Source organism: Trachurus trachurus (assembly GCF_905171665.1).
Source record: "Trachurus trachurus genome assembly, chromosome: 16".
Lineage (NCBI taxonomy): Eukaryota > Metazoa > Chordata > Actinopteri > Carangiformes > Carangidae > Trachurus > Trachurus trachurus.
The window spans coordinates 4,406,882-4,551,060 of NC_139902.1; the positions used below are offsets into that span (position 1 = coordinate 4,406,882).

Genomic DNA, 144,179 nt, shown 5'->3' on the forward strand with positions numbered 1-144,179 from the left:
ACACTTGCTCGTCTCCCTAAAAAAAGTTCCCCAAAGTCGCTTAAAAGTAATCATGGTGGGACAGCTGCTGCGTAAAAAAATGCCACAGTAGTATATGCACTAATACCAAAAACGAGATAGTTCACGATGTCTGGATAAGTCAGTGGAGGGAGTAAATCTGGGTCTTGAATCCAGTCCCCACTCTCTGTTTACGTTTGCGTTCCTCCAAAGATGGCGCCGACGTCCCATACCGCAAAGCGGCGTGACGTCAGCTTCACATTCTCTATAACCACAACACTGTGTGATATACTGTAGTGGTGTATTGATATTTTATGTGTGTAGTGCTTGATGTGTTGCATGTGTCCCGGTGTTGGGTTTGCTGTCTCTTGTTTCTGGTCTCTCCAGGAGCCCCCTGAGGAAGAGGGATCTCTGCTCGTGCCAGTCCGACCTTTCTTGACCGACGAGTTCCAACCAGTTATCAACCAGCAAACATTCTATTCATAGCATCCTAGACTTATTGCTTTTACACTGAATATTTTGTATTTTTACTAATTGTAATAAATTTGTTATTGTTTATACATATTTGCCTCATTGTCAACTGTCCCTTTTGCGGGAAAGATATAAGATAGCCACACTACATGTGAAGGAAAACTGAGGGATCCCCTCTGCCCACCATCAGGGGGCGGCGTTGTCAGACAGTTACGTGGTTATGCTGCTTGTCAGGCACCACAGTAATTTCAACATTCTCTTTCTACGGGACACTGCCCTTGACAGTGTTTTGAATTGAAATGCACGGTTAATTGCCAGGCAAACTCCTGGATGAAGGAGAGTCGGGCAGAGACGACTGAACTTTGTGTGAGGGCAAGTCTTGGGTTTGACTGATTTGTGAAGCAAAGGCTGAATGCAAAGTGTGTGTTATAGGTGGAATAAGCAGATGAACTATCTCTCAACCAATGAACCAGTTTGATCCTTGAGGTGACTGGCAGAGTGACTGATGCTTTACTTTGTACAACGTTGCAGAGCAGCAGAAAGTCAATTTATCATTGTGGCTACCTTTTGAAGGCATATTCTACATTTCTAGAGTTTGAAGAAGTAAATCCTCTTTCCTCTGTTATGGACATTGTTACAGCTATGGAGAGGATCTCACATCTAACTCTGCTTCTATCAGGTCAGTATTACCGTACTCTTTATAGTTAATGTAAATGTAACTCACAGCTAAATCAAGTCTTTGAATGTCTCTTCTTTTCTTTCCTCTCATTGGCTGTTGATCATTTTTACCACTGAAACAAAGCCTAAAGTTTTCTGGTATTTCTTCCCCAGGACTCTGCTCTCTGGCTTCATGTGTCCCTCAGCATCAATATGTTGTAGTGACAACTCCAAAAACCTGGTCTGAGGCTCAGAGCTACTGCAGAGAGAACTGTTTGGACCTGGCCACCATTGATGACATGGAAGAGATGGAAAGGCTTCTTAGAGATGTTGAGGACAAATATGATGACAGCCTGTGGATAGGACTTAGGACAGGAACAATTAAGACATGGCACTGGTCTCTGGCAGACAAAGATTTCTACAAAGAGGGAGAAAGAAATTATTTGGTTGGGGGTCAGAATCAAAAAGGGGACTGTGGTTATTTCCAACATGGGAAACTGTGTAAAACTCACTGTTTAAATAAGTTTTACTCGGTTTGCTATGATGGTGAGTGTCATTCATGCTCATTCTGGAATCACACATTCAAATGCATGCAAGCAAGTTTGTAGATACACACAGACTATTATAGTATTTATATATTTTGTTTCGTTTGTCAGTGCAGTATGAAACTCTTATTTACTTTTGTTTGCTGGGCCTGTTCAGGGTCACTGGTGCAAGCAAAACAGAAAAAGGGTGTTTCAGAATTTAATCTTACTGCATGAGGCCCAATGTGTCCTGCATGATAACTAGCAGTCAGACAAGAGACCACAGAGACTCGCAATCCAGGACACATTCAGCATGGTGCAACACAATAAGTGGCATTTATCTCTCCTTTTTCATTCAGGGAAAAATCTTGGTGAAGAACAGTATGTTCTCTCTAACAACATGGTAACTTGGTTTGATGCTCGGGACTACTGCAGGACACATCACACAGACCTGGCCAGTGTGAGGAATGAGGCTGAGAGCCAGATCATTCAGAAAGTAGCTAAAGACTTGAGGGTGTGGGTCGGCCTCTTCAGAGGCCCATGGACATGGTCAGACGGGACCTACTCCTCATTTAGATACTGGAAACCGGGAAAAGTAAGCAAAGACAGCTGTGCTGCTATGGTGAAGAGTGAATCTGGTAAATGGGGAGCGTTCCTATGTGATTGAGTGCTTCCATTCATCTGTAACTGAGTAAACCACTTCATTTCCTCTTTGTTGGTGATGGTTGATATTCTAATTTGAATCTAAAATTTGAACTTGTAGTTTAACGGTGCTGATGTTTATTTTCTCTATGATAGAAATAATGTAAAACAGCAGGTAACAGAACGGAACACTTTACATCCTACTGTGTCTTGGCCTGTCATGAAGGTCATGATGGAACGTGTTTGTGTCATTATCAGGTCCCATTGTGAGGATCATTAAAGTTAGGATCAGCTCACAAGGGTCAGTGCTGGAACATAACAACCCTGAAGTGGAAGAGGACATCTTAAAGCAAGTGAGTCAAAGCGCACTTTTACATTTGTCATTTAATCTGTCTTGTATCCAAACAAAATCCAGAGGAGATTTACTTTTGCTTAGCCACATTTGCATGTTGGTTTTCCAGGCTAAATGCAAATCAACAAATCTACATGGGGATATAATGAATGTCAAGCTGTTTGGTATATTTTCTTCTAATTCAAGTCGTCTCCTCCTCAGATCAAACAGCAGCTGAGGAACATGAATGTGACTGATGTGACATTAAGATGGAACAGGTACCCTGATGGAAGAGTAGTGACTGAAGATGTTAACAAAGAAGGTGTGTAATGTAAAAGTGGCGTGTCACTTTTCAAAGTTGAGCACATAGCATATGAATTATCACACCCTTCATGTACACTACACACGTCATCAACACACACATGCACATTATTCTCCCTGTGCAAAGGACAGTAGCTAAGTAAACCACACATCATGTATCATGTTGCAGTTATATTGACAATTTTGCTTCAGACTAGTTGTGGCCCTGGGTTTAGTGTTGTTTTTCATTATTGTTTTCTGTCATAGTTAGTTGGAGAGCAATGTCACATTTCACTTGTACCAGGCAGTTATCTACTTTTGCATGTGAACCTACTCTCATAAATGCTAGTTTCAAAGCAAGTTCTATACATAGTCTATAAACACAAAACTCTTTTGTCACACTACATTCACAAAACCTCAGCTTCTTTTTGCAAAACCAAACCATCGCCTCTTAATAGTTTTACCTGTGCTCAAAACCAAACAATGTCGTCAGATTTTGCTCTAATCGGTCAAAATACAGACACAGAGAATCTATTGATGTTTGGTTGGACCCTTTGGCCTCCCTCATTGTCATGCCATACACAAGAACACGGTCTATGACAGTTAGTCCGAATGTCATTAGAAATGATGACTGTCTACTTGCATTCTAAAGGGGTTTATATTGGTTTTCACATCATGAGAAACAAGTGTGATAGGAGTCATTGTGTTTGATGAATGACATGTGTGTTTTATTTGTGTTCATGTTTTACTAATGATAATAAAGTTGTGTGCTTTTCTTTCTTTCTTTCCCCCTCTTTTTTTTGTTGCCTGAATGACAATAAAGTTAAATTAAGTCACAGTGAATGCGGTGGTGGGGAGCTTCTTTCTTCTGCTGCTCCTCTTGTACAAACTTGTCCAGTTTACCTCTCAAAAACCCTTTGTCAGTGTGTCTCCCTCTGAACCTTCCTCAGTTTGAAAATCTCTGGATGCAGCCAAATGTTTTGGATTTAAAAACTGCCCCAATTAGTCGAAATCATGGCAGCATCTCCCAGATTCATTTTTACCTTCCAAATGCAAGAATAATTTGCAGAATTTGATTTGTGAAAGAAGCTCATCCTTAGGGGTGTGTCTTGGCTGGGTTAGAGTTCATAGCTTGTTGAAGAATATGGTGCTTTTGGATCAAATGTAATGGATTGTATGTCCAATGTTAAGCCCATTTTAAAATGTTGATGATTCATTTCTTGAGAAAATTCAAAACCATGATTTAAACTTGCCGGTCTTATTGGGATCAAAGTTGTGTGTGTGTGTGTGTGTGTGTGTGTGTGTGTGTGTGTGTGTGTGTGTGTGTGTGTGTGTGTGTGTGTGTGTGTGTGTGTGTGTGTGTGTGTGTGTGTGTGTGTGTGTGTGAGATTGTTTTTTATTCTGGCTATGTAAAAAAAAAAAGAAGTCAACTTCACTGTAGGTTTTTACCACAGCACACAAATGTTGGTGTGTGTGTATCCATTACAACAAATAAAGACGACAACCAATAGCCTATATTGGTAGGCTATGGGCAGTTGAACAGTGTCACAAACAGTCTAACCATGAACACCACTCCACAGAAACTGAACATTATAACTGTCACAAGGGTAGTATTTATTGCATGATTGCTGCATAACTCTTATCTAAAGGCCAACAAAGTGTAGGCCACTTCCATAATCCATCTTTGATTAACACATTGACAGAGACAAACACCCGACTACAAGCAACACATGCAAAAACAGAACCCAACAACATACATTGAGAACAGGATGAACTACAGTAAAATGTAAGATTAATTAGGTAATGAAAGGAAGTATAAGCACTGAAACAGCATAAAGCACAGAATTGAGATAATGAAATCAAAATAATGAAAACATGTAAAAGGCAAGTAAAAGATTAAAAAATGATATAACAAAATAAGATGAAAATAAAAAGGGTTAAAATAAATAGCGATAAAGCAGATTAAAAAAACATAAATAAAATGTAGATATAACAGCGCTGGTTGCACAGGAAGTTGTCGTGCATTCATTACTTTTTAGTCCACGATTCATTCACATGTACAGTCAAAGAATATCTAGCACATTCTCTTTTGTGGATCTGATTATTTCAGTTAAAGAAAGGGGTGTAAGTAACCGTCATAGCTGCGCCGATGTTAAAGTTGTGGCTTTAAAGCATTCATTTTATTATTGTATGTCTCAGAGCCAGTTGTGGATATATCTGCTGAAGACATAATCCAAGCTTCCTGTCTAAATGTTGCAGTGTTTCCTTTGCTGTGACCCAGTTCTCCCCCTACTTCCAGGACAAGATGGTACGTCCTGAATGACAGCTCAACCTGTGCTAGCCTTTATACCCGAGCGCAAGCAGCTCTGGAAAGTCGTGCACACACACATGCGTTTTAATAGTTATTTCTTGACTTGACTCGTGTCTTCATACTCTAGATTTAAACTATTAAACACCATCATGTCTGCTCCTAAGAAGGGAGACCTGTCTTCAAGCGAAAAGGAGTTGTTTGAGGTTATTACTGCAGGTAAGTCCCCCTCTCCGGCTAACGCTAATCCCTGAGGAAACCATGCATGCAGTAGTTAGTAGTAGTTAGCGCGTGTTAGCTTCTTCGTGATAAGTTAGTGATGGAAATAAAACAGAATGATGTCAGTTTATCACACATGCTGACCTGGGACTGCTTTGTGAAAGCGCACCAGTGCGTTTAATGTTAAATGTAACGACGAAGCTTGCTAGCTGGGCTAACGTTATCTAAGAGCTAATGAGTAGCTTCCATCTGATAGCTTGCTGTGTCCATGTCCCCATCTCAGCTCCCAGGATGAAACCAATCTTTGATGCAGTTTATATAGAAATGTTCGCACTGTATACGTTTAAGAGCACGTGTGCTATGTAACTGATGCATAACGTGACTGAAGACATATCATTAGGGCTGCATAAACTGCTGATGAAGCTATAACTTAGCTGCTCTGTCTCTGTTGGATTAATGTTGAGTTTTGTGCTTTTAGGAAATGTTCAAGAGGCCTCGAGGCTGCTGGGCTGTAAGGATGTTCGAGTCAACTGTTTGGATGAGGTAAATTGAACATGTCTGACAAGAATAAAGTCTCAAAAACAGGCTCACACATTTTGCCTTAGCCCATATGTCTCCCAACTCACATGCCAGGACACTGATGTGCTGTACTGGTGTATTGGTCATTCACTGGTAACATAACACTATAAAAAAAATAGTTAGTTAAATTAGTTATTCAAAAAAAAGTGACAGAGCCGATAGCGTATTTATTCTTGAATTTGCATCTTGAATGTAACCAGAGTGGCTTCTTTCCCAAGCTGTGGCTGGTGCATTTCAGTATTTCAGTATCAGCTTTTACTGAAGAGAACACATGATGGGATCTTTTAGCAAAGCTCTTCCTTTGTTCATTGACATGTGTGGGGGACAAGTGGACTCGTGAGCCTCCACACTCAAGGGTTTTGAAGGACGTCCGTCACGTCCTTCTTTCTTTCTGTCAGTCTGTTGTGTCGACCTGCCAGCATCAGCTGTCTGACACAAGTAGGCTGCTAAGTAACACAACCTGTGCGAGTCTTTTCAGCACTTCAGTAGATACCGGACATATTACTCCATTTTCAGTCCTTTTGTCATGTGAAAAGAGAAAATGGAAAATATCAAACTATGTTGCAAAATTAGCCTTTGTCATATAGCAGATAACTTAACATCTACTGTAACAATGAGAGGTATCTTATGTTCACAGATGTGTTATACAAATAGTACAGATTAATATACATATAAAAAATGTGATGGATAGGTGCCATAAATCCTCAGAGGGGGTTAAAAAAAAGATTACAGCACAGGAATTCATTATAAAAATTAAAAGAAAGGCAAAACCTAACTGAGTAAAACTGAAAAAGAATAGTAAGGATTCATTGGTTGGTTAGAAAGATGATCAATACGTATACAACTATCTAACAAACAAATGATTATGAAATTGATGACAGTAAGATTACAGTTAATGACAGTTGAGGAAGAACCTGGCTGAAAAGCTGTAAAGAAATGAAGCCATCTGTAGCTGGTTGACTTGATAGACTGAAGGAAATGCCTGATCTCATAAACAAAGGCTGAGTTTTATGTACAGTGGGTGATTCTCAATGCAGGAAGAAAAATAGACAGCAGTGTTGGTGGGATGAGTATTTCCCCTGGTTGGTGCAGTAATAAGGAAATATGAACTGCAACAGGTGGAGGTAGCTTCTCTTTGCAGAATGGGATTCAGTTTATGTTGCCCACAAAGCTTCATAACAATTAATAACTTGAAAATATTTGTTTGGCGCAAAAGTCACAAATGGAAAAACAATTAAACTTATACATACAAAATTCAAGCGCCTTTTGATTGTTATATAATTGAGATGTTTTACTAAGATAATTACATGTGACAGAAGTGTTTTTGTTTGTGGTTTTGATAAAAACTGTATATGTTTATGCTGTTAATAGAAACCATGTTTGTTTTGTGGTTTTTCCACATTGTCCATGTGAAGTGCGGCGGATGTGTCAGTGTTGTTGTGTCATCCACAGTATGGGATGACCCCCCTCATGCACGCTGCTTACAAAGGGAAGGCGGACATGTGCAAGCTGCTCCTGCAACACGGAGCTGACGTCAACTGCAACCAACATGAGCACGGATACACGGCGCTGATGTTCGCCGGTCTGTCGGGTACGTCGTGGTGTAACAGGTGGAACGTTGAAGGGGTGTCTGTCGATTGTACGGCCATTATGTTTTGTAAAAGGACAGTTCTTTAACTGTAAACATCTTAATAATGATATTGGAATTCTTAAAGGGATAGTTCAATATTTTGGCAAATTGGCCCATTGCCATAATCGCTATATATAATATAATAGTCATACTCATAGCAGAAGGTTCGTTAACTTTAATTGTCAGTGTAAGCTATTTTTAGAACGGCGGAGCGGCAGGCTGCTCAGGGCTACGCTATGGAGGCTAAAGGATTTTCTTGGTTTCCCTCATCAAACTCATCAAATACACAATCCAACAACTCCAAAACGCTGTCGTGGACAAGTTGTGAGCTGCACATTCACCACGCTATGAGATAATGAAATGAAATAATGAAATAAGAATGATATTGTTGTTTCTGAGGTAAATTCATGCAAAACCGCTGATGCACGTTGCGTTCAGGGACAGTTTTTCAGCCAGCAGACTCTGTATTTACCCTGTATTTACCTGGAAAACGGCTCCGTTTCATAACGTTCCTTTATTATCTCATAGCGTGGTGAATGTGCAGGTCACAACTTGTCCACGAAAGCGTTTTGGGATTTTGTATTTGATGAGTTTGATGAGGGAAACCAAGAAATTCCTTTAGCCTCCATAGCGTAGCACCGACAAATAAAGTTAACAAACCTACTTCTATGACTATAGCGATTATGGCAATGGGCCAATTTGCCAAAATGTTGAACTATCCCTTTAAGATCATGTTGTGCTGTATGTGGCCCCTGAACTAAAATGTTCCAGGCAGCCCACCGTCTCTGTTGTGTGTTGCTCTGACTTTTCTCCCTCTGTGCCCCCCCCCCCCCCCCCCCCCCCCCCCCCACAGGGAAGACTGATATCACGTGGATGATGTTGGACGCGGGGGCGGAGACAGACGTGGTGAACTCGGTGGGAAGGACGGCTGCACAAATGGCCGCATTTGTCGGTACGTCTGGATGCGACGCGTCCTCAGTCGTTGTTCTGCTCATGGGCTTTTTAAATAAAACCTCCATCATCTGGAGGTTTTATTTAATAACTAGAGCTGCACCACATCAGAAAAAAACTAATATTGCAATTTTTTTCCCCGCTATATGTGATGCGATATTAAAAAAAAATACAAGAATTTTCACTAGATGACTTGAATAACTCCATTTAGAAACAATTAGGTTGACCCACCATGATACCATCATATTCTTATAATACCCTTCTATTAATCTTAGGCTTAATAGCCTAATTTTGATAATATTTATATAATATATTTAATAATATCAACATTTTAATAATATTAAAATTAGGCTGAGGCAACGATGTGGTTGTGTGGATGAAGAAGATCCTGAATGAAGAGTGTGTGGCTGACAGCATGTGCATGGGGGGGGGGGGGGGGGGGGGGGGGGGGGGGGTGGTGACTGTCAGCTGACTGCTGAGAGAGAGAGGGAGAGAGATCTCAACCAACCCGACCTGCTCCGGGCCAAAAAGACATACAAATAACTCGGGTTGAGACGGGTCTTGTGCTTCTTTTTTTCTTTTCTTCCATTATTTTTTTGGCAAGGTTCAGTTAATGCTCTTGAGTCGGGCAGCGTGGGGTCAACACCCACGGTTGAGGTTTTAATTATCAGGCCCGTTGAGAACTGTACAGCTGAGCAAGTGACACTGACACAGACTGTTTGACTGCTGTCAGACTAGAATAGCTCTGACTAAACACAAACATGTAACTTACAGTGTGATTATTCATGAATCTGTTTCCCCCTCCTCAGGGCAACACGACTGCGTCACGGTGATCAACAATTTCTTTTCACGTGCCAGACTGGATTACTACACCAAGGCTCAGGGTTTGGAGAAGGAGCCCAAGCTGCCGCCCAAACTGGCCGGACCTCTGCACAAGATCATCATGAGCACCAACCTCAACCCTGTGAAGGTAGAAGCCCATTGTTCACACACAGACTCAATTCATCTCTCTAGTTGCACCATCCTCTAATAGCCTGCCTCTTTATACATTTCTTATTTCCTCCTCCCCTCCTTAAAGGGATAGTTCAACATTTTGGCAAATTCGGCAAATACCTATAGTCTTAGGAGTAGGTTCATTACCTTTAATTGTCAGTGCAAGCTATTTTTAGATCGGTGGGGCAGAGACGCAAGCTGCTCACAAAAAGGTACTTTAGCCTTTCCCTCAAAACTCATCAAATACACAATCCAACAACGCCAAAACGCTCTTGTGAAGAAGTTGCACATTCACCACACTATGAAATAATAACGGATAATTTTGTAACATTACAACACATGAAGCAAATACTCGGTACTACTTTTTTTTTTCTTTTTTGAAATCACTCCGCCTGGCAGCCATTTCCGGAATGTAGTTTCCGGCTACGCATTTGCCTCGAAAACAACTCCATCTTGTAATGTCCACCAGAGCGTTTTGGAGTTGTTGGATTGTGTATTTGATGAGTTTAATGATGGAAAGGCGAAAGTACTGTGCATTAGCTGAGCAGTTCACATCTCTGCCCCGCTGATCTAAAAACAGCTTGCACCATCAATTAAATGTAATGAACCTACCCCTAAGACTATAGGGATGATGGCAATAGGCGAATTTTGCTCTTTTAATCTGTAGTAATAGTAAAGATATTTGAAAAATGACAAATCACAATTTAAAAAAAAATTAGGTTTGATTATTTCTGGATAAATGGCCCTTTTTTTTTAATCACAGATGGAACCTGAAGGGAGTGTGTTGTGTTTTCTTTTTTGTTCCAGATGGTGATGCTGGTGAAGGAGAACCCCCTGCTGGCAGAGGTGGAGGCTCTGGACAAGTGTCGGCGGGTGATGGAGCTCATCTGCGAGAAGTGCATCAAGCAGCAGGACATGAACGAGGTGCTGGCCATGAAGATGCACTACATCAGCTGCTTGCTGGGGAAGTGTGCGTCCTTCCTCAAGGACCGCGAGGACAAGCTGGAGGGACTCATGAAGAGGTGAAGAAAACTGCATCGCGATGAGAAGCTGAGAGGGAGGGAGAGTTGTAACGTGATGTGCAGTTTCAGCGTAGTAGTTGTGCTAAAATCTCCCCCATTTCATCTACTCCATGAATTGGAAAGGAAATAAATTATCATAAAGGGATAGTTCAACATTTTGACAAATTGGCCCATTGCCATAATCCCTATGGTCATAGCAGTAGGTTCGTTACCTTTAATTGTCGGTGCAAGCTATTTTTGGAACGGCGGAGCAGAGTCGCGAGCTGCTCAGAGCTACGCTACGGAGGCTAATGGGATTTCTTGGTTTCCCTCACAAAATCATCAAATACACAATCCAACAACTCCAAAACGCTCTGGTGGACAAGTTGTGACCTGCACATTCACCACGCTATGAGATAATAACAGAACGTTACGAGACAGAGTTGTTTTCAAGGTAAATTCATGCAAAACCGCTGATGCGTGTACCCATTGGGGTCAGTTTTTCAGCAAGCAGTCTCTGCATTTGCCTCGAAAACAACTCAGTCTCATAACGTTCCGTTATTACCTCATAGCGCGGAGAATGTGCAGGTCACAACTTGTCCACCAGAGCATTTTGGAGTTGTTGGATTATGAATTTGATGAGTTTGATGAGGGAAACCAAGAAATCCCATGAGCCTCCGTAGTGTAGCTCTGAGCAGCTCGCAGCTCTGCTCCGCCATTCTAAAAATAGCTTGCACCAACAATTAAAGGTAATGAACCTACTGATATGACTAAAGGGGATTATGGCAATGGGCCACTTTGCCAAAATGTCGAACTATCCCTTTAATATGCCAGCTTACTCTTCAAGTTGAGACACTTTCTTCCTCTTGAAAGTTTTCTCTCCTTACACCAGTCTCTATTTTACATATCCTAGCGATCTCAAAAAATTACAGATCTTACAAAAGAAAGTTATTTGAGTTTTAAACGCTCCCTCTGATCCTCTTTTTTATTTTTACAAACTTATAATGTATGTAATGTAGCATTTAGACCCAACGACAGACTCTGTCATCTCATCCCAGTTTATTCTCCCACTCATGAACACAACACAACTCTTAAAGGGCAAGAAACAGAAACTGAAATGAACAAGTTTTGGTGTAACCTGTAAATGTCCACACTCCACAGATTCGGAATGAGGTTGACAGCATGATAAACGAGTCAGTGTCTCTGTCTGTTAAAAAGATTTAAACAACAGATGTTATTAAAATATATTTAATTCTAAACCCAGTACAGCTGAGGGTTCAGATTATGAGAACTTTTCACTTGCATCTCTGTTTAAAATCCTTTCATGTAGTAATATGTGATGTGTTGTATTGTTTTGATGTTGTTGTGCTCTAGTATCTATGCAATAATCTTAATGTGCTTTAGGTTAGATTTAGCTAGAAATAGGAAATTGTCTTTGTAATTTATGCACATCATGTGATGTCTGGGCCACTGTTTAGAAGCTACAGAGAGATTCTGGGGAGTCTTATTTTACAAAAATGTATGTTGCTGAAACTGAAACTCTGTCCTGCAGTTTGCTGAAGGGGCGGGACAGCGACGGTTTCCCCGTCTACCAGGAGAAGTTCATCAGAGAGTGCATTCGCAAGTTCCCGTACTGTGACGCCACTCTGCTGCAGCAGCTGGTGCGGAGCATCGCTCCTGTGGAGATTGTGAGTTTGTTAAAGAGGCCGTCTAAATGTAAAGGTTTCTGTGTTAATGTTATACAGTCATCATTTGTTTCCCCTCCGTATCACAGGGTAATGACCCCACAGCTCTGTCGGTGCTGACTCAGGCCATCACTGGTCAGGTCGGCTTCATGGACGCTGAGTTTTGCACTTCCTGTGGAGAGAAAGGAGCTGAGAAGAGATGCTCCATCTGTAAAATGGTGAGAGTCGAGACAACCGCAGTGTTTCACTATTCACACTACTCTTCTTCTTACTTAAGAAAATCCCAGTTTTTTCTGTATCTTTTAATACAAATTGCACATGTTCAAATGAAGTGAATTGGGGTGTTTTTTTCCACCAGGTGATCTACTGTGGTCAGGCCTGTCAGAAGATGCACTGGTTCACCCACAAGAAAGTCTGTAAGAAGCTCCAAGAGCAGAGAGAGACGCAAGAAGCAGAAACAGCCAAACTGAGGATGCAGCAGAGCCAAGGTACTTCACCTGTTCAGCACTTAGTGAGGAGCAGATAAATCACTGCAGCACAGTCACAGCAGACTAGTAACATATGAGGTGATGACATCATAATTGTGAAACTTAGACAGAAGTTTATTGTTTAAACACCTTTTTTTTGGACTCCAAGAGTAACCGGTGTCTGTGCAAAACATGGAGTCAAGTTCGGGGAACATAAAAAAAACAAGCTTTTTGGAGCTTTGTTGTACATTTCACAAAAATCTGTGCATGTGTTTTTGTTTTGGGAAAACATTTCCAGAGCTCCATGGAAAAAAAATCAGGGAATCATCATTATTATTATTATATTATTATTCCCATTATTGATAAAAGTTAATGAAAATCTAATAGTGTAATAGTGTGAAATCTAATAACAGTGATTATCAGCTTGTTTGTGTTTTCTCTTGATTTTCTAATGCACTTTTCATAAGAGGATCTATTTAATGTTGCAGTGATCAGCGTCCGCAAAAAAAGACTTGTCATGTAAAATCAAGATTTAAATCTGTCTGGTTAAGAAAAGAAAAAAAAACCTTTGAAAATCTCTCAGACTGATTTAACTCTGAGTCTTGTGTCAAAAGTTTTACCATTTTTATGGGCCAATATAATGATAAAAGTCTGGAGCAGTAAAAAGCAGATGGATAATTAATCAGCTGAAATCCCACTGGGGAAAAAAAAAGACATTATTGTAAATCTTAAAAATCTTGTTGAATTTCCGTGCAATCATATTGGCTTGTGCACAGAGTTTGCCGTCATCATCACATAGGTCATCTCTGATTATGTGGCCCACATATTTTTTATTATTCTCAGCTTCTTTTTTATTATTTTATTTTATTCAAATTTTACTTCTCTTGGTGGTTTTATTACGTTGTCAGGCAATTCTATCTGATATGTTTTTATTTCTGCTGTACAGCACCTTGTAACTCGTTTTTGAAAGGTGCTATATAAATAAAGTTATTACATCTAACTGTGTTCACAACACCAAGCACTGGATCAGCAAGAAAAAAGGAAGGAAAGTCTGACTTCTTATCCTCCTTGGTTTCTACAATCATAACAACACTCTTTTTGGAGTTAAACGTTACGTCATACTGTAGCAGGATCAGATTCTGAGCAATTGCTGTAAACCAACACTAGAGGGAGACATAATGACCAGCTTGGGGTCTTCAACACCTTCACTGACGGTGTCTGTGTGGTTGTGTTTGTGTTTCAGAGGAGAGTTCAGAGGTGCAGGAGGCCACAGACTCCCTACAGGAACTGTCAGTGGAGAGCAACAGCGAGGCCGCCCCCTCAGAACCTTCAAACCCCCCCGCCGCCGCTGCCGCCACAGCCACTGGCAACTGAGGAGCATCTGACGAGTCGCGGTCAGCAGAACACATCCATACTCCACAGACAAGAGACAGCACAGTGGCATGAGACTAAAGCCAGACAGACGAGGACTGGTCCGGCAGCAGAGAGGAGCTGGTATTTATTGTCGGCCCGAGGCGTCTCGAGCGCCGGGCGCCACTAATGAGGAAGGTTCGTGCCACGGCGGCCATCTGTGTGTCATTTTTATATCTGTTTTTTGTTTATTTTTTCTTTTCTTTTTCCAGGACATCGTCATATGTGAATGTGAGACTTTTCGTTAGGCTGGTGTGTTTGTGGTAGAGGTCACTGAGAGCAATTATGGGTAATATTTAAAGAGCTAATGGTTCACATCCACGATGGAACATAAATCTGCCTTAAGAACCTGTAGCAACCGGTGCAGGAAAGACGTGACTGTGTAGCCAATCAGAGCTGTGGTTTTGTGTTTTGTACCAATAACATGGTGGTAGATTGTGAGTGGATAGCAGGGCTGCACAATACTGACCAAAAATGTATATTTTTTAAATAAGGACATAAACATGATTTATTTTTAATGTTAAAAGATGATGTTAACACTCAGGATTTTCAAAATTGTAACTGAAAGTTTGTCTGTTTTTTTTGTTTTTTTTTCTCCATGAAATGCTACATCATTTGTTGACCAAGCGTTGTTGAACGCAGCACAAGAAACATCATGTCCAGGAAAAAAAAAAAAAAAAAAAAACCCAAACAAGTCAGTGATGCTCTTTGATTTATGATGCAGCCTGAATGGACAGAGACGCTGGAGGCAAACAACACGTCAGCTGAGGCGTCGTTTCCCCCGAGTCGTCCAAAAACTTGATCTTTATCATGGTAAATAAAAAACATCTTCACCATTCTTCTGCAGCAGATTTTGATATTTCACCTGTTACCTGTATTTTTTCCCACCACACATTTACTTCTCTGTATCTACAGTTGGAAGTCAGAACCCCAGGCAGATATTCTTAAACAAACATTCAAATGTTGTATTTATATATAGACAGTATATGTGTACAGTTGTGCTGTTTACATACCCTGGAAGGTTTTGTAACTGTCTACCATTGGAAAACATGAGTGATCAGACAAAACCGATTTCTCTTATTTTTAATGGGATTCAAATTAAACTGTTGAGACATCCAAAAATAACACAATCATTAAAAAAAAAAAAAGATCATCAGAGAGTCTGACCAACAAATTTTTGATGGTACCAGACCGTGGTTTGTTATCAGAACCCCTCAATTTCCACTTTTTTGAGAGCTTGAACACTGCTGATTGGCTTTCTCAAATCTTTGGATATCTTTTTATATCTTTTTTCTGTTTTATAAAGTTGAACAACCTCCTCCCTCAGGACTTTTGACAGTTCTTTTGCTTTTCCCACGGCTCAGAATCCAGCAAGGTCAGTGCAGCAATGGATGAAATGTGCAGGTGTTTGTCAAGAGCCCAGAATCTCATTGACTTTTTATACACAGACACTAATTACAAGCAATCAAGTTACAGGCATGGACAGTTCCCCTGAGTAGTGATTTAAACCAGTCTGTGTCAGTCTGTGTGTATATTATCAGGGTCAAACTTTGAGGGTAAGTAAACTTTTGATCAGGGCCATTTTGGTGTTTGCACTTCATCATTGGGATTCAAAAAGATCAAACACAGTTGTGTGATAATAAATGGCTTCGCTCAGCCACTAACTCTGAATAAAAAAAAAGTTTTGCTCTATGGCCTCATTAGCTGTCACAAATCATATTGTAATTGTGCACTAAAAAAACTATCATGGGAAAAATTAAGTGCTATCTCTACAGAATACATTATTTTACACACTAGCTATAATACATACTTTGAATTATTAATAATCTAAATAAATAACTTAGCAAAATAGACTATCTTAATAAAGAATTATTCTAACTCAAGTCAGTAAATAAAGTTGAAGTATATAGTACTTTCACAGATAAAAATCACAAAGTACTTCTCAATAAATGGTAATAGACCAAACACACTGGGGAGTGTTAATGGGTGTTTCACAGACACTTACTAATTAATTCAAGTCATTTCTACTTTTTTGTTCAGTACTTTATAAAACATTTAGTAAAACACTCACCAACCATCACAACATGTCTGAATCATTGTAGCAGTGCAGCGTAAATGTTCATCTGAATAGTTTCTTAATCATTTACTGACACTTAACATAACACAATTATGTTATGAGCCACTGAGTTCTCCTAAAAAACTGATATGTTATTGATATAATACTACCGTTGTATATATGAGACAACAGATTTTAACTGTGTTTTTGAATATCAGTATAGAAGAATGCATTATGAATGATAAATTAAGTACTTCATGGTGCCTAATTAATGCTCAAGCTCAACAGTGTGTAGACACAGCTCACTTCTCCCAAATGCTGTAATTATTAGAATTTTTTCTCTGCTCATCCAGATTTTTAATGAGCTGAGGTGAACGAGCTTAAAGCTGTTAAATGAAACAGCATTTTACATCTTTTCTGATCACTGGTGGTTTAACATCCTGTTGTTTCCCTGTTCCTGCTCCCATCAGTGGTGAGAGCCTTATTTTGAAAGGAGCATCCTGTTTTACTTGTTTTTTTTTAATGAACTGGATAACCACAGACCTCAGATCAGTTTGAGCAGACCTGAAGACACAATGTTACAGTGGAGAAACCGGCCGTCATCGTCCTGGTCTTCATCTCTAGTGTTTAACTCGCCTGCCGAAGGCCACGGTCTGGAGGACACGGTGACTGTCCTGTCTGAACATCTGGAAGGACTTCCTCCTCTCCTCTGGCTTCACCTCTGCACACACAGCAGGTAGAGACCAGACTAACTGACAGATGTTTGGAACAATCAGGTGTGAAATGTGACGTGTGTTTTCACCTTTCCTGTCTAAGACCTGGACCGAAGGCAAACAGTGGATCGCCTGGTGTCGATACCCGGGTTCATGGGAGATGGGGTTGAGGAAAAAAGCTGCAAAAACACGAAAAAGAACAGTACAGTCACATTTCAGGACCTCTGGGTGGATGTGAACATCAGTGGAGCTGCTGCTGCTGCAGGAAAAAGTCCTCACTGGCGCTGTGGAGCTGCTGCATCCTCCTCAGCTCGTGCATGGTGTCCTCCAGACCTCTGATCCGGTTGTTGTGGAGGAAGAGGAGACGCAGGCAGGTCAGATGACTCAGGGCTCCTGAGTGAGAGAGGAGGGAGGGACAGTCAGATAAAGCTCTACCGTCTCTTCTAAAGTCTGTTTGTTTAGGATTATCTGATCTGCACAGATTTATTCCTGAAATAGGTGTTTTACGGAGCTATTGAATAGAAAACGTAATGAGGGACCACTTTTACAGAGAAAGGATATAAAAGGTAAAAATCAATTACATCATTTATCATTTATCACTGTTAAAAATAGCAAAAGTGCTGGCAAGGTGCAAGGATTAAAATATTTGAAATTATTAATTTGAGTAAAAAATTTAAAGTAAAGCAACAGCATTTTTAGCTCTGACTTAAAGGGATAGTTCACCCAAAATTCAAATTTCACTCATTATCTACTCACCCTCATGTCGACTAAGGGCTGGGAGAAGTTTCAGAGTTATCCGTGCCTTAATTTTTTTCGGAACAATTTCTCATGTTGGGGCTTCATTACAAGAGGGACATTACAGACGAGCACTATGGAGGTATTTGGATGTTTTTTTGGTGTGTCTTTTTGGACAAAGAAAAGTTAGCTCCGTTCGCAACCGTCATATGGACATGCAGTGCTGCACGGAGCCCGCTGTAACTCGGAGAAGCCATGGAGGACTCTGAAACTTCTCCCAGCCCTTAGTCGACATGAGGGTGAGTAGATAATGAGTGAAATTTGAATTTTGGGTGAACTATCCCTTTAAAATGTTTCCTATCTTAGTAATTAGTTTGTTATATATAAGCACACAGTTATGAATAACTCTGAACTAATAAGCTCATCGGTAAGACTTTATAATAAGTACACACTATTAAGCATTAGTTACGCATAAATAAATACTGAAGTCTTATAACGCATGAATACTCATTAGTATGTAGTATTTAAATACTGTTAGAGCTTATCAATGATGAGTAAAACATTTAAAGCAGAAGTAAGCGGAATGTTTGTGTTAATATAAGTCTTAAATAGTTATATCTTCCGACAGCAATCACTTATATAGAGTGTTTGGTCTGAAACACGGGTCTGTCAGTCACTCTGCTCTGCTGTAAGCCGAGGAGAAAACTTTCCTTGTATCCTACAACCTTTATCCAATGAGGAGAGAGAACGGCATAAAGGGGCGGTCCTCTCTGTGTGTGCAGCCAAGGGATGCGTGTGAATGTGGTGACGTAGGGACGAGGGCGGGGACTGCTAACTCCATCTGCTGACAGGAAGTTAGACAAAACCACCGGATCACTTACTTCTGCTTTAACTGTGTTTATAAACGACAAACTAATGAGTTTTCATGTGTTATAAATGATGAATTCAGTATTTAATGCTTGACTAATGCTAAATAATGTGTACTTATTATAAAGTGTTATCAGCTCATCTATAGTAGGCTAATGATTGTATTTTTCATACTTGGTTTATAATTGATATCATATTTAATGTATAAATGCTGAATCCATCATTTTGAAACGAGAGAGAGTTGGTAATAAATGACATCCTAATTAGTATCTATAAGGTTTTATAAATGAATAAACAATGACATTTTACTGGCTTCATGGCGACAGAGAGAAGACAAGGTCACATTCACCTGTGATGGACTTGATGTTGTTGTTGTGAAGGTGAAGTTCAGTCAAGCAGCAGTTCAGGGAGCGACAACTGAGCTCTCTGATCTGAGGCACAACAGAAGTAAAGGTCAGTTTAAGGTTTAAAAACATAAAACCTGTTGTTGCATTGCAAAAACTCAAAATCTTTCCAAGAATATTTGTCTTATTTCTTGTCAAAATGTCTCAACTAATGTCTCAACTTGTCAAAACTAAAATAAGATTCATCACCTAAAAATCAACTTTAGATAATTTTTACTTGTTTCAAACAAATTTTCACTTGAAATAAGTAGAAAAATCTGCCAGTGAAAACAAGTTTTTTTTGTGCTTGTAATAAGAAAGAAAAATTTGCTCCCCTATCAGATTATTTCAAGTGAAAATATGCTTGAAAGAAGTAAAAAAGTGTCTAAAAACAAGCTACTTTATTAGATTCGTTTATTTTATTACTTTTATTAGAGTCTTATTTTAAGTATAATGAGATTTGTTTTGACTAGAAATGAGACATTTTGACTAGAAATAAGACAAATATTCTTGGTAAGATTTTGAGTTTTTGCAGTGTGTTGTTGTATACCTTGTTGTTATTCAGCCACAGCTTCCTCAGAAAGTGAAATCTTGATAAGTCGGGGACACTGGTGAGTTTTCTGTTCAGTTAAAGTCGCATGTGAAGTGAAACTGCATCACTGAATCGGTTTCAAACGCCACAAAGAAAAGTCAGTCTTACTTTGAAGTGAGGCTGAGGTGGCAAACGTCAGCGTCCCTCCTTATTCCACACTTGTGCAGAAAGTCATTTATCTCCTGTGTTCAGAGGAAGAAAAGAAAAGAAACTCACATAATGTCAAAAAGTAAAACTCATATGTCTTTGCACTAAGGTTTAGATAAAGCTGCTCACCTCGCCCACCTCCATTGTCTGTCACTTTTGCATTTCCAGTTGCTCCTGTTGCCAGGAAACGACAACAACAAAATGAAATGTGATTCTCCTGTTTTTCAAAAGATTATACTTTTTTTTGTTGGTTTGCCCTCCATGCACAGTGTCAGTGTTATCTGAAGTTATTTTATTAAGCAGAGATTAGAAATAAAACGTTTCCTTCCTCACCTGCAGGGGAGGTAGTGATCCAGCAGAGGGGGGTGTTTCACCAGAATTCACATATGAATAAGGTCAACTCAGTTTTCAGGTTTACTCACGCTGTGCATCAGCTCAGTTTCCACTTGTTAGCCTGTCGCAGTCAAACAGATGACTTACTAATGGGACATGTATTCAAAAAGCTGCTGAAGACTTTGTTTTCTTCTTGCCTCATTACATATTACTTACTGGTTCTTACTTTATTATAACTATTATTAAAGAAATGGTTTGGGAAACTCACTTATTTGCTTTCTTTCCTAGAGTCAAGAGATCTATTGTAAGGAGCTACAGTGTCCCTAGCCAACACCTTTAATTTATATGCATCTCTTGTAAGTATCTTCTTTGTACAGAAAGTGTTTGAACTAAAGCACCTGACAGAACCACTCAAGACTGGATTATCAACCTATAGCACTGCAAAAACTCAAATATCTTACCAAGAATATTTGTCATATTTCTAGTCAAAACTAAGACTCATCACATTAAAAGTGGCTTGTTTTTAGACACTTTTTACTTCTTTCAAGCATTTTTCACTTGAAATAAGTAGAAATATCTGATAGTGGAGCAAGTTTTTCTTTCTTATTACGAGCACAAAAAACTTGCTTTCACTGGCAGATTTTTCTTATTTCAAGTGAAAATTAGTTTGAAACAAGTGAAAATGATCTAAAAACAAGTTCATTTTTAGGTGACGAGTCTTATTTTAAGTGGAAAAAGATTAGTTTTGACTAGAAATTAGACATTTTTACAAGAAATAAGACAAATATTAAGTAAGTAAATGCCCAGGGGACTGCAGAGGGACCCCTGGTTGCCTCCATACTCTTAGTGATTTGCAAATTTGAATACAGTAGTACCAGTATCAACTATGACACCATCCTCCATCCTGAAGAGGCCCTGTGTCAAACTCTAGTTTTGTGTGTGTATGAATGAAATGTAGCATATTTTTGTTATAAAACACACAAAGCTGTTGAATTTGCTGACACAGAAGACTGGGAAAACAGCAAATAATCAGTTAAGAGAGTGGCACCATTGGATTTTTAGCATTTTGATGGGAAAGGAATTGAGTTATTGATAACATCAAAATAACTGCAAAAAAAATAAAAAAAATCATATCAATTGTTTTATCAGTTGAACAGCCACAGTAAAGATTAGTAGGGGTCATAAGACCTACATTTTGCAACAGGACCCTCAGGGAGATTAGCCTGACTGTGGTTTTATGAATAAGAAAAGTATCTTTGATTGTGATCTGAGGGAATAACTCAGGCGATTGAGACACAGCCCTCATCTATTGTTTGTTTCCTGTCTGGATCAGTTCCAAACCTTCCTTCTTGACTCTTTCCCAGGTGCTGTGTGCACCCCCACCCCCCCTGACATGCTGCTTGCCAGTGAGCTATTAACCCAGCTACCTTTCATTTCCCATGAGGGTTCGGGGCAACTGTTGGTGTTGGAGTTTGAGTGCACAGAGAGGGAGTCAGCTCCCATGCTTTGTGTTTCCTCACACAGTGAGGGCACAAAAGCTGAGGGGTGGGGGGGCACTATCATATTCACTGTTCAGCATCCGTTTAACCCGCTCTCATAAGAAGCTAAGAGGGGTGTCGGGGTGTAAATGGCTTCCTGAGAGGAGCGGGCCATGTTGTCCTTTTATTTTCTCTCGGAAGTGGTGTGAATGAGCCTCTGGTGTCGCTGTTTGAGGAAAAACAAAAGGGAGGAAACAATAACAGAAGCTGAGTGTGTAGCTTAGTGATAGGCTGGGGTCACCTGCCCAGGAGGTTTTAAACAGCAGCATCAGGAGGGAACAAAGACAGTTACAGCTCTGCTACCTGGTCTTTCTGCTACTGTACATTTGTATTTGAAAAGTTTGTTTTCTTCTGTCTAAAACCAAATATGTGAACAGCATTTTTTAGTATTTGCAGTGGTCAGAAGCAGCCAAATTTCTGACTAAATAGCAGCTGAGGCCAGTTTTCTTCAATTGATTGTTGCAGTTTGTTTAGTTACAGGCCATGTTAAATCAGAAGGCCAATATTCTATCAGATCTATCAGATTTATCCTTGTTTTAACATGATACAATACAAATTAGAGCATCAGCATAAAATAAAAAATAAAAAAAAAGTTCACCGTAACTGTAGGACCACCTATCTAGAACAACATCAACAGAATGACATCGTCACGAACAAAAAGGCAACAATGTTCATTTAAAACCTTCATTGCCTGACCAGTTATGCTATGTGGTGTTTCCTCACCACTCTGTTAGAGTTCATGTTATCAGAACAAAATTCAGGCTGTACTAGGGTCACATAACTTGTTGTCTTCTGGCCCGGTTCCTGACCCATGAACAGATGCTACTTCCACATCTGGATGACTCCTGGTGCACAAACTGAACATCATACATATATCAATGAATGCCTAGGGGTAACAGCCAGACTGTTGACCCAGAGGTGGGAGTATACATGGGCCAGACTCCGGGAGGCGGACCAAGGCATATGTTGGACCAGAAGCTTCAATTTGCTCCTGTTATTTAAAAGGCAAACATGCAATATTAAGTAGCCTACATACAACATAAGACCTACATTCATGTGATCTGGAATTGTATCCGTTAGACTGTTTGTGGACTAAACTCTTGCCTCTCTCTAACCTAGTTTTAACCCTGTGTTTGGCTGAATGTGATCATTTCCTCCACTGCTGATTCAAACGATAACCTGTGACTCTTAAAAGGAAAGATGACACAGCCTGAGGCCTTTATTATTCCTCTCTGCATGCTCTCTCTGAAAAGGGGCCACAGCCCTGAAAAAAAGTGCTGGTGTGATAATAAACCAGACAAGTGATCTGCGTATCAGCTTTCCCTCACATGAGCAACAATTAGTGTCTCTGCACGACGCCTCTTTTCAAATCAGTAAGACAAGCCTGGGGTCGAGCGTTCCCCACAAAAGTAATTATATCTCCCCTTGTTTTGTGCAGCGGACACACAAAGACTCCAGTTAGTCTGGGCACTCGGATCATTAGATGTGTAACTGACAGGGATTGAGAGGTAGGCAGACGGACGACGACAAAGACAGACAGCAAATTACACACAGACACTATCAGCTTTCATCCTTGAATTAAATGTGCGCCTGTGAGAGACATGTCGCAACGTGGAGAGCCTCCAACACGAGGAGCCAAACGGGAGGTAAAATATGAGTTGGTGTCTTAAATCTTCAGCTGTGCACACACACACATGTGATTAATGCTGCTGAGGACGGGGGTGAAAGACGTGCAGCTGTGGACAAAATCAGGGTCTAACACACTGAAGAAACTAGATGTCACAGAGTTCAGACACACTATTAGTGAAACTCTTCAGTTTACGCATGTGAGTCTGTTACCTGGTAACACCAGGTAGGTAGCTCGCCAGTTATGTAGATAGATAAGTAGGTAGCTGGGTAAAAGAATTTGGTGCACTTTGTGTCCCTCAGGTTTACCTCAAAGATTTTGGAATAAAGTAAAATTTATTTTGCATTTTAAAGCCTTAAATTGATAGATCCATGTGTGTTTGGATTATACAACACAAAAAACAATAGAAATCTTAAAAAAAAAAAAAAAAAAAGTAGGCCTATGGGTTGCTAAGGAGTAGATGGCAGCCAAATTTGTATGTTCTTGTTGACCAGAATCACTTTTTCATTGAATTTAAATATATAAAATATAATAAATAAAACAAATAAAAAATGCAATTAACCTTTTGGTTGTGTTAATATAATAATATTCTTGACTACTTTACCCAAAACAATACAAACATCTCTAAAAAATGTATAAATTATTTATGAAATAGCAATATTTTATCATGTCCCCCAGTTTTGTTCAACTCCGTAACAACATACCAATTACCCCTGTTTTAGAAATAATGGTTCAGTTTCGTCTTCAGCATTGAGGAAGTGACATCACTGAAGTCTTTTAAAGAAAATACTGTAAAGAGAAGAAAATGTTAGCATATTATATTTCATTGTTTTTTATTGTGAGATTGACATCGTCAAGCTCAATTACAGTAGGCTATATGGATAAATGATAGTTAATATTTAGGAAAAAACAAACAATTATGTTGAAAAATATCATAATTTCATGATTTCCTTAAAGCAGAAGTCTCTCTCCTTATTGGATAAAGGTTGTAGGATACAAGGAAAGTTTTCTCCTCGGCTTACAGCAGAGCAGAGTGACTGACAGACCCGTGTTTCAGACCAAACACTCTATATAAGTGATTGCTGTCGGAAGATAGAACTATTTAAGACTTACAGTATATTAACACAAACATTCCGCTTACTTCTGCTTTAAGTGTCCTGCGTTGGCTAATTAAGGATTTTTGGCTACTTTCAGCCAAAATCTTCAACCCTTTAATAAAAAACACTGGTAGGGGATTGAGTCATTGTTACAGGGTTGAAAGTATTTTTTCAAAAATGAGGTAGTAGAAGCCTACTACCCACCTTTTTAGCCACAAACCTACATCCACCTACTACTAGTTGGTGCAGGTGGGTAGGTAAATAAGTAGGTAGCTATGAGGGTAAATGGCGGGTAGCCTACCACCTCTGCCTACTACAAACAGGCGGAGGTAGCTGCTGCTCTATCCTGTCTGGTCTGAGGGTGAGGGTGGCTGATATTGACAAAGATGGCTGCTTCTTACAGAGTCAGTCAGTAGAGCCATAAGTGGTGCACTGTCTGCAGCAGCCCATACAACATGTACTGTGATCATTTTGTTGATCCCCTCAGTTTCCATCTACTGCCACCATCAGGTCAAAATGTGAAGTTGTTGATAACTAAAACATTTCCATCAGCCTCTCCTCCTCATCCCTTGAATCAGCTGTACAAATCAGTCGTTTAGGCTACAGACCAAACTCTAAAAACAGACCAGACTCCGCTTGTTACCGCATCACAGCATCCAGGATGGAAGATTACTGCAAATAATCCAAAGTGGAGGTTTCAAAGCTTTTTTTTTCATTTACTGGATTTAGTCTCAACAGCTGTAGAAAAAAGTAGCCTATGATCCAGGACGGTTTTGGGCGCTTGTATTCAGCTGCCAAGTCCCACTAAATTTAGATCCCAATTTCTGTTGTTATTCTTAAACAAAGACATTTTCTCATGCTGAAAGAATCTGAACTTTCATGTCTTTTTTTTCCTGGAAGAAACAATATGTGATTTCATGATTGCAAACCGTTTCTGTCTCATTTAGAACGAAACTGCTGTGTTTAGATAATCTGAATATAGAACAAAAACTGAAGCTGACCTCGGATCTAATCAGGACATCTTGATTTTGAGAAATAGCCTTAATCTTTTTGTGTTGTGGACCTCCTCTGTCCAGCCTTCAATGCATTGCATCCCCCAAAGCAGCCACTGAAATCACTGAATAAGACAGGTGGATGCCAAGTGGAGGCTGAAAACTCCAAGGCCAAATATGTATTCAGAAAATCAACTTGTTCCTGACAACAGAGGCATTGGAACAGGGCAGGCAACCCAAGCAATTGTCTACAGGGCCCAGGGCTGAAGTGGGCCCCCTGGGACAGCTGACATTGAGGCTGTGACGAAATAAAGTATATTCTATTCTATTCTATTGGTCCAATGACAACATAATGTTTCCAATGGCTGTCTACACATAATAGGCTACTATGCATATAAATTCTGACAATGCCAAAGTTAATTTCTCCCATTTATGCATTTGTTGTCAAATGCTGATACATCAATTCTGCTGTCAGTAGATCAACTTGTTCTGTCCTGTTACTCATTTGTATTTGGAAGAGGAAGGTACCCTATTATATATCTCCTTGAATATTCTGGCATAAATGTTCCATTAAACTAAATGTTAACATGAAGTATTGATGGAGTTAGGCAAGGCAAGGCATCTTTATTTATATAGCGCATTTCATACCAAGGCAACTCAATGTGCTTTACATAAAGACAAAACATTAAAAGAAGAAGCATAAAACAGAATAAAAACAAACAAAACACTAAAAACAGAGTTAAAAGCAAGAGCAAATAAAAGTAAAATAAAAGAAATAGATAAAGTTTTAAGTTCTTAAAAGAGCTCAGCTATAAGCATGTGAAAAGAGAAATGTTTTTAACCTGGATTTAAAAGTGCTTACAGTTGGGGCTGATTTCAGTTCTGCTGGTATTTTACTGCAAAATTCAGTGGTTTGGGGCCTACAGGGTGCCTCTTGCCTGGGGACCCAGAGAATGTCTAGAAACGCCCCTGAGCCTGATAATATGTTGGTTTACTACCAGAAGTCAATTACATGATTGACATCATCATCATCATGCATGAGCATCCCTCCCAGCATCCACGATCAAATTTGACACTCCAAAATAAAAGCACTGGGCGGGATGGTATTGTGAGCATGCACCAATCAGAGCCTCCCATCAGAGACGCACCTGAGCAGCTGCTCAGAGTGGGAGGCGGACCGGCTGCAGCGCTACATAAAACCAGCGGGACAGAGGAGACCTCTGTGCAGTTCACCCAGCATCACCCTCCCCACAAGCTGGGCCAACATCTCATCTCATCTCATCTCATCTCATCTCCATCCGCCACGCCGCGCCGCACTCCACCTCACCTCTTCCCCCCCGCAAGCAACCATGCACCTGAGCGCGCACGAGTCGTGCCATTCCCTGGTCTTACTTTGCATCCTGCTGAGGAGCTGCCAGGCCCTGAAGAACGACGCCACGGAGCTGCTGTTCTCCCACGCGAGCCCGCCGGCACCGGAGCTTCAGAGCAACGTGTCCCTGAACCGAGCGCGTACAGGCGGGAGAGGAGCGGGCGGCGCGGGGCATCACAGAGACGGTGAGTGGGGTGGGGGGGGATGCTCCGCTGCTGTTAGGGATGAAGTGCTGCTCCTCTGGTTTTGCTGCAGGCTCTAATGTGTGTGTGTGTGTGGTCCTGTGGAGTGACTTTATGTTCACTTTGTTTGAGAAAACTTCGAAAACAGAATTTTCACTTTGTTTCCTTTCCTGATGATATCCATATATTTTTATTTTGTTGATGTTTGCATGGCTTTAAACAGTCATAACATTTGAAACATCATCTTTGTTTGATTTGGTAATGGATTCATGCTGTCCAGCGTCCTACTTTTCTGCTGCTCATGTAGCCAGAGGAGCATGAACAACAGATGAGAGCGAAGAACCAGGAGAAACTGCTCTTTCTCAAGTTCTCCCATGTGCATGTTGCAACATCTTTTCCTTGTTATTTTTCTTGATCTCTTCATTCCTGCTCATTACAGGCTGCATGCAACACAACGCTCTGTGATAAAGTTCAGGTTGAAGCATCACGTTTTCCTCTTTCTGAGAGTCAGGTGATCGGGAACTTCCTCTCATCGTTTCAGTCAGTTTACACATGATTCTTGCATCAGTGGAGGGAATTATAAACTAAGAAAAAAAACTATAAAAAGTAGCCTAAGCCATTCAAATCCTGCCATTGTAGAGGAGTATAGAATCCCACAAGGTGCACTAAGGTCACTGTGAACTTGCCACAGTCTTGTATAGACATTATGGGGTTGGAATATGATAAAACACAGGAGTATAATCCCGTCAGTGTGATCACACAAGTGTCTCTGCTGCTGTAATCACGACTCCCAGCAGAGAGAGCCGTTTCCCCCCTCCCGACTGGCCGGTGTCCAGCTCAGGATGAGAGGCTCCGACAAGCTCTGGCTCTGGCAAACTGACCCAGGGTCAGTGCAGCTGAATGGAGGTGTTCTCCTATGTGATTGTGACTCAGAGCTCCCCCAGCAGCCGGGGAGGGGAGAGAAAGATGGAGCCTCAGTCTTGTTCATTCATCAAACACTGTCATGGAAGGGGGGGTATTGTCACTGAGGTGTATGCAGTTGTATGAATGGACCTGAGCTTGGGTTACAGAGGTGGAGGGGAGGTAGAGAGGGAGGGGGGGGCAGTGTTTGCACCCTGCAGCAGAACATTACCGACTAGTTCAAGATGTTGCACAGAAATAATCCTCCTGTTTAATCCCTGATATGAAGACAGTTTTTCTTTTCCGCAACAACATAATTCCTCAACTTTTTTGAAGTAGAAAGGTCAACATGCCTTTGTGCTGCTTGCCACAGGCTGCGAAGAGGCTCACGTATAAAGGGCCTGACAGTAATCCACTGTTTTATGGATTATCTTTCAATATATGTTATAATAATAATAATAACACTGAGTCACTGGTAGATGCTGTAGGTCGTTGTCTCGATTTGTGCTGGAGAGGAAAGTCATGGTTACATCTCACAGGAAATATTAGAGCTGCAATAATCAGGCAGCAGAAATTTAATAGCAACTATTTCAGTTGTTTTGGCTTCTCACATGTCGTTAGCCTCATAGCATAATTGCCTAAGTCATTTTTTGGCCAAATTGAGATTTCTGCCTAACTTTCCTCTCCTACCACTGCTGCATCACCTTGCCTTATTGGCTATGTCCTCAACCAATCAGAACACTTTTTAGAGTCCAAAATCACTATCTGCCTAAGTTATCTTTTTGACTTTGCTTGCTAGAAATTGTGTTTTTTCTTTTTTTTCCCGAAAATGTTCAAATATGACTTAGGCAATTATGCTATTAGGCTCATGAATGATAGTAAACTGAATATTCAGGGGTTTAGGACTTGGTCAGACGAAATAAGCGATATGTGGACGTCACCTCGGGACTTTAAAGACTGTATACAGAACGATAAATTGAGAAATCAGAGGATTATTGCTGCTATTTCTAAACTGCAGCCAAGTGTAATTGATTCTAATTGTGTTTCTCCACAGAACAAAGCCAAATCGGATGCAGAGAACTAAGATCTACTAAGTACATCTCTGACGGCCACTGCACCAGCATCAACCCCATCAAGGAGCTGGTGTGCGCCGGCGAGTGTCTCCCGGCCCAGATGCTTCAGAACTGGATCGGCGGCGCCTACGGCAGGAAGCTGTGGGGTCGCCGGGGCGGCAACCAGGACTGGAGGTGCGTCAACGACAAGACCCGCACCCAGCGCATCCAGCTGCAGTGCCAGGACGGCAGCACGAGAACGTACAAGATCACCGTGGTGACCTCCTGCAAGTGCAAGAGGTACTCGAGGCAGCACAACGAGTCGGGGAACAAGTTCGAGGAGACGGCCGTTTCGCCGCCGCAGCTGCTGCACAAACACAAGGCCAAGAGCAAGAGGAGGCTGGGGAAGAACCGGCTCAGCCAGAACTGGCACGAGACTGAACCCTGAGGCCCCCCACGAGACCTGCAGACTCTCTCTCTCTCTCTGAATCCGCATCATCATCCTTACAGGAGTTTGGTCTCAGTGATGTTGAGACACGACATCCAGAGCTTGCAGTTGTTGGATTATCTCTCAACGTGACTGGGACTCGATTTTATGTGAAGCTGGTTCCTCACTACGATGGAGAACTCCAAAAGGCATGCTGAGGACTTTTTTTTATGACATTTTAATCCACGAGGTTAAAGATAATGTGAACAGATCCGGGGATGCTCAGCCTGCAGAGCTCCCTGGAGCCCCCAAGACAACACACATTGTCCCAGATGTAGCCATGTGCATGTGTTCATAACTATAATCATTTTATACACAGATGGTAGATCTGCCTGTTTAGGCACCAACACCAGTAAACCACAACAAACATCTAAAAAACAAAAAATCTTGTGTAAATACTTGTACATATATCAAATTCTTACTTGCCTTTTGAAGTATGGCCATGTGTATAAAATTTTACCATGTAAGATTTATGATGTATGATGTAATATATTTTATGTGGCAACATATTACAGTCCTGCTTACGTGGTGGCGTCAGTTTGCGGGTGAGGTCTGGAAAAGCTTCTCCATCATTCATTCTTGTAATAACTCTATATGAAATAATAAATATCACTTTTTATCACATGTTGTTGTCAGTGGAGACTTTACCAAGTGTGACAGTGTTTGTTCCACCGAAGGATTCACATTTACTGACCTCAGGCTAACATTATTTCACAAATGCACCAACAATGTATAGAAAGTGAAGTAAATGTGAACTCTAGTGGAATTAGTTGGAGAAAATAAAAAAAATGTCTGTATCATAAACTGCACACTAACACAAAATAGGATTTCAGAATATTTTTGGCATGGCTTTCCCTGCAGTATAGTTCTATCGCTGAAACACAATATCGCGAGAGTTGTTACCAATAGCCTTCCACAGCGTGCAAGACTCTGAAATCACGCGAGAATCTTGACGTGTGGCGGCTGAGAGAGCAGCTGTCAATCTTTTTCAAGGGATGCGTCAAGTGGGGGGGATTTACTTGAATTTGACCAGAAATAAAATAGTTTGTTCTTTAAAAATAAGAGTATTCATCAGCCAACTGGGTGTAGACATAGCCTACATTTTAAATGTAAGAGCAATTAAGTAGGCTTCTTCCATTTGTAGAGACTTAGGCTAGGCTACTCCTTTTTTCTCACTCCATTTAAAGGGAATAATCTGTATAATAATAATAATACTTTTCTTTTTTAAATTATAGGCTATTTCTGTCATTTGTCTTAAATAAATTAGGCCTATGTTGTGTCCGAATGGGTTGAGAGTTTGGTCTTATTCCAGTGCATCACTTACAGTAGGCTACTCAACATTACAATATTATTGCATTTTATTAGGCAGCCTACTTTAATGCAAAAATTGCATTCATTCAGCCTTTCCTCAGTTGAACTTAGTTTTTTTTTTTTTTTTTTTTTTTTTTTTTACAGCTATCTTAACTGTAGTTAACAGTAGCCTATAATATATAATAACTAATCATTTGATACAAAGATTTTACTGGCAAAGAAAAACATAGAATACACTGTGTCATCAAACATTAGGCTAATGTAGCACTATCATAGGCTATTTATTTTTATTCTTAGGGAAGTAGGCTACAATTTTAAATGGACCACTTGTTACTGACAAGGACTTATTTACAGCGTTGGCATTAGGCTACTGCCTTTGTAAGTAAAGACCTGAATATTTTTCTCCTACTCGCTTTTTATGTGGTTTCCATTTCATGAACTTTCCAACGCAGAGTTTAGGAGCTTTATTTTGAAACACGTCACCGGAAGTGTGGCGTTAAACACATCCAACCTGACGGCGGTGTTTCCCAAATCTCCCTCCACGTTACCGGTGTTTCCACCCCTCCACCCCCACTCGCCCATCAGCTGGGGGTGGACAGTTTGGGAATGCTCTTCCTCGACCCCCCACAACCCTCACCCATGAACTAATATCGATACATCTCGTCAATATGGAGGGCGATAATAACTGTGGTCCAGGCAGGCCCGCTCATCCCGGGCTTTTCCCAGCCGCAGACGGCGGCCGGAGCCCCCAGCAGCCGGCGGAGCACAGCGTGGACTTCCCGGTGTCTGTGGTCCTACCTGCCGGCGGCACCGGGGAGAGAACCGGGCTGCAAACCCCGAAGCAGTTCTGCTCGTTTCTGGGTAGACCGCTGATAAGCTACACTATCCAGGCCTTCGAGAGGTAGGAAAACATGGAGACGTGTTTATTACAAAGAGATTGTTGCTGTTGCTGAGTGTGTCCAGGTGCAGGGGGAGTGACTGCTGAGACTTCTCCTCTAACGGCCAGTGAGTGTCTGTGCAGGCTGCGAACCGCTGTTTACAGTTACACCACCATCCACTTTTCATGTCTTGATTATTTGACAGCAGGAGTAGGCTAAGTGGTCACTTTGGCCCCAAAACAACATTTTATGGAGGAAGATCAGCTTAATATTTAGTTTAAAGTTAATTTTTATAGATGAAAATGAATATCCACACTGGCTACAAAAGAGCTGCTACACCTTAATGCACAGCCTAAGTGTTTAATTCACTTTTTAATTAATGATTTTTCATAAAAGAGGGGCAGATAGTATTTATTCTTCTTCTTTCTGTTCCTTTTCATTCAAGATTAAAGTTTTACTGTTGCATTTTTAATACATTTATAAAAAAAACAATCTAATGTCACACAGATTTATGTTCCTTTACTTCTTAATACACTTTGATATTGTAGTTGTACTGAACTGTTCTCTTACAATAAAATAAAATAAAAATATATAAAACATAAAAATAAAAATATAATATAAAATTAAATATATAGCCTAAAACATAATTTAAAATCATCATCATCCATCATCTACAGCCCCCTCTTGTCATGGAGATTGCACTGTCGTTGTAGTCATAATCTCTATGACAACTGAGCACAGACTGAGTGGATCTCAGAGATGCAGTCGAGGGGCAAACGTTTTGGGGAATTTCTGCTTTTTTTAATTGTCAAAATGTGCTGATATGTTTACATGTGCTGATTAATCCTGTAACACTATCTGACGGCCTGAGGGTGGGTCTCTTTTTATTCACAGCACATGGAGTAAACATAGAAAATAGTTTCAGTAAAGTCTGTCCGCCCCCTTTCTGTGGAGCATCACATAATGAACTGATGCACGTCAAAAAGACCAAACAAAGCTGTTACATCATCATAATGTTTGAATATTTATGTTAAGGTGAACAGAGCAGTGTGGGGATAAGGATGTAATACTCTACTATCATATTGATATTTGTTGATAAGTGAGAAACTAATGATAAAATAATAATTATTCATTAAATGTTAAAAAAAAGGGAAAAAACATAAGGAACTGTTTATTGTCTTTGAATATTTTAAACAGAATTTCAATTTGGTATTCTCCTTGTTACAGCAGCAAGATTAAAATAATAATAATGAAACAGTGAATTAATGAATAAATAAAGAGCAGTCATAAATAAAAGGCAGCAGAATCAGTGTGCATTTAACAACATCAGACATCTGATATTGAACAGAAGAGCAGGTAGCCTATAATGTATTTTTTTTTTATCATAGAAATCTTGTGGTGTGGCAAACCACAGGTTGACAAGTTCATAACATTTAGTGGTAAATATCATATTTGATGATATGAGAAGTAATGTTGTTATCTGGATGAATTGATCATTTAATAGGCTACTCCCCAATATTTAATAGAATAAAGATTGCTCACATACCTTCTGTAGTTCTCCCATTCATCACTTGTTGCTCTGACTGAGTGACCTGGCTGTTCCTCCTCCCACCACTGACGGACAGAGCCTGATTTTTTTTTTTTTGTTCTGATTTCAAGCTCCATCTCCTGTGATGAGAAGGTGGATGTTTACAGTTTGCCGTGATCACTGCCTGACCTTCATTATAACGATACAATAACAACCGGTGTTTATAATCAGAAGTGTCTCCTCCCAGCTCATGGTCAGTGTTTACGTGCTGTCAGGAAGCGAACGCTGCAACATCCTGGGACCAGGGAGCGGCGTCGGGTTCTGCCTGTGTGGCCCTGTGATTACAGAGGAAGACGACCTGAGCGGAGGGTCAGAGGCCGTTAGAAATGAGCTGGACCCAAAACCCCCAGATCTGCTCTCTCATTGGAGGGATGTGGGATGTGCTGTGTTGACATTTGTGCACATGTATTTTCGTGTAGGTGGAACATATCAACCCTGATATATGGAGCTAAATAGGGTTACATGTTTTCAAAGCAGTTATTTCAGCAAGGAATGATATAAAAAAATAAAAATCTTGTAATCTTGAAAATGTAACATACAGTCGCAAGAAAAAGTATGTGAACCCTTTGGAATAGCTTAAATTCTGCATTAATTGGCCATTTAATGTGAACCAATCTGCATCTAAGTTACAAGTATAAACAAACACAATGTGCTTAACCTGATACCACGCTATAATTATAATACTTCATGTCTTTATTGAACCTATCCATTAAACATTCACAGTGCAGGTGGAAAAAGTGAACCCAACTGGTTGAAGCTCCTTTGGCAGCAAAAACCTCAGCCAAATGTTTCCTGTAGCTGCAGATCACAACTGCACAACACGCAGGATGAATTTTGGACCATTGGTCCTGACAGAACTGCTTCAGCTCAGCCATGTTCTTAGGATGTCTGGTGTGAACGGCTCTCTGGAGGTCATTCCACTGCATCTCTATTGGATTCAGGTCTGGGCTCTGACCGGGCCACTCCCAAAGCTGGATTTTCTTTTGTTGAAGCTACTCTAGAGTCTAGATTAGTCGATTTACTTCCATATTTAGGGTCATTGTCCTGCTGCATCACCCAACTCCTACTGAGCTTCAGCTGGTGGAGCCACCCTGACATTATCCTGTAGGAAGCTGGATAAACTTTGAAAGTCATTTTGCCCTCGATGATGGCAAACTGTCCAGGCTCTGAGGCAGCAGAGCCCCAAACCACGATGCTCCTCCACCGTACTTCACCTTTGACATGATGTTTACATGCTGATGCAGTGCCATTTTTACACCATACAAAAATGACTAAAAATAAAAATAATTAAAACAATACAAAAATTTTTATCATCATCTGTCCCCAAAACATTTTCCCATTACTGTCGTGGAGTGGCAAACTTTAGGCCCACAATCGAAAGCAAAGCAATTAATGCAGACCCTATGATGGTTAAGCCAGAGGCCATTAGCTTAGCTTGCAGCTCAAGACTGGAAACAAGCTAGGTAGCTAAGCTAACTACAACTTGTCATGTCTATAGCCTATATGGCTTCAAAGAAAAGGTTGCATTTGTAAATTCGAGCTCATTACATCTGCTAGTAGTGAGATTTTATTGTGCTTGCGGCTTCCACCTGTTTTCAGGGTTTATGCTGAGGTAAACTAAGCTAACCATTCACAGGCTCTAGCTCTACCTTCATATTTTAGAGAGTGGTGTTGATTTTTTCGATTATTTCTTGTTGAAAAAAAAGAACATTTCCAAAATGTTATTCGTGCAACAATTCTAAACAGTGATTATTTTTAGCTTTTTAATTTTTATAGCAGCTTTTAGTTTTTTGTCTTTCTGTGTTACTGTAAATATAATATCTTTCTTGGTTGTTAGTCTGCCAGAATTTGTGATGTGTATGTTTTAAATCCATAATAAATAAATATATTGATAGGTTATTGACAGGACAGATTCATGTAATGTAATAATGGATGAGTGTTGGATCCACCTTTCCTGCTCTGTCCACATCCTCCCCTTATAAAACCAGACCACGCTGAGCAGCCACTGTTCTCTCTCAGGGTGTCATGGATCCAGAGCATCGTGGTTGTTGTTGCCAAAGAAAGCACGGACCTGATGACAGACATCGTCCAGCGCTTCCAGCACAGGAAGGTCCGCGTGGTGCCAGGCGGCTCCACCAGACACAGGTCCATCTGCAACGGCGTCCTGGCCCTGGGCGGGCCGGGGGAGGAGGAGGAGGAGGAGGAGGAGGAGGAGCGGCGGCCAGCAGACAGGCCCAAGGTGGTCATCATCCACGACGCCGTGCGGCCTTTTGTGGAGGAGGAGCTTCTGTACCAGATCACCATGGCTGCTAAGGAACAAGGGGTCAGTATAAGCTGAGTCGTTTTACACAATTATTTTCAATATGGATTGGTCTGCTGACTTGTCCTTCTGGGTCAAATTGACCCAATCTGTTCCTTTCCTCCATCCTTCCTTCTTTCCTTTCTTCCTTCCCTTCCTTCTTACTTCTTCTTCCTCCCTCTTTTGATCCAATTGACCTGATCTGTTTCCTCCCTCCATCTTTCTTTCCTTCCTTTTTCCCTTCCTTCTTTCATCCCTTCTTTCCCTTGTTCCTTCCTTCTTCTTCCTTCCTTCCTTGAACGAATCCGTTCCCTCCCTCCATCTTTCTTTCCTTCCTTTTCCCTTCCTTCTTTCCACAATCCTTTTTCCCTCCCTTCCTTCATTCCTTCCTTCCCTTCCTCCTTCCTTCCTTGAACGAATCTGTTCCCTCCCTCCATCTTTCTTTCCTTCCTTTTTCCCTTCCTTCTTTCCACAATCATTTTCCCCTCCCTTCTTTCCTTCCTTCCTTCCTTCAACGAAACTGTTCCCTCCTTCCAGCTTTCTTTCCTTCCTTTTTCCCTCCCTCCCTTCCTTCCTCTTTCGATCCAATTGACCTGATCTGTTCTCTCTCTATTTCTATCTCTATCTCTCTATATTTCCTTCCTTTTTCCCTTCCTTCTTTCCTCCCATCTTTCCCTTTGTCCTTCCTTCCTTCCTTCCTTCCTTCCTTCCTTCCTTCCTTCCTTCCTTCCTTCCTTCCTTCCTTCCTTCCTTCCTTCCTTCCTCTTTTCCCTTCGTCCTTCCTTCCCTGACCCAGGAGGACAACAGGAGGAGGGGGGTTAAATATCTAAATTTGTCCAAAATAAAGTTACAAACCCCCAAATATTCAATTCAGTGTGATTAGACAACTGCAAGTAGAACATTAACAACATCACATTCAAAAAAAAAAGTTACAACCTTGATTTATTTGAAACTAAGGTTTTACTTATATACAGACATGGACAAAATTGTCGGTACCCTTTTGTTAAAGAAAGAAAAATCCTCAATTGTTACCAGTGGCGGCTGGTGGTCAAATTTGTTGGGTGGGCTAATAAATAAATTATGGTTAACACAGCTAAAAGTTAGGGTTATCCCATCTCACAAAAGTATAGCAACTAACTAGGCCTACACACTGCATTAAGTAGAAGGGTCTAGTCCAAAAAAAAAACTTCACTCTCTCTCTCTCTCGCACGCACGCACGCACACACACACGTACGCACGCACGCACGCGCACACACACACACACACACACACACACACACACACACACACACACACACACATACACAAACACCTACACACACAAACACCTACACACACACACACACGTACGCACGCACACACACCCGACGATATTGCTCAATTTAAAAAAAAAGACGATATATGCAGCTCATATCGACGGCCTTTCTGGTCTGTTATCGCCATGTCATTAAGTCTGGTGCTCCCGGTGAGTTTAGAAACTAGATTCTCCACTTCGTTCATGTTAGCAAAGACAGTTTAGAGCAGTAAAGTAATGCTACCTGTGATGCTAGCGCCTAGCGCCGCTGTTTTCTGTCTTCTCCCTCCCACAACAACACAACTTTTCCTCCGGTTCCTGTCATTGGTCTGAAAACAGCGGTGTTGGGCTAAATGAAATTAGCCCCAATGACAAGTGAATCAAGGGGGCGGGTCATGATGCCTGTCAATCACTGACCCTGTGTCAGCCCGCTGCTGATTGGTCAGAACCGATCGGCCTGTGGGCTGAATGAAATTAGCCCCAACAGTCGGTGAATGGCGAGGGCGGGACATGGCACCTGTCAATCATCCACAGTCGGAAAATGAATGAGAGCAGACTGGGTGAGCTGGGGCTGATTAAAATTAGCCCATTTAGAGATATCCTGTGTTTTTCTTGAAACTATTTAATATTGTTGCCAGTTCCGATTTTACTAAGACTTAGAACAATCTTTTGTATGTTATTTAGAGAATATAATATAGGCTATATATAATATTTTTTCCTCATCTTTTGTTGTGTAATGCAGGGAGGGCTTAGCCCCACTAGCCCATTGATACCAGCCGTCACTGATTGTTACTGAAATAACTTGAAACTGACAAGTAAAAGACCAAAGGATGTTCTCCCAGAAGCTTTGTGAACAGATGAGACAAAACTGGAGCTTTTTGATCAAGTCACATTAGCTCATTGTACACAGATGCAAAAGTGAAGCATACAAAGACAAGAACACTGTACCTACTGTGAAACATGGATCAGGCTCAGTTCTGTTCTGGGGCTGCGTTGCTGCACTTGGCACAGGGTGTCTTGAATCTGTGCAGGTACAATGAAACCTCAAGACTATCAAGGCATCTGGAGACAAATGTGCTGCCCAGTGTCAGAAAGCAGGTCAGGGGTCCTCCAACAAGGTAATGACCCAAAAACTCACAGCTAAACACACCCAAGAATGGCTCAGAACAAAACGTAGAGTATTCTGAAGTGGCCTTCTATGAGCCCTGATCTAAATCCTATTGAACTTGTGTGGAAGGAGCTGGAACATGCAGTCTGGAGAAGGAGCCTTCAGACCTGAGACATGGAGCAGTTTGCTCACCAGGAGTCCACAGGTGCAGAAGTCTCATTGAGAGTCACAGAAATCACCTGACTGCAGTGATTGGCTCAAAAGGTTGTGCAACAAAATATTAAATTAAGGGATCCATCCTTTTTGTCCGGGCCAGTTTCAGTAGTTTGTTTTTTAAAATAATTCTGTTGAACCACAATTTCAAAACAATGTCTGATTTTCATTATCGCTAAATTTCTATTTATTCTAACTTGTCAGTTTCAACTTATTTCTGTAACAATTGTGGGTTTTACTTTTTTTAACAGAAGGGTACCAACAATTTTGTCCACATCTGTATACGTATTATTTTTTATTATTCTTCTGTTGGTGGACTAATTAATTCATTGGCTGATGGATGCAGTGCTTGTTTTATATAGCCTATGAGTTATAAGGTCAATATATTTGAGCTTTGGTTTAAGATAGAACAAGACATTTGAACAACACACTATGGACTCTGGGAAACATTTTCTCATGTTTAATACTAATACTAATACAAAGAATAGAATTGATTGAGAAAATAATGTTCAGATTAATAGAGAATAATCATTAATTGAAGCCGTGGCCTGTATGAGACAAAGTTGCAATAAATCCATAATATTTAATATTTGACAGATGGGTGGGGCCGGTATCAGATGGATGGATGGTGTTTGTGTGAACTGATATAAATAACATGTAAAAAACCATTACCTAGAAGTAAAAGAAAACATACATTCAAATGACATTCAGTTTCAGTGGGAACAGTGTTGTTGGTCTTGCCAGTGAATTTGTGGTCTGGATTAAAAAGCCCTGCTCTATAATGAAAGGAATCAATAGTTGCAGCCATTTAACACAAAGCAATTCTGAGTTCCTACTAGTTTAACTTTGGCCAACGTTAAAACACGGCAGATATTAAGGTTTCAAACACAGAAATACATATTTCTTCTGTCAGCAATGAATGGAAATGAGTCTTTGCTCGCTTCAAACACTCAGTTACTCGTCCTCTGCCGTGACGAAGCCTTCAAAGCTCTGCGAAAAATTTGCAAATTAAAATAATCATCATTACCTCCATTTGTGAATATGAATTGAGGATGTATTGTCAATGTTTCCAGTAGTTTATGAAGGGCAGGATGTGTCTATTTCCAGGAGCAGTTCAGAGAGAGATTGTAATCCCTCTACAAATAGAGGAAACAAGCTGAAAACGCCAGTATTTCCTCATGCTTGGAAAGAGCTCCACATCTAATTTAATCTTAGCCGGAGCTCAATACCTCACTGCTTCTTGTGCCTTTGAGAAGCAGAGAAGGTCATTCACAGCTACAAGTATAAACAGATCCATCACACTGAGCAGCAGCTGAGTCGAGGCCTTCACCTGGTGGGAAAAACATGCCACTGTTGTACGTGTAGATTTTTCAACCAAGTAGTGTGAATGTAAACAAAACAAACAGTTAAAAAAAACTGACAAAGTCAAGATTCCCAGAGCCGTGCTCACACCTAAGACGACAAATAGTCCCTCTGATCGCCTCCTCCATCTTTTCCCAAAGTGTTTATCAGATTGACGGTGTTTATTTCATCAGTGACGGATGGAAAACACCGGGTCGAAGAAAACTCACACGTTCATCTGCACCCTGATTCATGCGTGAGGTTTAGTTGAATGCACACACTGAAAACAGTTGGGTTAAAAAATAACCCAATTTTAACCCAACTGCTGGTTCAAATAAGGACAAACCCCTTTTTTGGGTTGATTTTAACCCAACGGCTTGGGTTATTCTTTTTTTTTTCTTTTTCTCTTAACCCATTGGGTTAAAATAAAAAAGGGGTTTGTCCTTCTTCAAACCAGCAGTTGGGTTAAAATTTTTAACCCAACAGTTTGGTTGTTAAAATCTACAGAGAGTGCTCCAAACTTTTCTACCAAGTGACACCACTGTCACAGAAATGAATGGCAGTGGTGTCACTGGTTAACAAGTTTGGAGCGCTCCCTGCAGACCTAGATTGAAAAGTGGTTAAGTGGTCCTCCAAGTACAATTACTTATCATTAGTACCTCTTCAAAATAGAAAGAAAACTTTCTCGATTGATTATCTTATGTTTTAATATAAACCTATTAAAAGTAAACTCTTGTAAAAAAAAAAAAAAATATATATATATATCCAATTACTTGAACAACCCAGGAATTGGGTTAAATTCATAGCCTATAACCCTGAAAATGGGTTACACTCTGGAAAAATAACCAAAAAATTTAACCTAACACCAATAACTCAGAAATTGGGTTACAGAGATAACCCAACATTTTTTAGTGTGCAGGTCACACAGGTTGTGAAAAAAAAAAGACAAGAGCTCTCTTTTTTTCTTTGTGTGTGTGTGTGAGGTTTTGTGATGAACTTTCGCAGCAGGCGGTCTGGTGTTCATTATTCCTCCTGCTCATGACAGAAAGCCTGTCTGCACTGTGAAGCAGGAGATTAATTTTGATTTTAACAGCATGTGTAACACGCAGAACACATGTTTGCTTTCCTTTCACTCGCAGCAAAGTTTTTATCCCGCACACGCTCGCTGGCCTCCGCGCGGCTGGAAGCTGGCTTTAATCACGCTATAGAGAGGAGGTGAAAATATTATCGCGCAGACGATGATTATTTTCAATATCCGAGGGAGGAAGTGTGAGCGGTGCGAGCTCCAGCTGGCTGCTGACGAAAAGTAAATGTTCTCTCTCGAATGTGCAGAGACGGCTGGACAACTCATGGTCAACTTACTCGACTTTTCTTGGGTGTCTACATCACTTCCTGGTTTTCATTCATAAATATAAGGTTTAATTCATGATTACTAGTGCTGCTTATACGGACATTACAAAACACTGACTTTCCATCGTCCCTATATAGGAAGAGGAGTCGTCGTTAGAGGCGTAACACTGTGTTTACAGTAGTTGTGTGGTCAGGCAGTGGAGTTGCCTAGCAACAGATGTGACAGCTCAGCAGTATTTTCTGTCTTCATCTTTGAGCTGTTTATTAACATGACTGTACAGCTCAAGATCAACAAACTCACTCACTTAAACTGTCAGTTTCCCAAACATTTGAAGAAACTTCAACTTCATTTCATGCTGCAAAGTCTTCTGTTCAATGGCATTGAATGTCGTCTGACTATTCACAAAACTACAACAGATAATCGCAGCAGTCAGCACATTTCAGAGTGAATATTGTGATTTTACCCTCAACTAAGGTGTCACTCCAATATTCTTTTGTCTGTCTTGACATCTTTGTTCTTTACTGTAATTTATAGGAGAATTCCGGTCATTTTCAATTATCAATGAAGACTGCTCCTCATCTGTATGTTCTGGTTCTAATAAACACGCACGACCATGTTCCTCCATCTCTTCATCATCGGATCTGGACATATTCTCCTTTTTCCACTTTCTGCACCGATGCAGACTGTGCATGCGCTCGACAGTCTATTAGTAAAGTCTACCAAGGAGGACAGCATGAACAGAGCTACGTGACAATAACACACATGTAGCACTGCTCTCTCATATTAACAGAGGTTATGCACAGTGTTGTGTGGTAAGGCACTGGTGGATGTTGCAAAGCATGCGTAGTGATATTTTGAGCATAATAGAGGCCAAAGTCACGGTTTTAATGTTCTGCCCCCATTACTTCACTGTTCTGTTTTTTCCATTTCAGTGACCAAAAACTCTTAGAAATGGGTGAAAGACTTGAAAGCATTTTGAACACAATATGCCTTTGGAAAAAAAGGAAAAAAGACTGTTTAAAATATACTGTGTGTATAGTTAATCAGGTTAGTATCAGTAGGCTACACCACCACATGTAAATATGGCAAACTTTGTGAGAACTTTGTAAGAAATTTCAATATCATTCGTTTGAACTCACAAAAATGACTGGTTATGTGTGACCATTTGACAGATGACGGATCCAATATCAGTGGCTGATGAATCGTGAGCAACGTGATGCATAATTCTTGCGCCTGCATTATCCAATGCGGAAAAAAAACTACCACACTTTCACCCCAGATTTACTGGAAAATAGAATTTTGCACAATGTTTGGGCTCCATTGTCTGATAGATGAGTTATTACACTAATGTTAAGACCCACAGTGGGCTCAAATTCAGTTTTTTTTTTCTGAACACCTTTTAAACCAAATACTAAAAACTGAAACCTCTTTTTCTTCATTCAGGCGGCCGGAGCCATCCGACCTCTTGTCTCCACGGTGATCGCCACCACATCCGAGGGATACCTGGACCACTCCCTGGAGCGAGCGCGGTACAGAGCCAGCGAGATGCCTCAGGGTTTCACGTACGACGTCATCTCTCAAGCCTATCAGAAGGTAGGAGCTACGTTCTCTTTTACCTCTAACACACCTTGAGGGCGTCAGTGTGTCAGTCAGAGTCTAGAATGAACTGATGAACGACCCTGGAGGTTTTATTGGAAGTATTGATGCATTCAAGTGTGAGCAATGTGTCTGCTGGTTACGAAAAAAACCAATGCCATAGCAACCAGTCTGTCACTGTAACTGAAACACAGATGTTCTTCATTCACATAAAAAGTTGAACTAATTCATAGACTTTATTACATTTTAAAAATGTATTTGATTAATTTATTATCATTTATAACTTTTTGAATTTTACACAAAACGTTACATAAGAGCCCACATAGAGAGGTGCGCTACAAAACTGTCAGTAGTTATTATCAGACCGTGCTGCGCAGCGGAGGAGGTCAGAGCTCAGGGCCTTTTAATGACATTTGCACATGCAATCAAAAGTGCGATTTCCACAACAGCAACAGCAACACTTGATCTCACAAGACGGAAAAAAAAAAAAAATCCCGCAGGCATGAGTCGCTCGCTCGCTACCCAGTGTGAAATAATTACAAAACAAGTCCCTGGAAGCTTCAGAAACGTCAGTCAGCCCCAGATTTATGCCGCAAAAATTACACCACTTTAAGACGACAAAGGAACTCTATGGCTCTCTCATACATCACATCGGGGCCTTCACAGTCCCTCATTGTTTGGGCTGATGCGCCAGAACCTGCAGGGTCTTTTCACTGGGAGCAGCTCGCGGCCGTTCGGTGCTATCGTTTTCACTGCATCTGGGAAAGAAATGACATGTTAATACATTCTGTCACACTGCAGCAAGATTAGTCTGTGGAACAAAAAGTGAGCGAAGGAAGGCCGAGCTGGAAAAAAAAAAAAAAAAAAAAAAAAAAAACTGAAGTGACATGGCACATTTAGGTGGATTCGGATTAATAGTCTGAGCAGTAGAGCACGTTTTTTAATGTGTACCTGGAAAAAAATGGAAAGAATTCCTCTGCTGACGTAAACCGTAAATGTGTTGATTCTCCTTATTGTAAAGACCTGGCAGCACGGCTTAATGCGGCAGAAGTTGAACCTATTTATTTTTCAGACACTTTGAGTTTGCTATTTCAACCTTGACTCCATTTGATGGGTTCTTCCGATAGCCGCTTTAAAAAAAAAGAAAGAAAAGAACCGCTGCAAACTTTGAGCTAAGAGCTAAAGCATGCCTCCAATTGGAGCCCCATTAGACTGCAGGTTATTTTTATTCCTGGCACATGTGGAACGTGGAGATTGCTTTCAGAGCCTTATTGGCTTTGGCCTTTTTCAGAAAATGAGCTCACGTTTGCGCTGCAGTGTCAAGGCCGGTCAAGTTGCGAAAATGGAGACAAACTATGGAGGTCGCTGGGGACGGAGGAGGAGGAGGAGGAGGAGGAGGAGGAGGAGGAGGAGGAGGAAGAAGAGGTCGGGGGGTCGACTGAGTCTCTCCTCTTGTTTTTTGTCCCGTTCAAAAGAAGGGAAGTGTCAGGTTAGGACTGTAGGACATGTGCATGAAAAATCTCCAGAGCTACAACACATTTGTAGCCGGGCATCCATTGAGCACAGAGGAACTCAGGGCTGAAAAGACAAAGAGGGGGGGGGGGGGGACACTTTATCTACTCCCCACTGACGGCTTTTGTGCTGGGAGAAAACGCTAAAGGTTAAATTACCTCAGGACCGAGAGCGCATTTCTCCTGTAATTTCTCTCTCTTCACTCCCAGGGTCTCTGGAATAAAAGACCCCTCACTCTTTTATAGCTTGATAAAATATTACCCGGGTATAATCTCAGGTAGCACGAGTTTAGTCTTTGTAGTCCGGACTGTATTTTAAAGCAAAAATGAGCTCATCGATTCGCCTGGATCCAAACTTCCATGTGACCTGCACAAGCTGAGCTTTCCCAGCGAATGAAACGTCACTATGGCACAATGAGCTGTAAAGATATTCATCTTAAATCAGGTTGGTTGAGGGAGAATAAATCACAGCAGCAGTGATGACATTAAATACAGACATAACAAGGGCTGGATGTCATGTGATATGACACTGGTGCCGACATAATACCTAGATGATAAAATGATGGCGTTTAAAGCTGCTTTAATGAATATTTTATAATAGCACTGGATCAAATGACTCTGTAATGCAAAAGTCATCATTTGTTGCCCAACTGTCTAAATTCTCAGCAGAGAGTTTTTTTTTTATCATCTTCAGGGCTTCATTCTGATGACAGGAGAGCCAAGCAGAGAGAGGGTGAAATGCCCAACAGCGCTGTGACATATTTTAACCTTGATTGGGAAAGAATTGCAGCACCAGATTGCATTGGTATTAAAGGGATAGTTCAACATTTTGGCAAATTGGCCCATTGCCATAATCCCTATAGTCATAGCAGTAGGTTTGTTACCTTTAATTGTCGGTGCAAGCTGTTTCTAGAGCGGCGGAGAAGAGCCGCGAGCTGCTCAGAGCTACGCTAAGTCATCAAATACACAACAGAGTTGTTTATGAGGTAAATACAGAGACTGCTTGCCCCTGACGAGAACGCACATCAGCGGTTTCGCATGAATTTACCAATTGCATCTGTTCGCGTCACACACTTGGCCGATTTTGAGTTCTGTATCAGGTTTCTGCGCCAACTTGCCATGACGACCTTACCAAACTAATGCCGACTGGTGCAGACGAGGCCCAAATGTGAATCATAGGTAAAGTTGGGCAACTGGGAGCAGCAAAGTCTGGTAGCTTTGAGTTTTTACTCAACCTATGCTTCATTTTTGTTGTGTTTTTGTCGTATTTTGTCAACTACTGATGGATACTAATGTGTGGAGAGGAGATTCTTCGGGAGAGGAGCTTCTTTCACTGAAAATGGAGCAAGTCTGGAGGACACCACCCTGTTCTAGCTGAGATGAAAAGGTGCTTTTGTGGTTTCCATGCTGGTGGTGCAAAGGTTAAAGGCCTGGAAGTGGAGATGAACTGGGTCCTTTCTGCTGTCAGTCATCATGGGAAATATCAACTCCATCAAGAGTGACGAGCCGGAGATATTGGTGAAGACTCAGAAAGTAGACATTTTTTCCATTCATAACAACACTTGTGTACATCCCACCAACGGCTGAAGTTCCATTTAAAGTTCTCCATGAAGTCTTTGCTAGGATACAGGCCAAACATCCTGATTCTGAGGCCATTCAATCATGTTTCCCTGATGGACTCACTGGGGGATGTGGTGGAGAGATGAGCACTGAAGATGGTGGAGGCAATCCTGAACAACCGGGATCATCCACTTCCTGGCACCTTGATGGAGCAGGAAAGCAGCAGCGGTGGTGGACGGCTCCTCCTCTTCGCTGCAGGACCTCCAGCCATCAGGCTTTTTTATTCTTCTGCAAATGGTTGGTGAGCTGACAGACAAATGAATTTCCCTTTGGGGATTAATAAAATAATTTGTATTCGTATCGTATTTAGTTGTGCAGTTCAATGTCCAATGTATTCAGGAAACGACTTTGCACCTCTGCAGCGTGAGGGACGACAGGACAGAATCCTGCATCAGAAGTTTGGTTTCTCTCTGCTAGACCCTGATCCTCTGCTGCTGCTGCATTAACACACATGTTTTACTGATACAAACTTCAAGGCAGAACATGAGTCACCTCACGTGGATCCTGCTCAGACAACACCAAACACCAAAACTAGGGCTGCGGGATCTTATCCGTACTCAGAGCTTTCATCACCTTGTGAAACCACCAGCGCTTTCAGGCTAACTGGATCAGAACAAACTGAATCTGTGGCAGAGAAATGAGCTACTCCATTTGTAAAACATACAGCGCTGCGCCTTTCAGGTCCTGTTTCTTTAGATTTTGCACCTTTTGTATTTATTTCCCTTCTTTGAGATGCGATCTGATTGTGACACTGCCCACTTCTGTCATAGCGTGTGTAGCTCCTGTCAGAGATGTTTATGTTATGTAAGTCATTATAGAAAAAAAGCATCACATTTGCATGTGTAGCATTTTCCTTCAGTAAAATCCACCAGAGCCACATGTTTTTAACCTACTAATGAGCCTTGGAAACAAAAATCCATGGAAACAAACTGATGGAATAAACAATGCAAGATCTCCGCTGTTGCGACGGGCCCATAAAATATAATCTGCTTAAACACTTACTATAAAAGTTGTTAAAGCATCTTTAGTTTTTGAAAATAACAGGTGTTTTTGTTGCAAACTGTGACCCAATTTGGTAGAAACCCCCTCGCAGAGTCATCCAAAGGAGATAAATTCCTGTGGGTCTCAGTAGTTGTGAAGTCTTTTTCAATTGAGAATGGGAAACAAGATTTAAGATTTAAGATTTAAGAAGAAGAAGAGAAAGGGAAACACTACAGGATCCTGAAATAGATGATGCTGCTCCACCCAGATGAACGAGTAAACACGGAACAACTGTGCGCACCACCGCTGGCACCAGACGACCAGACGGTTTTGCAACTTCATGCACAAGCAGGATGAAGCGTTCACGTATCGTGCACGGTGGAAAACGTGGGAAAATGTCTCATGATCTGAAGGAACCTGAGCTCGCACGTTTTAAATCTTAATTCAGGAAGATAAGATCGTTGCAGCACCAGCGCTCCCTTGGCCAAAGAAAACAGAATCCACTCAAGTATCTTTTGAAAAATGTGGTGATGGCAGCTCTGCATTACGAGACAAGTTGCTCCGCAGCGAAGACGCAGTGAAACGGCTCCGGATTGTGAGATATTTGATGAAATATGTGCATAAAGTTCAAGCGAAGGGGCCAGATTATCTGAGGAATGCCTGGACAGCAGAACAAGTGGTGGATCAGAGAGGGCACAGCAGGTCAGGTTGTGATTTGACGGAACCTGAACCTCCTGACAGTAACAACGTGAGGCTGAACACAGCTGATGGACTTCTCAACGGGCCCTGAAATTAAAACGCGACCCGGCCCGACCCCGTTGAAGCCCGATCTAACAGACCAGCTACTTCTGCTCAAACTGCTGAAGAAGTTCATGCTGGTTCTGATAGAAAGCTGTCAGAATACACAGTGCAGCACAGTTTGTTGTGCCCTTGTCACTGGGATTTCTCTTGAAGGACCTAAGCAAAAGAAACTTAAAGGGATAGTTCACCCTAGAATGATATTTCGCTCATTATCTACTCACCCTCATTTTGACTAAGGGCTGGAAGAATTTTCAGAGTCCACCGTCCCTTCTCTGAGTTACAGGGGGTCTTGGCGTAGCAGTGCATTTCAATGCAACGGTTGCAAAGGGACACCAGAGCTCTTCGTAAAAAAACACACACAAAAAAACATCCAAATACCTCCATGATGCTCGTATGTAAAAAAAAATTAAATAAGTCTATATTTTAAGCTTGTTTGTAGCGGAAGCTTCTCGAAGCTCCTCTTCCTGGTCCGTCCAAATCTTGCGTGATTTGCGCCGGCGTCAGTGCGGTTACTGCGAATCACGCGAGATTTGGACGGACCAGGAAGAGGAGCTTCGAGAAGCTTCCGCTACAAACAAGCTTAAAATATAGACTTATTTAATTTTTTCGGGACAATTACGCAATTTGGGGCTTCAGCACAAGACGGACATTACATACGAGCATCATGGAGGTATTTGGATGTTTTTTTGTGTGTGTTTTTTTACGAAGAGCTCTGGTGTCCCTTTGCAACCGTTGCATTGAAATGCACTGCTACGCCAAGACCCCCTGTAACTCAGAGAAGGGACGGTGGACTCTGAAAATTCTTCCAGCCCTTAGTCAAAATGAGGGTGAGTAGATAATGAGCGAAATATCATTCTAGGGTGAACTATCCCTTTAACTTTGCACATAAGTTCTGTCACAGTCTAATCAGCAGAGTTGACGTTTAAGAAGAGTAAACTGTAAAATCACTAGTGGCTCTGAGTGAAGGTTAGTTAGTCCAAAACTCCAAAAAAGTTTTGTTTGTTGGAATGATCATTGTAGCCACAGGGGCCATACAAGGTAAGGCAAGGCAAGGCAAGGCATCTTTATTTATATAGCGCATTTCATACCAAGGCAACTCAATGTGCTTTACATAAAGACAAAACATAAAAAAAGAAGCATAAGACAGAATAAAAACAAACAAAACACTAAAAACAGAGTTAAAAGCAAGAGCAAATAAAAGAAAATAAAAGAAAATAGATAAAGTTTTAAGTTCTCAGCTATAAGCACGTGAAAAGAGAAATGTTTTTAACCTGGATTTAAAAGTGCTCACAGTTGGGGCTGATTTCAGTTCTGTTGGTATTTTGTTCCACTTGTGTGCAGCATAACAGCATCACCAGACGAGAAGTTGAGCCAGGTTTAACTTTAGGGTAATTAGCTATGATGCGGTTCGGCGGCAACCTGTCAGAATAGAGATGTCCGTCGGCTGCCTTTTTTTTCTTTTTTTTTGTCCTTCGGCTCCCCAGTGACCATCGTGATCGAACTTTGACGTCAGTCACGTGACGAGCGACCAAAGCGGCTGAAAATATTTGCTGTTTTGGAAGTTGTCTTGTCTGAAGCCCACCCTTGAGCGTTTTTGACGCTTTGGAAGCTTTTGGTGTGAACGCACAGTTACTTTTCTACTGCATTCGGTAATCTGTAATCCCCATTAGTAGGAAGCGGCTGGAGGAGAGTGGTTGAGTTCGTCAGACCATGGGTTAAACTTATTGCGGAATATGACTTTAAAAACAAAGTGCTTCAGCACGAGCAAGAAGCACTTGCTGTAAGAAGTAGTGTTACAACATAAAGCTGTCAGGCCAAACTAAAGCAGGAGAGAACTAAGGTAAAGTTAAAGAAGGAAGTAGATGCAGAATAAAGTTATTAAAAGGACAAGATAAAGTAACAATCATTTATTTAGTAGAACACTGAACTTATGCTGATGTTTAATAATGTGCATTTTAAACACTCCATCAACTATTATTACTGTTACAATTATCCCTCTCTTCCTACCTCTATATACACTGTTGCCCAGGGAGTTGAAATAATTGTGTTTTCAGACACATTCCTCTTTTTATTCCTATTTAAACACATCAGTAATCACCTTTGTATCTTTGAGTCCAAGTTACCCTGGTGAAACAAATTCATGCTTGTGGACAGTATGCCACGACGTGTCAGGGGCCATACTCAATATTAGCGAATGAGTGACATTTTATAGCGTAATATTGGACATTCTTATGCATGAATATGTGTCTCTGTTAAACAGAGCCTGAATACACAGTTTGCAAAGGTTGATTGTGGTTTAATTTTCACAGTGGTATGTTTGTAGGAGATTGATCAATACAATCTTTACACAACATTAAAGACATTTTTTTTTATTCCATTAATGGTATACAGTACATACTACACATAGTTGCACATATGTACATAATGTACACATTGTCCCCATGAATGAAAAGGAGCAGGATGAAGAAAAACTTATCGTACCTGCCCCTCTCTGTTGTTATAATTACATTGGCTTACTCCAACACCAATATTATACTCTATTTCATAATATTAAAGATGATGAAACATAGTAGTGACAAGAAAACAAACAAAATAGCAGCGGACACCACTCGTCTATCTATCTTTTCTTTTTTCCCTTCTTTTTCTCTTTCTCCTTCTTTTTTGTAGACGCTTATCTTTTCTTTTTTAAATATTTTCTTAAACTGAGACATACTTGTACAACTTTTCAATTCCTTGCTTTGTGAATGCCATAATTTTACACATACACGTACACATATACAAACATACACTTTATCTATAAGGAATACATCACACTGTCACAATCGTTTGATGAGAAGAGGTTAAAAAAATATTATTCCAACATGCAACAGTGCATAATATCAGCCTCATCCAGCTGGTTGCAGCCACTTGCTCTTCCAGCCCTGCAGCAGTGGAACAACACAATGTCCCACGGTTTCTTCTGTCCAACCAGCTGTCCTCCTCAGCCCTGTCCTCTCTGTCCCGTCCCCTCTGCAGTGCACCGAGTCCGACTTTGACTTTGGCACCGAGTGTCTCCATCTGGCTTTGCAGTACTGTGGCACCAACGCCAAACTCATCGAGGGTCCGCCAACACTGTGGAAGGTGAGCTCGCCAGGATCCTGGTTTGGGTTTGGGGATTGTGGATCTGGTTATAGTTTGGGCAGCACAGCTGTGTGTGCCCACTCTTTATTTATCATATGGGCACAAAGAGAGTTCATGAATTAAAAGTGAGAGGTGCTGGCAGAGCAGGAAACCCCTTTATATATTGAATGTGACATCTAGGATTAGCGTGTGGAGATTAGGTGCAATCTAAATGTTTTGTTCTCAAACCTCCATAAGATCATGTAACTTGACATTTTAAAGATTAAGTCCAAATTAAAAAAGACATGTTTTTCTAGTTCCACTCAGCGTTATCTAACCGTGGAGATAGTTTTGGTTTAATGCGCTGAGGTTTTGAGATTTTGGTCTCCACCCTGGTACAATGGACCAGGTCTAGAATTTTGTTTGTGGTGCTAAAAGCTTTAAGGGACGACATTTAAATGACATTAAGAGAACAAGTTGTTTTTGTAGGAACAGTGCCCTGGTGACTCCATGATCCAAGATCATCCTGAGTGGTGGTTCCCCAACGTCTGCATAGAGATGAATAGAAAGCTGAGTGACCTCATGCTGCAGGTCTATGAACTCAGAGCAGCTTCAGCACAGCAACATTTTCTCTTTCTTAACCACTGCAAATTCAGCTGAACAGATTCTGGGCTGCTGTGCTCCCTGCTGTTTCTGCTTGTTTTTGCAATGATTAGTGTTCCTAGACAAGAACAGATGTAACCAAACTACAAATTCTAATTCTGTCAATGCAGAGCTCTTCAAAGCCCCAAACTGATATACTATTGCAATATAAATAAACATGTGATGTATTTTCTACCTTCTCATACTGTACCTATACTTTTTATTTATTCAAAGTCAAAGTAATTTTATTTGTCGATTACCACAAGAGCAACGAGACAAATTGAGACAGCCTCGGACATTAAGAGAGCTGGAAGCCACTGCGTACGTCGGGCCGCCATGACTCATGATTATTCTTTCTTTCATTATTATTTTTCAAAACTACAGGCTATGACGTCTAAGCTTAATTCTAATGTATACATTGCAGGGATTTTTAAAAAAACCTCCTGCCAGACACCAGCCTTTCATTGCTTTGAATTAAATAGAATTAATTATTGCTTCCTTCACCAATGTGAGACAATGACAGATGAGCCACATCGCTGGACAGGCCTGGACAATGCCAAGATACCAAGCAAACTCTAAACAAACAGCTGTCCCAATGCTGCTAAGTAGACACATGGTCACAGTATCAGAGGTTATTTTCAATAATGTGGAGCTGTGTCTCTGAAACACTGGAGCCTCATCTCTTTGGACGGAGACTCTGCATTGAACAACAATGTATTTTCTAGATAATAAAAAAATATTCAGATTCATCTTATCATCCATGCCTTCTAGAATACATGTCCAAGTCATACATTTTCGTTTTGTTTAGTTTTTTTTAATGATTTTTCTGACTCTTTACATATTATTTTGTCTCCAGGTGACCTACAAAAGAGATTTAGCTGCTGCAGAGTCCATTATCAAAGGTGAGCTGAAGTCTTTATATATTACATCACATCACATTTCTTTCCATCCTTCAGTGCTTCATGGACTTCCATCTTTATACATTACGTATATGCCCACAATATTTGTGCAGGTGTACACACACACACACACACATAGATAGATAGATAGATAGATAGATAGATAGATAGATAGATAGATAGATAGATAGATAGATAGATAGATAGATAGATAGATAGATAGATAGATAGATAGATAGTCATCATACTCTGCCAAAATCTTTATCTTTTGTCACATTATTACACCCAAAAAATTTTAATGAATTCGATCTAACTTTTTTGAGCTGTATGTACACAGTATAACCCTCCTCCTCACAGTGAAAGTAACATTTTAGAACATTATGGACAATTATTAAGAAATAATAAGTGAAAAAGTCATCAGGCCCTTAGAATATACCATTATAAACTGGCTCAGGTGCAGGCAATCAACTTTTACATCAAACAACAGGCTGACTGACCCCCATTTGACATAAAACATCCTGATTTTGACGACTTAGTAAAACCAGCCATGTCTTGAGTAGGGATGGGAACGACACAGGATTTTGAGAGTCGATTGTCGAGGCCCACATGTCGTATTTTTGTCAAATTGTCAGCCTAATTTCTTTCTTTTTTTAACAGCAGCAGCAGCAATGCGGAGGGTGGAAAATATTCTACACTGTACTAGTTTATTTTAGGATAAAAAACATGGCTGTAATGTCCAATATTCAGCACCTTTTAAACTTCTAATAAATACTGGAAGCAAAATGTAATTCACAAATACACATGAAAATCCCACAAGCCCCACCCCCCGACATTTCGACTCTATTTTTTTTTGTTGTCAAAGTGAGCACGTGTCGATTGTCGGTCGTTTTGTCGAAAAAAAAAAAGTCCCATCCCTAGTCTTGAGGGAGTGACCTCCAGATTAAAGTTGTGGAAAGGCACAAATTGAAGGCTACAAAAAGATTTCCATGGCTTTACTGTAGCTATCCCTTTGAGGACCGCTCATAGCATCCTTAAGAAGTAGAAAACGTACGGCACCACTAACACCTGGCTTAGATCAGGATGACCGAGCCATTGACTGAACTCAAACAATTCTACAAAGAAGAATAGACAAATACTCCTTAATCCAGCTGTGCAACGCTATAGAGACTGATGGCTGTAATCACAGCAAAAGGTGACTCCAAGTATTCAATCAGGAGAAAGATGACTTTTCCAACCCTGTTATTCTAGTTTTTAAATTTTTTATTAGTTTTCAGAACTGTCATAATCTGTTTTCATTAGTTTGATGTTGTAATGGTATATTTGTGAATAAAGCTGGAAAAAATATCGGTAACACTTTACAATAAGGGTCGCTTAAATAATGTTAGTTAGTACATTATTAAGCATTAATATACTAAAGTATTACTTAATGCTGAGTAATGCATACATAATGATTATTCAACTTTTATTATTACTTAATAATTTATTAACTAACTTTGAGTAGTAAACATTAATTAACTGCTTACTAATGGGCTACATTAATTAATGTGTTTACTAATCCTAAGTAATACATAATAATGATTGTTAATATATCTGTAAACAGTTAATTAATGCTTAATAATGTACTAACTAACGTTAATTAAGGGACCCTTATTGTAAAGTGTTACCAAAATACCTATATAAAAAAGATTTTAGGCTGTATAACAAATAATCTTGCTATTTCAAGGGGGTATGATCATTTTCTATAGGCACTGTAGATGCATAGTAAGTACACACACATGAAAGAGCGACGGCGGCAGGTTAAATGGCCTGACGGGAGCAGTGTAAAGTGTTTTGTCTGTTTTTGAGTCGCAGCTGAATAGGTGACATTGGCCCCTCAAATGGCTCCTCACTGTACTCAGAGGGGATCATTGTTGAGCTGGGTTGAAAAAGGGCGTGGGCGGCAGCGTCTGTGAACACTACAGAGAGCAAGTCAGGACAAGGGAGACAATCACAATCAGAGAAATGGAAATAAACACAAGCCCTGTATTTCACCCCAGCAGCACCTGGACCAACAATCACCTGTTTGATGGTGACATAAGGTGCACGCTGATGATTCCCAGGGCCTCTGAAGTCAATGAATTCATTGTGTGTGTTTTTGAGAGAAGATGTGGAAAAAGTTCTCACATCTGTCAGTGTGAGAAACTGTCAAGTGTCTCAGTATTGTGTGTGTGTTTGTGTTTCTGCGTGTATGTGTGTGTACATCCTGTTGAGAAGTGTGCGATTGTCAACTTGGATTTTGAGCTGTTTTCTCAGTAGAAGTGCAGCAGCCACGAGGGAGGTCCTCAGTGTTGTGCAGCAGTGGCTGTGATGAGCTCAGGGTTTGAACCAGAGAACGCCGCTGCAGCAGCAGCGACCCCTTTAAAACAGCTGGTCCCCAGAAAAACACTACAATAACTTATTTTTACTACATCTTTGGGGTTTGGGGGGAAAAAAATGATACAAGATAGTATTGTAATATTTTGTGAGGCAGTATATGAATTTAAGTCTTAAGTACTATCAGTAGTTTTAAGACTGTGCTGGTCAGTCTGTCTGCTTGACGGTCCCATTTTGTAAAAATATTAAGATCCTAACAGACTGAGAACTTTATTCAATTATATAAAACAGAAGTTGACAAAGTTTTGCTTACAATTTGCAGTTGCAAACAAGGTAATAAATCACAATGTATCAAATTATGTTATTGCAATAATGTTGCAAAATGTTTTAAATTGCCATAATCTCATGGTGACTTAAGTATCATGATAATATCGTATGGTGGGGCCTCTGGGGATAACATCTCTATTAATATTCACAACTCTAGTGAGGATTCTCTGTTTTTGATTTTCACAAACACCAAAGTGACAAGTCTGTCAGTCAGTGTAAGATTTAGCCTTGGTGACAGATTTTAACCAGATACTGTAACTGTTGAGCCCTAATGCAACAGCTAGGCTATATGGTGTTAGTTCTGTGATAGTTCTCCCAAAATTCAAATTTCAGAGTCCTCCGTGCCTTCTCTGAGTTACGGGGGGGTCCGCGCAGCAGTATTTGTCCCTAATGGTTGTGAATGGATACAGCTTTTCTTTGTCCAAAAAGACACACCAAAAAACATCCAAATACCTCCATACTGCTCGTCTGTAATGTCCCTCTTGTATTGAAGCCCCGACATGAGAAATTGTTCCTAAAACAATTAAATAAGTCTATATTTTAAGCTTGTTTGTAGCGGAAGCTCCCAGTGTCTCAGTTCACTGCTCTTCTTGTGTCAGTGCAATGACCGGCGGAACAATTTCTCATGTCGGGGCTTCAATACAAGAGGGACATTACAGACGAGCAGTATGGAGGTATTTGGATGTTTTTTAGTGTGTCTTTTTGGATGAAGAAAAGTGAGCCCCATTCACAACCATTATATGGACAAATACTGTACTGCTGCGCGGTCCCCCCCGTAACTCAGAGAAGGAACGGAGGACTCTGAAAATTCTCACAGCTCTTAGTTGACATGAGGGTGAGTAGATAATGAGTGAAATTTGAATTTTGGGTGAACTATCCCTTTAAGTAGCAACCACTGAACTTTGACTAAATGTCACTAAATATGATGCCACCCTTGGATGTAAAGTTATATAGGAAAAGTTTTTTTTGTTTTGATGGGTTAAACTGAAGTAGCGTTTTCTAACTGTGGCTGCAGGATAAAACACACAGGGGAAACTTGTTAAAGCATAAAACATCAATAACATAGAGCAGAGTTTACCCTGCCTCATGTCCTGCATTTGCAAAATATCTATCTCAGACTCCACTCCCTTTTATTTATGACAGAAATGATTGATATCAACCTTTTGAACTATCTGCTTCTCCTGGCTGGTTGTTATGAATTCACTTGTTAATACAGAGCTCCTCCTCTTCGCCAGGAGATTTAACCCAGAACCAAATGTCGATTTATTCCCTCTCCAGAGACGCTGTCTCGGTCGGCCTGCCTCATCACAGGTGGATCAGCGGGAGCTGTGACGCTGGCTGACGCCCTGCAGAAGGCGACTGGATCTCTGGACATGGTGAGACACAGCGCCTGGAACAGCTGATTAAAACGTTGATTGTGTTGATGACAGCATCACTGAAGACTCCCCCCAGTTTTTTACGTTTTTATTTTCCTCCATCCTCCCGTCCAGCACCTCCAATCCCCCTCTCAGACTCAGTGTGAGCTCCACTTGGGTGGCCCGGCAGTGAGACTTGCCATCTGCGGTCAGGCCTCTAATGGAGCCTGTCTGGGACATCCACACTCTGCAACTTTTCCTCCTCCTCATTCTCTCCCCCCTTCCATCCCCGACCTCCACCTCTCACTCCCCTGCGTGCAAGAGAGCAGATGGCAGTTATATTTCCTGTATCGTGGGAGTTTGCTTGATTAATGGAGTGCTTAGTGATGAGCTCTTGCCTTCTCCTCATCATCTTCCTACCAGCTCCTCTCAGTCAGACCTGACAAGCTCCCAGTTTCCACCTCCGTTCACATCCCTCCCCTTTCACTCTTAATCTTTTCTCGGGCACGTCAAATTCCCGCGTTGTCCTGGGCCCATGTTACAAACATCCTCCGTTTTAATCTGTGAAATTGTTCCTAATAGACAATGGAAAACAGCATCCATATGCAAAGCAGTAAAGAGTGACGGCCTGAGATATTGAATCTGACGGGTCAGACCACGCAGAGGATCCACATGTGAAAGCCTCTCGTTTACCTCAACAGCTGTTGGTTTCCTTCGAGCAAACCACGTAACCAGCAACTCATACAAACTTTCATCTGTCTTGTAGGCACATGAAGGGTGGATTGGAGTAAAATAAGCTTTGGTGAAATGCAATGCACGGCACTGTACAGGCTTTCCTGTTTCCATTGAGGATGAGCTGTAAGCATCTCATGTCTTCCATAAATACCCTACACATATGTCAGAATCTGGGTCAAAAATCTATTTTACAGGGCCTGATGGATGTGGGATTTTTGGAGGCAGCATTAGGGAATACAAAATTCCAATAAATGATTGATCTTTTCAATGATCCCTCAGTTATGTTGTTGGCATAACATTTTAGTGTTTAAGAATAAATAACTTTTGTTATTTAAAATGGCCCCAGTGAACCACTGCAGTCAACTGTTGGGAAATGTAGATCAAATTGAACACAGAAAAGGACAAAAGCCTCCGATGAATAATGAGGACACTTTTCTTTTCACAAGCCTGTTGTGTGGAGCAAACATAGAAATTAGATAATCAAAAAAAGGATGAACAGAACACAGCTTTTTTTCTCAAGTGAATCAACAAATGTAAGGACATCGTGTCTAAATGAAACCCAGACAGTTGTTTAGTTCCTCTGCAGAGAGAGGGGGGGGGGGGGGGGTAATATAATAATATGACACAATCATTCAACGTCAGTTCTTGTTTAATTCTGAAACCTTATACCCTTCAACCAGAACTGTTTATGCTGTTTCATCCACTCTCACAATATCAAGTTAAAGCGACAAAACAACATTAAAATGACAATCAAAATTTCTCCAACACAGTTTAAACAACAATATCAATAGCAGACTCCAGAGGTTCATCCCCTCTGTCTGCTTGTTTTTCATTTCCCATCACCTTTACTCAGACCCTCAGCCTGATAAACTGCCCACACATGGCTTCATGTACAGAAACGTGTTTCCTGGTTCATCCTGATACATATATTCCATGGGTGTAGCTGCTGATAGTGGGAAGGAGGGACAGAGCACGCCCCCGTCGTGTGTTTTCTATGTTCCACCGTGATCCAAACAGCCTGTCCTCCTTTGAACTGGCTCCAGGTTCTTCATCAGCCGGTGTCAGAAGAGGCCGATCTCCCTTTCCAGTGCTGGACGAGGACCGGGGCAGGAGGGGGCATTAGTGTCAGGCCTTCTTTGGCTGGCTTATTGGAGCCATTCCCGTCCGTGCTCAGGTGGCTATAGTGGTGGGGGGGGGGGGTCAGGTCTTTTCCGGTGCGTGTGTTCAGAACCAGATACATCCTTCTCTTTGAGTCAGGGAGGGAGGAGATGAAAGGCTGGAGCAACAAGCGGAAGGTGAAGAATTACCTTTGTCCCTGTGCCATGACGTGAGCCTTAGAACAGTGATAAGAAGACCGGGCCGCCTAAGCTCAGCTGAAAACCGACTGTATAATGTAACGTGTGTGTGTGTGTGTGTGTGTGTGTTTGCAGGTGGAGGATTTGGCAGCGTGTGTGTGTGAGAGAGAGGAAGATATTCAGAGCAAGAATACGATGAAGATTTGTCTCAGCAGGATGTTACATGAGAGACCCAGTTCAAGTCCAGGCTCACGCAGAAACAGGAAAAGTTGCCACTGGGTGAAATTTATACACAAATAAGAGATTTGATTAATGAGTAACAATTACAACTTGTTGTTGTGATCAGTTCAGTTTTTGTAAGTAGTCTGATAGATGGTACAGTTTTTTAACCCTCCTCTTGCCCTTCTGGGTCAAATTGACCCAATCTGTTTCCTTCCTTCTTTCCACAGTCCCTTTTCCCTTCCTTCTTTCCTTCCTTCCTCCCCTTTGTCCTTACTTCTTCTTCCTTCCTCTTTTGATCCAATTGACCTGATCTGTTCCCTATACCGCCATCTTTCTTTCCTTCCCTTTTCCCTTCCTTCTTTCCCTTCTTCCTTCCTTTTTCTTCATTCCTTGAATGAATCAGTACCCTCCCTCCATCTTTCTTTATTTCCTTTTCCCTTCCTTCTTTCCACAATCCTTTTTCCCTTCCTTCCTTCCTTCCTTCCTTCCTTCCTTCCTTCCTTCCTTCCTTCCTTCCTTCCTTCCTTCCTTCTTCTTCCTTCCTTGAACGAATCTGTTCCCTCCCTCCATCTTTCTTTACTTCCATTTTCCCTCCCTTCCTTCCTTTCTTCATTCCTTCCTCCCTTCCTTCCTTCCTCGAACGAATCTGTACCCTCCCTCCATCTTTCTTTACTTGCATTTTCCCTCCCTCCCTTCCTTTCTTCCTTCCTTCCTTCCTTCTTTCTTCTTCCTTCCTTGAATGAAACAGTACCCTCCCTCCATCTTTCTTTATTTCCTTTTTCCCTTCCTTCTTTCCACAATCATTTTTCCCTTCCTTCCTTCTTCTTCCTTCCTTGAACGAATCTGTACCCTCCCTCCATCTATCTTTACTTCCATTTTCCCTTCCTTCCTTCCTTCCTTCCTTCCTTCCTTCCTTCCTTCCTTCCTTCCTTCCTTCCTTCCTTCCTTCCTTCCTTCCTTCTTTCTTCTTCCTTCCTTGAACGAATCTATACCCTCCCTCCATCTTTCTTCCCTTTTCCCTTCCTTCTTTCCGCAATCCCTTTCCCTCCTTTCCTTCCTCCCTTCTTCCTTCTTCTTCCTTCCTTGAGCGAATCTGTTCCCTCCCTCCATCTTTCTCTCCTCCCTTTTTCCTTTCCTTCTTTCCACAGTCCCTTTTCCCTCCCTTCCTTCCTTCCCTCCCTTCCCTCATCCTTACTTCTTCCTTCCTTTTTGACCCAATTAACCCAATCTGTTCCCTCCCTCCTTCTATCTTTCCTTCCTTTTTCCCTTCCTTCCCAAACTTTTGAAATACTCTTTTATTCATCTTCTTCCATGTTCTCCTCATGTTACATACTGTAATTCAGAGGCATAAGTTACTCAGGCATTTGGCTGCTGAAACAAAGGCTGAAAACAGACAAGTGGGTGCTTTATGAACACTTAAGTACATAGTTGAGGAACTAAGTGTTTCATTTAAAGAAAACTCCTCAGACTTCTCACCCTTATCACTAATCCTCTTATCTTGATGTATGATCATATTCTTATATTCAGTCCACTTCCACACAAATCCTCAGACTCATGTATCAACCAGGAGAAGGTTTACAGCGATGAACCTCAGTCTAGAAGAGGATCTGTCATGTAGACACAGAGTAAGAAGCAGATACCACAGTGTTTGTCTCTGTCAGTCACTGGCACAGGAGAGAAATTAAAGCCTCCATGTGAATTACTTCAGTTAATAAATCAAACTGTTATTAAGAATAGAGAATACTGCACCTCTGAATGTGCAGTATAGAGAAATCTGATACAGTATATGGCCATTTAATTTCATCATCATTATTTTCCCACTAACGCCCAAATAAAGTAAATATATAGATTTTTATGTGTATGGACACAGCTGCAGAACTGTTTCTTAATACTTCCTTTATAAGTCATATTTTGGATACACTTTTTGATTTTAATAACCCAAAATCATCTTGTTTTCCATCTTCTCCTCTCCCTGGCTTCTCTCTGGAGTTCTAGTAACAGCAAATTGACGTCAGCCAATCAGAAGAGAGGGGGCTCTCGCTCACTCTTCTGATTTGCTGGCTGTTTTCTGAGGGATCTGATAAAAAATCCAGATTTCAGGTAAAACATTCAAATCCTGCAAATACTGAATGGTGGATCTTGGTGGGCAGAGCCTCGTGACTGATTTGTTGTGACATCACAAAGTGACAGGAAATCCTGACGGCTGGTTTTAAGGCTGAGTTTCTGAATACAGGCTGTGTGCATTTCTCTGTCAACTGAGGCTTTGATACTTTAACAGTATTAATATAGAACCTTAAATTGCTTCATAATTACACTACATGTGGACATGTACTGTACCTTTATACTGTATGGAGCTTTAACACAAACATCTACATTTATACTGTATGGAGCTTTAACACATTTAAACTACATTCAAATGTGTAAGATGTGGTCTCTCATCATAGCTGAGCTCTGGGGCCTTGTTTTTCCCTTCGGTGAGGTTCAGTTGTCGAGCCTCCGTGGCCTCTTGGCTCCTCAGCCCATACCTAAATTTAAATAAACATTCCTTCTTCAGGATTTCATGGCCAACCTGGTTTAGATCATGTTAAGTTTTTTTTTTATACAACCCTGCAAATTTACATTTCGGACTGAAATGATTTTCCTCCTGAAGCCATTGGCGGTTATCTTTCAAAACCAATTAACCCTCTGACATATGTTTTCCATAACCATTTCATATTTTCAATTACTCTCTGTGCTTTTAATAAGTAGAACAAGTGTACCTCGGTGCCAAACACAGACTCCCTAATGTTTATTTCTGTGTTTATTTCCTGCGTGTGTGGAATGGAAGTACCAGGCTGTAATTAGAGACACAACAAGCGGACATGGCCGACACTGTGAGTGATCTGGTTGCCTCATGTGGCTCTTTTGCCAGGGCTCAAACTAAATGGAAAGATCAGGACCTAAATGTCCTGGTTCTTTTGAGTGAAAAAGCTTTTACGATTCTTGGCTGTCCGTCGGCCTTTCGACTCAATTTGCAACGTAATGAAATTTAAGTTGGCTTGTGTATGATTGCTGTCCCCGGCTTTTGCATATGACAGAATTTTCCTGCCAGTCCAGAGGTATAAAGGAGCCCAGAAACTTTTTTTTTTTTTTTTTTTTTTTTTTACCTCCTCCATTTGTTCTAATAAGCTTCTGATTACAGCTGGTGGAAATAAGCCACTCAGTTGCGTAGTCCCCAAGCGTATTTATATTTTTTATCCCTTTTCTCTAATCATAAAAGGATTCATGGCAGGAAAACAGGTGGCTGCACTAGTCTCTCACACTAAATGACTGACGAAGTGGTTGAAACAAAAACCAGAAGCCTCTTGACCTTTGAGCGCTGACGTCGATCAGTCAGTCTACATCAGATGTATTATGGGGCTCCGGTGCTGCAGCACCTGCTTTAAATCGTATCACTCAGGATCCAGTGACAAGCAGAATATTTAACATCAGGGTTTTCTCTGTGTTACAGGAGCTGGACGTGGTCCCGGATCTGAAGGGAGACAATGGCAGGTATCTGCTGAAGGAGTGGAACTTCATCCAGCTTTCTGTGAGTTCTCATTTCAAGCACAAATTCTTCGGAGACATAACAACTCGTGAAAGCTTCTATCATAGCGGAGAAAACTGAATCCTCTGTGTAAACGTCTTCCAGGTGAATTGTTGTTGCCTCTCTGAAGTGGAGTCCTTGCTGAAGGATCTGGAGGCAGCAAACCAAGCCCTTCTTCACCCACTGGTTGTCATCTGGGTGAGTTCACAGTCACACACAGACTGAAGACTAACACAATGTCCCAACACACACTATACACTGATCACATCCAATCCACATCCAAAACTGGGCTATTACTGAATACCGGTTCAAGTCTAATAGTCCTAGTTTACAGATAGACAGACAGACAGACAGTATATAAAAAGTAGTATATAAAAACCTAACATATTTAACTTTGTGCACTAAGCACCAGAGCCAAAATAAAGCTCAGCGATGAGGCCAGCAGAACCTGGAGAGCCTGCACTGGACTCTGTGATTAAAAAACTCCAATTTAATTAGTTTGAATGTCATAAAACGTCCAGCAGGTCTGATCAGTGCAGGACTGACTTGTCTCTGTCGCACCAAATAAAATAATCTAAGTTTTACTATCACAGAAAGTCAATATATAAAAACTCAGGTGTGTGTCTTGTTCAGCAGCCACATTCAAGTAAGAATCTGAGACCATTTCGAGTGTATGACAGCATCACTGCCAGTTTATACAACAGGTTATGATCCAGGATGTGGATGATCTGACACATGCACAGATAAGAAACCTAAGGTTGAATTTACGTACATCACATACAGTGATTTTTGTGCAACATTTGACCACTTTGGCCACAAATACAGGCTAATGATTAAAGGGACAATGAGGAGTTTTGGAAAGAAAAGTGTTTTCACACTACATTTCCCATGAGACTCCGCGTGCACAGTGGAATTCTTGGACCGGTGCAAGACGGACGAAAGCGAATACATTTGCCAAGAATGTTTTCATTCATCAAGAATGAAAGACGTTCGAAGACGATCAGATACCATCCGACCATAAACGGCGATTCTGCGGCGTTATTCCCATGACCTGCCGGGCAGCGTCCGGGAAACCGAAAGTAGGAAATGCTGGGTGAGCCGACCACTAAATAATAACAAAATAACTATACAGACAAAATTATGTATTTATCGAAAATGGACCCATTAACAAGTGTGGGCAACATAGATTCATCCACATTAATATGCAACTTTTTTATAACCAAATACAAACTCCTCGTTGTCTCTTTAAAGGGGCTGAGCAGACGGGGCTCCCCGTTGACTCAATATCGGAGAGTGAGGAGACAGTCCGACAAGGGCGTGGCTAGCTAGTTAGCTTGTTGATCTTAGTATAAGAAAACTCTGAGAAATGGATGCAAAACAAAAGTCAACACTTTGATTTTCAATGCGGGAGAGTAGAAACATTAAAGGACCACACATCACAGGATTTTACGATTTCTCTGGTTTTATTATTGATCTCTTTTTGTCTTTGTTTCTAAAAGACTTTATTTTGTCTTTATTTTTATTCTATATTATCTTTACAAGCACCTTGTATCTTAGTTAAGAAAGGTGATTAGTTTATTATAAATATTATTATACTGCTAGCTGTTCATGCTAATGCTAACATTGGTTATGTAGCAGAAAGATAATAGCATACACTATAGCTCCTTTAAGGCTGTTAGAGTTAGAAAAGCATGATTGACTGACTTAAAAAATATCCATAACACCCTTCACATTTGTCTAAAAGCGAGCTAACATTAGCTGTAGTTGATGATGATGAAGAAATTCTTTATTCAGTCACATCATACAATAGCTACAAACATTAGCCATTTTTAAACACTGATTATAACAGCACAACTCCAGGCTTTATAGAACTGAGCAAAGCGGTCATATAGTGCTGATTAGAGTTGTGCTGGTCACATTATTAACTTTATTTAGTCTGGTCATCAGATGCTCATCTATAAAACTGTATACACAAGCAGAGATAAAACACACTATTGTATATCATTATGTAGGATCCGCTGCTGTGTGTAGTGTAAGTTGACTGAAGCCTCTGAAGTCTCTATTGCATTTTCCAGCCTGTGAATGAACTCTTCTTTGCATGGCTGAATACAGACGTCTGGGGCAGGACGGATTCATAGAGCTACATGTTCTACACGCCGAGCCAAACCCTCTCTGTTTTTCCTCTTGTAAAACCGTCACCTGTAGTCAGCCCCCGGCCCCCGGAGGAGCTCTGGAGCTGTTTGGAAACCCAACACCTCCCAGGAGAGCGCCGCGGCCGCTGTTCAAACGTCCACCAAGAGAAACACTGACCTGAGACTCACAGAGAGAAAAAAAAGCAAACAAAACCGATCAAATCTGCTCCAGTAAACATTTCAATATTTGTGAAAGGCCAGTTTACACTTTTTTGATTTGGAAAAACGACCCGTTTAACTAACACGGCAAAACAAAACAACGGCAGGTAACGAGGAAAAATAAACCTGCAGAGGCTGAATCCTCCGACAACACACCGCTCACTAACTGAACATGTCTCACACACACACACACTCACACACACATTTACACACATACACAGGTTCACGTGTAAACACACAGTCTGAAGTATGAATTCCCACAACACCTCTGGTATTCTGTTCTATTCTGTTTGATTATTTGAATCCAATCTGCAGCAGTACATATTCTGTTGTATTCTACTGTATTCTATTCTAGTTTATCACTTTGTTTCTATAGACCAAATCGCCTTGTTGTTTACAACTACTTCCGGGTAGAAAACCAGAACATAATTTGAATGAGAACAGTAGTAACGAACAAGAGTTTAGCTGTATGTTTTTCACGCCCTGTCACCGTTTAGACAAATCTGAAATGATTGAAGAAACATCACTATTTCTGTGTGTGTGTTTTGTGTTGCTATGTGTTGTATTTATTCAGTTTGAGGGAATCACGGTGTCTAGAAAGCATCAGTGGCTCAGCTGACAGGGACAGCTAACGGCGGTAGCTAAGCTAACATCAGGACGTCTGCTGTTAAAACCCCTTCCGTTGTCGGACACGACATGAAACTACTCCAGTAAGTAGCTAAGATATCCGTTGGAGAAAATATTTTTTCATGGACCGTTTATTGAGTCACTGAGACATTAAAGTTAAACAGGTAGCTAACCGTTAGCCCAGCTAATCTATGATAACCATGACTAATTACAAAAATGTGCACACATAAATAGTAATGTTTGTCCAATCATTGGTTTTATAAACTTTTTAAACATCAGATTAGTCTAAACAGCTATAAAGTGACATGAAAAATTAGATATATAGGCTATAGGCAGTAGCGAAACTCTCGTCCGTCACTATTGTTCTCATGCTGGTTTTCTACCCGGAAGTAGTTGTAAACAACAAGGCGATTCGTTCTATTTATTCAATTCTATTCTACTCCGCTGCACTGATTTGTGTTCTGTTGTTTTTCGTGTGTTCTGTTCTGCTCTGTTGTTTTCCACTCTATTATTCTATTCTATTCTATCCTCTGTTGTCTACTTTACAGTCTGTTATATTGTATTCTACTCCCTCTGCATGATTCTATTTGGTTCTATTGCAAGATACTTGGTTGTACTCTATTCTTAACTTTCCTCTGATGTTTCTTGTACACTTCGATGACCTCTACTGGACTGACACCAATTTGGATAACTCTGAACTGATCAGTTAGTGAATTGATCATTTAATCAACAGAATGAGAACTAAATGACTCATTGCTTGGAAAACAACGGCAAAAATGAATTCATCATAAAAAAAATAGTCTCACAAACTTGTACATCACATGACATCCAATGTATAACAGACAGGGCTCTAGGACTCTCTAAACATACAGTCTAAGTGCACTTTAAAAGAAGAGAGAGGTTGTAGGTGTGTAGGGAGTTGTATCCAAAGATCAGACAAAGTTGACTTTTCCCTCCCACTAACCTGATTTCACGGTCACGTCTGAATGTGCGTGAACTCGGTGTGAGAAGCCGTGAAGACGAGAAACGTGAAGCAGCCGCGACTTTCACGCTCATAAGCGACGGCGGCTCAGTTGGGGAGCGCCGTGTTTTTTCTTCCCCTGCGCCGTTAGACTGCACACACACATAGCGACCTCGTTATGCAGCACAGGTCCCATCACATGGTGTTGATCAGTGGAGGCATTATTGAGTTTGAAGTGTAGGTGGTAGCCTGGAGGGCACAGAGGCAGACTGACTGATGAAGGTCACCGATTCAAACGGTCTGTGAAAACCAGGCGTTATGTCCCTGAGCAAGATATTCAAAGAGAGACGCCCATGTTGTTGATATTATCACTTCATGTCTCGTGTTGTTAGGCATCGTAAATTCTGTGATTCATGTCTGCTCCAGGAGTTTCTGTTCTTTATGTAATCACCATAAAGGCCGCTTGTTCCTGACTAACTGGCAGCGTAAACTCATGTCAGGACACAGCGAACAGTTTTAACTGCTGCTCTCAGTGGGTACAGCAGGTAGCCATAGCAACAGCTGTTATGTTTTACACCATGTTAGCATTTAATTCACTGCTGAAACTGTGACCGAAAGATTACAAACAAAATGAATGAATGAATGAAAAAAAACTACAGTAATCACAACTTTTTTTCTTCATTCTTCAATCATTTCTCTTAAATGTCACAGAATCACAATCAGTGGCTTAAACTGAAGGAGACACTTGTGCCATTAAATGTATAAGAACCCAAAGCTTATACTGTATGTGTAGGCCTATATCAATGAAACCATATAGATAAACACAAAGACACTGTAAAAGAACTAAAGTATATCCAGTAGGACGGTATGTAAGGCAGTGAGTTCACCGTTTTGCTCTCATCAGGATACAGTGTCATGCATCATCACTTAAATTAGATGTTTTATAGAATACAGGAAAATGGGCAATACCTTTGCTCTTACTCAAGTTGTGGGAAACTCCTACTGGTTACCGAGCAACAACTACCTTATAAAAAAAAATACAGTGTGCACATGAGTCCCGTGGCTTGCAGTCATTTTGTCTTTTAAAGCTGCTGCCGGAGGAAAGTTTGTTAACCACGAGGGCTGCAGCTGCAGGTATTATGACTTTCATTCTCAATTAAGCATCTCAATCTCAATGTTTCAACTAATTGATTAGTTGTGTGAAAAATTGGAAAATACCAGAGATAAGATAAGCTAAGCTATGATAAGATAAGACTTTCTTTATCTCTCAGTGGGTTAATATTAAAGAGCAGTTCAAGCACTGACTTAGAAATACGCAAAATAAAAAACCAAGAAAACACAGACTATGTTCATTATATACACAACCCAAATAAGAATGAGACTATTGAAGTTCTTGTTAATAATATATGAATATAATATTGCACCAAAGGGATTAATTCACATATAGGTAATGGTGAATGTGACTACAAAGTGACAGATCAGTGTTGTATAATGAAAGGCTGTTGATGAGGAGATTATAATCAGATAATATCTCCATAAGATTGTTTACCTTGATATTTATGTTGGTCTCCATGGAGTTATTCCCAAGGTCTAATTGGAGCTCAGAGCGATGTTATCAAAAAGCTTTTTGTATTCAACCAACATGAGTTCGTTACCACACAAGACTGGAAAAACTGGTAAATCAGTCAATCACTGCAGCAGCTGGAACCATCAATGTAGTTTTTTTTAATGACCTGAGAATTTTATAATTATTCATAGATTATCAATAACCCATCGCCTGTACCTATTTTTGATAATAGCTACTTTTAAGGGATAGTTCAACATTTTGGCAAATTGACCCATTGCCATAATCCCTATAGTCATAGCAGTAGGTTCGTTACCTTTATTTGTCAGTGCAAGCTGACAGAGTTGTTTTCGAGGTAAGTTCATGCAAAACCGCTGATGCGTGTTCCCGTCGGGTCTTAAAGTTTTTCGGCAAGCAGTCTCTGCATTTGCCTCGAAAACAGCAACATTCTGTTATTATCTCATAGCGTGGTGAATGTGCAGGTCACAACTTGTCCACCAGAGCATTTTGGAGTTGTAGGATTGTGTATTTGATGAGTTTTATGAGGGAAACCAAGAAATTCCATTAGCCTCCGGAGTGAAGCTCTGAGCAGCTCACGGCTCTGCTCCACCGTTCTAAAAATAGCTTGCATCGACAATTAAAGGTAACGAACCTACTCCTAAGACTATAGTACAGTATGGCAATGGGCCAATTTGCCAAAAATGTTGAACTATCCCTTTAAACTTCTCATCAAACCTGTCAAATGACCTTCGAGTGGTTTCATTGTAGAATCCTTATGTATTAACAATTAAGTCAGTGAATATCAATGTTACTTTGTCTCAGAGGTCTTTCAGAGAGTTTCCACATCAGAAAAATGTCACATTTTTAAATGACTGAAGTGCAGCTCTTGTTTTAATTTCTATCTTGGAGCTGAGTGATTGATATTATTGGATCAAATAAAAACCACTGAGGTGTCAGCGTTTCATTGACTCAGACCGACCGGTGGCCTGGAGGTTCAAACACCTGCTAATGTGCTGAATAATCAGTCTGCAGGCGTCACCTGATGACAGCCGCCGTCTGATTGATATTCAAGTGCGAGCGCTATAATTGCTCTGCCTTGACACATTCGAAGCGATCCTCGCCACCAGAACGTCTCGCTGTCGCAGCTCTGGAGGATATATGACGGAATAATTGCGGCGAATAATAAATCACGCGTTAAGTTCCTGTCAGAGGGACGGTTGTGGAAATACGCTGCGGCGCTCCGGATCCTGGTTGGAGACGACACGGCAACGTGAGCCAGTGTGTCTGCATCGTCACCCCCCTCTGATTGGAGCAAACAAACCTCAGAGGTCCTAAAGATTTACAGCTGAATTAGAGAGTCATTATATCCTCAGACAGGACTGTGCATCACCCCACTCTGTTTACTCTCAGCACAGCAGAACGCACACTTCTTCTACAACCCCCCCCCCCCCTCTCCCCCCTCAACCCCCTCAACACATCCTTAAACAAACAGGCTTATTGAGTTGCAACGTGTTGAAACTGCTGCTCCAACAATGAGCTGTAATTGCTCTTCAATCTCCCCTCCCCACTTCCCACTACAATTTATTATTTTTTAATTTTTTATTGTAATCTTTTTTGTTTTTCCTCTCTCCCCACTATCCCAAATATCTCTCATTAGACCCATACAGTAGCATCTATCCCTTACTTCTCCTCACTCTATTCTTTATTTTGATTTATTTAAAGGAGAATTCCGGTCATTTTTGACCCCTAAATCGTTGTATTGATGGTCACCCAGTGTTGGTTGGAGCAAAAAACGCGACTAAAATTGATGCAGGCAAACCGGAGTTACAGCATGGCTAGACGGTGCTAGCGATAGCAACAACGCTAAACTATGGGGGCAATTCTTTCAACCACAACAAACACTGAATTAAATATCTATGGTACATGACTCGAATCCTTATGACACACCACTGAACTCAAGAAGAAAATCACAACAAGGAAAAAGTGTTTTACCCCATCCCCCCCTTCCTCCCCCCAAAAACATTTTTTTATTTTACCCTTTTTTTTCCTTCTCTCTCCATTTCCCCATCTCTTTCATCTCTTATCATACCCACCCAATAGCACAATGGTTTATTACCTACCAATTCCCTGACCTTGAATCACAAAAATTATTTTTCTACTGTCTACCAACCAGTAGACCAGGGTTCAACCCAACCCATACTTTATAAATGTATGGTCCCTCATAATTTATCATTCGCCTTCCCAACTTTACTTCTTAATTTTATACATGCTTCCTTTCTCCCACACCCCCTCCTTGTTTTTTAATTATCTTTGAGTCCCCACTCTCTTTTCTACCATTTCTATCTCTCCTCACAATACTTTAGGCCAGTGCAAAACAAATTGTAACCCAAATCCTTAACCCCAACCCCCCCCCCCCCCCCTCAACCCCCTCAACCCAACCCAACACATCCTTAAATAAACAGGCTTATTGAGTTGCAACGTGTTGAAACTGCTGCTCCAACAATGAGCTGTAATTGCTCCAAAGAATGGTGTGTGTGTGTGTGTGGGGGGGGGGGTTATAATTGCAAATCTGGCACATAGATCCTCAGTATTGGCAGGTGCTTTCTGATTGGGCGTGGTGGCCTTTTGTTTTGATAGGTGCATCTGAGCGGTCCGGATGAGCCGTCGTCCGCCAGCGGGAAGATGCCGGAGTTGCCGGCGGCGGCGATTGCGGATGCGGCCTCGGCAGCCAAGCTACGAAACATCCTCCTCTACGGCGTCCGCCTCCCACGGTCAAAGGTGAGCTCTCTCTCTCTCTCTCTCTGCTCCTCCACCCACACACACACCGCCGCTCTTTTCTTTTATTTCTCCGGCACGTGAGCGCAGAGTTTCTCCTGCGCTGCATATTTGAGAGAGGCCAAGCTAAACAGAATGGGGAAATGTCTCGCTCCAATATCTTGTCATGCTTTTATGCTCCGGGGCAAGGTTGCTGTCTTTTATCGCCCATCTGTCTGTGCTGGCGTGTGTGTGTGTGTGTGTTCGGGAATAAATGTGTCATTACGAGGGCAGGATCTCAACTTTTCACCTTCCACCACATGTGTTGCAAAGTGTTGTTTGAACCGTGCGCCAGCAGGATGAAAAGGACGCAGAGGTGCTTCAGGTTTAAAGCACCGCCGCTGCCGCCCCCGCCGCCGCACGTGCGCGCCAAAACCTCGGCAGTTAAGCCGCGCGTCCTGGGAATCCTCGGCGAGGGCCCAGCGCCGAGCGCTCGCTGGAGTCGTCAGGGTGGATGCGGTTGACCTGAAATCCATAACTGACTGCTGGGTAATTACAGGATTATATAAGGTTGAATTATTCATCCTGCGCAGCGAGAAACGTCAGGATTCATGCTACCAAAGCTGTCAGGTCCAATCACAACGGCTGGGGCCAGATGTGTAGGGCAAAGTAAAAGACAAATGTTGAATATTCATGCCACTATTGGCCTTAAATCTGACATCCGGTATGATTTATGTCCAAGATTTACTGCAGCCGTGTGACAGATGAGGCTTCTTGGCAGCTGGATGGCTTTCTCAGACCGACCGGCGGTAAAAACCCCTCTGTTCCCGGGGCGGATGTTTGAGCAGGTCGGGTGGTTTTATTCCGCCGCCACTCAAAAAAAAAAGGAAACGTGAATCTCTGCGGTCTGCGTTCGTGACGTCACGTAATGAGAAGGAGATGCTCCGTATCCGTGATAGCCGGGGCGTTGTTGCGATATGCTGCCGGACCCACATGTGAGTTTGATTCCCCGCTATCGGATGTTGGACATTGTTTGGTTTTCCTCTGCATTATGGAGACTAATGCTGTTAATTAGTCATCCTGCTTCGGCTCCTCGGACGGAGAGCAGAGCAGAGCAGAGCAGAGGAGGAGGGAGGGGGGAGGAGAGAGGGGGGAGTGGTCCAGGAGGATGCGTGTTTCACCATGTTGCACCATGATAAAACGCTTATCGCTGTGAGATAGGCTGCATTCTGCTGCTCCACGTCTATAAATCACTGTTAGCTTTTTGTTGCAATGAAGATAATTCTCCCCAGATGGACTTGAGACTCTGCCTGCCAACACTCCTCCTGTCACATGTACGCTTTATATATGAATAGTGTTCACGAAGTTTGTTTTATTTCTCCAGTTTCACCAGGCAGTAATAGAGAGTGAGTGGGCAGATTTAGAGTTCATGGTCTGTCCTCAGCAGTGGTTCCCAACCTGTGGGCTGCGGCCCGCTGCTGGGTCCACAAATCATTAGCACAACAGCCAGAGGATGTGATGTTGAAAATGATTTTTAAAGATATTGAAAATGATATTATTTTTACTCATATTTCAAGGGATCACTGTGTGGGTTGAAATGGAGTAGCAAGACAAACAATAAAGGGATACTTCACCCAAAATCGATAATTCACCAATTTTCTACTCACCGTCATGCCAAGGAAGGGTTTGGTGGAGAACTTTTGGTGTCATCAAAACACTTTTGGAGTTCCAGGGGCGGTCCGGCTGGCTGAATTTCCATATAATGGCGGCGGATATAGAGTTCACTTCAGGACAAGCGCTTTCAGGCAGCACTATGGAGGTATTTGGATGTTTCATAGTGTGTGTTTTGGACGATTCAAAAGTGAACTCTATCCGCCACCATTATGTGAAAATCTGTTGCCAGCCGGACCCCCCCGGAACTCCTAAAGTTTTTTGATAACTCCGAAAGTTCTAAACCAAACCCCACGGTGAGTAGAAAATTGGCGAATTATTGATTTTGGGTGAAGTATCCCTTTAAAGGGAAAGTAGTCTGAGCTGGAGGAAGTTCGCTGCTTCGATTAGCCTCTCATTGGCCGAAACGAGCCACGCAGTGGAAGTCCCTCCTGTTTTTCACAGTCCCCTCGGAGAAAGGAAACATCAACAGGAACCACGGATATTCTGATATGACTGTAAAGATACTCAAAGAGTATGTTTACGCCATTTGCTGTATATGATGGATGTTCTGGCTTGTTTGCCGGCCGGCTACAGCAAAAGTTTTATCTATCAAGCTTGACCCATCGTCTTCAGTGAGGCTAGCAGAAGAGCGCTATACTGTATAAGTGCAAGTCCATTTACCATTCCATTCATTATTTATTGTCTTTTTCTGATCATTTTATGCCACTATTATAGTATAAGCCTCAACATAGTTTAATAGGTGGCGGTGCGTGGCGCAGTGGTTAAGGCGGCCGCCCCATGTAGAGGCTATAGTCCTCAGCGCAGGCGTTCCCGGTTCGAGTCCCGCATCGGGCAGACCTTTCCTGCATGTCATTCCCCCTCTCTCTGCCTCCCCCATTCCTGTCTACCTCTACTGAACTATCAAATAAAGGCAAAAAAAAGCCAAAAAATATACTTAAAAAAAAAAAAAACATAGTTTAATAGTACACATACCCTGTATGAAGAAGAAGAGCTATTTATTGGCTTTGAAACTAGCTCCATGATGTTAATGTCAGTAGATTCTCAATGAAATGTGGTCATTGAATGTTATAAATTAAGCGCCTCCAGATAAACAGTGTGTGGCCCTCATGTGTCAAACCATAGAGGAAGAAGAGGGCGCAACTTAATGTCATTAAAAGAGGACCAGTCAAACCTCAAATGGTGGAAAACGATGTGGAAACGCTGATGGAAATATGACGTCCAGCTGTTTTTATACAAAGAATGGAAACTATTATAACGATTATGTAAAATGATTGCGGTCAGCTCTAATAATTGCAATCAGGCAATTATGTAATAATTGCGACAGGCTTAGCAACAAGTGATACTCTGCCCTATCAACCAAAACAGAAGCATTCAACTTCCTGTTTCCTTTCTTTCAGCTCAATGCTGAATGCTGATTCATTATCAGTAAAATAAAAAGTGTGTGTACCACAAGTTCGATTCCGACCCTGTCACATATTCATTGTACTCAAAGCTGTAATAAAAGCAACTAAGTTTAAATGGAAAGTACTCTGACAACCTACTTAGCCTGTTGTTCCAGGGTCAGGATCTAGCCAAAATGTTTTTGTTTTTTTAAATTTTCAAGCGGTCCATGGTTTGGAACAGGTTAGGAACCACTGCTTTAAAAAAAACATGAAATAATAGTCTTTAAATAGAAAACACCTGATATGGTGTTTGACGCTGTTATTACAAGATCAGCTCAACTAACTCATAGTATCCAGTGTCAGCTTGGTCACATGATGGCAGACATGTTTGTTTTTTCACCGCGACAAAAGAAAGGTCAAGTCTGTGAAAGGGATTTTCACATCCACCAAAACCATTGTGATTCTGCTGCAGTTCACATGACAACACAGTGTTGCACTTTGTTCACATTGATAAAACAGTTTAGATTCTATTCACTATAAATTCTCATTTTCCTTTTATTTGTGTTTGTGGCTTTGTGTGTTTATGTGCGCACCAGCTTCTGCTCCACACAGTAAAAAATAACACTGGTCCACTCCACACCATCACAGTCCTCTGGTTTGTGGCTTCATTAATCACGTTGTCCAACACAAAACGAACCGACTGCACTCACCACAGTCGAACAGATAAAATCTAGAATCTAGCTCCAGATTTCAGCTAAATTAAGACTCTCGTTATTTTTCTTTGGTGCTTTTTTTTTTTTTTTTGCAGGAAATAGTTCATATGATATAATAGCTGAGGCCGTTTTCATTGGCAGCAACGGTTTCTAGTGAAACAAAGCACAATAACCAAAGCGAAGCCATAATCTGCGAACGATTGAACTGTGACGGCTGTTACTGTTTTAAAAAAAAAAAGACTGGATGTTCTCCCTCGTCACCTCCACAGAGGAAGATGCATCGCTCCCAGCTGCTGGAGCAGAGCTGCTCTGGAAACAGGGAGGAACAATGGCCTGACAGTTTAGAAAGTACACACCCACCAACTCCTCTCACACTCACTAATTAACACGGCGTATCTTGTTTGTTTTAACTCCTACACAAACAGAAAGGGGAAAACTGCAGCTCCATGCTTAATGCACAGATATGAGGATTGTTTCAGTCTATTCATCCGATCGATGTTAAAGGGATACGCCAACATTTTTTTTTTCGTAATTGCCTTACTCCTGAGTCCATGACAAGCAGATAGACACCATCCTTTCAACTGTGCGTGCAGTAACAAGGGAGATAGAGCCGTATCGCCCGTAATTAGCTTAGCTCAAACGCTGGAAGTGTAGAGGAAACCGGCGGGCCGATCTTTGTCTCAGAGCTGACAAAACTCTCCGGTAAGGCATCTTGGCGGTCAGATGCCGGTAACGGGACGAGATCGGTCAAAACGGAGGGTTCAAGCAAAGACGGTTTATTTTGGTTCAAGCTAGCTACATCGAGGGTAGGTTAGCTTCCTATTTCAAAGTAAAAGCACAAATTCTATCCTCATGGTTTTCTGTATGTAAAGTGCAACGGGTGTTTTATTTTGTGAAAGTAACCGGAAGTGCGTTGGTCACAACGGCTAGCTTGAGTAGCGCCAAATTCGTCCGAACAAAATTGTAAACAGCTGGTATTTAGACAAATTAACGACACACTGCTGATCTAAACAGCTACTTTCTCGCCTAAAAATGTTTGAAATGTTGATAAAGTGATATATTTACAGAGTTTAGAGCTAAAATGAAATCAGCTTCTGACTGCTGATTTTGGCTCGGGTAGGAGGCAGGCTAACACTTCCTATACACTTCCAGCGTTTGAGCTAAGCTAATTACGGGCGATACGGCTCTATCTCCCTTGTTACTGCACGCACAGTCGAAAGGATGGTGTCTATCTGCTTGTCATGGACTCGTGAGTGAGGCAAGACACGAAGACATAATGTTGGCGTATTACTTTAACATATCAAACTACTTAGTGTAGACAACTGAAGCTGAAAAGATCATGAACAGTAGGTTGTATCCTGAACGCCACACCCTTACATTCTGTTCCACCGTGAACAAACCAGATACATACATACAGTACTGTGCAAGGCATTGATGTTGATGTTTAGATTGTTATCCATTAGGCAGTACCATCCGAGAGGCCTCTGACCACATTTATTCTGCAGCATTCTGCCCAAACATCCAACCAGTTAAAAAATAACTATTTGAATTGACAAGAAGAAGAACTGAGTCCTGCAACAGATGATATAGCCCCCCCCCCCCCCCCCCCCCCCCCCCCCACAGGGTCCTGATCTCACCATTATGGAGTCAGTCTGGGATTACATGGAGAGATAGAAGACACTGAAACAGCCTACAATTACATGCAAAAGCTTGGGCAGCCCTGGTCCAAATGTCTCTTAATGTGAACAGTTCAGCAAGTGGAACATTAAGGGGCCGTGTCCACCAGACGCGTTTTCAGCGCTGACAGCGCTCTCAGCGCTGCTTTCCCAGCGCTTAGCGCTCTCTCTCTCCCTCGTCAGAATGCCGCTGTTGCTAGGTTACAAAACGAGTCCTCTGACACTTCCGTGTTCAGGCCTTGTTTAATGTAAACACTACAGCGAGTGTCAGAAATACACAATAGCATTAGCGGCAGCTTTTGACATGGACCCTGAGGTCGGCCTACCTTCAACACAAGTGTGGGTCATGATATAAACCGAGCCACGTCTCCGGTTGTGTTGCTGTCGGTAACGTATGTCCCGCCCCTTCTTGATTCTGATTGGTCAGTGCGGGGAAAAGTGACATTGACGAGCGCGGCGCTGTTCTAAAAGTTGAACAGATTTCAACTCGAGCGCTCTGAGCGCCGCGACAAAAAGAAGCAAGCGCCCAGGGCGTTTTACCGCCGAGGGCGCTGAGCGCTGTGAGCGCCCGACTCAATAGGGTTTGAATGTAAAATAGACGCCCAGAGCGCTGAAAACGCGTCTGGTGGACACAGCCCCTAAATGATCTCCAAAAGACAAAAAGTTAAACAAGAAACACTCTTTCGCAATATTTTAATCAACATCAGTGTATTATTGTAGTTTTCTACAGTTTTAGAGAGAAAAAGGGAAACAAAGCAGCAGCCTGCAAAAGAATGAGAAACCCAGGAGACTGGAGCTCTCAGATAACTTTGACCAAGGTATCAGACAAGATATTTACTATTTACACACTGTGATAGTTTACAAGGAGGGAAAAGATGTCATCTATAATTTTATTCCTTTTGGAGGTCATTTCATCTTCCACTTGCTGAACTGTTCACATTGACAGACATTTTGATCAGGGTGGCCAAACTTTTGCATGCTACTGTACATCCACAAAAAACTATGGCAAGTTCTCCAGGATGCTTCAACAAGCTGCCAGTCAAGAACCTTAAAGGGGAACTATGCATATAAGTCCGCTCGCTTTTCTGCTGTTTTGGTTACACTCCTCTCAGCCATTTGCATTTGTTTACAACAAAGCCGGCGGAAAATCAATAAATGGAGCGTTGGATAACGTTACATAACATAGGCTACTATGTTACGGCGTGTGCATAGTCTTAACCGTCATTAACAAAATATTAGGGGTTACAGAGCGCGTTTGTGTCGCGTAATGCAGAGTGCAACTCCAAAACGCTTTTGTGGACAAGTTGTGACCTGCACAATCACCACGCTATGAGATAATAACAGAACGTTATGAAACGGAGCCGTTTTCGAGGTAAATACAGAGTCTGCTTGCTGACAAACTGTCCCTGAACGCAACTCGCATCAGCGGTTTTGCATGAATTTACCTCTAAAACAACTTTGTCTCATAACGTTCCGTTATTATCTCATAGCGTGGTGAATGTGCAGCTCACAACTTGTCCACCAGAGCATTTTGGAGTTGTTGGATTGTGTATTTGATGAGTTTGATGAGGGAAACCAAGAAATTCCTTTAGCCTCCGTAGCGTAGCTCTGAGCAGTTCGCGGCTCTGCTCCGCCATTCTAAAAATAGCTTCCGCTGACAATTAAAGCTAACAAACCTACTGCTATGACTGTAGAGATTATGGCAATGGGCCAATTTGCCAAAATGTTGAACTAACCCTTTAAGGTAAAAATGTAGCATAGCCACGGGAGAAATCCTGCTTAGTTCCTCTTTAAAAACCTGTGTGCAGGTGTCTGGAGGAGAACTGGAGCTGTGGTCACACCAGATGATGATCTGACAGTTTCTTTTGTTGACTGAGCTTTGTAAAAAGTGAATCCATAAATAAAGACTATTCATGGCATTATTTCTGAAAGTATCTTCACTTTATAGCGCCTAAAACTTTTGCACAGTACTGTAGAAGTGAGGTTTAGGGTTTGGCTTCATGTCTTTTTGAAAGCTAAGAAGAATAATGTTTATGTAGACAAGTTGTCTTCTGTGGTTTGTAGTGTAAAGTTCAGCGAACCACTGACCAGACCATGGCCATACACAGAACGTGAGTATTATTTTCTGAGCTGCAGGTCACTACTGTTCAACTGGATCCACATTTCACAAAAACAGTTCTCCAGTACTGTAACGCAGCACTGTTTATTCTCCTTCCTCCCCTCCACAAACGATGAAGATGTGAAGGTCTGATTAAAGTTTCTGATGCTTGAAATTTACTACTGATGATAAAATCAGATATTACATCAGCGCAGTGTGCATCTTCCAGGTTTTCAAAGACAGAACATTGTTAAAGATAATCCACCATAAACTCTGACTGCCTTTTGTTCCTCCCTGAATGATTTCATCCTCAGGCACGAGTGTTTGTTGTCAAACTGGACATCAGTGAGGAAAAACAAAGCGGGGAGAACAGTAAAGCATCCCTCGCCCCTGATTATGTATCACTCTGAGGAACCGCTGGACGCACCCACCGCTCTGGAAAAGAAAGGGCCCGTTTGGCTAATTGAATTTTAACCTTTGACAGTTAAAATGCATGAGCGCTTGGAATTGCGTTCGAAGCTGGGAAACCGATCCACCTCGTAGACCTTCAGAGACGTCTCTCTGGATAAAACCGGGGTTTTCTCGAAACGAGGCCCGACTCTTATTTCACATTATTCAAATACTCAGCCGACGAGGCACGGAGCGTCCAGCGGCGCCGTGCGTGCCACTTGGAGGAGAGAGTGAAACGCAGTCACGGTCAATGAACAGCAGCCTCTCTCTGCAGGGACGTGTGATCAAAGCGCCTCTTTAAAGGGTAGTTCACCCAAAATTCAAATTTCACTCATTATCTACTCACCCTCATGTCGACTAAGAGCTGTGAGAATTTTCAGAGTCCTCCGTCCCTTCTCTGAGTTACAGGGGGTAGGGGGTCCGCGCAGCAGTATTTGTCCATATAATGGTTGTCAATGGATACCAACTTTCTTCGTCCAAAAAGACACACCAAAAAACATCCAAATACCTCCATACTGCTCGTCTGTAATGTCCCTCTTGTATTGAAGCCCCGACATGAGAAATTGTTCCGCCGGGCACTGACACAGGAAGAGCAGTGAACCGAGACACTGGGAGCTTCCACTACAGACAAGCTTAAAATATAGACTTATTTTATTTTTTTCAGAACAATTTCTCATGTTGGGGCTTCAATACAAGAGGGACATTACACAGGGTTCCTACAGCTTAAGCCAAGTTAAATTTAAGACTTTTTAAGACTTTTTTAAAGCCACTTGAAATGAAATTTAAGACCGACTTCATAATAAACACAAATGCAGAAAAAAGAAAAAAAAACACCACATCAATTAGGGTTAGGGACAATTTTACCCACTTTCCTATGTGATCCAAGGTAAAGTGACTGCTACATGAACATTGGATTGTGTCTCTTTCCAGCTGTCCTTTCAAAATAAATGCATAAAAAGTCCGGGGAAAAAAAACACTGACTCGGGAGCTGGAGGCGGTGAGAAATTTAGCGTTGACGGCTGCCACTAACTTCTTTATGTCGGAATGTTACCAATTATTTTGAGATTCGAGACTAATTACAACCATAAAATACCACTTAGCCTACCATGTGTTAACATTTTTAAGACTTTTGAAAAATTGATTTAAGACATTTTAATGCCAATCAAGGCCTTGTTTTTAGATTAATTAATTCAATGCCTTTTTAGATCCGTAAGAACCCTGATTACAGACGAGCAGTATGGAGGTATTTGGATGTTTTTTGGTGTGTCTTTTTGGACGAAGAAAGTTGGTATCCATTGACAACCATTATATGGACAAATACTGCTGCACGGACCCCCCCTGTAACTCAGAGAAGGCACGGAGGACTCTGAAAATTCTCCCAGCTCTTAGTCGACATTAGGGTGAGTAGATAATGAGTGTTATTTGAATTTTGGGTGAACTATCCCTTTAAAGATTTGTTTTCCATTTGTGTCGCCGCCTCTGTGAAGATGCCCACAAGCCAAACATCCGGCGCGATAGTGTGCGAAAACCTCAAACCGGTTCTGAGGACGTCGACTGGAGAATATTCCGACACCTGATCTTTCTAAACTGACACGATGTTGTGAAAACGGTGACGGTATACACTATCAGTGTCTGCCGCGGTGATAGGAAGTGTCATCGGATCCCTCCTCGCACAGGGTCCTGGCGACTTGTCATCCGCTGAAAAGGGAGTTGTCACGGTGATATATGGGTGTTGTAATCCCTGCAGTGAGAGCCCTGATGTTTACCCAACCCCATATTTCCTCCTCCTCAAAGAGCCCGGACCGGGAATCCTAAACCTGAGAAGAGATTAGCCGGCCGGGGAAGAAAAGAGAGTAGAGAGAAAGGAGAGGAGGGAGGGGATGAAGGAAGAAAAGGACAGGACTCTATAGGTGTATTCTCCTCTGCCTGTTCAGATCTAGGTCTGAAAGGCGGACAGGTGAAACCGTACACGACCCATCCAAGCTCTTGCTGTGACACACGTAGAGTTGTACCCTGGCCGGGGTCAAAGGAGATCACTGGGCGACCGCATTCTCTGTGGCTTCAACACACCGCCGACTTTTCACAGGCTAAATCTCCACACTTGTCCTCCACTGAATAAACAACTGGCCTTTTTCCTGTGTGAAAGACGACGGAGTTGTCAAAATGCTGTGGTGGATAGGTTTATCTTCTCTACAAGCCACCACATGGAAATAACTTATTCAAAGGTGGAGCTCCCTTTCTAAATCCTCAGGTTGTGAGATGATTGATGGGATGGGATGGGAAAATGTGCTGAAATCGATCTGATTTTTGTTTTGGGGATAAAAAAAAAACACCCTTAAGTTGACCGGTGCTAAGAAATATTTTTTAATATGTACAAGGACACATATTTCTTCATGTGTTGATCTCTTGTTGCTTTCTTTCTTTGTTTCATTTTTGTTTTGGTCTTGTTTTATTCTTTTCTTATAATTTTCTACTAATTTTCTATAGTTTTTACTTATTCACCCCCCCTTATTGATGTATGGTTATATGCATTGTCATAATATACATTCTGACAATAAACTAAAAGCTTAAAAGTTAAAAGTTTATGACCAATCAACACTTTATAGTTTGTGTCAGCTTAAAGCAGAAGTAAGCGATCTGGTGGTTTTGGCTAACTTCTTGTCAGCCGATGGAGTTAGCAGTCCCCGCCCTCGTCCCTACGTCACCACATTCACGTGCATCCCTTGGCTGCACACACAGAGAGGACCGCCCCTTTATGCCGTTCTCTCTCCTCATTGGATAAAGGTTGTAGGATACAAGGAAAGTTTTCTCCTCGGCTTACAGCAGAGCAGAGTGACTGACAGACCCGTATTTCAGACCAAACACTCTATATAAGTGATTGCTGTCGGAAGATAGAACTATTTAAGACTTATATTAACACAAATATTCCACTTACTTTTGCTTTAATATGTACTGTATATGTTAAATAATAGTGTACATCCATAATGGCGGCTCTGTGAGGCTGAGCTTTGAGCTACCAATGCTAACATGCTCACATTAACAAGCTAACATGCTAATGTTTAATACTTACGCTTGCTGATTGGAATCTTGTTTGTTTTTTGTAGATTTTTTTTGTATTTATTCAGAGTTGGACAAAAAAAAATGGTGACCTAATGATGGTTCAATATGAGAAGTTAAGGGATCACTTTAAGTGATTTTTCATTGTAACCCACCCAGTGGTTGTTGAGAGATTTCACACCAAACCTCCTGGTGATGCTGGAGGAGAAGTCCATCTCAGTCATTAGGCCTCATCATCTGGGAGCCCAGAATGATTGCACTCGATTTCGCTGCGAGTCACTTGATAATTGTTGAGATATTCCGTCTAGACCAAAGTGGGTCGAGTGAAGAGACTGACTGATGTTGCCGTCCCTCGATGCTCCGACCGAGCCAAAGTTAATAAAGTCATTAACAGTCAGGTTTCACCGTTCCATCACCAGAACCTGCTCCTTTAGTTAATGCTCTCCAAAGGAATTACACACTCCTGGAGAATTTTTCTAAATAAAGCGCCGAGGGCAAATGATTTCTCCAGAGGTCTTTTGTCCACACTTACTCTCACACTACATCTGTCAGGCGACATACGCAGCTTATCCTTTGGTTTAGGTGCCATAACGTAGACGGATGAAACCCTACACAAGTAACTGAAGCCCTTGCTGTGACACCTATGTATTTGCACCCTGGCGGGGTCAAGGGACATCAGGGACGGCTTCTGTCTCCGCTGCCTCAGCACACTCCCCACCTTTCTCCTGGCAAATCCAACAATTGTCCTCAGAAGAAAGGCCAGCGGAGGCTTTAATGTACCATGAGAGTCTATATCCATCCCTAAGGATGAGGACTTACTAAAGCTGGGGACACGCTACAGGATTTTTTGCCAGATTTTACCCACGATTCACATTTTGGTCTCGTCTGCACCAGTCGGCACTAATGGGGACAGTCGGCATGGCAGGTTGGCGCAGAAAACTGTTAGTGTGTGATGGGGTACAGACTCAAATTGGCAAGTGTGTGAGGTGAACAGACGCCGGCCGACTTCACTCGCAGCAATTCAAACATGTTTGAATTTTTAAGCCGAGGCTGGACGCAGTCGGGTAGTGTGTACTGGTTACCGACCCAACCGCAGACACGTCGCCCACAGCCAATAAAAAAAGAGGAGGTTAAGCAGGCAGCTTATGTGTTGAGGCTAAGGTCCTCGCTGCAGGCGGCCCCGGTTCGAATCCTGCATCGGGCGGCCCTTTCCTGCATGTAATTCCCCCCCTCTCTCTGCCTTCCCATTTCCTGTCTCTCTCAATTGTACGATCAAATAAAGGCATGAAAAGCCAAAAACTATATATTTAAAAAAAAAGAGCAGGTGGGACATAACTCAATGTCGACTCCTCCACTATTTGGCTGTTTGTTATGGAGAGACAATTGTCTCTTTATTATTCAGTCTAATAGAATAGATTTGCAACCAAAAAAGAGATTTGAGAGCAAAAGAGAATAAGTGGTGATCAAAACATTTTTTTTAAAAGCCATCACACAGTGTTTCTTGATCCCTTCCTGATCGGCCCCAGGCTCGGCAAAGAGGACTGATGTTCAAGCTAAACTTTTTAACTTGCAAGCAAAGAGGACTGATTTATAAGCAAAATGATCTATGTTTTTACTTACAAACATTAGGTGAAGAAATATGCTCTCAAAACATTTTTTTTTTTGCAATTGCAACCTGTTCTGTTCTGCTCTCATTTTTTGACTGTCACTTATTCTCCTTTGCTCTCAAATGTCTTTTTTGGTTGCAAATCTATTCTATTTGATTGAATAATAAAGAGACAAATGTGTCTCCATAGTTGTTTTTTTTTCATGGATTTCTCACCGCAGATAGCTGCGCTAACAACTGCAGCAGCAGCGAGCCGTATGTCGTTCTTGTCTTAGTTAATGAAGGAGTCAATTGTCGGCTACAGTGGCATCTTCCTCCAAGAAGGACTTGGAGACCAGCAGCTTGTTTACTACAGTATATGTATTGATTGAGAGCTTGAGCATCCTCCCGACTTTGGCCTTCTGTGATTGGTCAGAAGGGCGAGGCTCGGACAGAATCTCTGGAGGTAAATATATCTGCGCTGCTGCCAAGTTGTTCATTGAGTCTTGGTCATCGAAGCCTTTGACACCACCAATCCTACAGCAATCAAGATCTGTTATTGCAACTAGCAAAAAACAGATTAAAAAGATGAATATGTTAGCTTTAACTGAAGTGTTTGATAGGCCAATCCAAATATTGCAGAAAGCAGAACAGATAAGAAATGACGTGGCAGTTCATGAAGTTATTGGTGTTGTTACCCAAACAATGTCTCTCTGGGAGGACTGACAGATTTGGCGAGCCTCCTTGTTCTTGTCCTTGATCCGCTGCACTTAGCATCAGAATAAAAGCCCAAGAATCCACCCTGGCCCTCCGCGCAGTTTTTTCCCCTTGCTGTTTGCCTAAGTACTTGTCTTTGTTCAGACGATTATGTCTTTAAACTTTATCTAAGATCCCCATGGAAATGTGGATGAGAGCACTTGGCTCCCTCTGTGGAATCCTGACATCTCCATACAGACAGAAGCCCGAGGATCACTCTCCTCCTCGGTGATGTATTTGAAGAGTGCTAGGGTCAGAGCCTGGGGAGAGACTCGCACTGCCGCAACATGTGCAGGATATCAAGCCTGATCTTCCATGCCGAGAGTGCTCCAGATGTGTGTCGGCATGTGTGAAACTTGACCGCCGGAGTTTGGCTCAAGGAATTAGACATACCAAAGCGGTGTTTACTCAGCTTTGATTTCTTAGATTAAAAAGACCAGCGAGCACACTGTTTGGGCTGATGTGCCTCCACTCAAGACTCTCGCAGACAATTTGGAAATGACATTCCAAGAGAGAATTAGTGTTACAAACAGATGGTATGTTCTTAGGCGGGATTATTGTCAACCATCTCTTCACAATGAGTTTGTAAACATTCAATCAAACACAGCGAGGTCAAAACATACGTGTATGATTGTTTTGCCACTTGGTTTTTGGGCTTTCTGACCACCCACAGTAGTCCTGGTTCTAGTTTTCTCTCAGCTCTTCAGTCAGCTCACAGCACAGCGCAGCTCTGTGGAGATTATGCTCTCATTCAACAGGCCTCATCAAAGTTTGTTTTTGCTGCGCTCACCTTCCTGCTCTGCACGTGATTTGGGTTTCTGATTGGGTGTTGGATGGCCTGATGCCCCAAAATGGTGGTAAAACTCTAGCTAAAGCTGATGCATTTAACTGCTCCTCCAGCAGTCACTCTGGCAAACTGGAAAGGATGCAGAGGCCACAGTGGATATCTCTGATATCTACATTTACTGTATTGACAGAAAATGTTCTAACACTTTTAATTATGATTTGGATCCAGACCTTTTTCAAAGATGATCTGCTGATTATCTGGTGCGGAAAATACCTAAAACATTTACAGGAACATTTGGGTTTTGATGATTCAGACATCACCAGAATTATTGCTCTTACCATCTTTATAAACAACTTCAAACTTCTTGCCTACAAGAATTTAAAGGGATAGTTCAACATTTTGGCAAATTGGCCCATTGCCATAATCGCTATAGTCATAGCAGTAGGTTCGTTACCTTTAATTGTTGGTGTAAGCTACTTTTAGAACGGCGGAGCGGAGCAGCAGGCTGCTCAGAGCTACGCTATAGAGGCTAAAGGAATTTCTTGGTTTCCCTCATTAAACTCATCAAATACACAACCTAACAACTCCAAAACGCTGTCGTGGACAAGTTGTTCACCACGCTATGAGATAATAATGGAACGTTACTAGATGGAGTTGTTTTAGAGGTAAATTCATGCAAAACCGCTGATGCGCGTTGCATTCAGGGACAGTTTTTCAGCAAGTAGACTCTGTTTTTACCCTGTATTTACCTCGAAAACGGCTCCGTTTCATAACGTTCTGTTATTGTCTCATAACGTGGTGATTATGCAGGTCACAACTTGTCCACGAAAGCGTTTTGGAGTTTTTGTATTTTGTATTTGATGAGTTTGATGAGGGAAACCAAGAAATTCCTTTAGCTTCCATAGCGTAGCTCTGAGCAGCTTGCTGCTCCGCTCCGCCGTTCTAAAAGTAGCTTACACCAACAATTAAAGGTAACGAACCTACTGCTATGACTATAGCGATTATGGCAATGGGCCAATTTGCCAAAATGTTGAACTATCCCATTAACAAACTTATTATGTATAAAAATATCAGAAAACATTAGATTAAGTTGTTTTTGAATTAAAATATATTGTCATGGTCTGTGTCTTTGCTCCCTTTTTTGTTCCTGTTTTATTTTGAAGTGTCCTGTCTTCCTGTGTGCGCTCTGCTATGACCTCATGTGTGTCACCTGTGTCTGATTGCACCACCTGTGTCTCGTTTCCTTGTGTATTTAACCTCAGTGTTCTCCTTTTGTCTTTGTCAGATCGTCTGTTGTCCATGCGTTGCATTTTGTCCCTGATGCTCTTTGTTACTGTGTTCCTCCCATCCTGTTTCTCCACTGAGTTTCTATGTCTCAAGTCTCTAGCTTTGCTATTTTGTGATTTTTCTTTTGAAGCGGGGCTTAGGCCTGTTGACCGTTTTTGTTGTCACTTTGTAGACTCCTTTTGTGTGCTCTTCATTCAATATACCTTTTTGTTTCCCACCACTTTATGAAAGGGATAGTTCAACATTTTGGCCAAATTGGCCCATTGCCATAATCCCTATAGTTTTAAGAGTAGGTTTGTTACCTTCAATTGTCAGTGCAAACTATTTTTAGAACGGCAGAGCAGAGCGGCGAGCTGCTCAGAGCTACGCTATGGAGGCTAATGGGATTTCTTGGTTTCCCTCATCAAACTCATCAAATACACAATCCAACAACTCCACAACGCTCTGGTGGACAAGTTGTGACCTGCACATTCACCACGCTATGAGTTGTTTTAGAGGTAAATACAGAGACTGCTTGATTAAAAACGTAAATGTCAAGGCAACGCGCATCAGCTGTTTTGCATGAATTTACCTCGAAAACAACTCTGTCTCGTAATGTTACATAATTATTTCATAGCGTGGTGAATGTGCAGGTCACAACTTGTCCACCAGAGCGTTTTGGAGTTGTTGGATTGTGTATTTGATGAGTTTGATTAGGGAAACCAAGAAATCCCATTATTAGCCTCCATAGCGTAGCTCTGAGCAGCTCGCCGCTCTGCTCAGGCATTCTAAAAATAGCTTGCACCATCTCTTAAATCTGCATTTGGGACCATATTCATCCTGAACCTGGCATATACTGTATGTTATAATTAAAACCTGGTGGAGATTTGAGTACATCCACTTAGTAATAAGAAATAAAAAGTATGTACCAAAAATTGCAATCTTTTCACCAAATTCTTGCTTTACAGTACAGATTTTGATTTGTTTTTACCTACTGACACCAACCCAGTGTCACCAGGGATTCCACCTCTTAATGCTTAATTATTTTAACCACAATAACTGTTTCATTCCACGCAAAACACTGAACATTGTGTTTATTGGATTTATTGGGTTTGAGTAACATATTCTTTTAACCCAAGCCCCCCTTCCACTCCCTCTCCCCATTATCCATTACTGTGTATATACTGTATATATCTATAAAAAATGCACTTAGTATATACTTACTAAAGTATAGTAAGATCATAAAAACATAAAGAGCAATAAATAAAAAATAAAATAAAACAATAATTGCATAGTAAAGAGGCAAATAATAAATAATGATTAGATTTCTCTCGTTTTGGTTCTGCTGTTCAGATGCTTCATCAGATTACCCCATACTCCCTCAAATTTATTTGGCCTTGATTGTACATTATTTTCTCAGGATACAAGTGGTCGGTTCACTAATACAAGCCAAAGAGAGGCTGGAAGTGGGTGTTCATTCTTCCATTCAAGACCTATATGCATTTATTGGCCATTATCAAAACTGTTCAGATGATTTAGTTTAACTTTATTCATTTTGTCTTCACTATCAACCACCTCCACCTGTTCCCATTTTAACTTTATGTTGAATTCCTGTTGGTGCAGCTGCCCTCAATTGCAGTTAAGGTGATGTATGTCATTTACAGCATGAACCGTACACATTTATACCTTCCAACAGATTCTTATACTTACAGCCGCTGTAGCTACAGCTATAACTCCGTAAGGCACCACCTTAAATCAGCCTTTTTGCTCACTGGGTCATGACCCAACTTTCTGCAAACCTTTGGAAAACTAAAAAGGACTGAATCAGCCTTAAAGCACGACTTTAGTGGAGGTAATGACCAACCCAGTTTTTTTGGAGGTCTTCCCCAGCACTCTGAAGGTTCGGTTGGCTGGTTTGAGTAAAAAAAAAAAAAAAAATGGCTGGTGGGTATTGGGATTTGGGCTTCAGAGCTAAAGTCAAATTTCCTGCTCTGATGGAATTTCAAGGTAGGATTCAAGAACTTAAAATTGGTCTTTTGTATTTAATGTCCTCAAATGAATCACACAGTCCTGGACTTTTCACATGCATGGCGAGTCGTGTTAAAAAAAAAAAAAAAAGATTTTTCTCACCACTTTCTCGTGGCGACCCCTTCGTGTTCTCACACTACATCTGTCAAGTCACACGGCCGGCTATATCCTCCTGATGTTTAGTCTGCGGTACGCCGTTATTTTGACAGCGGTACAAAAACACGGGTGTTGCACCTATGTTTATATGTTTGACTTACGGCCTGCTACGATAACAACCGCATGCTTGTGTTAAGGATAGAGAAGTGAGGGCACTGAGCCTTGGCCGGGATGTTGCGGCGCTGAAAACCCCATGGTTGTAATAAATGTCTTGTTTTGTGAAATGTTCCTGCACCTGCAGCTGACCTCAGATGGCCCTACGATATACACGGTGTTTGGCTTCTCTGGTGTTCTGTAAATGATACAGTGTGATAAGTAAATGAGGCATCTGTGGAGGGTGTGTGTGTGTGTGTGTGTGTGGAGCTCTCTCACCACATGTGGAATTTGCTATGTCCCAGTTCATAAATCCCACCCATGCTTTCATACTTCCTCAACTAAGGATCCATTGTTCTGCTTACTGTTTTGAGGTATATTTTTCGGTGAGTTGAATTCACACAAAGTCGTCTCTCACCGGAGCTCCACCGGTAGAAGAAGGTGCTACTGAGAGGATGCATTGGAATCACAGACCCCCCCTCCTCCTCCTCCCCTCTCAGTGTCCCATTCTTAGCGGGGTTTATCTTCTCTGAAGAGGGTACACAGAAAGAGAAGCCGTTCATGAGACGTGACTAACAAACTGCCGTGTTTGCGCAATGGTCGCCCCTAGACAGGATATTTTGGAAACCTGTGTTGAAAGAGCTTTACCAGTGTACCGTGAAAGGACTTGTGTGGCAGCGATTGTTCACTCGGCGGGTTCTGAAAAGCAGTTATCAATACAAAAGTTTGCCCTTTTCTATGGCTGGAAAGTCTGAGGAAACTCGCAGTCACACAAAAAAATAGGGTGGGATACAGACTTATTCATTTTCCTACATTACGATCCCTTTCAGATGAAGTGAGGCAGAGTGGGAACGACACGGGTATCTAAAATACAGACATCCAGGCAGCGACACTAAATACCTCGGCGAAATTCAATAAAACACATTCCCCCTGGAAACGCTTCATCTGTAAGAAATACGAAATAATGCTTATGTCCTTGTCATCTCTGTCGACCCAAGCCCTCAGTCTCTCGGCTTGGATTTGAGCGGATTTTTATATTTATGGCTGAACTCTCGGTGTAAGCGTGATGTACACTCTGAAGGTTGTTTAGACCCAAAGCTCAGCAGTAAATATTAAAACTGGCTGGATGTGAGTGCATAAAGGTTTTCTCTCTCCTCTGTGGACCTCCACGGAGCGAAAAGCTCCTGAGTGAATTTTGGCGGGATTATCGCTGGTCTTTGAATCATTTCATCACGGCAGGTCTTTGATGTATCATCTGCTCTTTTTTACTGTTTGTTCTCCAGTCAACATCCAGCTCATTGTCACAGTTGAAAAGCAGCGAAGCACTGGACATCTTCTTTTTGACCTTGTATCATTTTCTTCTTTCCATTTTTTACAGTTGATCTGAAACTAGACACAGAGGTTTTCACAGCAACTAAACCTAAACCACTCCAGGGACATGACAAATAACATGAAAAAGCTAAATATTCACTGGCAAATATCTTTTACATATTCAGCACTGGTGTGTTTACGTTGCTATGATCTTGTTAGGCAAGGCCAGGCAAGCCAATTGTATTTGTTAGGGGTGGGAGAAAAAAATCTTTTTTGACGATTTTTTTTTTCAAAAATCAATTTTTTTTGTTTGAAATGTTTTTAAATATTGTGCAATGTGCATTTGTTAGCCTTTTTTTTTTTTTACATACAGAGAGTTTTGAAAAGGGTTTAAGTTCACTTTATAATGGAGTATGTTAATTTATAGGCTCCTACAGTATTTGTGTGGAGATAAATGTTAAAAATGCAGACTAAAAATCGAGAGAATCGGCAATATCGTAGAATCGCAATTTAAATCGAATCACCATCCAAAAAATCGTAGAAGAATCGAATCGGGAGAAAAGCCTATCGTCCCAGCCCTAGTATTTGTATAGCCAATTTTTACAAACAGTTTGTCTCAAAGGGCTTTACATAGCATCATAACAACATCCTTTTACAGTTTTTCTCAGTCGCTTTGGAACATTTCTCGGATCAGAATTGAAATTTCCAAAACTAGTTGTTCAGTCTTTACATCAGAAAAGCAGTTTCTCATTTCTTTGAACAAGTTGCAAATGTTTTGGTAACATCCATGCAAATGATAATGTGCAGTTCTCTGCTGTTTCCTACATTATGTCATGCTGATCAAAATGTATTATAATAGGTCTCATGTGTTGCTTCATCGCGTAAGTCTTTACATGCAAAATGGTTGAACAAGTTGTCATAATATGTCAAGCATGTTTCTATACATTTCCATTAGACTTGTTTTTTTTTTCTAAATCTGTCCAGATTGGTGAATTGCTCCCAGGTGAATTTTGACTTTCTCTAATGAAGATGTAACATGGGTTTTGCATAATAACTAACATACATTCATGGGTTTTTGAGAAGCTGACTAAAAGCATCTTAACGTCACAAATTGTGTTGGAGTCTTTTTTCTAAAACTTTACAACAAGGCCTTGTCATTCTGATGGCACTGGCATGTTCATTGACACAGATATTTACTTGTGAGAGATGAACTAAGGATATTTCTACGATTTATTTTGAGAAATGCACTTACTGTTTTGGAAATGTTGAGGATGATTCGAGAAATGTACCAAAGCGACTGAGAAAAACTGTAACAGGGAAAAAATTGGAGAAACCTCAGGGTGAGCAACAGAGGAGGGATCCCTCGCCCGGGAAAACACTTTATAACTCAGAATATGGAAAAACATGGAAGCAGCTCACTATCTGATCACTATCTGACAGTTGTTGGCGATGCTTCGCCACACGTTGTCCTTCATTCTGTGGTCTTTGTAATGTTTATGTCCCTTGTCAAAAAAGACAAGGTGGTGAGTAGGGATGGGCTTTTCGAATCATTTTCTAACCGAGTATCCTAACCTTGTCGTAACCGGGTAACCGAATACTGTAATAAAAAATAAAATGACGTCATGTCTGACGAACAGAGCGCAGCCGGGGCATAAATGCGCTCTGTCCGTCAGACAGTCCACATTACTGACACACAGCATCGTCAGACAAAATATCAGGTGGATAATAAGAGTAGAGACTGGAGTTTAAGATGCACATGGGGCATATGAGCATCTTTATGCCAGGGAATAGATGCGCTGCATGCGCTCTGAGCGCTGAGCGCAGCGCATTTATGCCGCCGCTGCCTCGGAGGAGAAAACTTTTTTTTCTTTTTTAAAAATCATTAGCGGTGCTTATTTATTAGTCCACACTACATTTTGGTGCCTTCGGTCCTCTCTGCCTCGCATCGTTTCAGGAAATAACTGGGAATGTTTCAGAATGTTTGTAAACTGAAAGCATATTTTCTAACAGACTTGATGACACCTGTCGTCTCCCTCCCGACGGTTTACACCGAGGGAACCACCACAGATTCTTGTAAAAGGTTTGAAAGTCCGAGGCTCGATCCAAAAACACTTTTACACAGCAGAAAATCACGTTGCTTGATCCGAAACTGTTTAACACTACAAAAAGCCGAACCATAGCATGATGATGTAGTTTGATCCGACACTAGACTGCGCTCTAACGTGCCGTTTTTTTAATCCTAGGTTAACCGGATAATAAATTCATAACCGGATAGCAGATTGCCTACTCAGGTACCCAGGTACTCGGGTAATCGTGCACATCCCTAGTGGTGAGACACAGGTTGACATTGTTGTCATGGTGTTGTGCAGGGTTGTGACGTGCCTCCTTTCTACACAACATGATTGGATGATTGGTTGATTGGCTGTTCAGTCGTCTCAATGCTCACAAAAATCGACCTCCGACAAAAATATGATGTCTCATTTTCACTGTGTAACATTTCACTGTCTGTGTAAAAGGACTGATGATGGAAACCAGAGTTTGGAAAACAATATTGATGTGCGAATTACCCGCACGGAAAAATACATCCCCAGTGTGTAAGGAAAGGCCTTTCGTATTAAAATAACCAAGCACAGAACTTAATCTACAATACTCTTTTTTTCCTGTATTGATTTTGTTGTGGATTTTCCATTCCAAACAAAAATAAAAAGCACAGACACTCATCAACAGAAAGATCAACAAAAAAGATTGTTACTGATTAACAAGGGGACGAGGCACACACACACAAAGTCAGCCAGTATAATCATTCCCTGTCCCGACAACACAGACTCAAGCCAGACTTTTATAGCACTAGGCACGGAGAGATTACGACCAATAGTAAACACCCAGGAGATAGATACACTGCACATAAACTTGTCTGCTGCTTGTTTGTAGGTTTGTTTGAAATTACTAACAGATATCACCATGAAACTTCCCAAGTTTATCACTCACATTAGACAAATATTTTTTGTTATTACAAGTTTTGTCAAATTTTGTGTTTAAATATGTAAATGAGGCAATATCTAATTGTTCCAGCTCTACAATATGCGCTATTTTGCATACATCTCCAGAACCGAAATCTGAACAATGGATAAAGCTACTTTCAAAATCCTTTTTTTATTTTGTTGACATATTAGAGTCAGAAGTTTTTACCGAGGGGATTTTGGATATCTCTTTTTTATCACTCTGTAAATGAGAAAATACTGTCACCAGCCCTAAAAAATCTAATTTTGCCATGTTTTTAAGAACAAAACATTGTATAAATCAGGCTTTGAATGACATATCAACAATCCCCTATGTAAAAACCTTCAGAATATAGACAGGAATACAACTGGAAGGTTTAGTGTCTGCTGAAGTGGAGATTTCAGGCTCAGAGTCTGAGGAAAAACTCTACTTTAAAGACTTGTACTGTAAAATTCCATAGATTGTTAATGTTAATCATACTTTTACGATTGGTTGCAGATACAGAGGAAATGACAATTCTTGGAGCCTACATCATTGTTCAGGAGAGAGAGAGCTTAACAATGATACCTGACATGACATGGGCCAGATAACAGGCACAGCACAGTATGTCACAGTAGCTGTTAATGGTGAATTTAGGAGAAATATAATGACGATAGAAGACAAAATGAAGTAAAATAACCACCGTAATGTGGATTTTCTACCATTTCTTTTGACTTTTCTGAAAGTATACATGTTCAGGAAGAAAAATCTCAAATCTCAAAATTGATCACTGCATGAAAAAACAGTGTTTTTGCCTAGTGTTGCCTAAACAGAGCAATATTTTCCCATTATCATGTTTCTACCTGAGTTGCCCTCTGTCTATAGCTAGTGAATGTTTACAACAGTGATTTAGAGTAATATACAAGCATTGATAGCAAGTGATCCTCCATTATAAGGAAAATGTAAGCTGCATATTGAGGTGAGAGTATTTGTCAGGCACAGACCATTAGATATCATTTAAAGAAGAAGCTGTGATTGATTTTTGTTATGACAAGCATGGTGAGACACAACTGAAGCTAAAGCAGTTAGTCAGTTCATCTTTTAATGTGGATATTTGTTGCTTTTCTTGGTCATCTTCAATTAGACTAGACTCTTATTTTGGAATGCATTTCAAACAAAACAAGTCTGGGAATCTAAAACTGGAAATACATAAAAGATTTAATAGAGGAGCAGTTAAAATGAAACAACTTTGAAGCATTATCGTTCCCTTTTTGTGTCATTCCCTGAAAACTGATCTAAAAGCATTAAAATTAACAGTACTATGAATGATAAACTGTTTTCTTTTGGAGGAACAGTGAATTCTAACACAATTAGTGCTTTTACATGTGACATTGGAGGATATTTAACTGCTAACACTTGTTTACGTCTCCCTTTTTCGTAATACCGCTGACCAGCCTGTGGCTCGGTCATTACAAACTCGCGCCGCGCAGCCAAACATTATTCAAACCCGCAGATCTTTATTTCATTTTTAGTGGAGAACCCAAAGTTTCCAAAGATACCAAACATGTCAGACCGAATTTCAGGGAGAACGAGTACACGAGTATTAAACGATGCACGCGAGCTGGAGAATATTTCCAGCCATATAAATATGTAGTCTTTGGTTTGAATGTTTCATTCAGTATAAATATTATGCAGATACAGAATATGCTCTATATGGTACCAGACAGTGTGGAATAACACGGCTTTCCAACTGTAAAAAGGAGTTACAGAGAGAATTTAAATGCAGGTCTTTTTGCTTGTAACTGTTTTTTTCCTCCTCACTGGTGTTTCTGCTTTTACTAAAAAAGATTTGACTCAATCTGCTGCCAGTGTTCATTATATCAAATGAGTCACTCCTGGGCCTTAGTGGTGTAAAACTTGGGGCTCAAATCAGACTTTTGGACTTGGGAGTAATTGGACCTGTTACCCCCTTCTCTTTTCTCGGTTTAGCCCCTAGCTACTGCCTGTCTTCAATGATACACGGAGAGGAGGGGAGGGCGAGCGGGGACCACAATACCCACCCAGGGACGAGCTGTCAGAAGCCCTGAAACACTATCCCCTCTCAGACCAAAGCGCTGGGTGTTTTTTAGCTGTATTGTATCGCTGGGATTCAACACGCTGGGTCATCTGGGGAGAGTTTTTTTTTTTTTTTTTTTTTTTTTCCGAGAAATTACTTCATCTATTTAAGAGCTGGAGTTCGAGCGATGCACGGTGAAGTTCATGTTAGGTGGCGGGTTGAAGCTTTTAAAGACTCCCACAGTAGGGATTTCTGTCTTGGATCTGAAAGGGAGTAATGATACTGCCCTCAAGTGGATCCTTCAGCACCGTAGCACCCTCATATCACAGGCAAACATGCCGTGACAGTGAAATTATATTTGAAAAAAAAAAGAGTCGATAAAAACTTTCTTAATGTTCTTGGCCACTTTGGTTATTGTAGCTGGTGTTTCTCTTAATAACTCTTTCCAGGTCTCTTGGCTCGGGCTCAGTGCCAAGCTTTTCCATAGGCTGTTTTTCAATTAGGACCCAGCAGCGCTCTTGGCATTTCATGAAGGGAACAGAAGTGGAAGCCCTCAGCAGCAGCAGCAGCAGCAGCAGTAGTGTAGTGGTAGTCCTCAGGGCTGGGGATATCAGAATGACAGAGACGTGCAAATTGTCACCATTAAAAGGTCCTAATTGCCTGAAACCTTTGAGCTTCAAAGCCAGTCCTTCTTGTGTGGTGGGAGCACTGCTGCTGCTGCTGCTGCTGCTGCTGCTGGAAAAGGTTGATTGCATCTGTGGCATTTAAGAGTAAAATAGAGTTTGAGGATTGCTTATTGTGTGGTCTTCTGATGCCCCCCCTCCCCTCTCCTCCCTCCTCCCTCCTCCCTCCGCTCCGTGTTTCAAAGACCTGTCACCTCATGGCTTGTCAAAAATCCTCCCTTTTAAACAGTAAGCAAAAAATAGAAGCTAATGATTGAAGTTCCATCCCATAAAACCCGCGGCTACAGTTTGGAATAACAAGGCTGTTGCACGTGTTTGTGCGTTTCATATACACATGGGAGCCATTGAGACCGTTTCTCTTTTTTTTTTTTTAGTCACTGCCCGGTCACATGATCGTATATCGCATTGTTTATGCATGAAAACACTGTTGCTGTCACTTAGTTCTGCAATAGGACTGGAATCTGGGTCCTCGCTGCGCTTTAAGTGAAAAAAAAAAATGGAAGCAGAGTGAACTGGCTCCATCTATGACTCCTATCCAGTGGTATTTCTCCCTCGATACCAGCAGCACATATATTGTTTGCTGACAGACTCTATTTTTAAATATGAAATCTGTCAAGAGAAACTATATAAATGCCATCTCGGCCACCAAGGGATTGGATGCGTCAGTAATCGATGTAGCAGGAACTCTGCTGGAAAACGAAAAAAAAAAAAAAAAGTGTTGCATTTCAAAAATGTAAATGTGTCGCTTTCGCATTTTAATGTGGCATAAATTACAAGTGATAGCCCGTCCACTAATGTGAATAAATGAGGGAAAGCTTTGGCTGGGAAATCCTTTAAGTGAGGATTTGTGGCAGGTAATGATTATGAAGTGGAAAGTGAGGTTCCCACACGGCTAATAATAGTGAAGTGAATCTCGTAAAGCAGGCCCTTTTAAAGTAAAATAAAATCAAATATAACATCCTCCTTCCTGACTGCACTTTGGAACTGGCACTTTCGATCGTTGGGAATTTTATAAAGACGAACTTGTGCGTTGTAAACAGGTGAGGAGAGCGCGGTAGCTCGCAAAGTATCCATCAGTCAGGCTAATTGGCCTGTGGTTTTTCATCTCACGGGCTCAGTTTCTCCTCCGCTCCTCCCGTGTCTGTCCAAACGGCTGCTTGTCTCCGCAGTGAGAAGTCTTCACTAGCTGCTTTCGGAGGAGACACCGGCACAGAGACAATGGAAAGCCCTCGCCGTCAATGCTGGAGGACATACATAGGCCCTGCTGGTGATGAGGAGGAGGAGGAAGATCTGGAGACATGCAAATCCCTTCTGTGGATCACATTCCACCACTGTCTCTGTGTCTTCGAGGGTGCGTGCACTCAAGCACAATGAAGTGTCTCCACAGTTTGTGCATGTGTTTTATCTTTTGTGTGTGTCCCGACACATGTATTCCGTTTCACGAATGTCGTGCGTGCCCGTAGCAACGAGCCAGCGAGCTGCTCGTTAGCGAAGGCGCTTTATTCGTCCTGGACCAGCCTCAGTGGAAAGAGAGGAGACGGGTGGACAGAGAAGAAGCTTTCAGATCATCCTCCTCACACCGAAGGCCTCGAGCTGTTAGATATATGCAAATGCATCTGCAGCCTCAGGAGTTTGTTGCTGTTGGGTAACTCGAGCTTCTTGTCGCACCGTTTGTTGTTGTTTTTTCTCTCCCTACACCACATTTGAAGCCTGAGTGGCAGTTGTGACTTTTTAAAACTGTGCCACGAGTCAATGAAGAGCTCAAAACCCGTATTTGTGTTCCACTGTGCAAGCAACTACTTGATTTAATGACGGCGTTTTATGAAGCATGATTCATATTTCAAAGGCCGCGTATCTGGAGTGGAAATAATTCAGCGCTCGGTGCTGAAAACTTTGATCCTCCTTGGTGATCTTGATTTGCTTTTTTCTTATTTTCTTGTGTGCAAACTTCACTGTGTGTGTGTTTTTTTTTTTTTCTGTCTATAAGAAAACAGACGTCCATAATAGAGTCATTAGCTGTGGTTTGATGGCTGTAGCTGTCGACAATATGCCCGAGACACCACCCCCCAAAAGTTCTCGTGACTTTCCCATGGTTCCTCCCGGTCCATGTGCTTGGGTGGTAATCGGCCGCCGATCGCGCTCATCACATTTATCATCCCCGAGGCCTTTTAGCTCCTCCAAACACATGTAACATCTCAAATACTTTCCGTGTGAAGATGTAATTGCTTTTAGATAACAATCAGAGGAATGCTTTGATCGGATAAACAATGACAAGATGCCGTCAGATTTAGCTGAACTCTTTGATAACCGGCCCTCGGAGCTCCGGGGCCCATCGATGATGAATCCTATGCATTATTCCCCGGGACTTGTTGTGCTATCAGCGGTATTGTGTTGACTGATTGCAGATGTAGCGGGGCCCACCTCCCCATGCCTGGTGGTGGTAATAGTGATTAAACCACAGAACAATGACTTGGGTACAGCATGAAGACAAACAAGAAAGTCTTCCTTTTTTTCCACTTCAAAGGTTTTTTCCAGTTGTAAATATAAAAAGCATATTAAAGAAGGATGGAGATGCTGATGGTGGATGCTTCTGGATCACATTCAGAGCTATCATATTTAGATTTATTTTGTTTTTTTTGTTTGTTTTTTTCCCAAAATTTCATCCCTCTGTGTTGCTTTAATCAATGAAAGGCTGATGTGTAACTCCAGTGCCTTGGTTCCCCCCATCAGTCAGTTGGTGTGGAAAATCCATGTCATCTGATTCCCCCCCCTACCCTCCCTCCCCTCCTCCTCCGCTGGTTCTGATTAGGGACGAGTGCTCCGGGAGTTCTGGATCCCAGGTCTCTCGCTCCCATTAACCACGGTCAGGCCCGATTCCACGCGCATCGCTCTCACACCTCGTCATCTTACCGTCCAATCCCGCCGCACGGACCGGGGGCTCTTCAAGAAGCCGGTCAGCGGAGCCGGGGCCGCACGGTTTAGAGGAAGGCCCGGGTGAAAGGGAGATTATTTTCCTCCCGTTGATTCGCCGCTCGGCTCCAAATGTGTGAAACTGCTGACACATTGTTGAGAGGCAAAATACATTGAGACGCCAAAGCTGAAGTTCACAAATCATAGATATTTTTGTCATTTTAGTGGGATATAGTTTTAATCATTTTTTATTTTCCCATCTGTGGATGTTACAACATTAAAAGCTTTGTGAAAATCCTCCTTAAGCTGTTTTAAATGATTTTATTCCACTCTGAGAAAACCTTCCCTTCGAGAGCTGGCTGATAAAAACGGTCGTAGACCCAAAAAGAGAGTTTGTCACTTTGGTTGGTGTTTTTCTGGTGAACTAATATCCATCAGATCCAATCCTGTTTTAAAGGATAATTACAGTTTATTGCAACTTGGATCTACTTATTATAAGGGTTTTCTTTTTTTTTTTTTTTGGTTTTGTTTTTGACTGTTTTGATGACATCATAGTTGCCAACGTAATGGGCCTGTTTAACATCACACGTTTGACGTCTTATAGCAGGAGAAGCACAAGGGGAACCAATTACATTAATGAAAGGCTGCATTCCAAGTAGGTGGCACTGTTAAGACTTGCACTGGAGCACCAAAAAAAGTCATCCTTAAAGGAATAGTTCACCAAAAAATGAAATCAGTCATTGTTAATTCACCCTCATACTCCGGAGTAGTTTTTTATTCCTCAAAGGAATAAATCTGGAGACCCGGGAGGGGCGTTCAAAACTTTATATGAGAGTCATACTGTAGTAAACTCTGGACTATATCCCTTCAGGACACTTGGATTGCAGTGGACGAGGAGCATGGAGGAATATTACAAGGTTTTTGTGTAGTTTTATGGGCGTTTTTGTGTCGGGTGCTATTACTCTCATATAAAGTTTTCGTTTGATTACGAACCGGCCTCCCAGGTCTCCAGATGCACATTGAGGAATAAAAAACTACTCCGGAGTATTCATCAGCGTGAGGGTAAGTCAACAATTGAAATTTCATTTTTTGGTGAACTATTCCTTTAATGTCATTATTTACACCTGAGTTTTTCCTGCTAAAAAGCACTTCTGGCGTCTGGGACGCCTCACGACCACAACACAGAAAGTCTGGCATGTCGGAATTTCTTCTACATATTTCGCATCACACACAGTCTCTCTGTAGTCATGATTGATAATGACGATCTCTGAACTTGCACGTGGTCGTGACGGCAACACATGATGGCTGGTCGGGGTGAAACTTGTAGTGTGTGGTCACTCTCCCAACCAAGACATGGCAAGAATTCACAACACATGATTGTCTAATCTGACATATGACTAAAAAAACTCATGTATTGTAACCCTGGAATTACTCCCAGCTAATCCATAAATGGGCAAAGAGGGTGTGAAGACAATTTTAAGCCTTATTAGCAAGTTATATAGAAGTTCACCACAACAATTGTAATTAACAGGGCTTAAAGTAAAAAAAAAATCCTGAGCCTGAACTTTTTTCCAAGGAGCGGGGTGCAGTGGATCCGACGCATACACATTATAGACAATTTAGCAAACAACTTTTTGGCATTGTGCTGCTTGGTAATGTACACAGGGTTCATACACATTTTAACCAACAAATTTCCATGACTTTCCCATGACTTGGCAATAAGTTTCCATGACATTACAAGACCTCTAAAACATCAATATATGCATGAAATTTATGAAAACTATGTAAAAAAAAAAAGAAAAAGAAAAGAAAAGTGGAAATATCAAAAAATAGATCTAATGACAATGGGCTTTATGCACACCTCCACTACTTCCTGAGCTCAAGCCAGCTTCATTATTACATACAGACAAACTAAACCGAATGCGCGCCGTTACGTCCGCTCGGACCACCAGGTTTGTTTGTGCCGACGTCAACAGCGGCAAGAGACCCGACGCTACTTGGCGTATCACTGCCTCCAGCGAGTGACTGAGTCACATCACCAGGCTCATACAGTACGCGCAGGCAGGCCAGGGTTGTCTTGCATACGACACATTTAGCTTTGTCTTTGTCCGCCGTCTTCTCCAGCCATGAACTTCTCTGTGTGCAGCCAAATATTGTGTGTGTTTTTTTTCCTGAAATTTTCAAACGCCGGAGATCCGGCGCGGTGCCGGAATACTTTAAGCCCTGAATTAAAGAAGCCATAGAGACGAAGAAGATAAGTTGGGCATTTTAACATAGGCCTCAACCTAAGTAGGCCTAACCATTCATATGGTCACTTACTGTTCATATTTGTTTATATTATTTATCTACAATGTACACTTGTATTCTCTCCTCCCACCCTGGTCATCATCAGTTTGATCCGTCGCCCTCAGGGAGGCACTTTAGGACAATCACATCTAAAACAAACTGACCTAAAAACAGCTTTTACCCCACAGCAGTCGTTGCACTGAACACTGCACTTTAAAATTAATCAATACTCTGCGTAATATACTGTTTGCTGGTGCACTATCGTAACGTGCAATTTCCTAGTGTAAATCTGCCTGTTCTGAATGTCTTTATTTAACTCTGCTGTGTCTTTGTTTCTTATGAACATCTTTTTAGCACCACATTTGAGAGTCTTTACCTCAATTTTGTTGTACAGTCGTGCAATGACAGTAACGGTTTCCTGATTTCTGATTTAAACATCCATCCACAGCTCACAGGTTGATTCATTCAATAAATCTGTCCTCTTCTTAGATAATTCTTAGAATATTTTGTGACATTTACCCCACTCACTAAACTAAACTCTTTGTTTGACCTCTGAAGTTGTGATAATCATAGTCGTCCTGGCTGAGCTAACGTTAGCGGCTCTGTCCTGCATGTTTGCTAATTGACTTTGGTAAAGTTTACTCTCTGGCAGCTCCAGCCAGCGTTAACACACTGATAGCGTTGTGTCTGCCAAACACATTAGTAAGTCCTCTTGAACAACTCAAGCATCAACAGGTGCGGACACTGACTTTGTGTCTGGTGTTTGTTCTTTCAGCATGATGTCACTCATTTAGAGTGTGTATTATGTGGAGTCTTGGTTTTAAACCGAGTCATTTGGAGACATACAGCGTTAGCCGACAACGTTGAAGGTCATCTGTAAACCTCAGTGTGAAGTTGTGAAATTGTCATTGTGAAAAATATCCAATGATTCGATGAACCAGATTATTCTTCCATTTAATTTCAACATGTAACATTAATAGTTTCCAGTGCGTGAGCCGAAATCTATCGCAGACCTTTCTTTTTTCCCAAGTTTTGTGTTTTCAGCTGAACACACTGTACAAGAAATGAAAATCTTTTATATATGTTCCCCCTTGTGCACGCTGCGACATCAAAAGCCTTATTAAAGCCCCACCATCCATTTATGAAAAAGTCCAGGTAGAGCATGAAGCATAAATCTATACGTCAGGAACACGCCGGTGGTTAAAACAAAGCGAAAGCTGCTTGAACTGCAGAGCCTTTGAAAGATGGAAAACAGGTCGGTCTCAGGCCTCATCAAGAAACTAAATCAAAGTAGGGAGTCACTGTAGTCTGAGGAATGAAGTCAGTAGAGTGAAAAGCATTAAAAGTGCATTGTGCAGGCGGTTTGTGGAGGGAAAAAAAAGAAGAAAGAGATACAGAGGAGAGGAATCACGACAGCAAAACAACCACAACAGTGGAGTTTTACTTTGAAAAACACAGGCCGAATGAACGAGAGAGAGCATGGTCTCCTTTTGTCTTAACGTGTGGTTTATTGTAGATCTGTCTAATATCATGCACCATAAATCTCAAAGTAGGCCTTATTGGTTCGCAGGCTTCAGAGGACTCGGTATTAACACACATTTTGTGAGAGAAAAAAAAAGAAAAAGAAAGTTAAACTGCCTCGATTCTGTGGCATTTTTTTTCCTCTTTCCCCTCCTTTAGAAAATTGCTTCCGTCTGTTGATTGAACAAGTTGTAACATAACATGGGACTCACGAAAATCCTCCACCAGAATCAGTGATTTCTTCCAGTCGCATTGAACACGGTGGTGGATTCAGATTGTCGTCCATCTACCCGTAGCGTTTCCTTTGACCTCGCTGCAGATCCCAGCGTAGGGGTCGAGAGGTCAAAGCGTGAGAGAGGAGCCTCGTGGGAAGTTCAGCACCCGGGATAAGAAAGTGTCTGCCAATGCTAAAATGCTTCAAATCCCCCCAGAACTTCCCCCCTGAACTTCCCCCTTCGCTGTTTAGTCAGTGATGTTCTGGCAGCGGCGGTGGTGTTGACCTCGCGCTAACTTTTGCCATCACAACAAAAGAACAGCATGAGTGTGGTTTCACTTTGTTTACTGGTTTGAACCGGCAACTGGATGCTGCTGGCAGGCCCATAAAGAAAAAAACACTCATACAAACATTTTGGATGACTCAAACGGATCCGTGACCAGGGACCAGAAAGATAAATGTGAACAAATGTGAACCTCCGTCAGGAAGTCAGGAAGTCTTGGTCTGTTGCTGCAGGATCTCAGCGGGCGAGGTGACGTAACGAGCCAAGGCCGCGTGTTGCTGTTGTGTCTGTGTGTGATTTTATGTTTGTCGATAAATGACCCCACTCTCTTGCTCTTTCTCTCTCCTTCCTTCTCAGGACAGCGAGCGCTGGGAGAGGTCAGTGCTGAGGGTCGCTGAGATCACCGCAGCCCTGATCCGGGACAGGAGCCCCGCCCTGGTGGGACAGCTTTTGCAGGCGTGAAGAGAAGCAGCGCTGACAGAAAATCCCCTCAACGTGACTGAAGAACGCTGCTCTACATCTCTACATCTCCTCATCCGTTTACACGTGATGATTGAACACTGCACCTCCAGAAAGTTTCGGGAAACGTTCGGTTTTGTCTCGATTGTGTGTCAAGCTCCAGACGCCCCTTGATCCCCTATACTCCTTCCCATAATGCCATGCACGCCACGCACTTCCTCTGTTAAACTCTCTCTGTCTTGTACACGGTACTGTTATTCAGACTGCATTCCTCTCATCTGCGAGAGCAAAGGAAGCCATTATGTGTCGTGTTTTCACAGGCTGAAAACAACAAACCATGACTAATGGCCCGGCTTTGACGTGTGAACTTGGTGGAGTGTCTCTTTAATAACCATCTGCCAGATGATCGTAGCCGCGGTGATTAAAGCCTAAGTCATTCTTTACTGTAATCAGCCACACGTGGCTTCTTCTTAATGTGGCTGATTGGTTAATAGGTCAGTGTTTTGTTGGGTGTGCAGCGGCGGCAAATAAGAGGAAGTTCCTTAAAATGGAAAAAAAAATCATAATGTCGACAGCTCCCATTGTGAAGGTGCTGGATATTTTCTCGGTTTGTAAATGTACTGTTGCATTTTCCAGAAATGTAAAGGCCCCATGTGTCAAATTTTAAACTAATGCTTTGGAGATAGTATACATCACAGGCTCATAGCAGCTTTAAAATGGTAACAAATGTGTAGGAAAATGTTAGGGGAATTTAACTTTCCAGTATAAAGATGTAAATTAATGGAATCAATCAACGCTCTCTTTCAGTTTTCACATGTTTGGCGACTCACTGCCAAATCAGAAATGGCCTCCAGAATGTTTGTCCTCATCATTCATCGTTTACAAGGACTGTGGTGTTACCTCTTTGTAACACTGCTGCAAATCATCTCATCCAACTCAAGTATCATAAACAGTTTGATGATGTGTTGATGTTTGAAAAAAAAAGAAAAGAAAAGCCATCAGAAGCATGTATGATCGTCATTACAAAACACATGATTACTAACACATCACTGCTGAAATTGAAATTCACAATAGAGTCGGTGTCACGACAAAACAAGCAGTCAAACAGCATTCAAGACGTCCGGTTCAGACTCTGTTTGTTTGGTTTGTTTCAGCTGGTGTGAAAGTCGTTGAGCAAAGTTTGTGTTTGTGTGTTTGTACATGCGAGGTTTCAGCAGAGCTTCAAAAACTGAACCGCTATTAAATCCATCTGCTGCCTGTAAACTGAATGAGGCGGTCTTTGTGAGCTGTCGGCACATGTGACAAATATATTGAGGCTAATCATTATGGAGACCTTAGTGACATGTAGGGACCACACAGTGTTTGTTCCACTGTGATAAAGGTCCACCTGCTCTGTTTCTATGACATGAGGCTGATTTGTTGTTTGGACTAAAATCATTCACTATTAAAGCAGAAGTAAGCGATCCGGTCGTTTTGGGTAATGCTGCGTTCCAGGCAGGCTTTTGAAACCATAAATTACAGCTCACGACTTACGACTTTGTAGCGTTCCAGGCAACCCACTCGTGTTTTTCCGACCTGTTTTACCGGTGAAAGTCACTATAACGGCCACTCGTAACTTCCGACCCGTGAACTCGTACCAGATCGAACTGGTACGACTTCACAGGTCGGAAAAATACGAGTTACGGGTTGCCTTGAACGCACCATAACGTCTTGTCAGCCGATGGAGTTCGCAGCCCCCGCCCTCGTCATGGATCTATTGGTCCTCGTCCCTACGTCACCACATTCAGGCGCATCCCTTGGCTGCACACACAGCCCTTCATGCCGTTCTCTCTCCTCATTGGATAAAACTTGTAGGATACGAGAAAAGTATTGTTTCGGTCCAAACACTCTATGTAAGTGATTGCTGTCGGAAGATATAACTATTTAAGACTTATATTAACACAAAAATATCGCTTACTTCTGCTTTAATTATCAGTTTTTGAGGGCAGTGGCATCAACAAATAAACATAATAAGTGCTGCATTCAAAAAAAAAAAGTAGTGTATTGTGCAGTGTTGATGATCACAGGATGAACAGAAACCGTCAGTGTTGAGTTCACGCGCAGTCGGTTCATTTGAAACAAGCCGGCGTGAACACAAACTGGAGCAGGAATAAGACATAAGACAACTGCACAGACATGAGAGCGTCCTCGGGGACGTCCTTCCCGACACCGTCTGGTGAGAACGCTTGCACGACTGAAAGCTGCCTAATGGTTTATCTGTGAAGTGAGGTATACTACGACGTTCGAGGGGTGATTGATAAGACGTGGGCCCGCCGACGTGAGTTATTCAGCTCCGGTTTCAACTCCGTGAGCGATTCTGCAGAAAGTTTGAAGTTAATGACTTCTTGTGGTATTTCTGTTTCGGGTAATTGAAAATAGCAAGTCAGCTTAATCTTAAAAAGGACAGCATCATCAGCCGTTCGCCATACCTCGGTCTCAAGGGCTCGTCACCTCAGGGGGCCCATGAGGACACTGTGGTAACACCAGGGGAGGTTTTCCATTCTTACAGAGCCGGTGTCTTGCAATTTTAAATTACCCAAAACAGAAATACCACAAAGGTTATTAACTTCAAACGTTCTGCATAATCACTCAGAGACAGTGAGCTGTTTCACTCATCTCCCTCTACCTTAGACTGTGAACGTATCAATCACCCCGCTTACTGCAGCATACATCTGCAAGTGATGTGACTGATGGAGGTCAATGATAAACACTGGAAAAAGCTGAACATAACTGAAACACATATGTAATCAGAGTGTGCTTATATTTTTTGTACTCATTAAGGCAATAAAGATGTGTTTTTTCATATCTCACTGTACCTGTGCTCTTTTCAGTAAACATCATAAGAGTAACATGATTTATATGTCAGGTGTATTAGAGGAAACCAGTGTCTGAAGTTTGGATGCAGGTCTTGGGTGTCTGTCTGCGAAGCTCATGCTTCACTGAAGCCTTTAATGAAGCAGCTCAGAGCAGAGGGGGCTCCTGTTTCCTGCAGTGAACCAGCTCTAATACCAGCCACAGCCTGCAGCAGCTTACCCGTGCAGCGGGTGATGATGGTTGGGGGAGAGAGGGGCGATGTTATCCAGCCAGGTAGATGTGGACAAGTCTTATCCTACATTTGTATCTCTATTTTCCAAGAGGTCCTGGCTGCAGACCTCCGCTGTGAGGTCGCTTCCGGTGCAGGCTCCACTCTCAAGCCGCCTCCACTGTGAGGCCGCTACCGCGGCAGGCTACTCACAAGCCACCGTCACTATCAGGACAGGAAATGCACGGGATACGTTTCAAAATAAAATCGCAAGTACACTTCCGGTTGAATCGCTCTCCTCACAAAAGCATGAATTAGTAAAAATATGATGTAAAATCGATCAATTGCTATAGTATATATAAAATAAAGCTTTTGATATGGACAATTGAAGCATTAGCCTTTGTCTTTTTCAAAACAATTCTCATTAATGATTGCCATATTATGTAGACTCTATAGCATACACTGCGCTGCTTAACTGTACAACTTATCATTATGAAAAACAAACGGTGGGTGATAATCGGGGCTCAATTGTCTTTGTGGCCTACTATAAAGCTTAGGATCTTGAAAAGAGGCCAAGATAGTTGATCAATGAAAACAATGTAGGGCAGGAATAACATAGGTCAGTGCACAAATTTAAGTTATTACTCATATTCATAAGCCAACATCTCATAAGCTGTCATAGGCCTATAAGTTTTATTGTGTACTATTACTTCACTGGCTTTTCAATATCATTTAACTTTGACTTTATTGCACTGCTGTTTTACTTTTTTTTCTTCAATTTGTTTTTTTGTTGTATCATTCTGTATTTTTATTCATAACCACCATAAATTTCGAATAGTTTCAAATAGTTTGGTTCTATGTCTATGCTAATGTTCTTGTGCTGCTGGAACACCTAAGTACCACTAGATACAACCCTCTTGATATCTACAGTATAATCCAAGTGAATTATTAAGTGATCAAAGAGAAAAAACATTTAAAAAAAAACACCAAGTCACAACATGATCAATGTTCTGTAGCCCTTTATTTCCAGAACACAAGTCACTCATCTGTGTGACATTCACAGTAGGCCAAACTGTTTCTTTTGTCCATAATTTCTTCACAAAATGTCCACATGTCCTCAGTGGAGAAAAATGTAAATTTGAAGGGCTCCAGGATGGATTCCTTCTCATCGTCGTCCAGTTGTTCTGTCCAAATCCTCCCATACTGCAGAGCAGCCTCAGCCTGGTTCTCCTCCCCCATGCACAGAATATCAGGCAGGCCCACTTTGGCAGAGAACAATTGTTCATTGGCCTCAACCCACTCTGCTGCATGTCTGCAATCATGGAGAATACGATCTTCAACCGAGTCCTATGGAAAAGACAGAAAGATGTCTGTACCATAGCTGCTGCACCAACAGTATCTGACCAATAGATACTGTGAAAAAGCTTACCCATTCCACTGGTGTGTCCTTGTCGGCAGGTCTGACTGAGACCTCAGCCTGCTGCTCTTCATCCTGAAAATATATAGGCAAAATGATCAGTTGTAATATTCAAAACACAAGCTCCAAAAAGAAAAAAAGAAAAGATCCAGCAGTGCCCTCCTCGACATATTAGAGATCATGCAATCATCCAATCATGCATGATCTAGACACTTTATTTTTAAACTGCAGACAGAAGGTCTAACCTCAACTTGTGAATGGCATGTTCTTTAAAGCGACCCCACAATTGCAGTAAAATTGGAAAAAAGATTGGTAAAAAAAATAGGGAAATAGAAATGCTGGTTTCTGACCTGAAACAAAAGAAAAACTCAGATGGAACTCAAACAAAATTTAAATCTGACCTCAGTTATGTCATCCACCTTCCTTTTCATCAGCCTAAACACTGGTGGCACCTCACCTCGCAGGAGGGCTTTTGATGCATCTGTCCAGTGGGCGAACAGCTTTCCATGGCTCAAAAATGATTAAACAATAGAAATAAATAAAACATTTCTTGCAACAATTTCAAGTCAATATCAAAATCTTTGCAGTCTCACCTTCCAAGGTCAAAGTTTTCCATAAGGATGATACACCACCACTGTCGCAAAAGTGGCATGTCCATCTGAAAAGTGAAGATAAAAAAACAAAAGCCTCACACCATGTCATAATAAATGTTTTGTTGTTGTAATTTTGAGCTTACTTTGATTCCATGAATGAACTTACAATAGAAAAGTCATAGGGAGCATCCAGTGTGGTGTAAAAGGCATTCTAGGAATAAAACATAGTAATTTTAGTTTAATGCTGATATCTGTAACGCACACAGAATTGCACAAATAATTAATACCATCAACATGAAGATGCCACAGTCAATCCCGTATGGTTGTCGTGGAAAACCCTAGATATCAGAAAGAAGTCAATTATGTAATTATTGTTTTACAGTGTTTTACAGTATTTAAGTATTCAACTATTAATATATACATACTTTATACTCTTACCTGAATTTGTAATCCAGTTTTCTCTGTCCAGTTGCCAGGATTTAGTGACTGGGAAAGGTTTCTAAAACAGTTGCATTAAAAAGATAAATAATAGTAAATAATATAATGATAAATATGGGCTCTTTTCACATGCATCACTGGTTCCGATTCAGGACAGACCATCCATGCATCCCTTTCCATGCAGTAACACTCCACACATTATTTCAAAAGGCTTTTTTATGGTGCCAGTTTCTTGACTCAATTGTATGAAATACGTTAATGTTGGTAAATCTGTAAAACTAATATAAGATTTATAAGCATGATTTGATACACAAAACTACAATTGTACTTATGTTGCACCATAAAAAGGCTGTCACACAGATCTGAACATGACCTGGTTAAAAAACTAAATATGGAACTCTTTAGAACAGCTTTGGAACATGAACTCCAAAAAGCACACACAAAAAAAGTTTTTGTTAGTGACCTCATCAGCTCCCTCATCTCCTTATCACCAAATCCTAATGGTGCTTCAGCACATTTGGAGTCAAGAAAGACTATTTCTCTCTGTACTGGTTTCAAAACCTGTAATTGTAGTTAGTGACATTTAAACTCAACATTGTGTGAAAGTGCAGCACAACACAATACAACAACAGCACTGCAATAGAAAATGAAGATACTTTTGTTAATATTTGATATAAATTTTCTGTGACATGCAAACCACCTGTTACAGTAAGCATCACTACTTACAGAGAGCAGGAAATGCCCAGGTTTCCACACAGGAATGACAATGGCATCTCTGATTGAAGCATCATTCTAATACAAAGGAAAAGTTCAAAAGCAAACAGGTAAAATACACAAGAAATATAATCTGAATAAAATTCAGTAGGATAAGTTGCACTTACAGGTAAGCTTGCAAGTGGATCACACAATGTTGGTTTTCGCCAGGTTTGTACAACATAGAGGTCAGCAACAAAAATGGTTTTTCCCTGTGTAATACATTTCAAATGTGAGCAAATACCCATAAAATATAAAAAGGAAAAGTATACTACGAAAACAATATTTATGTTTTATACCTGTGATTGAGCAATTTTCTCAATAACTTCAAAGCACGCATTTCCTATCTGCAAACCAAACAAAAAACAAAAACTTGGCAGTGACATACAAACATGATTAGCTCACAATTAAAATGGGTTCAAATGTTAACTCACGGTTGATTCCATTTCCTTGTTCAATCCAAGCCCCCAGAAGTCAGCTCGGGTCAGGCAACTTTTTCTTGTTTTTACAATGAGCTCGCCCGCTTGGTTGTCAGTGTCCAATATGTATTTAAGCTGATTGTTGAAGAAGAAAAAAAAAATCATAGCAAGCATATTTAAATTTATAAACATAGGAACATGGGTGGTAGGGCGTCAAGATGAGAAGCACGTATCTGTCTATATCACACAGCTGTTTTTTTCAAGAACACATACCAGCTGCTCTTGGGCAGGATGAAGCTTGAAGGACCATGATGATCGGCATGGTCTCACATTCTCACTTTTTGTGATCGTTTCACAATGTGGTCCACAGGCATTAGTGTCTATCAAAAAAAGGAATTAACATAAAATCTTGCCAATACTATTTTGTGTTGACAGAAGAGGAAACCAAAGGAGAAGATGATGTCATATGTGGGTCTGCTGAGGGGTGGATGGTAGATGTTTGAATTGATTGGGCAGAGGGAATAGTACATGTGGTTGTATCCTGTTGCACAAGAAGGTCTGGAGATGGGGATATTATGGTTGGTGGAAGCAGAGGAATGGATGCAGCAGACGAACTTGGTTGCAGGGAGGGCAAGGATGAATCCTGACTCTGTTTGGACTTGGCAGCAGCTGAGGTGGAAGATGGTTGTATGGGACAAGACTTTAAGTGTGCTTGCATGTCTGTCCTTCTAACAACAGTTTTGTCACATATTGGACAATGATAATGTCCCCCATTCCTGCAGTTCAAATTGCAGCGGCAGATCTTCTTATCTAAGAGTAAGTCCAGAAAATGTTTATATTAGACAATGTCAAAAAAGGCACATGAACGCACGCACACATACGTGTGTGTGTGTGTGTGCACACACATGTGTATGTTTAATCTAAAATGCAATGGCATTACCTTGAAATGCAATAGCATTTTTAATATGAGCCTCCAAATGCCGCTGAAGTCTGGCTGGTTGGCTTGGCTTGAACATGCCTTTGGGGCAAAGGGGGCAGTGAAACTGACTGCAGCATGTTGTGCAGCGTTCCACTGCAGGCTTTCCATCACGCAGGATGATTGAATGATGCATCTAAAAAGGATATAAAATGCATCATGTGTTTGAATGATAGTACGTGAACTTCAATTCAAATTAATTAATACAGCCTGCAAACTTAGATTGTCTTTGCTTACAGGTAAAATGGCCACTTGCACCAGGTAGTGTAAATGAGGCCTTACTTCTGTAGAAGAATTAATAATGACCAAGAAAATGCTGCAGTGCGGGTTAATGTCCAGCATTCAAAAACGTAGTTAAGTGACAGTGGCTATAACAAGACACTTAATCTAGTAGGTTATGTTAGAAGCAAAATGTAAAAGAAAAAAATTCCAAAGAGACGCCACAGACTACGACAAGAACCAGGTGTATCGCTGGATGAGCCGTCCCAAGAGGGAACCCCACTATGACGTCAGAGCCGCGTCACGGGGGGAATCCTCGGATTTCGAAACAGCTTCGGACACCAGCGGTGCGTCCCAGAGAACCAACCGCCCTTTTTTATCCAGAAATCCCCCCCGACAGGGTTTTCGAAACGAAAATCACACAAGACCAGGAGGGGGAAGAAGAGGAAAAACAACGGAGAGAACATATTACAACACTCGGAGCAGACGGACCCCCTCATGGTCGTTAACTTAACAGAGAAGAACTTGGACCCAGCATGTGAGTCTGCCCTGAAAAAGGGTCTCTCTTTTGTCCCTACTACTTCTTGTAACCCTTTTGAAACCCACATAGACTTACAAAAATTTTTTAGAACTTTGAGACTTAAGGAGTTCTTTTCTAGTGTGGGGAAAAAAGACACTGATGCGGAAAACAACGAAACAAGACCCACCTCTCGCACAATTAAGACTAAATCTGACTTCATCCCTCCTAAGAACAGAAATGCTTTTTTAGAGACTTTTATTGGACTGGTGGAAAAAGATGTTCAGGAGGTTATAGATAGAAAAGAGAAAAATAAAGTGTTTAACAATCTATCCAAAAAGGAGAGGGAGGCCTTAGAAGCACTGGACAGAGATGAGTCTATAGTCATTAAAAATGCAGATAAAGGAGGCGCCATTGTACTCCAAACAGCTGAAAATTATGAGAAAGAGGTGTATCGCCAACTAAATGATGACACCTTTTATAAGAAATTACATGGCGACCCCACCTCACATATTAAGAAACATATTCATGAACAATTGGAGATACTATTAGAAAATCAACACATAACCACCAAAGAAAAGAACTTCATGAAAATTGAACACCCCACAATACCAGTTTTCTATACCTTACCCAAAATTCACAAAGACCTGAATAATCCCAAAGGCAGACCAATAGTCTCTGCCATAGGCTCAATCACAGAAAACATTTCTAATTTTATAGACTCATCTCTGCAACCTTGCGTTAGAAGTCTACCCTCCTTTATTCTAGACACTACAGAAATGATTAAAACTCTTAAAGAAGCTAACAAAGATTTATCTTTTGACCTGATGGCTACCCTGGACATTGAAAGTCTGTATAGCAATGTCCCACATGAGGGGGCTTTGGAAGCCATCAAATGGCACTTGGATCAGAGGGACCAGGATGCGTCCCCCACCTCTCTTTGCATTACTGACCTTACTGAACTGGTTTTGAAAAACAATTATATGATGTTTAAATCAGATTTTTATTTGCAAACCAAAGGCTGCAGTATGGGCTCGAAAGCCTCACCATCCATTGCCAATTTGTATGTGGGATTATTTGAACATGATTTTGTTTTGAATCCTGATCATAATCCCTTCTTCTCCCATTTGAAGTTATGGCGGAGATACATAGATGATATTTTGGTTTTCTGGTCAGGAGATGAACAATCTCTGTTGCACTTTTTTGAACTTTTAAACCAAAGAAATCAAAGTCTTAAATTTACTTTGGAATATGACAGAAACAGAATTAATTTCCTAGATATAAATATCACAAAGGACCAGAGAGGCATCCATACTGACATCTACAGAAAACCTACAGCTAAAAACTCTTTACTAAGAGCAGATAGTTTCCATCCTTCTTCCCTGATCAACAGTCTTCCCATAAGCCAGTTCCACAGGACTAGACGAACTTGCAGCTTAGAAACCTCTTATAAAGAGCAGAGTACACATCTGAAAACTAGATTGAGAGCTCGTGGTTATAAGGAATCTATCATCAAACGAGCTGAAGATAAGTACTCTAATCTAACACAAGACGACTGCCTAAAGCCTTCGTCCAGAAAAGTCGATCAGAACAGAATTCACTGTATTTTACGTTATTCATCCCAGGCAAAAGAATTTGGAAATATTATTAATAAACACTGGCATATTTTACAAGCAGATTCCTCTCTTAACAAAATATGCAAAACTGCTCCTCGTATAATCTACAGAAGAGCTGCAAACATCGGTGACATGATAACTCATTCTGATCATGCACCTAAAAAAACGATGACTTTTCTTGATAATATTGAGGGCAATTACAGCTGCAATTCTTGCACTCAATGCAACTTCACCACCAGAAGTAAATATTTCAATCATCCACAGAGTGGCAAATCTATTAAAATCAGGGGCAAAATTTCATGCTCCACCACTAATGTCATTTATCTGTTGAAATGTCCCTGTGGACTGGCTTATGTAGGTAAGACCTGTAGATCCTTAAAGACCCGTATAGCGGAACATCGCAGTGCGATACGCACAGGAGACATTAAAAGTCCTGTTGCGAGACATTTTAACAGCCAGAACCACCCTATAGCTTCCCTCCGCTACACGGGCATTGAACAAGTTCTCCCAAAAAGAAGAAAAGGAGATTTAGAGAAATATCTCCTCCAAAGAGAACTTTTTTGGATTCATTATCTTCAAACCCGAGCCCCGAAGGGGCTCAATGAAGACTTTTCTATTAAACCCTTTTTGTGAATGTGCTTTCTATCTGATGTATGGTTAGCCTATCATTGTCTTGTGCATACCTATGTACATGGATGGATACTATCTTAGATGATTTGTGATGCATGCTTCTATTGTTTTTATTATTTGTAACACTAACTGATGTCCCCCACATATCTTTCAGGGAAGCTCCTGAGACTTATGTGTCCAGCTCATTGTGCTCGCCCACGATGCCCCAGGTTTGGGGCTAGACCCTGATTGGCCTACATGTTACACCACTACCCTCAGGCTCAGTAGATATTTATTATTGTTCTCTTTTGTCTGATGAAGGCCCTTTTAGATCCTAGATATTTTTTCCCAGTATAGGGATGGGGCATGTTCTACCGAACTCCTTTACCCCGGAATAACATTTGTTTCTTGCTATTGTCTGGGCCAGTATGTGTATAGAAAATGTTTATTGCTGCACTGAAATATATATATTTTTTTCTTCCCTACATAGAGAAGGGGAACCCCTTTGCTGATCAGGTTACTCTTACTCTGGGCACCCCAGACCCCTTAAAATTGATGTATTATAAAGATGTATTAATTGAAGTAGGGAACTTTCTGTGTATATATTTCCCTCTTCTTTTTTCCTCTTTGGGGGAATAGATATGAGGTGTGTTTTGTTTTTTGTTTACTTGAGTTATTTCTCTTTTGGATTCTTATTATTTTGCATATGTTTGCTTAATTTAATTTAAAAAATGGTCGACATGTGTCTATATATTATTTCACACTGTATTTACTGACCTTGTCGTCAACTAATTGCCAGACCTGGTGTTGTCTGTTTCACCCACGCCCATGGGTGGATCCTGTGTATCTACTTAATGAACACCTGTAAGCATTTGTCTTGATTGACCTGACGAAGAGCGCACTGCTCGAAACGTTGTCATTTTTAGTCCTCTAATAAATTTTTGTACTTTGGGGAGCTTATACAGTGTTGCGAGTCCTTTTCTGTTTTTGATTATCGTTTCCTTGGACTCAGCACCTGGCTGCATTTCTGGATGTGCGCGAGCCTTTTTTTGTTCAGAAGCAAAATGTACTCAAGTATCAAAAACAAACACATGACACATTAAAAAAAAAGGGTCCCTGAGAACTTACGGTGTTGATGCTAACCGCCATTGGAGAAAGCTAACTTTGGCGTTATCTAACTTCAAAACGACAACACAAACCGACATGTAACATCCAGTAATTTGCATCATTAATGACTTCTATAACGTTACTATTTTACGGCACCGATATTGATGAAGAACACAAGAAATCATGTATTTACTTACTCTGTGTACGCAAAATCAGCAACTCACCGGCGCTCCTCTGGACATTGACTGACACGCTGGTGTCACTTGGTTTAAATGGCGGATGCAATCGACATTAAACTTCCTCACTCCCCCCTGCCCCGCCCCGCCCCCCAAAAAAGTCCGTACTTCCCGTCCTGACAGTGGAGGCGTCCTGACAGTGGAGCCTGCACCGGAAGCGACCTCACAGCGGAGGCCTGCAGCCAGGTGCCTCTCCTATTTTCTGCCATTGGCCACTTAAGAGGCTTCTAACCACCTCTTCCTTCAATGTCCCACTTCCATTCTCCCAACCTCCACTGAGTTTGCACAAGAATTTTCCAGTCATGCCTCATATTCTCCCTTCAGTGAGTGTCCCTCCACTGGAGAGCACCTGACCACTCACCTGACAGCACAGCTGCCTCGAATTTCCCCCAAATACTCTCATTGCATATAGTACAGTGAGTAGTTGGTGTTCAGTTTTTGTTTATGTTGTTGTCTTAGGTCACTCTGTATCAGGTGATTTCTACTTTCAGAAATGTAGTTCAGTTCAGTTCAGTTTATTCTTGTGAGAATGAGGAGTGTAGCTAATTACTTCAAGACACAAGATGGTTGAAAGTGATTAAAGATAAATTATCCCGGTAAAAACTCAAATTTAAAGGTCCCATATTATACTATTTTTAATCAATTTCACACAGCTGTCAGACATCCAACTAAACTGTATTTGAAATGTATTGCCCCAAACTGATCCGTGGTCCTGAATGTCGGCTGTCTAAAAGTCGCTCAAATGAGCTCTACTGAGAACAAGCTGTTTCTGTGCCTGCACCTTTAACTCATTGAGTGCCAACCACGTAATTTCTCGTTTTTCGTTCCCATGCGTTGAGTGCCGAAAACGTTATTTTACGTTTTTTGCTTTTTTTTTAAATTATGAAAATAGACACTTTAATACACATTATATGTAAATTTGGGGACTCTACGACGAGGAGAACTGAAATAGATGACGATCAAAGTCACATGACAGCTCATGATCTGGAAGTTTTTATCATAACTCGGCTTCTGCAAACGAGTTCTGCATGCAGATGCAGCGCAGCTGCTCTGCTCTCACCCGCGCTGCTGCTCCAGCTGCTCCAGCTGCTCGGAGCTGAACCAGGAAGCTCTCAGCCGACAGTCCGCCCGGTCTTCAGCTGGAGCAACACCGTGTCCTCCCCAAAGTCCTCCCGCGGTAAAATCTGATGGTCTCTGGACCAAAGCAGACCGGCATCACCGACCCGTACCACAGAAGGACCGCGACCACCGGTGGGACCGGTCTTCCCGAGCCGCGGTGGCCGACTGACCCTCACGCTCCGCGGGGAGAAGCTGTGACACGGCACGGTGCGTCTGTGTTATTGTTGTTTAGTGGCGCCCCCCCCGCCCCCGATGGTGGTTTTGTGAATAGAACAACAACTGTTGTATATATTTATCTTATACGAGCCCTTTGATCCAGAAATGCGAGTGTCAGAAGAGCGACAGACACAAACAGCGCACCTTTCATAAAAGACGCTCTATCTCCTTTTCTAGAAAAAAAGGAGGGATTTTGGTGAAACCCAGCCATGTTTAGCTTGACTTTTCTCAGGAACAGAGGCACGTAGAAACAAACGGTTTGTGGCCACTTGAAGCATTAAGGTAAACCTTTCAATTGAGCCACAGTATGTGTTGGTGGCAATAATATAGAATACACTGTGGCTCTACATAAAAAGTCAAAAATGGTCTAAATTGCCGGTACACTTGACTAAAACTTTGGAAAGGAGCGCGGCACTCAATGAGTTAAGTAACATGGTTACTACACGGCAAAGATTATTAGGCTACCACTTTATGACTTAAAATTGGTCGGTATTTCATCAATTTAGCTAAGGAGTTTCTTGCTGTGTCCTGCAGCCGTAGAAATAGACGTGGTAGGCGTTTTATCGCGCTGAGGGGCCGGCCTAACTCCCGTTGTGACATCACCACAGGAGCTGAGTCTGAACAGCCTGTATGAGCACCGTTTTACCAGTGGGTGGGCTGCAGAGTCGATGCAGGACCTGTTTGCTTTCCTCATTCTAGGAGTTGGTAGGCTCAGGGAGGATCAGTTAGAGACCAGAAAAAACCTGTTTTTCATAATATGGGACCTTTAACCAAAGCTGTTTCAACAAGTACTGTAAGCAAGGGCAGGCAGCTTACAAAAATAAAATAGTTTATGTAAAATTTAATAAAACTGTTCTGAATTACAATAATTTAGCAAATGTACCTTGAAATCCTCAATTTACAAAGCATAAAATGTAAATACATATTGCATGTATAAGAGCTGAGTGTGGTCACATGTAAGAATGCCGCTGTCCTCATGATCATGTATTTGTCACAGGAGGTGGGAAAAACAGGCTCGGACATCAAATAGTTTTTTAAAGTGTTGATGCTGGAACATTCCTCAGATCACCCACAAAGGCCTCATGGCTTTGTGTACACCTCTCACTTCCAGGGCATCTCCAGTTTCCCCGCATTTCTCCGTCCTCCTGCAGTTCATTGGAATTCCAGCTGTTGATAGAGAGACGCCTCAGGCGAGAGAAGCTCCGTCTCCATGTTCAGGTTCCTGTAATGAACTCCTCACAACATATACTTATATTTCAGGAGATCCTATGGAGATTGTAACCTTCAGTGACATGTGATGAGTTGTGCAAAGCAAGTGGAAGTCTACAGATATCTGCAAGCATCTGCATTTGTTGTGTTTTTTAATTTGTTGTCCATTTGAATGTGTGACAGAGAGGATTTCTTTCACTCTTTATCTCTGGGTGGACTGTTCCAAAGATAAGAACTTGTCCTGTTTTAGATTTTCACATTTTTATTTACTAATATCTTACATAATATTAATACACTGCATTGGAAGACTTTCAATAAGTTCAATTCAATCAGTTTACACAAATTGAATTATCCACAGAACTGTTACCAGATATTTCCACATGACTTAGTGGGTGGAAGTAGAAATTAGCATTTCTATTTTACAGAATAAACTTGCTTATTATAATATTCATAAACTGCATGTTTTATTTAACATTTTTTCCTGCTGAAAACGCATGGGTGCAGTGTTGTTGATTGATTCTGTACCAAATCTTGACATTTTAGTCCAAGTATTTTGTTGTAAGAATGCATGAGCGACTGCCCTCTATGGGTTGAAACTTTTGCAAGCAAATTTTTCTATTGGCTGATATAAATAAATAGCTAAATAAATAAATAAATATGCATTTATTCAATGTTCATATAAGCAATAATATTTATGTTATATGAATATTGTCAAATGTTTTCAAATGTTAAAGTGAAGCCTGCTGGGTAGTCTTAATTTGACCAATGAGATCGGTTGATTCCCTACTACCGGTCACAATCAAAAAGATTCATTTTCTTTTTAACCATGTCAACATTAGTGACCTCCCTAGCTAACAGCAGAAACGCTCTATATTGTATTAACTGTATGGACTTTGCTAACAGCCATAGCTTCTGTCAAGTTTTTTTGTTTGTTTGTTTTGTTTTAGCATGTTTTAACAGAAAGGCGGAGGGGAAATAAGGGGAATAGATACATGAGCGTTAGCTACGTCGATGAGCAGTCGGGAGCTAACATTAGCTTGATTGGCTATATGCTAAATGGAGAAGGGCAGAGCCAGAGAATCGAGCCTGGACCGCGCTGTTGGTGACTTTGTGAACGGGAGCCCAGGCGGTTGAACTTCACATGGGTGAGTACAGTTTTATCTCTTTTATTGAAGTCGCATTTAAACCTACAGCAATAGCATTATATATTGGAAAATGTGCAGCTGCTGCTAATCACTGCTGGTGATAACACGGGGCCGCTGTCCCACAAGCCCAGGGCTCCACACTCACTTTATTTATTAGGAGCTCTGAGCACAGTGGCCCCTAACTTTTTTAGGAGAGTATTCACATTTCTATTTAATTCATGGTCGTCACACACATTGGTCTGCTACCTGTAATGACAGAAACTAGAGTAATTGAACTCCCTTCCACGTTGCACCAGTGTTTAAAAAAAAAAGAGGCCCCCATTTAGGGGCAGTCTGGAGCCCTGAAGCCAATCATTCACACTCACAAGCCTGTTTTCTGTATGGCTATTTGTCCTTTGCCTAGACACTTTTAGCTAGGTATTGAATCGTTAGTGTTAGCCATGGTGATGGATAACTAAAGCTCATTACAAGCTGCACCCACAGATATAGGCTATAGATATAGAAACGAAGAATGAGAGTTTCATGGTGACATACTGTGTAGCAACATGCACGAGGTAGTTGTGTCTGTTTTAGGGAGGTCACAATAGATGTTCTTGGTACGATTATTGTCAGAGAAATAATCATGGTATTACGATTATCATGATTTCTATGCATCAATAAATTTCACAACACTATGAATGAGTAAAATCAAACATAGTCAAAATATAGGCCTAATTAGGCTACATTACTAATCTCTTATAGGACCAGTTATGAATCCCCCAGGGGCAGTGTTTGAAATATTTAAAGGGACAACGAGGAGTTTTGGAAAAGCGAAGCGTTTTCACACTACATTTATGAGCATAAACGGCGATTCAGCTGCGTTATTCTCATGACTCGCCACGAAAGGAAACGCTGGTCGGCTCGACCAGCATTTCCGCCACCACTAATAATAACAAAATAACGATAGAGACAGAATGATATAGGTTATCGAAAATGGGCCCATTAACAAGTGTGGGTAACGGAGATTCATCCACATTAACGTGAGACTTTTTTATAACTGAATAGAAACTCCTCGTTGTCCCTTTAAGTCATTAATTGTCATCTATTGTTTAAGTTTATTTAAATCATTTTTTACATTACATTTAAATTCCCACCAATTCAGTACGTTAGATAAATGGACCAGTATCTGTGCAGCTTCCTTTACTTTGGCGCACATCTGCCAATATGGTTCTGACCTAATCTTTTTTGGAAAGTGACGGTAATTAATTGTGGTGTTTAATACCGCGATTAATTGTGAAAACAAGTAATGGTGACATCCCTAGTCTGCTTTGTGCTTGTGTTTCTACTGCGGGCACACAACTAGGGACCTGTCACTATTATGCTACAGAACAACTTAAACACAAGGAAACAGTGCATTTTGCTGGGGACTGTTTTCAGCTGTGGATAAATACACACTTCTTGTTTTACACTGCATATTTCTGGTAGCTATGTGGTGTGTGTGGGCTCCAGTCAAAATAAACTGCAGCTGAAAGAAGAAATATGTCACCAACTGTAACTGTGTGGCTCATTGATGGATTTTGAATAGTTTTTGGACGCCAGTGGAGGAAGGAGATATATCAGGGTTTGGATACATAGACAATAGTGGTTAGTTGGTAGGATCAATTCACTGCTGGTTTTGGTCTTTATGAGGTTTGTTGACACGGAGGGGGATATAGAATATCAGGCTTATTCTTTAGGGTCCCTGAGCGTGTCCGTATCAACTTGGGATTGTAATATGACGTTAAGTGGAGCAGATGAGTTGCAGACACTGCTGAATATTTCTTAATATATTTTTTTGTTTTTTAAACATGCTGTCAACTTAATACTCTTGTGGTCTTCTTAAATCAAGCTATTGTACATGGAAGTAGACCATGTTCTTTTAGGTGATGATAGTAATTGCTGATATGTTGTCAAGAGTTTCAAGGTCTTTGGGGTCTGCTTAATTTCCACTTCAAGTGATAACCAAGTTCTGTCTTTACCTTCTAGGACCCAGTGTTGCTTTGTGGCCATGCAGTTTGTCTGCAGTCAGGTGGAAGGACATTATCAGTACAACATAGCTGTAATAGTTATTATACTGCATGTTAGACTGTGCTGATGAAAGCCTAAAGATGTTTTACTCTGTATGTCTTTGAGTGTAGTGACATCTGGTGGACAGAACGGTCCACATGCTTGGTCTGTTTTGATTGTTTAGCAGTCCTGTCTCCAGTAGAGGGCTGTATTGGACTTAGTTTTCACTCCACACCAGTTAACCTGCTGCTTCAGCAAAGTTTGGATGTTGTTTCTGGTCAGTTTGTTACCAAATCTGCATAGAAATAAGTTTGTTGAGGTGCTGCAACCGTAGTTTTACACTTTGTTGGTTTGAAATGTGGACTAAGCACAGTCAGTATGGTATAAAGCCTGTACAAAACTAATTTAGAGTGTTTAAACTACTTCTTTTAGGGGTTAGCCTACATGCTGGGAACAATAGATAATTTTATCTGTTCTGTTCATTAAATTCTGTTTATTTTAAATCTAAAAGCATCTCAGTGCTGTTTAAAAATAGACTCAGATGGAACACAAATAGGTTTCCACTGGTCTCAGTTGTGTTTGGCTCTCTGGTCACATTTTTTGACCTTTTTGTGTTTAAGGTTATCCACACTGAACCTTTTGAAGATGTTTTCCCAAGAGGGTAGGGGAAAAAAACACAGTCTTGGATTCAACTTTAAACAGGGAAAAAACAATGCCTGGCAAAAACCAGAACATCCGCAGTCCCAGTCTGGATAGAGGCCTCTGCTGTCGCACGTCATTCTCTCTCTCTCTCCCTCCCTCTCCCTGCACTAATTTCCCATAATTCCTAACTGTCAAATCTCTATGGTGCATCAGCTGATTGCCAACTATTCCATATAGAGTAATATTTTGCAGTAGTTTTAATTTCCTCAGCTTGTGATGAAGCTCTGATGCTGCGGTTGCAGATGCTGGCAGCTGCTTCAGTTCTGTCTGAACCCAGTTAGCTTAATGCTAACCAGAGCCACGGGCCTTGGCTGCTACCTCAGACCAGGTCCTGTTTAGATAGTGCCACTGCTGGTGCCGTGGGGAGGAAGACCAAAGCCAGATCCCCACAGGCTGACTGTGTGTGTAGGTCCGCCAGGCTCAGACAGCACGTCGTCACCCCGACCAGCCGACCGCAGCTCTGATTACGGCCTTGGTTTTTATAATAGAGCCTGCGCTCACAACTAGGTGTGTGCGCATTTTCATACACCCTAAGTTTTTTCTGCGTGCGGAACGAGTGTGACAGCCCTAAATTTACTCCCGTGTCCGAGTTCATCCTGGCCCAAGCGTTGCCAAATCCGGATCACAATAAAAGCGTCACGTCCATGCCAGCGACGCCTAACACAGGGCACACCACAAGAAACCTCTTCTTCCTGGAAACTAGAAAACAAACACAGCGAGGGGGTCAAGAGAGCAGACTAAGAATATGAGGACTTTGGATGTGTCAGGAAGCTGCAGGAGTCGGGATGCCAAGTACAATAATGCAGCCATGAATACAGGAGGGAAGGTGATCAGGAATTTGACCCCATGAAGTCACCGCGAACCCACAGTGTCTGGTGTCCTGGAGTCAATGAAACTCGCTCTATTTGTTGGACATCGGTAGGATTCAGCATCTGTTTGTGTTGCTGTAGCCGAAAGGATTACACACAGACACCGTCCGGTGGTTCGATTCCCATGGATTCTCACCAATTCTGACAATTTAAAAGAAATACAAACAGTCGCAGACAATCCAACAGATGTCACCTGAATTGAGAAGGACACATCTGTGGGGAATGGTGCCATCTGGTGGAGATCACCTTTGGATTTCACGGTGGATTTGAAACAGCCTCAATCACCAAATGTAAGCAGTCGTATGGAAGTTTGCTGTCTTGCGTATAAAGCCGCAATTACCACGATGGAAGGCGCTATGAAATGCACATTAGACTCTCCCTACAGATTCATCAGGCTGCTGCAGGGACTGATGGATGTTGAAACGGTTGTTGTGAGATCACAGTGCAGAGAAGCTGCTGTGTAAACACGCCGGCAGTGATGTCACTGTGTAGAAAAATGAGTTTACACAGACCCACTCCTACATATTTCCTCCATCCGCACAAGCTGAAAAGAAAATCACACAAAGCTGTGATTTCGGTGGTTTGGAGGAGTTTAGATACACAGTCGGCCTGGGAAAATCCAAGAGGGGGAGATTTAATAACACATGCTCCTCTTACATAATATTCTCTTCTCATCCAGAAGGATGGGCTTTGGATGGGGTGGGGGGGGGGGCACACCTAAATCACAAGAGATTGCACAAGTGGAGAAGCTCAGCGGTGGTGATGGGTGGCGGATTATATTATGTTTTATGCTGCATTCAAGTGCCCCTGATGTGAAAAATGTGTACACAGATGATATTAGATTGTTTGCAAATTAACAATATTTATGCAACTGCTATCTAGTATTTGTGTCTTATCTTGTCCTATTTGTTTAATATTAGGGAAGCACGATAACTTTTTTTCTCCACCAATAACCAATAACTCTCTGCTTCTCATAACCGATGCTGATAACAGTTTATATACACACCTCAGGTTAAGGAAGGCTAAGATGTAGAGTAAAGATGATGTCATAAAACTGACATCAGGACAGTTCACAAGAACAGTTACGAATCTTCCAAAATCAACATTTATTATTGTTTCAACAGACTGAAATTGAGCGAAATCAAGGCAATTTTGGCTACAGTACCTAGTTGGCTGTAGTAATCAGCAAAAAAATGTTATCAGACTTATCTGTGTACTTTGGCTGATATGATAATTATTGGCCTGATATTGGCCAATAATTATTACTCATGAAAGACTGAAAGAGACTGTGTTAGAGCCGGACATAGCTACACACTTAAATCATTACTAGTCATCATTACTGTAACTAAAGATTATTTTCATTATCGATTAATCTTTCGATTATTTAAACGATTAATGGATTAGTTGTTTGCTCAATAAAATGTTAAAAATGTAGAAAAATATCAATCAGTGTTTCTCAAACCACAAGATGACGTCCTCAAATGTCTTGTCTTGTCCACAAACCAAAAAGATAGTGAGTTTATTGTCATAAAGGAACAAAGAAACCAGAAATATTCACATTTAAGAAGCTGAAATCAGAGAATTTGGCCTTTTTTTTCTTAAAAAAACTCAAACCGATTACTTGATTATCAAAATAGTTGACGATTAATTAAATAATCGATTATGGTGTGATTAAACGATTAATTGCTGCAGCTCTAAGCATTACCAAGCACAATACTGCCTTAGGTTGATCTTCAGTTGATGAGGCTGTGACACTATAAGTGCTGTTTAGATGGGTCCATGCCTATGTTCCCACAGCCTTATGTTCCCACAGCCCTATGTTCCCACAATTCTAAGATTTTTCTCAAAATTAGGCCCTATGTTCCCACTGGACTCTCTACCTATCTGGGCTCTATCTATCTGGCCTGTCTAGCCTCTACCGGGTCTTTTTACTAAACTTAACCAACTCTTTTATTCATTGCCTAAACACAACCAATGGTGGGACCAAAGGGCTGTGGGAACATAGGGCCTAATTTTCAGTGACAACAAAAGTTAGAAATGTGGGAACATAAGGCTGTGGGAACATAGGGCTGTGGGAACATAGGAATGACCCCGTTTAGATGAGCGCTGATGAAACATGAAACATTATTACGGTAGTTGGATAAATGCTCTGGTGTTATGAGGGTATGGCTTTCCCATTTATTGTTGATATCAACTTATTATGTATCCACAGCTCCTTTTCTTTGTTTGTGTATTTGCAGTAGTTTCCTTAGACTCGTTGCTCTTGACCTGACCTTGACTGAAGCGCGGGTGGTGGAGCTATTGCCAAAATATCACTAGTATGATATCACTAGTAGGCTGCTTTCAGTATCATCAGGATTGATACACAGATGCTACGGTTGTATGCATGGATCACTTTAGTTCAAAGACTTAACAAAATAATCATTAGTTATGTCCCCTATCAATACTGATGATCCTGGATCTGTTTGTGTGTGTGGTATTAAAACAAATCCAGATTTTGTGGTTTCGGCCAGCTCCAACTGATTCAGCCCTTTTCAATGATTCACCTGCAGATTGATCACAGATGATTTGGTCTCTGTGGGATTTTATTCTTTTGACACTGCATCGCAAACTGCGATGGTGTTGCCTCACATTTAAACAGCTCTGTTCGAATGTGTAAACAGGTTGTCTGCTTGATGAGTAATCAGGAACAGAAAATGGCATTTGATTACGGCTCGTCCGTCTTCATCAGGAGTAATATGGCAGATTGGCTTATGATGAGTCAGTAAATAGCTCTGCAATGTGATTAGTATTAGATCAATAACAACAAGAATGGTATGACAAGTCAAATCAAGAGTAAAACAGAAACATAATTCAGTACAAATTCTTTCCAAAAAACTTCATTTTATTTTTTTCAATTCTCCTGTGGCTTTCATATAAACTGCTGGATTTTATCTTTTACTCCCAAATCTGAATTTTCTACAGTTGCTAGGAATAAAGACATTCTACCTTTTACACTACAAAATGAAATCGATTCCAAGTTAAACGCAAAAAAAAAACTGAGTGTAAATTATGTTGGTCCTGGAAAACAAACAGACAAATGTTAGTGAATAAACCCATAATGAAGAAAAGATGATAGAGATCAACACTGCGGTAGAATAGCTTTCATTCAGTCTTGCGTGTTGCTGTTCAATCACCATGAAACAGTAGAAATTGGCAGATTCTGTTCCATTGTATTCTTCTTCATTTTTTTACGCTGCTGTCTTCTCCCCACGCACCCACTCCTACATATTTCCTCCATCCCCACAAGCTGACCGCTCCTAAGGGCCAAATGAATTCCACATTTCTCCCCCTCCGAGCTGTCACTGGTCCACACACAGCTGAGGCCGGCCTTATAAATGAGACTCAGCAGGACGTGGGATCTCTCGCTGACAGCCTCGTCTGAAACGACCTGCTGGAAACGGGGATTCGAGTCGGTCTGTGCGAAGCTTCGTCGGGCTCTCATGGTGTGTAAATGTGGACAGGCCCCGGGGCCCAGGTGGTGCTACGTGGTGAACCACAACTGTGTGGCCAGAGGCTCGGTGTTGAGTGGCAGCTTTGTGAAGCTCGGCCACAGCTTGCTGCAGCTGAAGGCAGCAAGGTTTTTGTTCAGTAGCCGGAGATGAGAAAGTTTTTCTCCACTACAAAGTTAATGCCGGTGAACAGAAGCAAGACTCTAGATAAAATAAAAATAAATACATTACACATAGAGCAGGTCTCTATCAGAATCTCTACCAATGTTTAACAAATTTAGCATAAAAATACTATGGAAAAGTTGACAGTAAAGTTCATTTTTAGAGTTATTTTTTATATTTGGATTTGGATTAAACATTAACTATTTGGATTAAAACCTTATGTCCAGTTTAGAGATCTTTAACTCTTCAGATCAGGTAAAGAATTACTGAAATAAGATAAGATGAACATATTAACTTTATCGTCCACTTAAGTGGAAATTTTCTTTGGCTACCATGCAGACAAATTGTGCAGTCATTTTGCATTCAGTGAAAAAAAAAAGAAAGGAGGAGAGAAGCAAAATGTGTCTTGTGCTATAAAATCTTTACTATAAAAATTGTAGTAAAAAAAAAAAAAAAAGGAGGGTATTTAATGGAGGAAATGTAGGAAGTCGCTCAGTTCTGGTCTCTGCCAACTCATGTGAGAAATATCAGGCTCTTCAGCAGCTTTTAAATGCTTTGAGTGTGTGCAGTTTTCTTTTTTCAACCCTCCAGCCCACATGAGTGTTCTTTCAATTATCACCCCTGTCTGCATAGATGAACTGTGCCACAGATTGATCTAAAAAAAAAAAAAGATGAACTTAACAAATCATTTGACAATGCTGTAATAACAGTTTAGGAGCAAAAAAACTTGGATGTAGGTGTGAATGGAGGTTAAATAATCTTTTATTGAGTACAAAATGAACAAAAGGTCTTGTGTGTTAAATTCTCATTATCTTGTCTTGTTAGCTTGTGACACGATTACTGCGGTCAATAAAATGGAACTATGTGCTGTAATAAAGAACTCGCACAAATGACCCATGGGGTCATTTCTTTTAATGGGGGGGGTGGTCTCCTACGGCTGGACATGACGCTGAAGACTGAACCAAAACAGTGAGCTGAAAGGAGCTAATAATTTTCAGACTTTGACAAATCTCTAGGTTTGTCGCTATTTGCAACTTATTTTTATACCACATAATAAGATTATTTGGGTCATTGTTAATATAAATACTTAAAGGGACAACGAGGAGTTTTGGAAAAGCGAAGCGTTTTCACACTACATTTATGACCCTACGCGTGCACCGTGAAATTCTTTGACCGGCGCAAGACAGACTCATGTTTTCATTCATCAAGAATTAAAGTCAGAGGTTGAAAGATGTTCAGATACCGTCATAGTTCCGACCATAAACGGCGATTCAGCGGCGTTATTCTCATAATTTGCTGCGAAACCGAAAGTAAGGAAACGCTGGTCGGCTCGCCCAGCATTTCCGCCAACCACTAATAATAACAAAATAACGATAGAGACAAAATTATATATTTATCGAAAATGGGCCCATTAACAAGTGGTAACGTAGATTCATCCACATTAATATGAGACTTTTTTATTGTCGCAGAATTTTTCGTTCTGCCGATGGAGAAACTCCTCGTTGTCCATTTAACTGATGTAAAAAAAAATATTGCAGCATTCAATACAGTACATGGATACTGTTCCTGGATTCAGTGCCTTCTGGTGTCTAACATCACAATCTTAGGCGTTGTCTGATTTCTGATCTGATGTTCACTGTTGAACTTTACAGACTTGATCGCTCAGCAGGACTCAGATCCAAACCTTGTCTACATTACCAGAGCCAAAGGGGTGGATTAGATGTAACAGAGTTTAGTAATAGGGGGAATTGGTCCAAATTAGGTCCAACAATTATCTACAATTATGGCAATGGGAAGACGCGATCACACATGAGCTCTGCTTATTTGTGTTTGGAGGCGGCTGGGTGCTGTGGGTTAATGGGAGCTCCATCAGAGGTGGAGAAGAGGAGGGATGACTCATCCTCTGTGGATGTGAATGTGTGTGTCTGCGTCTTTGGGTGTATTCTAGTGTTTTTGCTCTTAAATGGCTTTATAAATGGAGAGTGGATCATGTAGGACAGTATGAGGGAGTGGAAGTGTTGGAATTTACACTGAATGTAAAACTGTGGAGAAAAAGACATGATGAAAAGGAGGAGGTAATAAACAGGAAGTGAGGGATGGAATGAAACAGAATTTAAAACAAAGAAGGAAGGAAAGAAGATAAAGGTCAAAAATGGAAAGAAAAGAGGAGTGCAAGAGAAGTGGGGACAGGGTCGTGAAAATGGAAGAAAAGCTAAATATTAGAGAGCAAGAATGGACGGTAGGTAAGAAAGAAGAAAGCAAGCACAGAGAGTGAAGGAGGGCGGAGAGGCTCGTAAAAATGGATGGAGGTAGGAAAAAGGAAAAGAAACCAGGAAGGAAGGAAGAATGGAAAAATATAAATGGAGGGAGAAATAGCAAGAAAAAAATCCAACAAAACAAAAGAGGGATGAAAGAACAAGAGAAATGGAAAGATGGAATTACCATGAAAGCAGATGAAAGGAGGCAAGAAAATGGAAAGAAGGGGGGAGAGAGGGAAGCAAACAAACAAGTGAAAAAACAGAGAGAAAGAACAGAACCCGCAGCGTCCAGCTACTGAATCACTCGATGATGGAAGAGAATGAGATTTAATTAAAAAAAAAAAAAAGACTGATGTCTTATCTTGAATTGGGAAATATTTCTTTTTTACTCCAATGCCAATAAAGTTCATTGAATCAAGCTGAAACTGAGAGTTAGTTGGAAGCAGCTGTGGATTTGGCCGTTGCCCCCTCCCCACCACCCCCCCCCCCCCCCCCCCCCCCCACCCCCTGATAGCAGCTCCATCATGCTGACAGCCATGTTGCAGCTCTGTTCGTGATTCAGACGATGAAATATCAGCGGGGCTCGGCGCAGCGTCTCCTCTCCGCATCCATCCTGGCTGCTTTCTTTCGCTCCCCAACTCCTCCGGCGCCGCTCAATCAAGCCCACCTCCAGCGGGCGAGACAGGACGTCCATCCATTACAGCTCACACACCCACACAAACAGCGATGGGGGCTTCAGCGCAGACACGCACATGTGAACACACACGCTCCTCTGAGGAAGTTACACACCAGACCAGGCTGACCCCTCAATCATTCTGTAAAGTAACAACCTACAGCTTTTTCCATATCAATAAATGTCTGATTATGTATTGTGGTTGATGGTTATACTAGACAGCAGAGATCCAGCTTCCACCCAAACTTATTGAAATATCCACAACTTTCACAAGAGCTGCACAGTTTGTTCAGCATGACAAAAAACAGGTCTAAAACAAATTCCTCAGATTGAACAACAGACATTTGACCCTGTTTGTTCATGTCCAGTAGAACCACACAAAAGTGTATTCTTATCCAAATCCAACAGTACAATTCATGGTGCAAACTCAAGAAATTTTAATGTTTCTCTGGTGCTGAATAGGGCTGCAGGATAATGCTGCCAAGATTAGATTAGTCGGCTAGTCACAATTACGCCGAGTATCAGAATCATCGACGACTAATTTAATAGTCGACACGTCGTTTATTTTTTGAAGCTTTGTTTTTTTCTCTAAACTGCTGCTATACCTATACATTCTGCTGCAACGGCAACGGAGCTCGATAGTTTGGGAGAATTTTACCAAAATAAAAGAGAAGAATGTGCAATGCAAAATCTGCAAGGCAGAACCTGCCTTCCATGGCAGTACGACGGTGATGCACCAGCATCTGAAAAAGATCTGATAAGCTGCAATTTACGTATGATCCGATTAGTCGACTAATCGCAGAAATAATCGGTGAATAGTCGATGATCAAAATAATCATTTGTGGCAGCCCTAGTGCTGAATGACAGAGACCTTCAGCTTCATTGTCTTCATAATAAAACCAGTAATAATATGCTGTTTGAGCAGTAAGTACGTCTTTGCGGCAGATTGGGAACTACAGTGAGTCGATATCCCAGTGTGACCAGACCAGCCGGGACTAGCTGGTTAGCATTAGAGAGCTAACACTACCACTGTTTCCTCCTCTGGAGTAAATAAGCTTTCACACCGACCTTGTTTGTTCTAGATATTGGACTTTTCTGTTTGATTACAGGTGTGAAAGCTCCCCCGGACCATGGTCCAGAGCAAAGACTCAATATGGTCTCTCCCGACCTGGAGCCAGGGCTCACAGCGTAGCTCACAGTCGTCTTCTCCTTTCCTAGCAGCGACAGTAAAGCCTCCGCATGACGAGGACATTTATCTGAATCCATAAGTAGGCTCGTATCTTGGGTGTTGATGCTGCTGGTAGTGACACCTTAACAGTAGCAAACTTGTTCATTGGTTTTCCTGGATTGCTTCTTTTCTAACTAGCTAGGAAATTTGAGGACAGCTTTAGTGACGTGACTATGTCAAATGCCAAGTGTAGGGAGACACAGCACACATAGGTAATGAGGACAGGGCATCAATATGTCATATGTATGTGTTCACATTAATGCAGTAAAACCCGAACCAATCAGAGCAAATGTAGACAATTTAGCAAAAACGTTTCAGGTGTGAAAACACCCTGATGGTACGTTCACACCGAAACCGTCAGGAGCGTCCTGCCAGCCGGCAGCCGTGCATTTTCAATGGGTGCTGGTGTGACACACACAAATATGTGGTCACATGTTTGTTGTCTATATGTTCAGGAGATCACTGTAATTCAGCTCATGCTGTAAAATTAAGTTCAAATTTAAAAAGAACTGTAATTAGTCAGTGGAGACTCACTGCTTGACCAGACAGTGCCAGTAGAGCAACATCACTCTGCGACAGAAGATAAACAGAGCAACAACCTGACGTGTTCTGGTCCTGGCTTTTCTTTAAATAGGTTACTATTGTGCAAAACCACATACACAAGAGTTGTGAAATTGTGTTTTATTGTATTGCGATGAAGTGTGAGTGTGATTTGAGAATATCTATCGGTTAATTGTCCCGCTATAGTAGATCGGGGGCCATGCAGTGTGTATGTGTGACTTCCCTCATGTAAAATGGAGACCAAGAGACTGGCGTTCTGTACACTTGCATATTTTCATTATGGGTAACACTGATAAAGTTGTTAATAGGCCTGGGACGATAATCAATAAATCAATTAATCGCACGATAAATGAAAATGAACTCGGTCATTTTTCCGGCCTCGATAAATCGCCATGTGCATGCGCACGTATTTGTTTTCCTGGTCTCTCGCCACCAACCAGGCTGGATGACAAGAGGCTTCACTCTGTGCATCGGTCTCAGCCTTTACAGTCTATGGTCTCAGCACCTGGGCCGTTTGTTTTGCAGAATGAACGGAGTGAACCCTCTTTTCAGTCATCCAGGATCTTTGTTTCCCAGAATGCATTTGGCAGCAACCAGCAGCGCTAGCTGTAAAGCTAAGCAGCTAAAAGCTTCTTTACTGTAATTCTCGCTGCAGCGCTGTTAACACGTCACTTTTTAAAGTTTTAATATTTTTTCATGCCAGAAAGTCACAGTTTAGATCCCAGTCTGTGGTCAGTTTATCCACATAACGCCTGTTAGGAGATTTCCTCCGACGTTTTTGGAGCTAATGTGGTAGCAGCGAGCAGGAGGAGCGGGGCTTCCCCAGTCTGCAGCCGGCTGACTGCAGCAGCTCACGGGCCGGTCAACCTCCGTCATTGGGGGAGAAAACGACTAAGAAAACTTATCAGCAGGTTTTTAGAGGTTTACCGCCGGCTGGTTTAATACTTTATAGGAGATAAATGCTAGTCTCATTGATGAAATCTTACATCTGTGGAAGTCACATTAGTTTGTTTGAATGAAAAGTGGAGCTTCAGGTGTGTAACGTTATTGGACAGAAGAGCTGCACTGCACTGTTTATTATTTTTTGTTTATTTTATTTATTTAGGATAGTAGCTATATAAGTTCTTGTCATTCCAATTACAATGGTTAAAAAGAAATACTCAAGAGAAATAAAAGTTTATCGCATTTAAAAGGGTCTACTTGCATTATTATGAAATACTATTATTATATTAGTGGTTAATTTGTTCTCAAAAAAATGTGTCAATAATATCGTTTATCGTCAATAATTTATGGGACAATATATCGTCCAGCAAAATTTATTATCGTCCCAGGCCTAGTTGTTAATAAAGTGTTACTCTGTTACACTGACGTGTTCTGGTCCTGTTTCTTCTTTAAATAGATGGGTCCTGTGCGCGGGACCTGCAACACTGGCGTTGAAGGGCGTACGGCACGTCGGCAGCGGCGACCATCCAGAGTGTCAATTTGAAGTCGAAAGAAGCTCAACTTTATGCAAAGGAGCAGCGTCGCCGCCAAAGCAGCAGCCAACTGGAGACTGTGATTTCCAAGGTAGGAGGAATTGAAAAAGAAAAGAAAAAGATGGAGGAAGAGCTAATGCGGTCAGAATGAAGTATCGGTGAAGTTGATACAAGAGCTGCTAATGATTATTGGCTGTGTAGTAATAGAAAAGTACAAATATAGGACTTTACAATAATAAAAAGTTAAAGAATAAAGGTCATGGTTAAACAAATGACAACTTTTATTTGAAACTGTCACAGTAGCATCACCTGACCTCCTCTGCCTTTTGTAATTACCTCTGCAGCCATTAGAGGGCTTTGTCGCTTCAGTGTAGACACGTTATCATGGAGGAACTTTTTCTTTTGAGGACAGTCTGAAAAGAGCCACGTGCCAGAGACGATGCTGCACCACTTAAACATAGTCTCAACCCAAACATATGGAACTCACAGTATATTTTGACTGACACTTCACGTGCTTCCTTCAGGTTCACAGAGATTCAGAGGGAAAGGAAGAATCCTACATTATCCTGCAGCCAGTTTGAAGCAGGAGCAGTCAGTGGAAGCATCAGGCTTCCTGTTTGTGACAATATATATCAAAGTGCCATTTACCACAGTGACTATTAGAGATGAGAGCAGGGCAGTTCAGTGATGCTTTCAAGCCCTGTAGCTATAATGTGAAATGTTGGCACATGAAAATAGAAGGTGTCAGGTGTGTTTTGGGGTTTTAACTTCACTGTTAAATACTGACATGTACTTAGTTTTGAGGCGATCCATCCAAACTTGCCTCAAAGCAGTTACATGCTTGTCTCCAATCTGTCCAAACTGTCAATGGGGAAAAACTATTTTGTGCTAATTTAACCATGAGAACGACTTCTTCACAGGGAGAATTTTTCAAAAAGATCAATTTCAACGTCTGGAAAACAGAAGCTTGTGTGAATGGGAGTTGGAAACATGAAAAAAATGATTTGTCTTCACATTTATCTGAATCACTGTGGACTGTCTCAAACTCAGCTGCCTCTTTCTCTCACTCCGACTTTCACACACACGCACGCACACACACATTCAAAGTCTAACTGCACCACAGAGACAAATCCCCGGTTGATCTTTCCCATGAACATGTCTCCCTGACTCAGGACCCCCCCACCCCCCCTTCACCAGGCCCGAGCTCCGAGCCTCGGCTCCCTCTGGGCCATGGTGAAGGATTCTAACTATTTTCTCCGCAACGCAACCTCAAACACAACAACAGCAAGTTAGTCATCGCGAACTGCCATAACATCTTGATTTGTGTTATAGCGTGGGAGCTGCGATACACACACTCGCACACACAGAAACATACCGCCGCTCTCTCTGCAGCAACCTTTTGAGGGATCAGCTCATCAGTTGTGCATGAAAAAGACTCGGGGATTTTGGAAGCTCCCTGCATCTCTCTCTCTCTCTCTCTCCCCCCGAAAAATGATTTATGAGGCCGAATCATTCACAGCGCTCACTTCCTGTGGGTGAAATCTCCAGACGTCCTCCTCTGTTTTATACTGTCATGTCCCATCTAGATGGCTGGCTCTGGAATTTAGTGCACGGCTGGATTAGTCTTGTCCGCACATGTGTTGCGCTGCGGGAAGCTCAGTACCGTTTGACTGTCCTTATTCAGTTTTAACTGCTTTTTTTCTCCTCTTTTATACGCACAGACTCACTTTGGTGTTTTCTTTATATTTCTTAATCATCTCTTTGGCAGTGAGTTAAACATCCATACTGACAGAAATACAGTGTCCTGGAAGATTCTCAGGCTCCCAAATTGCTCAAAAACCCCTTTGGCTTTGACTTTGGCGTCATCAGTTGGCTTGACGACTTCCTTTCCGATGCCGCTGTGATATTTTACAGCCTTCTGCTCAGACACTTGAAGATGCTGAAACACTTGCACAAGACGAGACAGAAGAGAGGCGCGGAAAGCGGCCGGTAGTATTTCAGTGACTTCAGCGTCCATCCCCGCTCGCAAGATCCACTTTTTTGCTTTTCATTGCACATTAACCGTGCGCCTCCAAGTAGCGACATGCTCGGGTGATATTTATTGATATGCAACAGCCCCAGAGCGCCTAATTGGCTGTTTTGGAACTGACCCGACCTGCGACGGCTCCCTCGGCTGCCAGCTTCCCTCTCAAAATGGCGGCCGCGACCACAAGCCCTCGGTCAGCCCTGCACTTTTCATGGAGCCGGGCTGTAAATCCTCTTTTTTTTTTCTTCTTCTCCCTCCTCTCTCCCTTCAACTCTAACGTCTTCATTACCCAAGTCATTTTGTCAGCACACCATTGGGTGTAACAGAATACCATGCTGACCAACATTTAGGTCGTACGCATTTAGGTCATTTCCTCCTCTTAAGACCAGATATTGCGCCGCCGCAAAGGTAGCTGGATTGCCAGATTGGAGCCCTGGGTTCGCCAGATTGGGGACCCGGCTAATCTAATTAAAGAGTGAGGGAAAGAGGCCCGAGGGGCCCGCAGGACTGGGACTGTGGTGGAGCCAGGACTGGTTCCCCCTTTTTGAAAAACTATGCACCGCAAAATACAATGTGGTAATGTCTGCGGGCCTAATTCTTCCGGAGGGGAGAGAGCTGGATTCTGAGCTGCAGACAGCCACATCCCTCGCTTCACAGAGAGTGAGAGAGAGAGAGAGAGAGAGAGAAAGGGCTAAGAAGAAAGTAAAAGCAGAAGAAAGAGAGTCCGAGGATGATTTATGTCCTGCTGTGCAGACGCAGAAATAAATCCAGTGACCTAGCACAGAGGGGGAAGCAGGCCATAAAGCACAGGATCAATTCAGAGCTGGTACCCTTTTTTGAAAAACCCCAAATGAGCTAAAATCTCCTCCCACGTCAAAGCCAATCGCTTTGTTTTATGTCATCAAGGCCTTTTATGATATCGTTCCCACTCTTAAGAGGGGGGGCGGGGCCTTCTGTCCGTCGATGACATACGAGGTTAGCGCCGGGTTCAATCCAGAGACTGCTCTGGATTGAACCCGGCGCTCTTGGAGCTGATAATTAGGGTCTTCAGCGGTGAAAGTGGTGATAGCTGAGTGGGAGGCCTCCTTTAAAAAAAGCACCACTAATTTGAGCCGTAGAAGTTACTGGGGTTATTGCTCCTCACCTTACCTCCAGGCTCTCAGCGGAGCGTACCGGGGCCTTCATGGTGTCACACGCATTTCAACGCACGCACTCACACACCCGCGCACACACGCACCTCCAGGTGGCCGAGGGCTGTGCATATATTTCACACCCACCGCGCTACGATCAATTTCACCTCCTCGCATGCGTCCAGTTAAGTGTGCAGCTTTTACAAGTGAGCGAGGGATCACTTTCAGACTCCCCCTGAAATCCCAGCTTCTTTCCATCTCTATTAAACGGACCTGATGTTGACCAGTAAAATGATCGCTATGCTTATGTCTGACCTCTTGAATCTGCTGAAGCGGGGGGGGGGGGGGGCAGTGGCAACACTCACCCAGAATATTTTAGACAGATGGATTTAAGCAGCAACGCAACAGATAAAAGCACAATTATTGCAGTTACTAATGAGCAGCACTTAACTCCAAGACTTTTTCAAAGTTAATTTCATATGATGGAAAAATTTGTACAGGAAGTGTTTCAGTTTTTTCTAATATAAACAATTTGAAATAAATTTATTAAATGAATGCCATTTAGTCTATGATGCAAAACAGACTTAATTTCCAAATATGATGGGCAATATAAAAAAGAGAATAGATCTTTTTTTTTTTTTTTAAACAAAAACAAAACGTTGTTTGTTCTGATTAAAGCCAGACAACTATTTTTTTTCCCTACTCAGATCATTAAAAACAATAATGGGAAATGAAATAATGGAAATACTGTCAATATATCATCCATTTCATTTCAACTATCCAGGAAGTCATGGATAGATTGAACTTTTTTTCATGTGATTTTCACATACAGTGTATTTTCAATGAAACCACAACATTGTGTTTTTACTCAAAAGCCCTCATAATGCCACTGCAACATTATAAATCACGTCTCGGCAGCACTCTGACGTAACATCAGCCCAAACAAAGTGACTATAAAAAGGGCATAGTTAGGGAGAAATCAAGATGACTACACTGACAGCGCAGAGTCGTCACTCATGAAAAAACTCCACTTTAAGTGGTGCTTTTGGATGAAAGCTGAATTTGAGCTGTGTTTCATCCATGCTGGAGAGGCTGTCTGAGTCCGGTCCAAACCATCTGACACAACAGAGCAACAGGCCCACGGACAAATTGAAACAGGATGCCGCACAGAGTATATAGGAAACCACCTGGAAAACTTGCACAGCTTGCAGTAATATAAGAGAGGTTTGTGGGTGACGGGTACTACGTAGTTTGGTGTAATATAACTGCAAAATAGTAATAATCATGAGCCTCGAGCTGTTGATGGACGGGGTTAGCAACTGGTGAACATTGTGGAGTATTTAAAGGGATAGTTCAACATTTTGGCAAATTGGCCCACTGCCATAACCCCTATAGTGTTAGCAGTAGGTTCATTACCTTTAATTGTTGGTGCAAGCTATTTTTAGAACGGCGGAGCAGAGCTGCAAGCTGCTCAGAGCTACACTACGGAGGCTAATGGGATTTCTTGGTTTCCCTCATCAAACTCATCAAATAGCCTACACAGTCCAACAACTTCAAAATGCTCTGGTGGACAAGCCTCTGTAGCGTAGCTCTGAGCAGCTCGCGGCTCTGCTCTGCTGTTCTAAAAATAGCTTGCACCAACAATTAAAAGTAACAAACCTAATTTTTGTTATTTATTTTTTTATTGCCTTTTTAATTGATAGTGCAGTCGAGAGAGAGACAGGAAATGGGGAGGCAGAGAGTGGGGGAATGACACGCAGGAAAGGGCCGTCCGATGCGGGACTCGAACCGGGGCCGCCTGCACCGAGGACTGAGCCTCAACATGGGGCGGCAGCTCTACCCAGTGAGCTAAACGCTGCCCCAAAAGTAACAAACCTACTCCTAAAACTATAGGGATTATGGCAATGGGCCAATTTGCCAAAATGTTGAACTATCCCTTTAACAGATAAGATTTTTTTTTTAGTTGGTGGAGACTAAAATGGAGCCAAAAGAAATGTAAACATTGGACTTGGATCTATCAAGTGGCCAGAAAACCTGACTCCAAATAAGTGATAATGTTGCTCCATGTCTGCTGGATGTGTAAATACTCTTGAATGTAAACACAACCCACACACCCACCACCCCCTCTGTGTGAATAATGCAGCTTTAATGTGAATTTACAAAACAGCTCCACTCTTTTTAAAACAGGAAATATCAGAGTAAAAAATAAGAGAGAAAAATAAACCGTAGAAGCTCCAAAAATAAATGTTTGGCTCTGTCTACACGCAAACAAACAAACAAAACAAACAAAACAATCCATTTTCAAGCACTAAAAACATTTCACAAACTTTAAAGTAATTGAGGTGACTCCTCACAACAAGCTTGTTCTGAGCTCATTATTGTAAACCACACACATCCTCTGATCCTGTTAGTGAGTTGTCAGTGTGTGCTGCGCTGGATATTAATGCACGAGGCAGTTACAGAGTTGATTTCCCTCATTATAATATCATTGTACAAGGCCCAAGGGAAACGCATTTTTAGCGTGATACAAATTCTGGCACAACACCCGTTCTTCCTCTCTCTCAGTCTTTCTCACACGTTTGTGCGTCCTGGACAGAACCCTTCATCTCGCCTCCTCTCCATCTCTCTGACGTTGACTAATTGTGCGTTGTTGTGATTAAAGCCACCAGATGCTCGGCAGAAACCGGCCAAAAACCCCGTAAACTCGCAGCCCCCTTTTTCTATCGCAGCTCTTTCTTGTGGAGAGCAGCTGGAATGTCAGCCATCTTCCCATCAGCACGGGACGCCACAACACACTGGGGTTTTAAGAGTGTGTTTACAGTGAAACGTTCCGCTGATGTGGGATAGATTTATTACTTATTTACTCTCCAGTTTGGCCCGGCCTTTTCTTGGTTTCGTTTCTGATCACTTTCGATGCCGCACGCCAGACCACGAAGTGATGGCGGCATGTAAACACACCCAACGCGAGCTGGAATCCAGTGTGTTAGTGTTTGTGTGGCCGTGAGAATGAGGCAGGGAATCTGTGTATTTATACCCACACCTGGGTGTGTACATGTGTATCTGTGTGGGCGTACAGCGTGAGGATGTGTGTGTGTGTGTGTTTTTGTTTAATGCATGCATGTGTTGTCATTGTGCATGCGTGTTTGTGTACAAGTGTATCCTTGTGCGTCCTCTTGTTCTTGGTTATCGTGCGTCTTTTAACTCTGTGTGGGTTCCTGCAAGTTTGTGTGTGTTCAGCATTGTGTAATTAGTTGGTTGTAATCAGCGCCTTATAAAGGATCAATCAGGTGGAAGATAAACATGGCCTGGCTGTGTAACACACTTCATTAGGAGGGAAAATGGAGCCGTGTGATCACAGAACATCGTTACAGTATTTACACCAGCTGCTGCTCTTTTTTTAATACCTCTAATGTCAGCCATTTAGGAATTAAAAATAATCCCACTTTACACTCTGCTTTAGGGCAGCCAATTTGAGGTAATTTTCCATTTGGATTGTGATAGAACATTACAAATTGAGTCTTATTTCATTGTATAATGTGAAAAAGCAAGAGGCACAGGAATACAGTTAGATATTGGAAACAAAGCAACAGTTTGGTCAGATGACCTGAATGACATGGAATATGAGATATATTTATAATGGTCTCTAATTGCACATGCACGAACACACAAGGTCATAATTATGAGAGATGTTTAAAATTTTAAAATAAATGCGCCACATGTTAGTGTTTGTTATTCTTTTTAGTTCTCAATCACATAAATCAGCACCCTTACATAATCGTGTTGCTATAACCCACAAAAGATTCCGTTTAAATTCAAAATATCTAAAAAAAAATATACGTAATAAAAATAAATAAAAAATGTAATAATAATATCTGATCTCTCTAACAGTCTGAATTTCTATTGGTCAGACTGGCCATTACTTACTGGGACACAGTGAGATGTTATTATAGCACCTGTTGTTGTCCTACTTTGACAAGTCAAAAGATTTTATGTGAAAAGGACCCATTCGCTTGAAGTGTGCAGGGATTTTAAGCATTTCAGATGTTTAGATTGTTATCCATTATGCAACACTGTCTGAGAGGCCTCTGATCAGCCCCACATTTATTCTGCAGCGTGACAATGACCCAGACATCTCAGCCAGTGTCAAAATAATTATTTGAATTGACAAGAAGAAGAACTGAGTCCGCAGCAGATGTCCTCGTCTCTACAGTATGGTGTCAGTCTGGGATTACATGAAGAGACAGAAGACACTGAGACAGCCTCAATCCACACGAGAACTATGGCAAATTCTCCAGGATGCTTCAACCACCTGCCAGTCAAGAACCTGGAAAACCTGTGTGCAGGTGTCTGGAGGAGAACTGGAGCTGTGGTCACACCAGATAATCAACTGACTGTTGACTGAACTTTGGATGAAGTTAATCCATAAATTATATCTGAAAGCATCTTCACTTTATTTATAGTGCCTAAAAGCTTTGCACAGTACTGTATGTGCAAGGAAGTAGAAGGTCCAAGACGTCCCTCTTCAACATTTAGAAACATTAAATATGTATCTCCACAGTACCAGGCTCTTGATGAGAACCATCACACAGGGTTGAGACTGGGTCTGGAGTAAAATGTTCTGGGAGAAGTTGAGTTGTCAATGAAAAAAAAAAAAGGGGAACAAAGTCCAAAGGGAACAGTCGGGACAGGAGAAAAGTTTCACTAGTGTGTCAACCCTCAGCTGTCTCTGCTCTCTGTGATTTATGTTCTGAGCCTCTACATCAAATTCAGACTTTCCAGAGTGTCAGAGTTTAATAGCTGGACTGAAAAGTGTCTGAGAAATCCCTTTATATAAAAAAAAAACCTAGGGGACAAAAAGACAAGTTCAAAAGCAACAAAAAGCAAATCATTTAATGGTTAACATGTTCTGAGTTTTAAAAAACACAAGTCAACATGTGGCGAGTCTAACAATCCTGAATGTGACGCCATAAGCAATTTGTTATCTCTTCTATCCCGGCGTGCAATAGTGTTTAACCTCTCTGTGTATTGTCCTTGTAGCTATTAAGTGTCAAGAAGCATTGCCACGAAAGTTATTTGGTTGATGAACAACATCCGTGTCTGTTGTTTGCGTTCTTGGCAGATAGCTGTGAGATATGTGTCAAAATCACAAAACGAAATTTAAACCAGAGCGTTTGTTTACTCCGAGTTTATTTTTTCAGCTCACAGGGCCATCGATAATGAGGCCAAGATCACAGCAACACCAGAGTTTTTATTCAACTCCCTGTCAAAAGATTCAATAATTTCTTGTTTGATTCCCTCTCCTGATTGTGAACGTAAATCTACGGAACACACGAAAATCTGAAGCATGAACTTCAGAGAACGACCCAGAGGTCCGACAGTTTTATAGCAAACTTTCAATATCATGAACGCGCCATTATGATTCCCACATTGACCCCCCTGCACGTCGATGAAAACAATGGAGTCTTTATCTCTGTCTTCATCACTTGCTCGATTTATTTTTGCTGTCATCTCTCTCCGTTATACAAGTGTCCTCTGGTCACAGTGGCTGAGACTCTGACACTCGCCGCTTTTAATTTTAGTGACCTGGGAGCCTTTTTTTATTTTTCTTGTTTCGCTCTCTTTGCGTTGCACAGGATAAGAATGTCATCCGAATGGCTCAAAATTGAACTGTAAATCACTTTTATGGAAAACAATCTGTGATCCAAGTGGCAGTCGTCCCAAACACTGATTCCTGAGCGAGTCTGTTGCTTCAGACTGACAACATCCCTATTGTTTCCTGTTGGATGATGAACTGCAGTAATGTAACTGTCAAACCCCAGGTGCTGCTCTCCTCTTCCCGCTCTCACCGCATCTTCCCCTCTTTTCCATGGATCCGAGCACGGCGGCATTGAGCGCCGGTCACTCAATAATTCAGCTGTGCAGCAGTAGGTAACGTTTTCTATTATAAATCTCCAGCGCTGGAACAAAAGCACTTGACATGATGCTTTCCAATCCTCGCCACAAGCTTCTCATTATCCAGTTGTTATGCTCCATTGTGAAGGACATGAAAACAAGGACACCCGCGCTAAATAGTGTCTTTGGCTGCAAGCTGTGGTCGAAACTTTTAAATGCTTAACCAGCTAGCATAAACATGTGTCCTAAAACTCTAACTTACAGTGAACGTCTTTGTAAAAACATTTGATCTTTTATGAGCATTTTTTTTTACTGTTGTTTGTGAGGCTTTATGTATTATTTTAATGATAATAATTGGGAACAGAGTTTCAGGAAAACACACCCAAACACTGCTTTTCTAGCTCCAAACTTTAAAGCTTCACTCATCAATCAGTGGATTTATTCAACCTGTAAAGTGTAAGGACAGTTTCCACCTGAGCATTTTTGTATCTTTCTGCTTATTGTTTTGGGTTTGTTAGCCCAACCCTACAGATTCAATCTGTATCCAACATTTTAGCAAATTCGCCAATTGCCATAATCCCTTTAGTCATAGCACTAGGTTTATTTCCTTTAATTATCAGTGCATGTTGTTTTGAGATCCGCGGAGCAGAGACATGAGCTGTTCAGTTAACACAATGGAGATGAACGGTACAGGTCCCCTATCCCTCATCAAACTCATCAATATACAATCCAACAACTCCAAAACGCTCTGGTGGACAAGTTGTGACCTGCACATCCACCACGCTATGAAATAATCATGTATAATTATGTAACATTACAACACATGAAGCTAATACTTGGAACTACTTGCGCTTTTGAAATCACCCCGCCCAGCAGTCGTGTCTGGAATGTAGTTCCGGTTAGCATTTGCCTCAAAAACAGGTCTGTCTCGTAATGTTCCGTTATTATCTCATAGTGTGGTGAATGTGCAGGTCACAACTTATCCACAAGAGCATTTTGGAGTTGTTGGATTGTGTATTTGATGAGTTTGATGAGGGAAAGGGGACCTGTACCGTTCCCCTCCACTGTGTTCGCTGAGCAGCTCACATCTCTGCCCCGCTGATCTCAAAACAACATGCACCGATAATTAAAGGTAATGAACTGTAGAGATTATGGCAATAGGTGTTTTTGCCAAAATGTTGAACTATCCCTTTAAAGACATTGGATGCATTCTACTTTTTACTGAATCTCACAAGTTGTTAAATCCGCAACATACGTTTTGTGTTTTCCTTTTCAACATTCGCTTGCACCAGCTGAAGCATGATCTGTCTTTTTGTGGAGATTGTTGAGGAAAGGTCGTGATCTTGGTGAAGAAGAAAAAATCTGTAAATTGAAGTATGAAACTGGATCTTCATTAGACTTTTCTAAAAAATATGAATGTCTCTGCAAATCTAGATAGATGCTAATTTCAACTGCACATCAAGAGTTTGGATAAAATAATACGTATGTACGGGTAATGGATACAAATAAAGAGGTGAAGAGTCACTTACATGCAGTTCAGAGAATTCCAACTTTTCTGTTATGCAAAGGCAATTATAGGAAATCACTCACTCAATCATTGGGGCAGGATTGGCAGGGCTTGGTGCCGCAGTTTAGATAAGGTCAGATTACTCCTCTGTTCAACAGAACCGGCCTGCACTCCATTGTGAAAAGTTTTGGAAGTCATGACTCTGATGCGAGTGTTAAGTAAACATTGATCAGAGAGCGATCACAGACTTTCAACTGTGTGTGAGAGCAATACTACAGTAGTTTGATAATATGCCCGATACGGTGATGTAGCATCTCTTCCCAGTAGATGGAGGTCACAGTGGAACAGGAACCACAGGCTGGCAGCGGTTCTTCTTGTAGACATCAGGACCTAGAAGGTGTTCAGAAATGGCCGTTTGTCCTGTTTGTCGCGCCTCCTTCCACCAGTTTACCCGAGTAAGGAAAACAAATTTGATTGATCGTTATTGAGTGGGTGGGATATTCAACGTTTGGGGTGGGACCGTGCTCGGTGTGTGTATGTGTGTGTGCCAGTGTGTTTAGCTGACGTAGCTAACTGTTAGCTAGTAGGCTTGCTACGTTACAGCTTGCTAACTTAGCTGGCGAGGCTAAGTGATGGAGCGCAGGGATCTGGAGGAGGAGAGAGGAGTAGAGATGGAGGAGAGTTTGTGTCGGTGGTGGTGGACGAGTCTCCTCCATCATACCCCTAGTTTTTCTCAGACGTTTGATTGACAGATGATGGATCCAATATCATTGGCTGCTGAATTGTGAGCAACGTGACGCATAATTTGTGTGCCTGCATTATGCAATGCGAAAAAAAACTACCCACTTTCACCCCAGATTTACTCTAAAATAGAATTTTGCACAAAGTTTGGGCTCCATCGTCTGATAGATGAGTTATTACACTAATGTTAAGACCCATAGTGGAATCAAAATCAATTTTCTTTTCTGAATACCTTTAAGAACTTGAATGGAAGACGACGTACATGGAACCTTCAGTTGCAGTAAGACAACACAGACTGTTGCAGCACTGTTCCATGTAATGCTTACACACTGACATTACTGCAGCGTGACTGTGGACCTTCTGTCCACATTAAAAAGTTGCAGTTCCTATGGGGTCGTGGTTGGTCTGCTGCATTCCAACAGGAAGTCCCACCTCCTCCTCCTCCTTTTGTTTTAATGAAGCCCCTGGGAGGTTCTGGAAAGCCCTGGAACCGAATGCAGTCCATCCCGTCCAAACCGCCGCCTCCTCTTCAGTCCCAGCGAGCTTTGGACCAAACCCTGCCCTGCCTCCTGCACACTACCCCGTCGCCACGGCAACTGCAAACAGGACGGGACAGGGTCTCTCTGAAAGCGGGGCTATGATTTCAACAGATGTCACGGCACACACAGGCACAGCAGCAAAAAGCAGCGCCGGGCTCTGGTCAGTTCATAGCGTGACTCGGTGTGTGGAGCCGGTCCACAGGCAACACATTTTATATATTATCAGGCTTAGAGCTCCATATTTGGGTTTCTTTTATGCAGCATGGTTCATCATTTTTAACGAGGCAAAACACGGAGACGACCTCAGCTGGCTTAAGGTGTCAAAGTATAAAAATCAGGAAATCGACATCACACTGTATAAGAACCTGACAATTAGGGTATTTCATCCATACACTATGCGTCCGTATCCTCCTATTGTCCCGGCCATGCGTCATGTCCACTCGGCCCAAGCCAGTCGCTCCAGTCTCCTGATTGGGCGACAACATGGGATTGTTCTGGATCACAGTCGGGGGAAATGCTTGGGAACTCCACTTCCCAGCGTGAGAGGAGACGGGAGAGCAGAACGGCTCCCCGGAGGCAAAGCCGGTGACCCCGCCGAGTGCAAAATATGCAGAGGTCGCCGGGTTTCTATTGGCCAAGAGCTAAATCTGACTGACACCAAACAGCAATAACCCTTGACTCCAGAGCTGCTGGGGGAGACACGCTATTTATTTGCAGGCAGATAAATGTCAAGCAAACAGTCCTGAATTTCAAACATGCCTTCAATGGAAAACAATCCGTGATGTAAACTGAGGGAAGCGAGGAATTTTCAGCTCAGCCAAAGCGCAGGAAAGAAATAAAACATGAAAAAAAATAAACAAAGAAAGTTCCAGTTGTGGAGAAACACATTGTAGCTCTTCTCAAGTACAGTTTTGACAAGGGCATATTTATAATTATGCTACTTCATAATTGT

At 41.5% G+C, this 144,179-nt stretch overlaps 4 protein-coding genes across 4 annotated transcripts; 3 read left to right on the top strand and 1 right to left on the bottom strand.

The window, feature by feature from the left end:
- The first annotated feature begins 5,214 nt into the window (after positions 1-5,214).
- On the top strand, positions 5,215-14,868 carry ankmy2a (ankyrin repeat and MYND domain containing 2a). Its single transcript, XM_083989133.1, has 10 exons — positions 5,215-5,449; positions 5,928-5,992; positions 7,481-7,619; positions 8,512-8,610; positions 9,419-9,579; positions 10,410-10,624; positions 12,156-12,291; positions 12,378-12,506; positions 12,647-12,776; positions 13,999-14,868. The coding sequence occupies exons 1-10, from the start codon at positions 5,383-5,385 to the stop codon at positions 14,127-14,129; spliced, it is 1,272 nt and encodes a 423-aa protein (XP_083845259.1). The 5' UTR covers positions 5,215-5,382; the 3' UTR covers positions 14,130-14,868.
- An 11,726-nt stretch (positions 14,869-26,594) lies between these two features.
- On the top strand, positions 26,595-29,196 carry sostdc1a (sclerostin domain containing 1a; the record flags this gene model as incomplete). Its single annotated transcript, XM_083989797.1, has 2 exons — positions 26,595-26,799; positions 28,751-29,196. The coding sequence occupies 2 exons, from the start codon at positions 26,595-26,597 to the stop codon at positions 29,194-29,196; spliced, it is 651 nt and encodes a 216-aa protein (XP_083845923.1).
- A 1,865-nt stretch (positions 29,197-31,061) lies between these two features.
- On the top strand, positions 31,062-103,807 carry crppa (CDP-L-ribitol pyrophosphorylase A). Its single transcript, XM_083989785.1, has 10 exons — positions 31,062-31,447; positions 35,032-35,335; positions 42,062-42,211; positions 50,143-50,247; positions 51,725-51,770; positions 55,725-55,822; positions 61,544-61,621; positions 61,724-61,816; positions 69,759-69,899; positions 102,197-103,807. The coding sequence occupies exons 1-10, from the start codon at positions 31,215-31,217 to the stop codon at positions 102,299-102,301; spliced, it is 1,353 nt and encodes a 450-aa protein (XP_083845911.1). The 5' UTR covers positions 31,062-31,214; the 3' UTR covers positions 102,302-103,807.
- A 2,590-nt stretch (positions 103,808-106,397) lies between these two features.
- Positions 106,398-108,714, bottom strand: LOC310999178 (uncharacterized protein; the record flags this gene model as incomplete). The annotated part of the gene is made up of 9 exons (XM_083989502.1): positions 108,689-108,714; positions 108,534-108,599; positions 107,808-107,868; positions 107,657-107,707; positions 107,536-107,580; positions 107,370-107,434; positions 107,178-107,286; positions 106,789-106,851; positions 106,398-106,706 (listed from the first exon to the last, which is right to left on the bottom strand). The coding sequence occupies exons 2-9, from the start codon at positions 108,596-108,598 to the stop codon at positions 106,398-106,400; spliced, it is 768 nt and encodes a 255-aa protein (XP_083845628.1). The 5' UTR covers position 108,599; positions 108,689-108,714.
- Between the last annotated feature and the right edge of the window lie 35,465 nt (positions 108,715-144,179).

Excerpts from the sequence above, each read along its gene's own strand:
- crppa (XM_083989785.1), top strand. The coding sequence starts at position 31,215 with ATGGAGGGCGATAATAACTGTGGTCCAGGCAGGCCCGCTCATCCCGGG. Across the intron at positions 35,336-42,061 it reads TGGCTGCTAAGGAACAAGGG|GCGGCCGGAGCCATCCGACC; the intron begins GTCAGTATAAGC and ends TTCTTCATTCAG. Across the intron at positions 51,771-55,724 it reads TGCAGAGTCCATTATCAAAG|AGACGCTGTCTCGGTCGGCC; the intron begins GTGAGCTGAAGT and ends TTCCCTCTCCAG.
- ankmy2a (XM_083989133.1), top strand. The coding sequence starts at position 5,383 with ATGTCTGCTCCTAAGAAGGGAGACCTGTCTTCAAGCGAAAAGGAGTTG. Across the intron at positions 5,993-7,480 it reads GAGTCAACTGTTTGGATGAG|TATGGGATGACCCCCCTCAT; the intron begins GTAAATTGAACA and ends TGTCATCCACAG. Across the intron at positions 12,507-12,646 it reads GATGCTCCATCTGTAAAATG|GTGATCTACTGTGGTCAGGC; the intron begins GTGAGAGTCGAG and ends TTTTTCCACCAG.